Genomic DNA, 112,904 nt, shown 5'->3' on the forward strand with positions numbered 1-112,904 from the left:
TGGAATGCACTGTCTGAAAGGGTAATGGAAGCAGATTCAATAACTTTCAAAAGGGAATTGAATAGTTAAAAAGGAAAAAAAATGCTGGAGCTAATTTGATAGCTCTTTCAAAGAACTGGCACAGGCCCAATGGGCTGAATGGCCTCATTCTGTGCTGTAGCATTCTACTATACTCACCCCTTCAAATCACTTGTTGCCACTGATTGGAGTAACATGAATAATAGTCTTTTGTGTGAAGCGCAGGGAGGTTCCTGGCGCCTGTTGACTGTCTTCAAGGGAGAAGCCAAGAAAATTGTGGGGGAAACTGCAAGTTTAAAACTTGGTAAAGTGCCTTTAAAATCCTGCACTAGGTGGATTCTGCGCCTTTAAGAGCTTTGATTAAGCGTCTGGTTTCTGCAAGGAACGTACATATTTCTGCTAAAAAAATAGGTTAGTTTAGAGCGAAAAAGACGACAATATTGACCGTCAATACAGTACTAACGCGTCTTGAGGTGCTTTTCTTTGTTAAAGGCGTCATATAAATGCAAACTGCCAATGTCATGTATCGACACATGCTCGAGGTTGATTAAGATTGGCAGGGTTTGCAGTGGGAATGAGGCGCTGCTGCCGTCCCCGATACTAAGGCTGCGCCTCAACAATTTGCTTTTAAATATTTCAGGCTGAGGGTGGCTGTCGTCACGTCTCCAAACGACAAAGCAGGAAGGGATCGCAGTCCAGCCGAAACTTTCCCGGCCGGGTTGTTCAGTAGCAGTGAGCTGGTTTTTACCGAGCGAGTATTGACAATTCAACCACTTCGGCGCCAATTTGGACCCCATTTTTAACCAAATTAGGACATTTGAACATTGAACAATTCACATCGACCTGGAGGGACCGATGCCAGAGGTTGACTTTATTTGATAGGATTGACGAACGTGTGGTGAACAAGGAAGATCGTCATGTTCGTGTCAATGAGTTTCTAACCAACGTGTGAAGGAAATCTATTTAGAATGCGATCTGCCGCCTACAGCAACCAGAGTATCTCCGGAGGAGCGAATCGGGGCAATGGGGTTCAGGCTGGCTCGTCTTCCTTATGGAACTGGAATTACTGGATCAACTGCTTCACCCAAGAGAAAGTCTGCATTTCCTTCGCACTCTGGGTTTTATCACTGCTGTTTTGGGCAATCACTCACATTATGTAAGTACAGCTAATATTTTATTTCTGAATGAGAAGACCCCCAATAAATGGGGAGGGAGAGATTGCTGAAGTCAGGCGATCTTACTCTACCTTCATCTCTAGAATGAGGAGGGGGAGCACTCACAATAGGCGAGGAATGGAGCTCCCATCACAAGGTAGCTCAGTACAATAGGATGCATGGCTAATGTGTATGAAAGCACTGCCCTTTTAGGTGGAAAGAAAGAACTTTACACACAAGGTGATAATGTCTGGATAATCTACCAGGCAGATTAGAGACAAACTTCAGGGCCATTCAAAATGAAGTGGATGCGAGGCTGGGAAAGATGGGCCACTGGAGGGAAGAGCTTCAGTGGGTCCAGTGCCCCTTTTGTTGACTGTTTCTGCTGCTTATACTTGTAACAAGAAAAATCAGTTGTAGGTCAAACTTTTTGATATTAAAAACAAAAAATTCTGGAAGTACATGGCAAGTCTGTCAAGGCAAGCTGGGTTCCTGTTTCAACTGGAGAGCTTTACCTGCTATGTATTTCCAGCACTTCTCTCTTTATTTCTGATTAGTAGTTCAAGCCCCATTATTATAGAACATAATCTAGGCTGACACTTAAATCAATTACTGTGGGCGCGCTGTACTGTTGGAGGTACATCCAGGGGCAGACTGGCTGTATGGAAAATTGGGAGATTTCCCGTGTGCCCCCTTGACTGTTTCCCTAAAATGCTAAAAAGTGTCAGCTGTGGCTCAGTATGTAGCACTCTTGCCTGAGTCGGTAGGTTGTTGGTTCAAGTCCCACTCCAGAGATTTGAGCACCAAAATCTAGGCTGACACTCCAGTGTAGTACTGAGGGAGTGCGGAGGGAGTGCGGCACTGTCAGAGGTGACATCTTTTGGCTGAGACGTTAAACCGAGGCACCGTCTGCTCTCTTGGGTGGACATAAATCTCCCAGGGCATAATTTTGAAGAAGAGCAGGGGAGCTGTCCCCAGTGTCCTGACCAATATTTATCTCTCAATCAACATTACAAAAAAAACAGATTATCTGGTCATTATCACTTTTTGGTGTTTGTGGGAGCTTGCCGCCTGCAAATTGGCTGCCGTGTTTCCTACATTACAACAGTGATTACAGTTCAAAAGTACTTCATTGGCTGTAAAGCGCTTTGGGACATCCTAAGGTCGTGAAAGGCACCATATAAATGCAAGTCTTTCTTTTCTTTTAGCACTATATTATAGGCACCTAATTTTATCTCTCAAAATCCCGAAGAATACCACTCCCTTTCGGGGGAGCCAGTCCGTCCTTGGGTGCGTCTTTCAGATGAGATGTTAAGCTGAGGCCCCATGTGCGTATTCAAGTGATATAAGATCACATGGCACTATTTGAAGAGCAAGAACATCTCCTGGTATCTTGGTGAATATTTATTGCTCAACCGTAACTAAAACAGATTTCTGATTATTCATTCACTTGCTGCTGTAGGGCCTGTCGCGTACACATCGGCGGCTGCATTTGCCTGCAACACAACAGTGACTGCACTTCAAAAATAATCCATTGGTTGTAAACCACTTTGGTCATCCTGAGCACATGATCTAATACTATATAATTACTTTCTTATTTTGACAGTTCAGATTTTATTCCTGAATTTCACAAACAAACAATTGAAACTCTTGAGGCAAGAATTGCATTAATCAGTACAATGGTAGTTAATCAATATTTTAAATTGTGACAAAATTCTATCTTAACATTTTAACAGGCAATATTTTAAAGATTAATAATTTGAATATATCAATACTAAATCTCTTTGTATTTAGTACTTGTTTCATGTTCCTAATTTTATAAATTGACATTTTATCAATTGATCATTTTGTAATTTATAGAAGCTATGGCATTCCCTTTTATGGGCTATGTTATTTCTGGCCTAATCACACGGTACAGTATCACACCTAATATTGCACATGATTGGAAGCTGACCATTTGTCAGTACAGGTATCCACTTTGAGACCGTTGCCAAAAAAATATAAATGGAAAGCAGTGTATGAATCATGGAGAAAGGTAAGGACTCCCCTTTTCTATATTTACAGGAAAATAACACATACTCTGGAGGGTATTACAAGATGTAATTTTTTGGGGGTTGAGATGACATTAATAAATTGAGTATTTATGACAATTCATCTGCTCTGGGTTACTGCTTTGTGTCTGTTAATTAATATGTAGAGCAGTGTTGTTATTAGATGATCCACTACAGATTAAATTCCAGTAATCCTGCATTGATGGATATCCTGCATTAACCTGTCGGCATATGTAATATCCAACCACAATCAAACCTTTCACATACAGTACATGGGAATAACTGGTCAGATTTAATTTTATTTTGCTTTTGAAGGTTTTATGACAAGCCACTCAAATTTTCTTAATACCACTTATGTCATTTGAACCTCTGAATAAAATTATTTTCTGCAATTATTTCCATACATAAATTATCCTTTTACTGTATATTATTTACACAGAGTAGTGACTACCTTGAGAAAGCAGTGGCACATATTTTCCAGTAAAACTTTTCTTGTCATGGATTTGCACATTTTATTTTCTTATAACATCTTCCATCTTCCCTATTTCCCACAAGTGATAGCAGCAAGGTAAAACAACAATCATAATAGAGGAACAAATGGTAAAACTTACTGCTTATTAAAGCAAACATGTGTAAACTGAAATTGATGCAATAACAGAAGGTACAAACTTAATTAGGAAGTGTGGCACAATAAAGAGCAGTTTAGATGACGAGAAATAAATTTAGCTTTTCTTTCAATGTTCAAAATTCTCAGTTCCCCCTAATTGTGTTTATGTGGATTGGTGAAAGTGTATTGTAAATCTGAGGTTGAGGAGATTTGTAATGTTAACATTGGGGGTGAAGCTTTCTCATTATTTACAGTCATCAGAACTGTGTTACAGTCCATAACAGTCCCAAATACTGTGTAAGCTATTTATAGTGAATTATTTGTACAAAGATATTTTCTCTCAAATAGCTGTCCATTATATCTATTGATGACTTAAGTCGAGATTCCAGTTGTCCAAATCAGCATGCATGCAGTTACAAGTACCAAATTCTATACTTGTACAGTGGTATCAGCCATCGTGTGAGGCACAGTTTTCGTCAACTTAGTTCAATCAATAGCATTCTTGTCTCTGGGTCAAAAAGTTGTAGGTTTGAGCACTATGCCAGGACTTGAGCACATAGTACAAGTTATTGGGCCGGAATTTGCGGTCGGGATGACAACATACTGGCAGCGTTCGCCATCATTGCGCCTTTGAAACTGACCGCAACTTTGGGATTTGGTGCATGCGTATATGCTGAAGTTGCGGTCTGTCATTCATTCATTTTGTGCAGTGCCAAATTTATCCATTAAAATTAGTTTGATCATCTTTATTTCAGTTTTACCTTTTCCCCAGGTGAGAGCCCCATCTTTGTTTTGCTCTCTCTAACATTTTTTAAATGTTAAAATTTTAAGAGCTTACTCACTTCCTTGCTTGCTGTCTGTGAGAATTCTGCATTTTGATTGGCTGCTTAGACAGCTTGTTGACGTCACAGCAGCTCGCACTAGGGGATTTGATTTGAACTACACGTTGGAAAACCCGAACTTCTCGACACAGGTTGCAAGATCTTTGTGCAAAGCTTACTTCAGAACCAGTGGCGAATGCCTTCGCTTCGTCGTTGACTGCAAATTCTGGACCAATATTCCAGTGTAGTACTGAAGGAATGCTGCATTGTCAAAGAGACTGTCCTTTGACTAAGATATTCAACTGAGGTCATAACTGCCTGTTAAAGATCCTCTGAAAGTATTTGAAGAGATGAGAGTACTCGGGCACCACGCCAACATTTCTCCCTCGAACAATACCATCTATAAAAGGGATTGGTCATTCATTTCATGCCTGTGGCTATTTGTGGGATGTTGCTTGCACAAAATGGCAGCCACATTTGTTTATATAAGTGTGCTTAAAAATTGTTTGCACTTTGAGACATTTTGATGTGAAAAGCAACTTATAAATTCAATTAAAAAGAATTATATAGTGCCTATAATGTCCTCAGAATATCCCAAAGTGCTGCAGAACCAATTAATTCATTGTTTTCGAAGTGCAATCACTGCTGTTATGTTGGCAAATATGATAACTACAACCAGCATATTTCTGAATTTTGTTTGGAGTAACCAATTAATCCGTATTTCCAGGTTTGGTATAAGTGGAGCTCACCATTTGAATTTGAATTTTGCCATTCAAGTTTATATTGTTAGTGCTGCCGATGTTTCTGTTACTGTTGTTGTTCATCTTTCCCAGGTAGTTTCACATCATGAGGAAGAGTTTTTTAAACTATAAAGAGATTATGGTTGTCTGTGTGACTGCAAGAAACAGGATTACTGAAAATATTACATAGCCTTTTACGAGGATATCCTGTAACACACCCATGTCTTTTAATCTCTGCGCAGCTTGACTTATTTTATGATTCAATATTTACTGTCATTTGATATATCCGTGATGGCAACCAGTAGCTATCAATTATCGCTGTAGAGCTAAATATGAACCAGAAGGGCTATCCAGGGAGATTGACTACCTATTTAATGCTTTTGGATATTTCAGAGGGAATTTTTTTGGAGCGAATTCTGATAATCTGAGTGATCAGAATATGTGCTTAAACTCAAATCTTCCAAAAACCTCAGCTCCATTACCAAATTATTTGTGTATGTGTTAGAAAGAGTATTGGCATATTTTAAAAGGAGTGGTTTAAAGAGTTCCAGATTGCTTACCCCTCATGATGACTCGGATTAGAATTTTATTCCTAAATCTAAATCTCTGGAAATCAGAAACACCAGAAGCTATTGTATTCAATGTTCCCTTTGTTCCTTTTTGTTTTCAGACTCTTTTATTTCCGCTGCAAACGGAGAGTTTGGAGAGAAGAATCTTTGTCTTGTGCCATCTATGCTTTTCTGGGGAATCTGTGCAACATGTTTGGGGCACTTCTAGCAAAACAACTGAGTGTTCAGGTTGGTGATTATGGTTCACTGAAGCTCATTTTATTCCAATTGGTTTCTTATTATGTACCAGGAGTCAAAATTTCCCATGGCTCTTGACAGCAGCATTTCACAAGCTTTACCATGCTAGTTTCTCAAAGGGCTTTTGTTTCCCAATTTCTCCAGAATCTGCTCCACTTTTATTGATATTTCCTTTCTTCTTTTTCCGATTTGGTCACAAGCTATCTCTGATGTTATTTTGGCCTTGTTTGCTATTGGACATCTAGTTATTTATGGATCCATATTACTTCATCTATTCAGTTGCTTCCTCCTCCTTGTGTTTCTCCTAGTTCTCTCTACTGTTTGAGTTTTCCTGAGCCATCTTGTTATCTTCCCTCTTCAGAACCTCCCTGCTCTTGGATTTGTTCTGTTAAATGTTTTGGATACTGAAGTACAGAAATAATTGGTTCAAGTACTCTAATACTTCTATTATTCATCTTAAATAAACTTAACCTAACCTTCAGTGCTTTTCATTTGATTATTTAGGAACCAATCATTGTTATATAGTTTGTTTTAAATATAGTTTTAAAACTTACCTCTTTGACCAATCTTTTGGTCATCTGCCCTAATATGTGGATCAGTGTCAAATTTTGTTTGATAAGGCACCTGTGAAGCGCCTTGGGACATTTTACTACGTTAAAGGTGCTATATAAATGCAAGTTGTTGTTGTAGTCTACTAAGTGTAATTTAAAATTGTAATGTACAATGCATTTATTATATATACAGCAACTTGGGTTTCTGTATTTCTTGTGTATGGAAAAACCTACAATTTGGACTTTCTTGCACCACTTCAAACTTGTGCTCTCAGCAAAAAGACAGTTTCCATAAGCCGAACTGTATCTACTATGAACGGAAATTTGCACTGTTCTATATGGAAGTGAATAGGATAGAATGTCACGGGCACAATTAACCTTTTACAAAGCTATTGCACACCAGAATTGTGCTGTCTACCACATTCTCCTATCCACTGGTTTAAAAAAAAATTATCCTGTCAGACTGCTGTATTTGAGCTAAAACTTATTATTTATTTACAAGTGTCATCATTTATTTGCAAGTGACATAATTACATGGTAGTAGAATTAATACAAATAGCTAGCAGTATAATACTTCACTTGCATGGTGCATTTGGTCACAAGCTATCTCTGATGTTATTTTGGCCTTGTTTGCTATTGGACATCTAGTTATTTATGGACCCATATTACTTCATCTATTCAGTTGCTTCCTCCTCCTTGTGTTTCTCCTAGTTCTCTCTACTACCATTTAAAAAAAAAAAAAAGTACAAAATCTTAGTAACCTATTCCAATATCTTTTAACTAGTTAATTGATGAAACATTACATGGTTGATAACCGGTATTTGCAAAGTGGGAAACTAACTAATCATAGAAATTTATGGCACGGAAGGATGCCATTCGGCCCATCTTGTCCGTGCCGGCCGAAAAAGAGCTATCCACCCTAATCCCACTTTCCAGCTCTTGGTCTGTAGCCTTGTAGGTTACAGCACTTCAAGTGCATATCCAAGTACTTTTTAAATATGATGAGGGTTTCTTCCTCTACCACCCTTTCAGGCAGTGAGTTCCAGACCCCCACCACCCTCTGGGTGAAAAAAGTTCTCCTCAACTCCCCTCTAATCCTTCTACCAATTACTTTAAATCTATGCCCCCTGGTTATTGACCTCTCTGCTAAGGGAAATAGGTCCTTCCTATCCACTCTATCTAGGCCCCTCATAATTTTATACACCTCAGTTAAATTTCCCCTCCGCCTCCTCTGTTCCAAAGAAAACAACCCCAGCCTATCCAATCTTTCCTCATAGCTAAAATTCGCCAGTCCTGGCAACATCCTCGTAAATCTCCTCTGTACCCTCGCTCTAGTGCAATCACATCTTTCCTGTAATGTGGTGACCAGAACTGTACACTGTACTCTAGCTGTGGCCTAACTAGTGTTTTATATAGTTCGAGCATAACCTCCCTGCTCTTGAATTCTATGCCTCGGCTAATAAAGAAAAGTATCCCGTATGCCTTCTTAACCACCTTAATGCTGGGTGGCAGCATGGTTTTATCTCTCTTTTCTTCAAAGTCCAGTTATTTGAAGATGAAAGAAGCTCTTTCCAGCAGTTGTCCTATGCAGTGATTCCATGATCTAGCACTCGCAAGGATTTGCTATGAACCTGCAATTTCTGAAATGTGCTCCCTGCAAATGCCCAAAACCCCCTGATATTAATAACTTAAATCAATTAAGTAGATAAGGAATTAACAGCAGTCTGTGGCCGGCTGTTCAAGGCTTTATTTGCTTTTGCATAGCTGACTGAAGACAGTTTTAGAACACATTCTATCTATCTAGAGCCATCGAAAATTATATAACACAGAAATGTTCCTGTTTGAGACTATAAGAGCTTTGCTTCCATCATAAAGACATTTCTGAGTGTCTCACATGATAGATAATGTAGATACCAAGTTGGGCGGGGAGGAGGGACAAGAGCACAGTTGTAGATGCGGGTTTAACAGCCATTTTCAGCCTCTCCCGCATCCTCCCTACCTTCCCGTAAATATCAAGGTCTCCCAGTTTTCGATGCCATTGATCTGCATATAAAATGGTTTCTTTATGCATCGTCTGAAAATCTGGTGGAAAAACATACTTCAGACATGTTTGTAAAACTAAGTATACAGGTCTTGGCATTTGTTTTGTGCCGATGAACCTATTTATGCACAAAGTATTCTGTGTTTTTTTAGCGGAGGTTGTATGAGAGTGGATTTGACTGTGTATAGTGATGGATTCTACATGTGCAGGCACTCTGCAGAAAACCAGAGAATTAGTCAGCAAGCCTCAGGTTAGGACACTCCCAGCACACTGAGCAATGAGCCAGGAATGCTCCAGTTTAAATAAAGAATAGTTTATTCTTGCCTTGTGCAAACAAAAATATGTTTGCAGCTTAAAACAGGAAGCTAATTTTACTTCCTCCATTTTCTGTCTGACTTAACTAGTTTTACTTCACCTTTCTATCTTTTTTAAAGGATGATCTTATTATCTCATTGCAAGTTAAAAAATTTAATTGCTGTCTCCCTTGATGGCTCAGCATTGATTTATCTGAGCTATGCAGACTAGGAGAATCTGAGATACAGGTTCTGGTCTGGACGGAGTTAGCTGATCTCAGCTGGAGTGGTGGTAGGGGTTCAACAATTGCCTCAGTGTCCTTGGTTAACAAGGGGAACATCAGACACAATTCCTCCTCTAGATTATTACCTAATAATCCCTGCTGCAACTGCATATGTGTAGGCCCCCGGTAACGATAGGGTTGGGCTGCATGGTCGATTGTGTCCACCAACACTCAGTGTCTAGGTTCACACATGAAAAATAAAAACTTGAAGATACAGGAGACCGACTGCACCAGAGAGGAGGAGGAAAACGTTGAAAATTGGCAGGTTGTTCAACAGCTGACAGATTACAGTTAAAGTAGGCAGATGCTTGAACCTACATTTCTTAATTTGTGCACCTAGTCACAGCATTATGTATTCCAACACAGAATATAGCATGGGTTAAATACAGAGCAAAGCTTACTGTAAGCATTTTGTTTGGCCTTGCATCTTTAAGGAATTTATTTGAGGCTACGCAACATTCAATTCACCTAGGACCCTGCGGAATGGCAGAGAGAGGACATTTGCATCCTTTAAGCTTGACTATTCAGACTTGGGTCCCAGAGGTGAAACAACGTTGTTACAAAATTCAGAATGTAAGTTTTTTTTTCAGATTTACAATGAGCCAGAATTTGCGGTCAGAGGTGTACCCTCCGCTGAGCGTACGCTGTCATGGGGAACGTAAAATCCGGATGCCAATTTTGGCCTGAATAACCATTGCACTGTCTTAAGTATTCCTGGCCATATAATCCTGATTGAAACAACACTGGGAATTTTTGGGGGATATTAAGGGAATCAAGGGATATAGGGATGGTGGAGTTGAGGTAGAAGATCAGCCATGATCTTAACTGAATGGCAGAGCAAGCTCGAAGGGCCAATTGGCCTACTCCTGCTCCTATTTCTTGTGTTCTTATGTAGGGAATCGCTGTGCGCATATTCTGCTCCGATTGCAGTAATGTCTTTAAAGTGGTAGTCTAACAATTATGAAGGATTTTACCATTACGCAAGCTTTCAAAACCACACAGGTCTCTTCACTTAAAAATAAATGCCAAAAGCTTTGTTTGGATGAAAAAGGTCTAATCAGCAGTAAGGAACACAGTAGAAAAAAATTCTAACATTTTATATCTTTATCTATTTCCAGGTTTTTACAGCAGCTTGTATGGCAGCAGTGGATATTCTCCGTTTTGTATTCATCCTGTTTCCTGTGTGTGGATCAAGATCCAGATCAAAAACAGGTAGAACCCGTGCCGTGCCAAAAAAGCATTACATTGTCTGTATTATTGAGCAGTAAATATCTGCAAGTCCTATGTAATTTTTTAATTAATATTATGCTATGATAGATATTTGAATCTGGTAACCAGTAAATTGTTGGTGATGACAGCTTGTTCTCCTAGTTATCTGTGTGTGTCAGAAAACAAAAGGTCACTCAGCCCATCATGCCTGTGCTGGCTGTCTGGCTCTTACTCCCATTTTCCTGTCCCTTCTCCAAACTGTGAATAATTTTGAATACCTCTATTAGATCTCCTCCCAACCTTCTGTGCTGTAATGAAAATAGCTCTGGTTTCTCTAGTCTTTCCTTCTCATCTTCATGACTTTCTTTTGCACCCTTGCCATGGCCTCAATCCTTCCTAAAATAAAATGCCCAACGCTTGGAAACAATATTGTAATTGCTGCCTAACCAATCATTTGGATAGGTTAGTAGTACCTATTTTCTATTCAATGGTCCAATTGATAAAGCTTAGGATCCTTAACACTCTTTTTCAACTTGTCCTCCTACTTTTAAAGATTTGTATATCTGAAGCCTTGAGTATCTCTTCTACTATACTCTTTCCAAAGTTTTGCCATTTAAGGTATAACTCTTCTCCTTTTAATCTTTTTTCCAAAATGTATCACCTCACATTTCAACACACACATTTTATTCGACACATATCTGGCCAATCTACAAACCTGTCCATTTCCTCTTGAAGTTGCATGCAGTAAATCATGCTCCCTATTTTTGTGTCATCTGTAAATTTTGAATTTGTGCCTTCTATATCGAAGTCCAGATTTATATAGAGCTTTTAACATCGGAAAACATCCCAAGGTGCTTCATAGAAGCATGATCAGACAAAAATTGATACTGAGCCAAAGAAGACGACTAGAAGTTTTGTCAGAGGTGGGGTTTAAGGAGGGTCTGAAAGGAAGAGCAAGAGGTGGAGAGGCAGAGGGGTTTAGGAAGGGAAATCCAGAGCTTTGGGCCCAGACGGCTGAAAGCACAGCCACTAAAGGTGAGATGAAGGGAATAGGGAAAGGCCAGAGTTGGAGTAACAGAGTTCTGAGGGCTGTCAGGGCTGAAGGAGATTACACAAATAGGAGGGGGAGAGGCCAGAAGAGCTTTGGAATAGTTGAGTCTGGAGGTGACAAAAGCATGGATGAAGGTTTCAGCAGCAGATGTGTTGAGGCAGAGACAGGTAATGTTATGGAGGTGGAAGTAGGCGGTCTTTATGTTGGAGAGGATATAGGGTCGGAAGCTCAGCTCCGGGTCAAATAGGACACCGAGGTTGTGAATAGTCTGGTTCAGCCTGAGACAGTGGCTGGAGAGGGGGGATGGAATCGGTGGCAAGGTAATGGTGTTTGTTGGAGGGGTGCAAAGACAATGGCTTCAGTCCTCCCAGTGTTTAATTGGAGGACATTTTGACTCATCCAGGGCTGGATGTCCAATTAAGCAGGCTAACAACACAGAGGCAGTGGAGGAGTCAAGAGAGGTGAGGTAGAGTTGGGTGTTGTCAGCGTACATGTGGAACCTGACATCATGTCTTCGGATGATGTCACCGAGGGGCAGCATTTCTTTGGAGGAAGAGGGGGCCAAGGATAACTCCTTGGGGGACTCTAAAGGTAACAGTACAGGGGTGGGAAGAGGAGCCATTGCCGGTAACAGTACAGGGGTAGGAAGAGGAGCCATTGCCAGAGATTTTCTAGCTACGAATGGATAGGTAAGAGTGGGTCCAAGCTGGACAACGGAAGAGAGGCGTTGGAGGAGGATGGTGTGGTTGACCGTGTCAAATGCTGCAGAGAGGTCAAGAAAGACTAGGAGGGAGAGTGCACCATGGTCACAGTCACATAGGATGTCATTTGTGACTTTGATTGGGGCCACTTCAGTGCAGTGACAGGGACGGAAACCTGATTGGAAGGGTTGTAACATGGAGTTGCGGGAAAGATGAGCACGGATTTGGGAAGTGACCACACATTCAAGGACTTTGGAGTGGAAAGGGAGGTTAGAGATGGGATGGTAGTTTTTAAAGTCAGAGGGGTCAAGGTGAGTTTTTTGAGCAGAGAGGGATGACGGCAGTTTTGAAAGGGAGCAGGACAGTACCTGAGGAGAGGGAACCATTTACAATGTCAGCTAGCATGGGGGCTAGGAAGGGAAGTAGGGTGGTCAGCAGTGGAATCGGGTCAAGAGAGCAGGAGGTGGATCTCGTGGACAGGAGAGGGTATGTGGGGAGATAGCAGAGAAGCTAAAGAAAGATGCAGCTTCGGGAATCTTCGGAGAATTTTGGCTAGATTGGTGAGCAGAAGGGAAGTTGCAGCAGAGAATGCAGAACATGTGGTCTCACTCTTAGTGATACAGAAATCCATGAGCTCTTTGCATTTATTTTTGGAGGTGACGATGGAGGGGGCATGGGCAAAGGGTTTAAGGAGATAGTTGATGGTGGAGAAAAGAAGCTGGGGGTTACCTTTGCATTTCAGGATGATCGTGGAATAGTGAGAAGTTTTGGCAGAGGAGAGTAGAGTGCTTGATGTGGTCCAGCCAGATCCAACGAATGGCTAAACCAGTTGTGTGCCAGATACATTCAAGTCTGTGCTCCTTGGACTTGAGGGAGAAAAGATGGGAGTGACCACGGTGGGATAGAGTAAGGGTTTTACTGGGGACAAGGGCATCAAATGGCAGAAGTAAGGGAGTAAGTTAGGTGGGGAGACTTTAGTAAGGGGCAAGGTCCTTATAAGATTCTGAAGGAGATTGACAGGGTAGATGCTGAGAGGCTGTTTCCCCTTGGCTGGAGAGTCTAGAACTAGGGGGCATAGTCTCAGGATAAGGGGTCGCCCACTTAAGACTGAGATGAGGAGGAATGTCTTCACTCAGAGGGTTGTGAATCTTTGGAATTCTCTACCCCAAAGGGCTGTGGATGCTGAGTCATTGAGTATATTCAAGGCTGAGATAGATAGAATTTTGGTCTCTAGGGGAATCAAGGGATATGGGGATCGGGCAGAAATGTGGAGTTGAAGTCGAACATCAGCCATGATCTTATGAATGGCGGAGCAGGCGCGAAGGGCCATATGGCCTACTCCTGCTCCTAATTCTTATATTCTTATAAGGTGTCGTCACCCATGAGGTGAGTTTCTGTCGAGGCCAAAGAGCAGCCAACATTTAGTGGGTTAGGAGGTGGGTACTGGGATCATGTGGGCACAAGCTGCACAGGAGAAATAGGCACAGGTAAGAGGGAAACCTGTGGGATCGGGGCCTGGGAGTAGTGGCAGAGGAGGCGATGCAGGGAGGTTAGTATTTTTGTTGGAGTGGATGGACGCAGCGGCGGGTTGAGAAGGAATGGACAGCAAGTGATCCATTTAGGGGTTTGGAAGTGGACAGATGATCTGAGACCTAGTAGTATTGTGAGTGGGACTTGGGCCTAGAGTCTGTGGCCCTGTTACCACTGAGGGTAGAGGCTGGGGTTGAGGGGTGGAAAAGAAGATTTACATGAACTGAGTCCTGGCAATAGTTAGGGAGATGGGAGAGCTGTGGCCTGGCAGGATGTTTGGGTGTGGGGCTTGTGTTATCCCTCTTCTGTAATATGTTTGTCAAGCAGGATAGCTACTGAAAAAAGACATGGGGGGAGAAATTGGGTGAGTAGTGTAAAGTCTGTGGGTTGTGCAGTTAATTACGACACAGACTTCAGGAGTAACATACAACAGGACTTTACTATTCGAAGGTCAGGGCGAATCTGCCCTATAAATCATGCCACAGCACTTATATACCGGTGTGGTCACCGTCGGTATTACCGTATACAGAAGCCAAACAAGTAGTGCCACACCTAAAATAGTTCTCTTAAAGGTGAACGGTTACATACAATAGTCTCTTAAAGGTAGATGGTTACATACACTACAATCCTCCCTTTTTAGCTTACAACATACTATTTCTCATTAACATACATATATTCAACTTCAGGTAAACAATTTACAGATATAGTCTCTGTGGGGAAACAGTTCACAGGTTCAGTCTCTGTGGGAACAGTGTATAGATTCAGTCTCTAGTCTTGACTCGGTCCGAACAACATCGCTGTGGTGTAGCCGGTTCACATTGCTAGCGTGACTCCTCCACTAGTCTTCCCCTTGACGTAACAGCTTGAACTCCCGTCCTGCTGAACCAGCAATGCTGACTTTTACAAACAGCTGTATTGCCTTGGTAATTTTTCCTTACTTTCCAACTGATTTATCTCCCTTTGTAGGGCCCACGTGCATGATCTGGTAGGAGTGATAATGATTTTGATGGTTATCATCTTCTGCTTCTTTTTCTTTTCTGCTTCTTGGAGACTCTCGGGGCTCCCTTATCAGCTGCCAGCTGTAGCGCCACCATCTCTCTATGTTCCTTAGACTTTAAGTGCTTCATCCTGATTTCTGCACTTTGGGAGTTTTCATCACAAGCTGGGCAGACCAGATCCTCGTAATATTCAGTGTCACTCAACAGGTCATGGTAATATTCGGTGTCGTCCTGAGCTAGTCTAGCGAGAGGGCCTGCTACTTCTTCCATACCCAACTGGACGTTAGCCGACTGTTGTTCCCTCCCTAGACATCTTTCCTGAAGAGACTTCTTCATGCGTTCATATTCATCCCGCTCTTCCTGGGTTTCCTGCAAATCCTTCACTAATGACCTCGTTTGTGATTTCAATACTTCCCCTTTCCCTCGGGGATTGATTGATCAGGCTATTCAATCCTTCTACTGGAGCAGCTGTTTCAACATTCTGCTGTTCACATTGACGTGATTCAGCGTACTTTTGGCATCCCTGTAAAATCTGTGTTGCAACCTCAGCTATTTCCATAACTTTTGAGAGCTCCGAACTCGGTGTTCTTCCGTCATGGATATGTCCGTAACTTGAACAGGCTCAGAATTTTCTGTCGAACTAGGTTGTCGTTGTTCGGTGGAGTTCTGTTCTGAAACTTTGTTCTTCTCTGGAGCATAAGCCTTTATGCATGCCTTTGTTTTTCCAACCTTCGTCGGCAAGTCCATTTCAGCCTTGTCTTTCATATTTGGGTTGGTCTTATCGTCATCCGTTTCAGAATCTGAGCTGATTGTCTGCACCGAGTCCTCACTCGTTATGGCTTTTAGATAGTGCCATTCCATGTCTATTTTCTTGATCCACTCCCGTCCTAGAAGTGGTGGTCCTCCCTCATGTAGTACGTATAAGTTCATTCTTGGGTGTTCTTTACCCCTATCTCTCACTTTGACTCTTATCTTTCCCATGGGGTATACTTTATGCCCCGTGTATGTCTGCAATACGAACTTGGTATCTCTTAAGGGTATATGTGAGAATAGCCGGTGGTAATCCCTTCGATTTATGACTGATCGAGCTGATCCAGTGTCCAACTCCATTTTCACTTGGATTCCAGCTATTTTTAGCATGACCCAGATAGTTTGTAGGTCAGCTTCCTTACTCACATTGTGAATTCTCAGACTACCCAGCTCCTGGCCGTTTGGGTCTGAGTCTGAATTCTGTTCGTCTGAACTCTTCTCGGCCACCTTGTGTACCTTGTTGTGCTTTTCCTGTGATGGCTTCCTTTGGTTGTTGGTCCTTTGGTTGTTGGTCTTCTTCCCTGACCGGCATACCTTAGCTATGTGACCCAGTTTGCCACATTTCCTACATTCCTGGTTCTTAAACCAGCATTGGTTCTGGTCGTGTGTTGTCTTCCCACAACGATAGCATTTTGTTGTTGTCGAGGTAATTTGATCCACACTTAGTGCTGCTGTCTTTAGCTGCATTTCCGCAGTTCCCTTCGCTGCGGCTTCGTGCGATGCTGCAATAAGGACAGCCCTGCCAAGTGTAAGGTCGTTCTCTTCGAGTAGTCGCTTTTGCGTTCCTTCCTTTGCCAACCCGCACACGAACTTGTCTCGCAATGCCTCTGTCAGATTCCCTCCAAACTGGCAGTATTTCGCTAGTCTACGCAGTTCGACCAAGTATTCTGCGTTGCTTTCGTCTTTCCGTTGCGTTCTCGCATAGAATTTGAATCGTTCCGCCAACATCAACGGTGTAGGGTTCAAGTGGTCCTTCAGGACAGCCACAATATCATCGAAAGTCTGATCCGCCGGTTTAGCTGGTGCTAGTAGATGCTTCAAGAGCCCGTATGTCTTTGCGCCCATCGAGTTCAGCAAGGTTATAGCTTTGTCATCTTCTTCTATTTTATTGGCCTCACAATAGATCTCAATGCGTTCCACGTACGTGGCCCAGTCTTCTACTTCGGAATTAAAATCGTTGATGTTACCACGCTTAGGCATCTTCCTCTCTTTGGGAACAACACAAGTATTTCTTTAAATTATTATTTTTTTTTTCTAAGATGGCGGTTTTCCCGCGTAAATGGCGGTTTCCCGCTCTTATCTTCTCTCCCCGCCCACTTCAATGGCGGTTTCCCGCTTCTATCTTCTTCCCCGCCTAATGGCGGCTTCCCGCGTTTCTTCCCTGGCGGGAGGGGTACACTTTCCCCACGGGCGACGGCCGCTGGCTTTCAGGTTCACAGCCTGCGCGTCGGCTTCAAGGCTTTCCCTTTTTTTTTAAATTTTATGGCAGGGCGACCGGCTCTGGGTACCCCGTTGACGGCGAACAGGTTCAGCCGCTGGGCTGGCTCTCGCACAGTTCCCCTTGCTCGGCTCTGCCTCTCTCCCGCTCGCTCGGCTCTACCGGCGCTGGGTACATCCCGTTGACGGAGGACAGTTCAGCCGCTGGACTGGCTCTCGCACAGTTCCCCTTGCTCGGCTCTGCCTCTCTCCCGCTCGCTCGGCTCTACCGGCGCTGGTTACACCCCGTTGACGGAGGACAGATCAGCCGCTGGACTGGCTCTCGCGCAGTCTCTCTTGGTCGGCTCTGCCTCTCCCGCTCGCTCGGACCCCAATCGCGCCTCCCAGCCCTCTCGCAGTCCGGTGCTTCTCTCCCCGGCTGCGGCTGAGTTTCTCTCTTCCCGCGCCTACGCTCCCGGTCGCAGCGCTTCGTGGCTTCGGTCACCGCCCGGCTTTTCCCGCTGGTCGCGGTCTCTCACGACGCCGTTGGACCCGACTTTTTGTCCGGCTCCTTTTTCCCCTCGACCGTGGTCAAGTGCCCAGCCCTTATCCTCCGGCTATTCTTTTCACTTTCCCTTACTCACAGTCACCGTGGCAGAAGGGACAGTCAGTGCCTGTTGCTGATGGAAGTTTTTGTCGCTAAAGTCTTCCTCCTTTCTATTGCTGCAGCCTTGAGTTTTCTCCCAGCCGAATGACGAGGGCGGTTGCCTCTTTTCGACGCTCTTTCGTTGCTTTGAAATTATTGTTGCCGCAGGGTACGATCGGACTCGTCGCCACTGTAAAGTCTGTGGGTTGTGCAGTTAATTACGACACAGACTTCAGGAGTAACATACAACAGGACTTTACTATTCGAAGGTCAGGGCGAATCTGCCCTATAAATCATGCCACAGCACTTATATACCGGTGTGGTCACCGTCGGTATTACCGTATACAGAAGCCAAACAAGTAGTGCCACACCTTGTGGTAAACTACTGTTGTTAGTATTGTTGTTCACCACTGTTTAGTACTGTTGTTCACTGTTAGTACTGTTGTTCACTCTTGCATATTGTTGTACTTGTCTGTGCATGCCTCAGCTGACTCCGCCCCTGGCTCCACCCTCATGGCTGGGTATAAAGGTCGCTGCTCAGAAGCCTCCGGCCCTTTTGGATACCAGGCAACCACAAGAGGCATGCTCTGTTCTTTGGTAATAAAAGCCTGTTTATTACTTTCTCAATCTCCAGTCTTTTGTAGCAATTGATAGTGCATCAATTTTATTACCAAAGTTAAATGTTGGCTGCGGATGCTGATCAACCGATGGCGCAAAATGCTGAGCAGCAGGCGCTGCTGCGAGCCCTCAGACCAACATGCCTGGACCTAGACCCCCAAGAAGCGGGTTCGTCGACTAAATTCGCACAATGGCTGCGTTGCTTTGAGGCGTATCTGGAAGCCTCGACCGTGACTCTTGATGAAAATAAACTGAAAATCCTGGCCTCGAAGGTGAGCCACCAAGTCTATACTTTAATCCAAGATGCGACGACCTACGCGGCGGCTATCGACCTACTGAAAGGGCAGTATGCACGCCCGGTTAACACGGTCATTAAATGTCTGAATGACCTCTTCGCCTTGTTCGGTTTCCCTAGCTATATCCATAGCGACAGGGGCTCATCTTTTATGAGCGACGAACTTCGGCAGTACCTGCTCGCGAGAGGCATTGCTACAAGCAGGACCACCAGCTACAACCCCCGGGGTAACGGCCAGGTGGAAAGGGAGAATGCGACAGTCTGGAAGGCAGTCCTTTTAAACTTAAAATCTAAGGGCCTTCCGACCTCCCGCTGGCAGGAGGTCCTCCCTGCGGCGCTCCATTCCATTCGGTCGCTGCTCTGTACACCCACCAATGCCACTCCTCACGAGAGAATGTTCTCCTTCCCCAGGAAGTCCACGTCGGGGATTTCGCTACCAACATGGCTGACTTCTCCAGGTCCCGTCCTACTGCGGAAGCACGTGAGGACCCATAAGGCAGACCCCCTGGTCGAGAGGGTGAGCCTCCTCCACGCCAACCCGCAGTATGCTTACGTGGTGTACCCGGACGGGCGGGAGGACACAGTCTCCATTCGAGACCTCGCACCTGCAGGTGCTCCTGAAACACCCTCTTCGCCACCCACCGCTACTCCTGCCTACCCCCAGGACACAGTCCCCGCACGAGACCTCGCACCTTCGGGTGCCTCTGAGAGACCACCATCGCTACCTCCCATTACCCATGCTCTGACCCCTGTAGACGGCATGCAGCAGCCCCAGGGTCCGCCACCTGCTACACCTCCTCTGAACGAGACACCGGGTTCACCGTTGGATGCTGCACCATCACCGCCGCTGCTGCGATGCTCAGGACGGCTTACAAGGCCTCCTGATAGACTTCAGTACACGAATTTTTAGTGCACTTCACCCTGCCGGACTCAATTCTAAACAAGGGGTGAATGTGGTAAACCACTGTTGTTAGTATTGTTGTTCACCACTGTTGTTAGTACTGTTGTTCACTCTTGCATATTGTTGTACTTGTCTGTGCATGCCTCAGCTGACTCCGCCCCTGGCTCCACCCTCATGGCTGGGTATAAAGGTCGCTGCTCAGAAGCCTCCGGCCCTTTTGGATACCAGGCAACCACAAGAGGCATGCTCTGTTCTTTGGTAATAAAAGCCTGTTTATTACTTTCTCAATCTCCAGTCTTTTGTAGCAATTGATAGTGCATCACACCTAAAATAGTTCTCTTAAAGGTGAACGGTTACATACAATAGTCTCTTAAAGGTAGACGGTTACATACACTACAAGTAGCGCCACCTGTTAGCGCCTAAAGAGGCAGTCAGTGGCTGTAGCGCCACTGGCTGCGCCTCCCGTGATATTCAGCAGGGGCGCTAATGGTGGCGTTAGCCTTTTGCGCTGCGCCGCCACCGATGACATCATCGGTGTGTGCAGCGCCCCGATCGCGATATTTGGTAGCGAACGCCGCTGTAGCGCCGTTTGCCACCCGCGCCCGGTTCACGGGGCCTTGCTGTGCCGGCAGAGGCGCAAGTTAAGGTGGAGGTGTGGGGCGGCCGCTTTTTTCGGCGGCCGCCTGCCAGCACTTCCGTCCCCGGCCTCCTGGTCCCCCTCCCCACCCTGGCGGCATTGCCGGATGTTTCCCGAGAGCCCGGCACTTCTCCTTGGTGCTGGGCTCTTTTGCCGGCATTCGCGATCGGGGTTCGCGCTGTTGCAGGCCCCTCCCCCTTAACAGCGGGAGGAAGGCCTGCAGTACCGCAGCGTGCCGTGCCGCAGCGTGTGACGCTGCGCTGCGGCACGTTGCGCTGCGATATTCAGTTTCAGTGCCTTAAGAGGGACGTGGAGCACCTCGAGCCTCGCCCCGTCTCCCTCTAGGGGCACTTCAACTGAATTTCTGACGATCGCTACAGCTCCGAACGATGCGCAAAAACCAGCGCCCAGGCGAACTTGGCGCCAGTTTGGCGCCTCAACCCAATTTCTAGGTCATGAAGTTGCAAAATTGATGAGTTTAAGGCTGCATTTAGTAATTTCCTTGAGAAAGTGTTTTGTGTCTTTTTATATTATTGCTTTAAATTTAATTTTAAACATATATAATTACTGGCTGAAAAGGTAACGTGCTTGCTGCCCAAAGAAATTGGAGAAACATTGCATGTGTGGTCAGATTTATGGTAATTGCTGCTTCATAAACACTGGGGCCTAGAAATTGGGTTGGGGCGCAAAAGTCACCTGAGCGCAGGATTTAGCGCAGCGATCGGAGTGATACCGATCGCCAGAAATTCAGTTTCAGTGCCCCTCGAGGGAGACGGGGCGAGGCTCGAGGCGCTCCGCGTCCCTCTTAGGGTGCTGAAACTGATTATCGCAGCGCCACACGCTGCGGCACGGCACGCTGCGGTACTGCAGGCCTTCCTCCCACTGTTAAGGGGGAGGTGCCTGCAACAGCGCGATCCCTGATCGCGAGTGTCGGCAAATGAGCCTGGCACCAAGAAGTGCCGGGCTCTCTCTCTGGAAACAGCCGGCAATGCCGCCGGGGGGGGGGGCGGGGGGATTAGGAGGCCGGGGACGGAGTTGCTGGCAGGCGGCCGCCGAAAAAGCAGCCACCCCGCACCTCCACCTTAACTTGCGCCGCTGCCGGCAGAGTAAGGCCCCGTGAACCGGGCACGGGTAGCGAGCGGCGCAACTGCGGTGTTCGCTACCAAATATCGCGAACGGGGCGCTGCGCACACCGATGACGTCATCGGTGGCAGCGCAGCGCAAATGCCTAACGCCACCATTAGCGCCCCTACTGAATATCGCCGGAGACGCAGCCAGTGGCGCTACAGCCACTGACTGCCTCATTAGGCGCTAACAGGTGGCGCTACTCACCCAATTTCTCCCCCTGGGTTTGAAAAATATTGAGCAATTTGATTGGTGTAGAGTTTCTAAATGTTGTTAGTTTTTCCTATCTGTTTAGTGAATGGAAATGTTTTTTTGATTGCTGCACCTTTGTCAATTGGATATTTGAGGTGATTATCATAGTTGATCTAACAGATTGTGATTATTTGATCTGCGCATAGTTTCTTTCTCTATAGACATGTGTCACATTTGAGCTGTGATGCCTTTGAGAAGTGTGCTATTTGCTGGACATAAAATTTAATGATAAAGATTATTGAAACTTACAAAAGCAGGATGCATCCAGTGGTGTGCACAAACTCTGCCAAGGGAAGCATTAGTAGTGTACACAGGTCTGGTGTCCGTATTACAAAAAGAATATAGAAGCACTGGAGAAGGTACAAAAAAGATTTACAAGGATACCAGAACTGAGAGGTTTTAACTATCAGGACAGATTGAACAGACTGGGGCTCTTTTCTCTCAAAGCGAAGACTGAGAGGTGACCTGATAGAGGTCTTTAAAATTCTGAAGGGGTTCGATATGGAGGATGTAGAGAGATGTTTCCTCTAGTGGGGGAGTCCAATTCTATGGGCCATAAATATGATAGTCACTAATAAATCCAATATGGAATTCAGAAGAAACTTCTTTACCCAGAGAGTGGTGAGAATGTGAAACTCGCTACCACAGGGACTGGTTGAGGTGAATAGCATAGATGCAGTTAAGGGGAAGCTAGATAAGTACATGAAGGAGAAAGGAATAGAAGGATATGTTGGTCGGGAGAGATGACGTGAGGTGGGAGGAGGCTCATGTGGAGCATAAACACCGGCACAGACCTGTTGGGCCAAATGGCCTGTTTTATGTGCTGTAAAATTCTATGTAATATACTGAGCACACCCCTCACGGTTCAATTTCCCAATTTGATTTTCAAAAGATATAACAACCAAATATTTCAATTGCATTCAGTATGGTTTGTCAGTTACAGGCATCCATGTTTGTCATTGCCACTCCACAAATCATTTTCAATGGGTGCATGCACCTTAACCATTTTGATGTTAATGCTCCGATTCCATTTCTGCTTATATGTTTGAAGCTAAATTTTATTACATGCGTTTCCATAGCCATGTTCTTATGATTGTAAAATAGTACTTTTTATAGGCATTTGTTTAGAAATTGTTGACAACTACAGTACTTTATTCTACCTATAATGTATAGTTGTGGGGTATATTTAATCATCTTAATGGAATCATATGTGCAATTAAAAAATGTGAAATTTAGGATGAAGTTTTGAAACCTATAAATTTTCTGTGGGAAATGCCAAGTCCTGAAAAATTAAATAAAAATACTTTGCTTGATTTTTAATAGGGCACCTAAAGTCATATTTTAAATCACAATGGCAACTACCCTTTTAGTAAAGAGTTTCTCTACTTTTGATAAGCAAGTACAAAAACATGTTGGGAAGGCTTATCTATCTATCTTCTCTATCTATATATATAAACGAGTCGATCTGTCTGTCCTTCTGTCCTCGGGTGTGCGTCTGTCCGGCTATGCGCTCGAAAGATATAGAGCGTACCTACGCGCGTTACCTCCAAAGAAAGCTTACGGTTCCGGGACGATCGTAAGCGTATTTACTTTTCGGTCGGACGAAAATTGTTCGCACCTTATGCAAAAAACCTTCAAAATTAAACTCATTATCTGCTACTTAGCATTGATTGACTGACGTCAAGGTTCGACCAATCCTGTGCCGTCACGATTGACCAATCCTACAGTACAGTCCCCTGATGGTTGGCCAACCGGGGTGTGTGTGTGTGTGGGTGGGACTAATTGTTTTCATCTCAGGGATGTGGCAGCCATTGTTTCACTGCTTCCAGCTCAAACTACTCTGCTTATCCAGCTTTGAAAAAGTTAGTATCTCTTTTTAAAAATAACATAAGATTTACCAAAAAAGTTTTATAAGTACTTTCACTTTCATCTTTCAAGGTATTAAAAGGTAGAAATGTTGCCCGGCAGCAGATTGACAAAGACACAGACAGGGCCCAAAAGCCTGGGACTCGATTTAAAATGTTGCCCGGCAGCAGATTCACAGAGGGACACAGAGAGGCCCCAAAGCCTCGCACTCGATTTAAACCGCCCGGCCCAAAACAGCCCTGGCAAAGCCGGGCTCCCCCAGCTAGTAACCTATAAAACCATTAAATATTATGGTGAACTTTGATGATCTATAATTGTACAATACACAAACCATACACATACCCAGATACGAACATACAAAACTGATGGGTGGGCAAAGCTAGCTGATCTATCAAACCTGTCCTATACAGTCATGTTGCAAATTAAGCATCATGACCCCCACTGCTCCCCACCCACTAGTAGCCGTGTAATCTCCTGAGAGAGGTGAAAGAAAACCTCAGGCCAATTCAGGGAAAAAAGAATTTTGTGAATTTCCTCACCAACCCCCAAAGGTGATCACAAAATGAGTTCCAGGGGAACACAGTAAGCATGAGGCACCTCACCCAACACCACGCATACCTTTTGTATTCTATATTAGGGACTATCATTGTTAAGGCACATCCTCAACTTTGTCAAACTGTTTGTATTCTATACTCAGATCAGCCAAAACAAAGGAATAAAAGGAGAAGAAGTGCCATGTTCATGGTTTACCTACCTTTTGTTATGGGCACAAGTTACTACTTCTGGGCTTCTCCCGTTGTTCAAGTGGATTTTCGTGGACCAAGAAGGAAACTGCTTTCCACATTACTTCAGGTAAAATAGTACTGGGGCGGTCCACAGGCTGTTTTCTGTTAACCATCAGGAGATTGAAATGCATCATTGATGCCATGTCAACGTGAATGTCCTAATTTGCTGTCTCAGCCAATTGAGGCCATTTTGATTAAAATGAACTGCCAGCAAGTTAGCTAACTGTACCATTTATTACAAAGTATTTACAGCACAGAAACAGGCCATTCAGCCCAACTGATCCATGCTGGTGTTTATGCTCCACACGAGCCAAATCTCGTCCTTCTTCAGCTAACAAGCGCTTCTCTACATTGACATTAAGAGATTTCACTGATGTTTGGTTGTGGCTTGATCCTTCACCTGTCAATATAATTAATGTTTATTCATTCATTCATTTTTTAAATAATTGTTTTTATAGGACCGCACAGAAATCATTGGCTATGCACTGGGGGTGACTGCAGTTTTCATTGGCTGGACATCAACGTTTCCTCTGATTTTAAAGGCAGTAAGTAGGAGCAGCCAATCTGAGTGAAAGAAATACCTATGAAATTTCTAATTTTTGATGAAAGCAGTACTGTACTAGGATTGCTGCATAAAATACATTTGCTTATCCGAATGTGCTGGATGTGATTAAATCAGTTTTTGTCCTGTATTGTATCTTTTTATATAACTTTAGATAGACAGAGTAAAAAAGTTCTTTGTCTCAGTGATGGGGGAATGGCCAATATATGAAATTGTCCCGATACATCCAGTTTCAATGAGAGTGGCTTGCCTTCTTTGTACCCAGAAGCTTCTTGGGTCAAAGTGGCGTGATGGCTGAATAATCTCTCTCGGATGGGAAATTCATTGTGGGTGAAATTCAACTTTGGTGAGGGTGCAAAACGGGTGGCAGTGATCGGTCATCTGTTATATACCCTGCCCGACTTTCCTTTTCTATTGAAGCGTTTTTAAGATATTAAATCATGTTTTTTTTTCTAATTTACAGTCTAGGGGGAAGATTGATTGCGGTCTCCAGAAATGGGCTCTGATCTTTTCAATTCTGGCGAGTGTACTGTATGCTGCTGCCGTTCTGGCACATGACAAAAACCCTGAGTTCATCCTGCAAGCTTTACCCTGGCTGCTTATCTTTCTTGGTGGTGCAGCTCTTGACCTTTCTGTATCCTTTTCAAATGGGAGGTGTTTTTTCTTAAGATCTAAAAATGTAACTGAGGGAACATTCTTGGAAATAGATATGTTTGAACATTTTGGTTTGGTATTTTTGGTTAAACACGATAATATGGTGATTCAAATAGCCAAAGATATAATCTATCTTCATTTTATTTTATCAAACAGTTTATTTTAATGTTCTGTAGAAACAGGATTCGATCATATTTTAACTTGGGCTTTTGATTCAGTTCTCAGTAGAAGTGAATCAATTGTGTGGTCACTTGTTACAACCTGAATCTGTTTTCTAAAGGTTTAATAAATGTGCCATTGAGCTCATTTCTGCAACCAGGAACTGTTCTTTAGTCAATGTCAAAAGCTGTCTGTTGATTTGGCAACCACACCTAGAACATTAAGTTAGAGAAAATGGAAAATCTGGTGCTGATACATGAGCAGAGGTGCATCCCAGGGTACTTAAGGAAGTGGCCCTAGAAATAGTAGATGCATTGCTGGTCATCTTCCAGAACTCAATAGACTCTGGAACAGTACCCATGGATTGGAGGGTAGCTAATGTTACCCCACTATTCAAAAAAGGTGGTAGAGAAAAAGCGGGGAATTATAGACCGGTAAGCCTGACAACGGTAGTGGGGAAAATGCTAGAGTCTATTATAAAAGATGTAATAGCAGAGCACTTGGAAAGCAGTGACAGGATCGGACAAAGTCAACATGGATTTACAAAAGGTAAATCATGCTTGACTACTGGAATTTTTTGAGGATGTAACTGGTAAAATAGATAAGGGAGAACCAGTGGATATGGTGTATTTGAACTTTCAGGAGGCTTTCGATAAGGTCCCACATAAGAGATTAGCGTGCAAAATTAAGGCACATGGGATTGGGGGCAAGGTATTGACTTGGATAGAGAACTGGTTGGCAGACAGAAAGCAAAGAGTTGGAATAAATGGGTTGTTTTCCGAGTGGCAGGCAGTGACTAGTGGGGTACTGCAAGGATCGGTCCTAGGACCCCAGCTGTTCACAATATATATTAATGAATGATCTAGACGAGGGAATTGGATGTAATATCTCCAAATTTGCAGACGACACAAAGCTGGGTGGGAGGGTAAGCTGTGAGGAGGATGTCGTGAAACTCCAGTACAATTTGGACAGGTTGGGTGATTGGGCAGAAACATGGCAAATGCACTATAATGTGGATAAATGTGAGGTTATCCACTTTGGTGGCAAAAACAGGAAGGCAGATTATTATTTGAATGGCAATAGATTGGGAGAAGGGGAAGTGCAAAGAGACCTGGGTGTTCTTGTGCACCAGTCGCTGAAGGTAAGCATGCAGGTGCAGCAGGCGGTTAAGAAGGCAAATGGTATGTTGGCCTTCGTAGCAAGAGGCTTTGAGTACAGGAACAAGGATGTCTTGCTACAGTTGTACAGGGCCTTGGTGAGACCACACCTTGAATATTGTGTGCAGTTTTGGTCGCCTTACCTGAGGAAGGACGTTCTTGCCATGGAAGGAGTGCAGCGAAGATTCACCAGGCTGATACCTGGGATGGCAGGAATGACGTATGAGGAGAGATTGTGTCGATTGGGCTTATACTCACTGGAGTTTAGAAGATTGAGAGGGGATCGCATCGAAACCTATAAAATTTTGTCAGGCCTGGACAGACTAGATGCAGGAAGGATGTTTCTGATGGCCGGGGAGTCCAGAACCAGGGGTCATAGTCTAAGGATAAAGGGGTAAGCCATTTAGGACTGAAATGAGGAGGAATTTCTTCACCCAGAGAGTGGTGAACCTGTGGAATTCTCTGCCACAGAGGGCGGTGGAGGCCAGTTCATTAAATATATTCAAGAAAGAGTTGGATATATTTCTTAAGGCTAAAGGGATCAAGGGATATGGGGAGAAGGCAGGGACAGGGTACTGAATTTGGATGATCAGCCATGATCTCATTGAATGGCGGAGCAGGCTCGAAGGGCCGAATGGCCTACTCCTGCTCCTATCTTCTATGTGTCATTAGGGAATTGATGCAAGTGACATTTATGATCAACAAGGTTAACTTGGATTCCAAATTTGTCTAAATATATGGAACTGTTTATTTTCAAATATGATGCACGTCAAAAAAGATCACATTTTTAAACAAAATGAACAATGCCACTCCTAGTAAGTGGCATTTTGCCAAGCTTGCACTGGCTGCTTCTGAGGTTGTGGTTAGATCACATATTTGGGAAATGTGTGGAAAGATTGTTCTGAATTTGACCTCTAACACAATCCAACCTGGGAGTGTTTGGTGGTGTCACTGAGTAAGAACTATAAATACAGAGCAACGCTCAATGGAATACAGAATCTTCCTGCTGTTGTCACTGCAGTTTATACTCCTTTCCCCCAGCCACCTTTTCATCCAATTACATTAATATAAAAAGAAGAGCAATTGCAAATATTCTCAAAGGTTCAGAGTTCAGTCTTGCCCACCCCCAAAACACACACTGTAACAAAACCATATTTCTTAAGATCCTTTGAAAACTTCTCAAAACATATAAATGATAATTTCTTACAAAATGATGGGTAGATTTTGGTAGATAAAATGTCTTTCTGTTGATTTCCTCACTGGGCACATTCCTAATATTAACCAGTTAGCGTTGTGGAGGGGATGCATTTTCTCAAAGAAAAATTCCCAATGGTATATTGATGGGTAAATTAACCTGACCTATTTTCTTGCACCTAATAGTGGACAGTTGCAAAACAAGAAAAGCCTTGCAGCAACTCATCGGTCTCCAAACTCAGTTGTAGGAAAACTTAGAAATTGAGAGGAAAATAGCAATAGTTACGGGAAAAGATGATGTCTGTTTGGACATTGGATAATCTGTATGTCCAGAGTAGTTCTTAAGCCAAATACAGCACAGAAACAGGCGATTCAGCCCAACAGCTCCATGACTATGTTTATGCTCCACACAAGCTTCCTCTCAACTTACTTCATCAAACCCCATCAACATATCCTTCTGTTCCTTTCTCCCTCATGTGCATATTAAATGCATCTATGCTATTCGCCTCAACTATTCTTTGTAGTAGTGAGTTCCACATTTTAACCATTCTCTGGTTTCTCCTGAATTCCCTATTGTATTTATTAGTGGCTATCTTATATTTATGGCCCCTAGTTCTGGTCTCGCCTGCAAGTGGAATCATCTTCACTATGTCTACCCTATCCAACCCTTTCATAATCTTAAAGACCTCTATTAGGTCACCCCTCAGTCTTCTCTTTTCTAGAGAAAAGAGCCATAGCCTGTTCAATGTTTCCTGGTAGGTATAACTTCTCAGTTCTAGCCCATGAAAGATTAATGTGTGCAAATTAGTGAATAGTAACTATTAGAACTATTTATACAACTAATTCAGCTGTTACCTTTTTAACCATGTTCAACCAGATACTGTTCTTATCCTGTTTACTGAAAAATAAAACTACTCGCCAGAATTGGGGATTAGAGGTGGTAATAGAATCTGATACAATCTCTCTGTTGGAATCTCCTGGACAGGATGTGGAAGAAGAGGTTCAAGCAGAAACACAGGTACTATAAAAGTCAATAATGATGAACACAATTACTCCCTTCCCATTGTTTAGAAGAGATGTTCATAAAATAAATTGCATTTAAGTATATATTAAACAGAACTTTTGTTAATTATTCATTTATTACACTAAGAAATAGGAGATTGCATGGAAAAACAGTTGCCACTTCCACATCAATTTTCTCCTCTAGAAATCTTTCAGTCCAATTGGCAGAATCTGTGCCTACTGACCAAATGGCTGTGAGGTAAATTCCCTTGAGTTGCCTATTACTTAAATTTACCTCACTCAGCCGGGCCACTAAATGTGGTGTTTTATATAGAAATAAAAGCCCACACACTTCCACTCACCTAGCACAGGATATCAGTTTAACAACCTGCTCGAGGAGAATAAGAAAGAGTGAACTCAATCTATATAACAGTAAAAATATAGTAACTCAATAGTATGGTACACTGAGTAAAATAAATTAATCATGTGCATTTGGTATAGTTTAGCTATGTCTGGTTACAATATGGTTCACCTAATTCAAATTCAGTGTTTGCATTGATTCTTGTCCTATAGTAAACCTATAGGAGTAGCTTCTGTGGTCCTGGCTCTGGACTGGTAGAGGGGCCAAGTGGCTGATGTCACACCATAATGCAATGTCAAATAAATGTAACTATTTTACTGGGGCTTCTAGCACTTAGTGCATGAAACCCTGGCAGCACCATGGGGGTTGGGGGCTGAATTCTTGGACACCAACAGCAGTTAAAGGTCTGTTAGTGCCTCTTTAAAGCTGTGCTGAAAAAGGAGCCCTCTTTTCCCCCCCCCCCCCCCGCCCCGACCAAAGTTCTTTTCAGGCACTCATGCCATAATTATGGGGAGCTCCATTCATTTCCCTACAAGGGTCAGCTTGGCATACTGTTGGCACTCTGCCTCTGAGTTCAAGCCCCACACTCCAAGATGCAAGCACATAATAAAGGCTGACACGACAGGGCAGTATTGAAGGAGTGCTGTGTTGTCTTTTGAATGTGATGTTAAACTGAGGCACCATCTGCCTGTTCTGGTGACATCAAGGATCTCATGGCAGTATTCAAAGAAGGTGTAGCTGTTCTTCCAGTGTTCTGGCCAACACTTATCCCTGAGTCAACACTGTCCAAATTGATTATTTGGTCAGTTAACTCTTTTGCTGCTTGTTGGACCTGCTGTGTGCAAATTGGCTGCTGCATTTTCTGCCAAAACAACAGTGACTATACTTCAGAAGTAATTCATTGGCTGTGAAGTACTTTTGCGAGTTTCCAGCTTCCAGATTTCTGCTTTCTGACATTTTTTGCCTCATTTACCCTCGATAAGCTTTATCTACTTATCATGGGTGCCACTATTGCCAGTTTAATTTGGATGGAGTAAGAAGTGGGGCAGCAGCAGCCTCAGCCATCAGCACGAGCAGCAGCTAGGCCTATTAGAAGACAGCAGGTGAGTGGGACTGCTCGTAGGAGGCCATACCCAGCACACGGGAGGAATAGGCCAAGAGTGAGTATCTTGGCTCTAATTGAAGTGCAGTTAATCAGGAGGATGTGCTTCTCCAGGCAGGCTGTTGTTGACCTCCACAGCCTCATAAGAAATAGGAGCAGGAGTAGGCCATTCGGCCCCTCGAGCCTGCTCCGCCATTCACTAAGATCATGGCTGATCTTCGATCTCAACTCCACTTTCCTGCACTATCCCCATATCCCTTGATTCACTTAATATCCAAAAATCTATCGATCTCTGTCTTGAATATACTGAACGGTGGTCACACTCTTCAAGGTAGACTACAAAATGCTGATGCCATGCAAGATGACACCACAACGGCTGGAAACTGACTCCTCCAAATTTTCAGCCATGGTGCTGAAACTCCTAAGTTGGCAGGCGTTCCAATATCTGGCAAGCTGTTTTCTTTTCATAGCTGGACGCCTGAAGTCCTCATCTTTGTCCTGCTCAACAGAGCTGTGAGAGGACCTCGTATTGATCTTTCTCAGGCTGTCCCTGCCACCACTGCCATATTCGCTGTGGCTCAGCTCACACCTTTGAGTCAGAAGGTTGTGGATTCAAGTCCCACTCCTGAGACTTGAGCACAAAATCTAGGTTGATACCCTAGTGCAGTACTGAGGGAATGCTGCGCTGTCGGAGGCAGCATCTTTCAGATGGCATGTTAAAACTGACGCTCTGTATACCTTCTCAGGTGGATGTAAAAGATCCCATGACGCCATTTCAAAGAAGAGCAGATAGTTCTCCCTGATGTCCTGGCCAATATTTATCCCTCAACCAGCATCACTAAAACAGATTATCTGGTCATTATCACATTGCTGTTTGTGGGCGCTTGCTGTGCGCAAATTTGCTGCCGCACTTCTTGCATTATAACAGTGACTACACTTCAAAAGTACTTAATTGGCTGTGAAATGCTTTGGAACCTCCTGAGGCCATGAAAGGTGCTATGTAAATGCAAATCATTCTTTTCTTTCTTTACCTGCTGCTGCTCACTGATGCTGGATGTTTCATCATGTGCAGACCCCTCTACCTCACTGTCTAACCCAGGTGGAGTGCTAATGTCTGCACTGGTGCTTGGGAGGGATGGCATGCATGACTCTGCATCCTCAGGAGGATCATCCTCCTCCGAGATGTGTTCTTATGCAGTGTCCAGATGCTGAGAAGGATTTCGAGGAAAGGGACAAGCATTAGGGTGGTATTGCGAGGCTGGACATTTTTCAGAATGCAGCTTGAAGTTGTCAAACTGGATGAATATTTGCTGAGGTGAATGATGGGTTACATGTAATATGCAGCTCCCTGCTCAGATAAGCCCCCAGCCACGCCTTCCCCGATTCTCATGGCTTTACCTGGGCTACTAATTTCCAGGGCATCATGCTCTGTTTGGGTGAGGGCTCTGATGTCAATTACTCCTCCCCAGTCTTGCTCCTATCCTTTACATTACGTGCTGTTTTGTCCTGCAGAAAGAGAAGGCGAGGTCGTGAATGGCACTTGAAAAGGAAAGTGAAGATGTGTAGGGCTTCTGAATATCGTGCATCTGTTGAGAGCTGGAGAAGACAGGTGGGATTAGAATGGGGAGGTGCTGAATAGAAAGCCAAGTGTGTGGAATATGAAGTGAAGAAGGATTCTTCGGAGGAGTTGCTAGTTCTACAAGTGCTAGGATCTGTGATGAGAATTATGGTAGTTCTGATGTGCAGACAGCAAATTGAGTGTTTTGAATGAGAAAGACAGCTGTTGCAGTGTGCCCTTGTGATTGTATGTTGAAGGACATGATGGAGGGGACAGAATTTTGTAGAGATTAAAAAAATGAAAACTTGGAGCTAGATTATTTCTATGCATGTATAGGCACAGACACGATGGTCCGAATGGCTTCCTTCTGTGCTGTATTATTCTATATCTATATATATAAAAGGATATGTCTGTCTCTCTGTCTCTGTCTGTCTCTCTGTCCGGCTATACAACCAAAAGTTATAGAGCGTACCTACACATGTTATATCAAAAGAAAGCTCATCATTAGGGGACTCTTGTAGGCATATTTAGTTTTTGCTCGGACAAAAATTGTGCCGACGGTCGGACAAAAATTGTGCCGACGGTATCCAAAAAACGTTCAAAATTCTGCTCATTATCTGCTCATTTGCATCGAGTGGGGGTGGGTTCATTGTGTGTGCGGGCGGGCAATCCTACAGTTGAGTGACGTGATGATTGACCAATCCTACAGTTCAGTGACCTGACGGTTGACCAATCGGTGAGTGTGTGGGCGGGCTTTATCATTCTGAACCGAGGTGAGTGGCCGCCATCTTGATTCCAAACTGTTCATTTCTTTTTCCCACTTTCTTCGTGTTTCTTTTCAAATCTACATTTCCAGCAAAAAAAAAGTTGCTTTTAAAACACACATTGTTTTTTAAAAAGTTAATTAATTTGTAAATCTTTTCTCTAACATCTAGAATTTTCCTACCTTTCACCGTTTTTCCAGGCCTGTAAGCCTGGGCCTCTGTTGCCCAGCCACGCCCGAGCAAGGCACCTCCCATCGCGCTCAACAAGCGGCTCACGATCGCCGCCTTTGTGAAGGCTGGAGGGGGTGGGCTTGAGCCGAGCGTCGCCACCCGCCGCCATCTTAGTAAAGGCGGGTGGGGCAGGAGTCAGCGCGCGCGACTTGAGTCCGGCCGGGCCTCACGCGGTAGGTTGCGCGGCGGCGTCTCTTTCTCTGCTCTTGAAGCCGGCTCGGGCGGGGGGCTGGGCTCGGGAGATCGGGGTTCGGCAGATCGTGGCTCGGGGGTGGGGGGGGGCGTGGGGCTCGTGAGATCAGGCCTTGGGAGATTCGGGGGGGGCGGGGCTCGGGAGATCGGGGCTCGGGAGATCGGGGGGCGGGGCTCGGGAGATCGGGCCTCGGGAGATCGGGGGGCGGGGCTCAGAAGATCGGGCCTCGGGGCTCGGGAGGGCGGGGGGCGGAGATCGGGGCTCGGGGGGCGGGGCTCGAGAGATCGGGCCTCGGGAGATTGGGCCTCGGGAGATCGGGGGGCGGGGCTCGGGGGGAGCGGAAATCGGGGGGCGGGGCTCGGGGAGGCGGGGCTCAGGCTGACGGGGCGCTCCCCTTCTTCCCCCCCCCCCCCTTCTTCCCCCCCCCTCCCCCTTTCCCCGCCCCTTTCCTCCCCCCCTCCCCTCCCCAATTCCTCCCTCCTCCTTTCCTCCCCCTTCCCCCCAGTCGCTCTCTCTTCCCCCCCCAGTCTCTCGCGTTCTCTCTCTCTTTCCCCCCCCAGTCTCTCGCGTTCTCTCTCTCTTCCCCCCCAGTCTCTCGCGCTCTCTCTCTTCCCCCCAGTCTCTCGCGCTCTCTCTCTTCCCCCCCAGTCTCTCGCGCTCTCTCTCTTCCCCCCCAGTCTCTCGCGCTCTCTCTCTTCCCCCCCAGTCTCTCGCGCTCTCTCTCTTCCCCCCCAGTCTCTCGCGCTCTCTCTCTTCCCCCCAGTCTCTCGCGCTCTCTCTCTTCCCCCCCCCCCCAGTCTCTCGCGCTCTCTCTCTTCCCCCCCCAGTCTCTCGCGCTCTCTCTCTTCCCCCCAGTCTCTCGCGCTCTCTCTCTTCCCCCCAGTCTCTCGCGCTCTCTCTCTTCCCCCCAGTCTCTCGCGCTCTCTCTCTTCCCCCCAGTCTCTCGCGCTCTCTCTCTTCCCCCAGTCTCTCGCGCTCTCTCTCTTCCCCCCAGTCTCTCGCGCTCTCTCTCTTCCCCCCCAGTCTCTCGCGCTCTCTCTCTTCCCCCCCAGTCTCTCGCGCTCTCTCTCTTCCCCCCCAGTCTCTCGCGCTCTCTCTTCCCTCCCAGTCTCTCGTGCTCTCTCTCTTCCCCCCCAGTCTCTCGCGCTCTCTCTCTTCCCCCCCAGTCTCTCTCTTCCCCCCCCCGTCTCTCGCGCTCTCTCTTCCCCCCCGTCTCTTGCGCTCTCTTTCCCCCCCCAAGTCTCTCGCGCTCTCTCTCTTTTCCCCCCCCCAGTCTCTCGCGCTCTCTCTCTTCCCCCCCCCCCCCAGTCTCTCGCGCTCTTTCTCTTTTCCCCCCCCCCCCCCCCCCCCCCCAGTCTCTCGCGCTCTCTCTCTTTCCCCCCCAGTCTCTCGCGCTCTCTCTCTTCCAACAACAACATGCCCTCAAAAGACCCTCGGCACCGCCAGGCACTTCAGCTAGTCATTTTATAAAGGCACTACAACATTCTTTTAAAATTAAAAGAAAGTTTTATTCATTTGTGCGATGTGGGCGTCGCTGGCAAGACCAGCATTTATTGCCCATCCCTAGTTACATATAAACATAGAAGATAGGAGCAGGAGTAGGCCATTCGGCCCCTCGAGCCTGCTCCGCCATTCAATGCGATCATGGCTGATCATCCAAATTCAGTACCCGGTCCCTGCTTTCTCCCCATACCCCTTGATCCCTTTAGCTTTAAGAAATATATCCAACTCCTGCTTGAATATATTTAATGAATTGCCCTCTACTGCCTTCTGTGGTAGAGAATTCCACAGGTTCACCACTCTCTGGGTGAAGAAATTCCTCCTCCTTTCTGTCCTAAATGGCCTACCCCTTATCCTTAGACTGTGACCCCGGGTTCTGGACTCCCCGACCATCGGGAACATCATAAGAACATAAGAAATAGGAGCAGGAGTAGGCCAATCGGCCCCTCGAGCCTGCTCCGCCATTCAATAAGATCATGGCTGATCTGATCCTAACCGCCAATCCACTATCACAGAACCATCTCCTGAATCTAACAGAATTAGACACACGAAATAGGAGCAGGATCAGGCTACACAGCCCCTGGGCCCGCTCCGCTACCCACAGGGCCATGACCGATCCGAACCTAGACTCATGTCCAAATTCCTGCCCGCTCCCCGTAACCCTTAATTCCCTTCACTTCTAGGAAACTGTCTATTTCTGTTTTAAATTTATGTAATGATGTAGCTTCTACAGCTTTTTGGGGCAGCATATTCCATAGACCTACCACCCTCTGAGTGAAGTAGTTCCTCCTCATCTCAGTTTTGAAAGAGCAGCCCCTTATTCTAAGACTATGCCCCCTAGTTCTAGTTTCACCCATCATCGGGAACATCTTCCCCGCATCCACCCGATCCAACCCCTTCACAATCTTATATGTTTCAATAAGATCGCCTCTCATTCTTCTGAACTCCAATGAGTAGAGTCCCAATCTACTCAACCTCTCCTCATATGTCCATCCCCTCATCCCCGGGATTAACCGAGTGAACCTTCTTTGTACTGACTCGAGAGCAAGTGTGTCCTTTCTTAAGTATGGACACCAAAACTGTACGCAGTATTCCAGGTGCGGTCTCACCAATACCTTGTACAACTGAAGCAATACCTCCCTATTTTTATATTCTATCCCCCTAGCAATGAAAGCCAACATTCCATTGGCCTTCTTAATCACTTGCTGCACCTGCATACTAACCTTTTGAGTTTCGTGCACCAGGACCCCCAGATCCCTTTGTACTTCAGTACTTTCCAGTTTCTTGCCATTAAGATAATAACTTGCTCTACGATTTTTCATGCCAAAGTGCATAACCTCACACTTTCCAGTATTGTATTCCATCTGCCAAATCTCTGCCCACTTACTTAGCCTGTCGATGTCCCCTTGCAGGTTTTTTATGTCCTCCTCACTCACTACTTTCCCTCCCATCTTAGTATCATCTGCAAACTTTGATATGTTACACTCGGTCCCCTCCTCCAAATCGTTAATATAGATTGTAAAGAGTTGGGGACCCAGCACTGACCCCTGCGGAACACCACTAGTTACTGATTGCCGGTCTGAGAATGAACCATTTATCCCAACTCTCTGCCTTCTGTTAGATAGCCAATCCTCTATCCATGCCAGAATATTACCCCCAATCCCGTGATTTTTTATCTTAAGCAATAATCTTTTGTGTGGCACCTTGTCAAATGCCTTTTGGAAGTCTAAATACACTACGTCCACTGGTTCCCCTTTATCCACCCTATACGTTACTTCCTCAAAGAACTCCAGCAAATTTGTCAAACATGACTTCCCCTTCATAAAACTATGCTGACTTTGTCCTATTAAATTATGATTATCCAAATGTCCTGTTACTGTCTCCTTAATAATGGACTCCAAAATTTTACCTACCACAGATGTTAGGCTAACCGGTCTATAGTTTCCAGCCTTCTGTCTACTGCCCTTTTTAAATAAGGGTGTTACATTAGCAGTTTTCCAGTCTGCCGGGACCTTTGCTGAGTCCAGGGAGTTTTGGAAAATTATTACCAATGCATCCACAATCCCTACTGCCACTTCCCTCAAGACCCTAGGATGTAAGCCATCAGATCCAGGTGATTTATCCGCCTTGAGTCCCATTATTTTACCGAGTACCACTTCCTTAGTGATTTTGATTGTGTTTAGCTCCTCCCCCCCCCCCCCCTTTAGCCCCCTGTTTGTCCAGTGTTGGGATATTCTTAGTGTCTTCTACTGTAAAGACTGATGTAAAATATTCATTCAGTGTTTTTGCCATCTCCATATTTCCCACCATTAATTTCCCGGTCTCATCCTCTAAGGGACCAACATTTACTTTAGCCACCCTTTTTCTTTTTATATAACTATAAAAACTCTTACTATCTGTTTTTATATTTTTTGCTAATTTACTTTCATAATCTATCTTCCCTTTCTTAATCAATCTTTTTGTTATTTTTTGCTGTCTTTTAAAGTTTCCCCAATCCTCTATCCTCCCACTAGATTTGGCTACCTTATATGCCCTTGTTTTTAGTCGAATACTATCCTTAATTTCTTTACTTAGCCACGGATGGCTGTCTTTTCTTTTACACCCTTTTCTTCTCAGTGGAATATATTTTTTTTGGAAGTTGTAAAATAACTCCTTAAATGTACACCACTGATCATGTATCGTCTTACCCTTTAATCTATTTTCCCAATCCACTCTACTCAATTCTGCTCTCATACCTTCATAGTCTCCTTTATTCAAGCTTAGCACGCTTGTTTGAGATCCAACCTTCTCACCCTCTAATTGAATATGGAATTCAACCATGTTATGGTCACTCATTCCAAGGGGATCCTTTAGGACATTTTAAATTAATCCCGTCTCGTTACACAGGACCAGATCTAAGGTTGCTTGCCCCCTGGTCGGTTCAGTTACATACTGCTGAAGAAACCCATCCCTAATACACTCAATGAACTCATCCTCAAGGCAGCCCTGCCCAATTTGATTTGTCCAATTAATATGATAGTTAAAATCCCCATAATTATAGATGTTCCCTGATTACAAGCCTCAACTATTTCCTGATTGATACTCCGTCCAACAGAGTTGCCACTGTTCGGAGGCCTATAGACTACGCCCACTAGTGTTTTTTTCCCCTTATTATTCCTTACCTCCACCCAAACTGTTTCATTATCCTGATCTTTTGACCCAATATCATTTCTCTGTATTACAGTGATTCCTTCCTTTATTAACATAGCCACCCCACCTCCCCTTCCTTCCTGCCTGTCCTTCCTGATCGTTAAATAACCTGGTATGTTTAATTCCCAGGCATTGTCACCCTGCAGCCATGTTTCTGTAATGGCCACAAGATCATACCCATACGTAGTTATTTGTGCCACTAACTCGTCTATTTTGTTACGAATGCTACGTGCATTCAGATAGAGAACTTTCAAAGATGTTTTGCGACACTTAGTTCCTGCTTTTGCCCTTTTTATTACTTTACCTTTTACTCCATACCTTCTGCCCCTTCCTGACACGCTCTGGTTTTTAATTTCCCCACTGCTACCTAAGTCTATGACCTTCTCTGTTGTCATTTTTATTATTTGCTCTCTAGGAATCTCCCCCCCCACTAGTTCGTTTAAAGCCCTCTCTACAGCCCTAGTTATATGATCCGCCAGGACTCTTAGTCCCAGCACTGGCCAAGTGAAGCCCGTCCCAACGGAACAGCTCCCTCCTGCCCCAGTACTGGTGCCAGTGTCCCAGGAAGCAAAATCCATTTCTCCCACACCAGTCTTTGAGCCACGCATTTAACTCTCTAATTTTATTTGTCCTAGCCAAATTCGCTCGTGGCTCAGGTAATAATCCAGAAATTATTACCCTTGTGGTTCTGCTTTTTAATTTGGCCCCTAGCTGCTCAAACTCCCTGAGCAGAACCTCCTTCCTTGTCCTATCTATGTCGTTGGTACCAACATGGACCACGACAACTGGATCCTCCCCCTCCCACTCCAAGTTTCTCTCCAGTCCAGAGGAGATGTCCTTAACCCTGGCACCGGGCAGGCAACACAGCCTTCGGGACTCTCACTCTCGGCTGCAAAGAACTCTATCTATCCCCCTAACGATACTATCCCCTACCACAACATTTAACTCCCCCCACTTGAATGGCCCCCCGCTCCACGGTGCTGTGGCCAGGTTGCTCATCCTCCACGCAGTCCCTGTTCCCATCCTCACAGAAAGTAAGAGCCTCGAACCTGTTGGACAAGTGCAAGGGCTGCGGCTCCTCCAACACTACCTCCTGGATCCCTGTACCTGCCTCACTTCTAGTCACACCATCCTGACCCTGGCCACGGACTACATCTGAATCTAATTGGTGTGACTACCTCATGATACAGAGAGTCACAGAATCATAGAACAGAAACCCCACAGTGCAGATAGAGGCCATTTCGGCCCATCGAGCCTGCACCGACACATATCCCACCCGATCCCCGTAACCCCTACACCAACACATATCCCACCCTATCCCCGTAACCCCACGTATTTAATCCCCCTAACGCTAAGGGTCAATTTATCATAGCCAATCAACCTAACCCGCACATCTTTGGACTGTGGGAGGAAACCGGAGCACCCGGAGGAAACCCACGCAAACACGGGGAGAATGTGCAAACTCCACACAGACAGTCGCCCGAGGCCGGATTCGAACCTGGGTCCCTGGCGCTGTGAGGCAACAGTGCTAATCACTATGCCACCGTGCTGCCACCGTGAGTCCAGGTAACTCTCCCCCTCCCTGATGTGTCTCAGTGTTTGAAGCTCGGACTCCAGCTCTTCAACACGGAGCCGGAATTCCTCGAGCAGCCAACGCTTACTGCAAATGTGATCACTGTGAGCATCAATGGTGTTCACCAGCTCCCACATATTGCAGCAGCAACACATCGCCTGATCTCCCATTCTATGTAATTAATTAAATGTATTAATATTATTCTTAAATATCCTCTGCCCCGATTCTAGATGGTGAACATCACACCTTAGAAACTATAAACCAAAGAGATTTAAGCTTAAAAGGGAGAAATACTCACCAACCAATCACTTACCCGCTTTCTGGTGACGTCACACTTGGATTACTTTTTACCTCTCTCCTTCCAGACTGGAGACTGGTACGCCTTACCTGGTCTCTGGGACTTTTATAGCCCCGCTCTGTTGCTCGAGATTCCTGCCGACGCTGTGAGGCCTTACCTGGTCTCTGGGACTTTTATAGCCCCGCTCTGCCGCTCAAGTTTCCCACCGACGCTGTGAGGCCTTACCTGGTCTCTGGGACTTTTATAGCCCCGCTCTGCCGCTCGAGATTCCCGCCGACGCGGTGAGGCCTTACCTGGTCTCTGGGACTTTTATAGCCCCGCTCTGCCGCTCGAGATTCCCGCCGACGCTGTGAGGCCTTACCTGGTCTCTGGGACTTTTATAGCCCCGCTCTGCCGCTCGAGATTCCCGCCGACGCTGTGAGGCCTTACCTGGTCTCTGGGACTTTTATAGCCCCGCTCTGCCGCTCGAGATTCCCGCCGATGCTGTGAGGCCTTACCTGGTCTCTGGGACTTTTACAGCCCCGCTCTGCCTCTCGAGATTCCCGCCGATGCTGTGAGGCCTTACCTGGTCTCTGGGACTTTTATAGCCCTGCTCTGCCGCTCGAGATTCCCGCCGACGCTGTAAGGCCTTACCTGGTCTCTGGGACTTTTATAGCCCCGCTCTGCCGCATCTAGTCTGTCCAGTCCTGTCAGAATTTTATACGTTTCAATGAGATCCCCTTTCATTCTTCTAAACTCCAGCGAGTACAAACCCAATCTCTCCTCGTACGTCAATCCTGCCATCCCAGGTATCAGCCTGGTGAATCTTTGCTGAACTCCTTCCATGGCAAGAACATCCTTCCTCAGATAAGGTGACCAAAACTGCACACAATACTCAAGGTGTGGTCTCACCAAGGCCCTGACAACTGCAGCAAGACATCCTTGCTCCTGTACTCAATCCCTCTTGCTACGAAGGCCAACATACCATTTGTCTTCTTAACCGCCTGCTGCACCTGCATGCTTACCTTCAGCGACTGGTGCACAAGGACACCCAGGTCTAGTTGCCCTTGAGATGGTGGTGGTAAGCCTCCTTCTTGAACCGCTGCAGTCTGTGTGTTGAAGGTACTCCAACAGTGCTGTTAGGTAGGGAGTTCTAACATTTTGACCCAGCGAAGATGAAGGAACAGTGATATATTTCCAAGTCAGGACAGTGTGTGACCTTGAAGGGGAACTTGGAGGTGGTCCTGTTCCCATGTGTCTGCTGCCCTTGTCCTTGTAGGTGGTAAAGTTCGTGGGTTTGGGAGGTTCTGTCGAAGAAGCCTTGGCGAGTTGCTGCAGTGCATCTTGTAGATGGTATGCACTTCAGCCACGTTTTACCGGTGGTGGAGGGAGTGAATGTTTAAGGTGAGGTGCTGATCAAGCGGGCTGCTTTGTCCTGGATAGTGTTGAGCTTCTTGAATGTTGTTGGAGCTGCACTCATCCAGGCAAGTGGAGAGTATTCCATCACACTCCTGACTTGCGCATTGTAGGTGGTGGAAAGGCTTTGGGAGTCAGGAGGTGAGTCATTTGCTGCAGAATACCCAGCCTCTGACCTTTTGTAGCCACAATATTTATGTGGCTGCTCCAGTTAAGTTGCTGGTCAATTGTGACCAGGTGGGGGATGTTGATGGTGGGGGATTTGACGATGGTAATGCCATTGACTGTCGAGGGGCGGTGGTTAGTCTCTCTCTTGTTGGAGATGGTCATTGCCTGGCACTTGTGTGGCGCGAATGTTACTTGCCACTTATCAGCCCAAGCCTGGATGTTCTCCAGGTCTTGCTGCATGTGGGCATGGACTGCTTTATTATCTGAGGAATTGCGAATGGAACTAAACACCGTGTAATCATCAGCGGACATCCCCACTTCTGACCTTATGACGGAGGGACGGTCATTGCTGAATCAGCTGAAGATGGTTGGGTTAAGACACTGCCCTGAGGTTGAGATGATTGGCCTCGAACAACCACAACCATCTTTGTTTGTGCTCGGTAGGACTCCAGCCAGTGAAGAGTTTCCCCCTGATCCTCACTGACTTCAATTTTACTAGGGCTTGTTGGGTGCCATACTTGGTCAAGGGCAGTAACTCTCATCTCACCCATGGAATTCAGCTCTTTTGTCCATGTTTGGACCAAAGCTGCAATGAGCCAAGTTATCCTGGCAGAACCCAAACTTGGCATTAGTTAGCAGGTTATTGGTGAGTAAGTGCCACTTGATAGCACTGTCGACGACACCTTCCATCACTTTGCTGATGATTGAGAGTAACTGATGGGGTGGTAATTGGCCAGATTGGATTTGTCCTGCTTTTTGTGGACAGTACACACCTGGGCAATTTTTCACTTTGTCGGGTAGATGCCAGTGTTGTAGCTGTACTGGAACAGCTTGGCCATGTTCTATGAGAGTTTGGAAACCTAAATCATAATAGTTGCACTTTAGAGTGCTAACTATAGAGGTAGTCTTGTGAACAATTTTAGTTCTTTTAGGACTATGGGATCATTACCTTTTTTTCAATTTCTACTTGGGCTTCTTTAATCAAAATGGATTTTCTGTAACTTAAAATATGATTTAACTCATCCAATGGTTATATTTCAGTAAGGTGGTTGGTCAGAATGGAATTAAAATAAATACATTAATTATTTCTTTTAGAGTTCAGACTGGGTGCCACTGAACATACCCCAGAACAACAGATATTTACGTAAGATGGCAGAAATAGGCCACTATATGGATATGAGCATTGAACCAGTACAAGAGGTAAAGCAATAACTAGTACCGAAATGTAAACATTGGTTCTATTTACTGCAAAGTATTAGCCATCTCATTTGTTGTTCCATGTTGAATTGTTCCCGTAACTACATTGGCCCAGATTTTCCTGGACACTTGTGTCATTGTAATGTCAGATATATGACATCAGGACCCTTGAATAGCTCAAAAGATTAACTTATGGAGTAAGTGACATATGCCATCACTTATGGCGGTCATATTTTCCTGTGACTTTGTGTCGTTCCAGCATTATCTCACGTTGAAAACAGTTGGAAGCTAATTTTCATAGCTCTGCCCGGTCCTGAAAACAATAACAAGCGCGATTCTGCTGGATACTTGCCATTTTTCATGCTGCTGCCACTTATACTTAAAATTACTGGTGCTGGTGGCCTGGCAACGTTGTGTTTTAATAATTTTTTTAATAAATCGCTCAAACAATTAAACATGGGCCAATCTGAGGTTAGAGAACAAGCTCGGCACACCCGTGGAATTTTGACTCAAATTATGTACCCTAAATGAAAGCAAGCTGATGGATTCCACTGAGAAGAGACTGGCCTGGTTGGAGTAGCACTTTGGATGAGTACCATACTTCAGATTCACATTAAAAGGTGATTTTAAACCTTATAGGTGCCACTCAGTTGATGTATTTCTGGAATCACTGGAAAGAAATGGCCACACCACTTCTAATTCACCGCCATCCTTGTAGTTGCGAATGCAGGAAAATATGGAGGAACTTATTGACAGCGCAACAGATGGCTAAATTTACAGTCTTAAGTCGCCGATCTCGCCATTGCAGGAAAATCTGGGCCAATGGTTTGTTACAGTCATGTTTATATTGTTTATTGCCCTTTTTTTTGTTGAATTAAGTGTATTTATTCTGATGTAGAATAATCCTGAAAAAAGGAATTGTATGTAAATCTTGGAATTTTGTTGATTTTTTTTGGGCTAGAATAACTCGGCATACAACATTTTAATGTCAAACTATCCCTTTTTTTTTGTGAATATTGCTTTCTGCTAAATTGTATTAGGAACCAATCAAATAAATTATGAAGCCAATACATAGAAACATTGGTAATTAAATGATTGAATTTGCAGAAAATGCAACATTCAACGCATTACGAAAAAAAAGTAATTTTATGGTACTTCCATGTTCATAGGACCATTATCAATAATGTTATCAAAGCAGGAAATATCTTTCAAGATCATCATGCTCACTGTGAAAAGAGGAATGAATTCAGTGTCAGGGCTCAACCTGGAACAAAGCAAAGTGAGACTCGCCTTACTTGCTTTGCTTTGGAGTCAGTTTGGATCTTCACTCTTGATTTATATTCTTAAGGTTTGCCTGGGTCCAATTATTCCCCCGCCCTCTAACCCTGATTGACCTGAATACTGCATTAGGTCTTGACTCCTCGTTTGCAATGCCACAGGAGACTGAATCGTTTCTTGTAATTTCCTTTCTTTGGGTCTTAATAGCTAGGTGACCTGTTTAAGGGCTTTCACTTATGTCTGTTTAAGCATCGAGCAGGTGTATGGGAATGAGTGAGATTGATAATTCCCTCCCTGTGGCATGCACATTGCCTTCTCCTCCACGCAGCCCAGACAAAAAATTATTGAAATATCAAGTATTTAAAATGTGTTGTGGTCTATAATTTTATATAATTATTGTAGTAAAGAAATCTTAAATATTATTGCTGTTGAAAATTAATTTAAGTAAAAGATTGCCACTAAATCCATGAGCAAGGAAAAATTAAAGCAGAAGTTTAGACACTGTACTTCGAGGTGCTACCTTGCCTATCACTGCTGCTGGATTATTTAATCTTATGTCAGTGGTGCAAATGTGGATTCCAAACATGAGTAGCATTATAACCAAGATAATACTGGAACTATAACAGAGTGGGACAAGACTTCAGATATATTTGTACAATATAGATACATGCTTTCTGTTATTTTACATTTTTGCAGTTGTTTGGGAAATTAACTCAATCCCAATACAGTAATCTTTTTTAATAAGAATCATATGGTGTTTTTGTTAACAATCATTTTTCTAAACTTATTTAATTGATGATTAATATTGGTCTTGTAGCTGGTGTCGATGGAATTGGAATGCAAAATGCTCAGAAAAAAATCTATGAATTTCTGTTTGTTTTGAAATTTATTTAGTTGAATTTAAATTATGTAAGACTGTTTAAAGTGGATCTGTACTGTATGATTAAGTAGTTCTATTGGCAGCCTTTAACTTGTGCAGTATGCAGAAATTTACTGATTATTCAGCACTCCTGTTCTACATGAATATGAACTATTTGCTATCTGTTGCTTTCATTGCAATTGTGATCTTCACAATAGCAGTCTTCAGCTGTGTGTACTGTACTTGTTTGTAATTGTAGATTGGATTTGGTGTTAAAAGAGTACCTGGAGATGGACAGACTTGTACAGAGAGAGGAAAAAGAGCAGATACCCTATTTGTCCACGATCCCCCAATGTACCCTCCAAAACGGGTTATTCACGCAAATGTGTCCTCGTGTAGCTCGTCAGATGCTACTTCCATAAACTCTGAACTAGAGGTAAGCAGCACGTGCATTCCCATGTTAAGGCCACAAGAAAAATGAATTCTACTTAATCATCATAGACCTTTTGACAGACATACCCTTTTTATACATGAGGTTTCCCACAGTCATGGTTCAGTTGTTCATCTTATCCATATGTATTTAGTACTGGAAGCAGTATAGTGCTCAAGTTTTACAGTAGGATGTGTGAAAGCCATCAATGTATATTTTTACATTGTCAGTTGAAGTGTGAACCTCCTAGATTTTTGGGGGATATTGAAAATGCTAGTTAAGTAGGATTTGTATTATGTGGCCTTAATAGATAACAAGCATAATTAGTTACGTAGCCTTGCTTCCGCATGAGAATCTAACCAACCAGGATGCCTATCTTGGTTCTTAAGACTGCATGTTTTTAACTGCAAAGAACGGTAGCATTCCATATTCCTTTTTGAGCTGTGGAATCATTTTATTTTATCTTCAATTAACTTAGCTTTGTATTTTCACATTGCTCATGTTACAATATTTGTGAGTTTTCTATTTAGACATAAAATAAAATAGTGTCGTACGCCTCAATATAAATTGGTTCAGATAGCCCATGTCTAATTTGAAAAGGGTTTGTGGGAATTTTAATTTTATTTTCATTTCCTAAATTTAATGCTGGGATGGATATTTTTTTTTTAAAGTGTTAAACCTGCAATTCACACAAATATACATTGTTTAAGTCCATATTAAGAATTAGTTGTGCAAGTTGGGCGAAACCGACAATTGTGAATGAGACCAGTCTTTATCAACTCAACTTTCACTTAATGCTATTTTACTCCTAGTCTTCTTGCAATAAGAATTTGTTACTTTTGCTGTTAAAGGAATGAACAGCACAAAGCATGAATGTAAGGAAAGAACAGTCAACTCGTGTAATATCACATGCTAGAAGAAAAAGTTGTGCATATTTTTCCCCCTTTCATTTTCATGGATGCAGTGTTTTAACCAAGATACTTCGACTCTGTTCATGAAATAAATGGTTTATCTATTCACAGACACGTTGTTTGGTACGTAGTTTTTGTGAAGCAACATCTTTTACTTGCACCAAATAATTTAGTAAAGGTTAACAATTTAAAGTAAAATAAATTCGTTAAAAGAACTGTTTAGGTTGCCAATATGGAATTGGCAGCCAATCCTTCATTTCTGTTGTGCAATCCAAAAGTCTTCTAATAGGCATATAAATAGTAAACGGGTAGTAAGAGGAGGGGTGGGGCCGATATGGGACCAAAATGGAGAACTACGCATGGAAGCAGAGAGCATAGCTGAGGTACAAAATGAGTACTTTGCAAGTACCAGGGAAGACGATGCTTCCAAAGTCGTAGTGAAAGAGGGGGTAGTTGAGATACTGGATGGGATAAAAATTGATGAAGAGGTACTAGAAAGGCTGGCTGTACTTAAAGTAGATAGGTCACCAGGACCGGATGGGATGCATCCTAGGATGCTGAGGGAAGTAAAGGTGCAAATTGCAGAGGTACTGGCCATAATCTTCCAATCCTCCTTGGATATGGGGGTGCTGCCAGAGGACTGGAGAATTGCAAATGTTACACCCTTGTTCAAAAAAGGGTGTAAGGATAAACCCAGCAACTACAGGCCAGTCAGTTTAACCTCGCTAGTGGGGAAGCTTTTAGAAACGATAATCGGGGACAAAATTAACAGTAGCTTGGACAAGTGTGGATTAATTAAGGAAAGCCAGCACGGATTTGTTAAAGGCAAATCATGTTTAACTAATTTGACTGAGTTTTTTGATGAGGTAACAGAGAGGGTTGATGAGGGCAATGTGGTTGATGTGATGTACATGGACTTCCAAAAGATGTTTGATAAAGTGCCATATAATAGGCTTGCTAGCAAAGTTGAAGCCCATGGAATAAAAGGGACAGTGGCAGCATGGATACGAAATTGGCTAAGTGACAGGAAACAGAGAGTAGTGGTGAACGGTTGTTTTTCAGACTGGAGGAAGGTACACAGTGATGTTCCCCAGGGGTCAGTACTAGGACCACTGCTTTTCTTGATGCATATTAATGACTTGGACTTGGGTGTACAGGGCACAACTTCAAAATTTGCAGATGACACAAAACTTGGAAGTATCATGAACAGTGAGGAGGATAGTGATAGACTTCACTAGGACATAGGTGGAATGGCCGGGCATGTGGCAGATGAAATTTAACGCAGAAAAGTGTGAAGGGATACATTTTGGTAGGAAGAATGAGGAGAGGCAATATAAACTAAAGGGTACAATTCTAAGAGGGTGCATGAACAGAGAAAAAGGTTGAGAAAGCGGTTAAAAAAGCATATGGGATCTTGGGCTTCATATAGAGGCATTATGTACAAAAGCAAGGAAGTTATGATGAACCTTTTATAAAAGACTGATTCGGCCTCAACTGGAGTATTATGTTCAATTCTGGGCACTGCACTTTAGGAAGGATGTGAAGGCCTCAGGGAGGGTGCAGAGTGTGGGACTAGCTTAAATGCTCTTGCACAGGCTCGGCGGGCTGAATGGCCTCCTGTGCTGTAACCATTCTATGATTCAATCACATTATTTCTTTTATTATAGTACTGACATACTACTTTGGGGAAATAGGTGCTATTTTAGCGATTTGCTAATTTAGAGATGCCAGTCACTTAATGTTACATACAATGCTGTGAAGTTAAAATGTCAACTTACTAAACAACCCAAATATATTAACTTTAAAATCCTGGTCTGTCAACACCTCAACCCCAATTAATTGCCCAAGACTTATCGGAATAAAAATCAGTTATTTTGCCTGTGCTTAGTGACTCTCTCTCTTTTTAATCAAGAAAATAACAACTGCATGCCTTCTAAATAAATGTCTTAACAACATTTTGCATCGACAAATCAAAGACTGAAGCCCATGGCATTAAAGGGACAGTGGCAGCATGGATACAAAATTAGGTAAGAGACAGAAAACCGAGAGTAGTGGTGAACGGGAGTTTTTCAGACTGGAGAGAAGTATATAGTGGTGTCCCCCAAGGGTCGGTATTAGGACCATTGCCCTTTTTGATGTATATTAATGACTTGGATATACAGGGCGTATTTTCAAAGTTTGCAGGTAACACGAAACTCGGAAATGTAGTAAACAGTGAGGAGGATAGTAACAAACTGGTGAAATGGGCAGACACATGGCAGATGAAATTTAATGCAGAGAAGCGTGAAATGATGCATTTTGGTTGGAAGAATGAGACGAGGCAATATGAACTGAATGGTACAAATTTAAAGGGGGTGCAGGAACAGAAAGAGCTGGGGTGCATGTACACAAATCTTTGAACGTGGCAGGACAAGTTGAAAAAGCGTACGGTATCCTTGGCATTATAAACAGAGGCAAAGGGTACAAATGCAAGGAAATTATGCTAAACCTTTATAAATCATTTGTTAGGCCCCAGCTAGAGCATTTTGTCCAATTCTGGGCACCAAACTTTAGGAAGGATGTCAAAGGCTTAAAGAGGGCGCAGAGGTGATTTACTAGAATAGTACCATGGATGTCTAACTCTTTCCTCTCAAGTCCTTGAACGTGTTGTCGCCTCCCAAATCCGTGCCTATCTTTCCCGGAACTCCAAGTTTGAATCCCTCCAATCAGGTTTCCGCCCCTGCCACAGTACTGAAACGGCGCTTATCAAAGTCACAAATGACATCCTGTGTGACAAAAGTAAACTATCCCTTCTCGACCTGTCTGCAGCCTTTGACACCGTTGACCACTGCATCCTCCTCCAATGCCTCTCCGCCATCGTCCAGCTGGATGGGACTGCACTCGCCTCGTTCCATTCTTATCATAGCCAGAGAATCACCTGGAAAGGCTTCTCCTCCTGCTCCCACATAGTTACCTCTGGTGTCCCCCAAAGATCTGTCCTTGGGCCCCTCCTTTTTCTCATCTACATGCTGCCCCTTGGCGACGTCATCCGAAAACACAGCGTCAGTTTCCACATGTACATTGACGACACCCAGCTCTACCTCAACACCACTTCTCTCGACCCCTCCATTAAATTGTCTCTAAATTTCCCTCCCTAAACCACTCCGCCTCTCTTTCCTCCTTTTAAGACGCTCCTTTAAAACCTACCTCTTTGACCTAGCTTTTGGTCATCTGCCCTAATTTCTCCTTATGTGGCTCGGTGTCAAATTTTGTTTTATAACGTTCCTGGGAAGCACCTTGGGATGTTTTACTACGTTAAAGGCGCTATATAAATACAAGTTGTTGTTGTGAGACTAGAGAAATTGGGGTTGTTCTCCTTAGAGCAGAGAAGGTTAAGGGGAGATTTAATAGAGGTGTTTAAAATCATGCAGGATTTTGATAGCGTATGTAAGGAAAGACTATTTCCAGTGGCAGAAGGATCAGTAACCAGAGGACACCGCAAACGAACCACAGGTGAGATGAGAATTAAAAAAAAACTCAGCGAGTTGTTGCGATCTGGAATGCACGGCCCGAAAGGGTGGTGGAAGCAGATTCAATAATAACTTTCAAAAGGGAACTGGATAAATACTTGAAGGGGAAAAATTTGCAGGGCTATGGGGAAAGGGCAGGAGAATTGGACTGATTGGATAGCTCTTTCAAAGAGTTGGCATAGGCACGATAGGCCGAATAACCTCCTTCTGTGCTGTATCTTTCTATGACTGGTCAATAATCATCTTCGGTCTATTTCTTACTCTCGATTCATCAGGATATACTCATTCATTGTGTACTTGTAGCTATTTTTTTCCTCACCTCTATAAAAGAAAAAAAGACTTGCATTTATATAGCGCCTTTCAAGACCACTGGACGTCTCCAAGTGCTTTACAGCCAATGACGTACTTCTGAAGTGGAGTCACTGTTGTAATGTGGGAAACGCGGCAGCCAATTTGCGCACAGCAAGGTCCCACAAACAGCAATGTGATAATGACCGGATAATCTGTTTTTGTTACGTTGGTTAGGGGATAAATATTGGCCCGGACACCGGGGCTAACTCCCCTGCTCTTCTTCGAAATAGTGCCATGGGATCTTTTACACCCACCTGAGAGAGCAGACGGTGCCTCGGTTTAACGATTCATCTGAAAGACGGCATCTCCAACAGTGCAGCACTCCCTCAGCACTGCACTGGAGTGTCAGCCTAGTTGTATGCGCTCAAGTCCCTGGAGTGGGACTTGAACCCACGACCTTCTGACTCAGGCAAATGTGCTACCAACTGAGCCACAGCTGACACATATATTACATTTATCCACATCAAGTACAATTTCTCAATTGTAGAAAAGCAATTGTGGTCGCTCTAGAAGTTCCCAGTTTCTGGAAAATAGCTTATTCCACAGTACTACTTGCACCGATCTAGCATTTTTTTTCTCCAGATACCTATTCAACTCTCTCTTGAGTTGCTGGTACAGTCAAACCCCAGTGCCTCTCCTGGCCGTCCATTCCATGCATGCACTACTTTGTGTGAAGTAGTTAAATCTGAACTGTCTTTTCACACTCTCTTCTAAGTTAAAAGGTGTGCCCATGTAGAATCTGCAAAGGTGTTAAACAGACTGACATTTTGCTGGGGTTAAGGAATCACCGGAGTTCACCTGCAAATAAAAAGATTTTAAAATGTAAATTATCTTAAACTTCAGCATGAAAAGGTCAGAATCAGTGTATAAATTTGATAAAGCAAATAGAAAAAAGCCATTTCCATTCATTGGTGAATGTCATGCAGATGCTTTTATACTTATATAAGTATTATAGTATAGGAAAACGGGATTTTCAATAAACAGTATTATTACACCTATTAAATCACATTTAATCCAAACTTGTAGTTGAATCATGTTAAATGGTCAATTATTAACTATGCAGTTATTTACTGCAATTAGTTTGAACTAAGTTTGGAGCTTGCCTAAAATATCTTTTTACTCAAGTTCAAAAGTAATTCATTGGCTGTGATGTACTGAGGATGTGAAAGGTGCTATATAAATGCAAGTTACTTCTTTCTAAATATTTAACACTAATATTCTTTACAGTATGCTAGTGCTTCAAAGCTTGGTGTAAACAGGAGGACATAGCTGCTTGAAAATCCTGTGAGACCCACTAATTCTGTACCCGAAATTTCAATATGCATCTCTGGTGAGCAATGCTCTGCGCTGGGGGCGTGTATTCATAAAAGCTACCCTATGCAGTAAACCTAACGGGAAAGGAAGCTCCATGCATGCATGCATTAAGTGTGGGTAATGTTATTCTGTCTGCCAGTTGAACAATCAGACATCCCCACGACTCTAAAAATATTTGATTCAAATTGTCAGGGTGAAAACTCATTACTGGGGTTGCAGTATAAACTGGGCTTTAGCTGTTTTCAGTGTTTACATTTGAAGTTGCAATGCTGATTATACATTTAAAAAAAATAAATAACTGGAATTGGGGTCACAATCGGAGACTGTTTCTGGGTTAAATTGCTGAACATGGTTGTTTAGTTCTGTTGATCTGTGTTTTTACCCTGCAGCAAAAGTACTTGGAAGCCCTAAACTCAGAACAGGTACGGACTGATACTACTTCACTTGATACTAACCTAACAAGGGGGCAGTTTATCCATGTCATTTGTTCATGAGAAAGTATCCCTTTGATTTTAAATAAGGTTCATTCATTTTTAAATAAGTCTAATTTTTAAATCAGGTTGATTTGGGAAAGCTACATGTTTAAAAAAAACTATTAAAACTTAATGAGATGTGACTTGTTATTGTTATGTGTATTCTCTCATTGTTTTGCATACAATTTATGCAGTGCAGGAATGGTCATGTGCTTGAAGTTACTTACAAACCTATTAACTCACAAGTAAGCACAACTGCAGCAAAATCTACATGTTTACAAAGTCACAAAGTCACAATGTATTAGCTGAAATAAAATACAGATTTTAAAATTTCATTTTAATGGCATCCTAGTCTATTTCAACAGAATTTTTTCTTGCATATAGAAACTTTTAAGATTCATTTGTAATCTGGTTAAATTTCATTGTACTTGAGCTCAAATAATTTTACTAAGTGGAAAGGATTAGGTCAAGAATGGACCTTTTTAACAATAGCAACTTATAACATCCCCTTCAAATGTTCAATGTTGTGGACATTAAAATAAAAGTGTTGTGAAAATTCTGACTGTCATACTCAGAATTATTTAATAATCATTTAAGTCAATTTTATGTCACGATTTCATTTTATATGTGTACTATTTAAGAATGGGGTTCCATATATCCAAAACTTTTTTTGAATATAAGCATCTTTTTCCTACTTTATAAATATTTGTATATAAAATGATTTCAATCTATGCGAATATTAGTGCTGCCTCATGAACAAGTACAACTAAGTTTGAAAATGTTTCATGTGATAACTGCTTGTACATAAGCTAATATCTTTTATGGAAAATCAAACTAATAGTTTCAAGTCAGCCCCACCAGTACAGAAACCCTCAAAATAACCTCCTTGTGACAAAAAAATAAAATTAAACCTCTGGAAACTTTGTTCCCTAAAGATCTTTGACTGCCTGCTAAATCCTAGATTTAGCTTCTGGTCAGTGACCCACATTTGATTTGTTTTATATTCTCTCCACAGACTTTTTGCAAATCTAAATCTGCAAAATGAGCACAATTAAAGTGGCTGTCAGAGCTCCTTATTTACAAGGATTGTGTTCACTCCAAAAAGACATATTGTGCTGTTTATTAGTACAGTCCCCACTGCTTATAGCAGGTGCGTACGTGCCAGTATAACGTGTGATAATGACAGAGTTTGAGCCAAATGTCAATCCAGTCTTTACATTTGACTCTATACTTCTGGTCATAATTAATGTGCCCTGGTTCTGGCTTTCCAATTTTTAATGTACATTTGACTGATTCAAAAAGATATTTTCTACTAAAGAATTTTATATTAATTGAAACAAATGTGCCCATGACTTCAATGTAACATTGCACATGAGACTACATCAAGTCTGGATAGCGTTTAAAAAAAAAAGCTACTGAATTTAGACCATTGATGTAGCTGGTTATTTGCTGGAATAGTTGTCTGATCAAAAGGTGAAAACAATTAAATTAAACGAACATTTTAACTTCATTAGCTCATGCAGCCATTTGGCCATTGGTCTTCGTCTTGTACCGCTAACCCTCCTGTTTTAGTTTGATCAAATGTGGTAACAGTGGCTAGTGTCAGTCTAGTGGGCTGATTATTGCCTGGTTGAGCGAACTAGTGAGTAAGCACAGCTGCTTCTGCACAAAATAAACAGAGTACTTCAGACGCTGTAACCAGCAACTTTAAAATTGGCATTAATGCAAATCGATAATGCTTATTGTTTTTTGGCCAAGATAAACAACTGCCCAATTTAAACCTGGACATTTTACGTGGTAGGGACTGTAGCAGCTTAACCCTCAAACATGTGGACCAATTTCTTAACAAAAGCCACTGCTGGCTTTCTTTTGTAAAGGGGCTTATAGAGTATTTTCTGCTAACACCAAATAACAGAACTATCTTAATAGGTAAAGCTTCCTAAAACATGGCTGTCTTTCCTGTTTCACAGTGGGACTTTGAAGACATGCCTCAAGAATGGAAAATGACTGGAAAGCAACAAGAGCATGCCTTAAACCATAGCGCAGGTAGCCTGGGTATGTCTGATCAGACTCCAATAAATAGCACACACTCCTTGTCCACCAACATTGCCTCAGGTACATCAACAACTGACTTTTGGCTCTGTGACACTGAAACCATAATGACTGAAGAGAGAACTTCAGCAATTTTGGCTCAATATGAGGAAGAGGTAAATAGGACTGGACGATGAGGAGCAAGTCGTTATTATCTTAATTTAAATGTGAAACTTTTTACTTTTTTAAAATAAAAATATGCATTATAAAATGTTTATGATTTATTACGATTAACTGGTGACTACTGTCCAATATATTAATACAGCCATGTATGACTGGTATTTGGACAAATACAGGTCTTTAAAGTACCTTTTTATATTTCTTGCGTGACTAATTTCTGAAAGGGAAATATTGATATTCTGGATATTGATAAAATAAAAGTCTTCTCACACCACTTATATATTCTTACACTATATTTATGTACATCAGAGATCCAAAGCTCAATCTTTTGAAACAGATTCTGTACTATATAGCTGTGACATGTGTGAAATATTAAGGGGTTCCTGTATGTTTTTTAATATGTATACATTTTCACAATTAACATGGTTTATTTTGTAATGTTTTCACTAGAACTATTTCTCTTTCAGTATTTTGGATTTATAGATGCTTCTTAAATGTTTGTGTTACTGTTACTTTGAAATGGAAATGTTAATCATAAAATGAGGAAGGCCATTCAGCTTTGAGGTAATGGAGGTTCATTAAGATGTTGCAGTAAACATTCCTACAATAGCATGTTGGAATGGCTTCATTTTTTTTGAGCTCCGCAGGGGTTGGTGACCAGGATTGCACTAGCAGTTTCAATTGGCAGCTCAACTCACCAATCCCTGGGTGGAGAAAGTGAGGGAGAGTCCGAGCCCTGTCCAGCTAAGGATACAATCTGCAGAAAACTGAAAAGGAAGTTAGGAACAGAGGGGTTGAACTTGCTCCAGGTTTCTCCTGATTATCTGCAGTAACTTTGGCGGACAACCCACAGTGAACCCTGCTGTAGCACCACAAGATTTTCTGGCTTTACAGTGGCAGGCTTCTTCTGCAGCGTGGCAATACTGCTCGGAGTCTGCCCAGCATATCTAATTGACCCTGATCTAGAAAATGGATTGGGTTCACAGTGGGATTGGTACAGCAGGCAAACTGTCCCAGCTCTGAATGCCATATTGCCCCTCTGTCAGTTGGCTGTTCAACTTTGGACGATGTCACAATTGAGCATGATCCTGTTCTCACTTAGCAATTAACTATGCACATTCTAAGCAAGGCCATTGGATAATGAAGAGAAGAACAAACCTTGGGTGAATTATTTTCCTCTCCCTTGTCCGGGGATGCTGAGATTAAGGAGGAAAAATTCGGTTGATTAGCGCCTCCCGTTAGCGCCCTAAGAGGGTGCAAAGCAACTAGCGCCCAAGTGCGGCGATGTTTGCGCTGCTCGCAAAATTGACCAGACATTTTGTGGCGGCATTAAACACTACCGCCACGATCTCCTGCGCCCGCAGATCATGATGTCAGTCGAGTGTGCAACGCCCTGGTAGCGCCCCAGACCGGATATTGAGTCGCGCCCCCTGCCGCTAGCAACGGCAGGTAGAGGGGAACGTTTTGCAGTTGGAAAGGGGCTGGGGGAGCGCTATTTAAAGGCGGCCGCTTCCTGCCTTTGTCGGCAAAATTTTTGGTACACGCAGGTTGAGAGGGAGAGAGACATCTGGAGAGATTTAACACTGTCCTAAAGAGTTTTGGCCCTCAGCACCACTTTTGAGGTTCCTAAGCGCCGAGCTCTTTCCCTCGGCCTATCCATTAGTGCATCCAACACAATTGCTTTAGAGGTCTCTCCAGGCCGAGATTCAAGGCTGCGATGAGCAGGGTGTGGCTGGCCAGAAAGATGGCCCCTCCTCTTTAAGAACTGGAAGGCGCCAGTCTGTCTGTGTTCCATTGCTAACTGACATCACCTGAACTTCACCAGCGCTCTGAGGTAGTGCCTCGCTCCTCGCCGTTAGCGCCTTAAGACAGGTGTGTAGCACCTGATTTAGTGCTCCAATCACCTCCAGGGGCGATAGAGGCCAAGTTTGCAGTCGGAGGCGATAATTAGCGCCGGGCGCTAAACTTTGTGCCCGGCCGCTAATAGCGCCCCAACCGAGACGATACCGAATTTCTCCCCTTAATTGTTTTATATCCATAGGTTAATATTTTGGGTGTAATCTTTCAACTGAACTGGCAGATGAAGGGTTATAACCAAAATATTAACAGTCTTTTTCTTCACAGACACTGACTGATTTTTGTGTCTAATTGAAGCTTTTTTTCTTTTTGCATCAAGGTTCCAGCATTTGCAGTTTAAAAAAATATTTTACTAGCAGATCTCCCATAGTGTTGCTCATGATGATTCAGAGGCTATACTGTTTTACAACAAAGGAGTGTCTATACTATTTGGGGATCACAGTTGGATCACTGATTTACAATGACTGAATAAGTCAAATTCCATTCCAATTAAATGATATTTTGGGATATTTTCTGGTGCTTTGGGAATTTAATTCCATGACTCTCTTCATTATTCACACACACACACACACACACACACACACACACACACACACACACACAGACAGCCTTGCTATTTCAAAAACAGTCACACAAAATTTATCTGAATAAAGTTTTAAAAATTTGTTCTCTTGCTTTTCTTATAATTTTGAAAAAACAATCCAAATAGATTTTGCCAGATAGTAAGAGAGAAGCATTCTATCATCTGGCTAGCTTAAAGACTAGCATCAGGAAAATTGTATTTAAAGAGACGGATTAATATTTTGGGTGGAGATCCTTCCAGATAATTATTTTCTCAGATGCTGATGTGTATTTGACACCAGTAGGTAGTATTGAGTATCATTGTCTAGTAAAATGTAGGGGCACCCAAACACTGTCCCTATATTTAAGCACTGGAGGTAGTGCAGGGAATAGACATGAGGCTGCTCCCCAATGTCAGGGGTCTATACTCCTACATTTCAACAGTGACTACACTTCAAAAGTACTTAATTGGCGGTAAAGCGCTTTGGGCCGTTCTGAGATTGTGAAAGGAGCAATTTGCAAGTACTTTACTTGGCTATAACAACAGAAAATGCTGGAAAAACTCAGCAGGTCAGGTAACATCCGTGGAGAGAAATTAGAGTCGACGTTTCGGGTGAACCCTTTTCAAAAGGGTTCACCCAAAACGTTGACTCTAATTTCTCTCCACGGATGTTGCCTGGCCTGCTGAGTTTTTCCAGCATTTTCTGTTGTTATTTCGGATTTCCAGCATCTGCAGTATTTTGCTATCGTACTTTACTTGGCTGCGTGGTTTGGTTGCCCCTACATTTTACTAGACAATGATACTCTACACTACCTACTGTGGCAAATACACATCAGCATCTGAGAAAATAATTATCTGGAAGGATCTCCACCCAAAACATTAATCTGTCCAAATACTGACCAAACCACTGCATATATTCCGGCATTTATTGGTTTAGCTGCAAAGAGTTGCGTTGTATTGTAACTAGCCTATATCTTTTCAGTCTGATTCATTTTTAGACACATTCCTTGAATGAATAGGGCCTGATTGGCACCCAGCAGCATGAGAAGGGAGAAAGGAAGGGACAGGGGAGAATTAGGGCAACTCGGGGCTACTCCCTACCCTCAACTCTCCTCACTTGCAGAAAATGATCTTATTCCTTTTTAGTGATTGTAAATTATGAATGAGTGAAGAGGAAAGAGGCAAGGGAGCAGCAATGATAACTCGCACCCTCCGGCAAGGGAGCAGCAATGATAACTCGCACCCTCCATCCCTCCTATGTGGAGCTAAAATGTGAGATTACATTGACATTTTATATATGGATTGATGGCAGCTCTTGTAGGGTGAGCCCGTCAGCAGAAGCGGAGAGTTACTGGGCGGTGAGACTATCTTCGGACATGTTGTTGGTGCCGCTGCTGATCTGAAGTCACTGACTCGTAATTGCATGGCCCTAATGCTGCCCCTTGCTTAAATGTCTTGTTTCTTGGTGACCATAACTGGATACAGTATTCAAGATGTGGTCTGACCAGAGCACTATAACGTTTTGTCACTACTTCCTCTGAATTATATTCTACTGGTTTGGCTATTTAGTTCAACAACAACAACAACTTGCATTTATATAGCTCCTTTAACATAGTAAAACATCCCAAGGTGCCCCAAGGTGCTTCACAGGAGTGTTATCATAAAAAAAATTGATGCCAATCCACATGAGGAGATATTGGGACAGGTGATAAAAAGCTTGGTGAAAGAGAGAGGTTTTAAGGAGCGTCTTAAAGGAGGAGAGCGAGGTTGAGAGATGGAGAAGTTTATGGAGGGAAGTCGACAGCTTACAGCCTAGGCAGCTGAAGGCACAGCTATCAATGGTGGAGCAATGAAAATCGGGGCTGTGCAAAAGGTCAGAAATGGAGGAGTGCAGAGATCTCTGAGGGCTGTAGGACTGGAGGAGGTTACAAAGATAGGGAGGGGCCATGGAGGGATTTGAAAACCGAGGCATTGCCGGACCAGGAGCCAATGTAGGTCAGCGAGCAAAGGGGTGAGGGGTGAACGGGACTTGGTGCGAGTTAGGATACCGGCAGCAGAATTTCGGCTGAGCTCAGGTTTACGGAGTTTGCAAGGTGGCGGTCAGCCAGGAAAGCATTGGAATAGTTGGGTTTAGAGATAACAAAGGCATGGATGAGGGTTTCAGCAGCAGATGTGCTGAGGCAAGGGAGGAGACGGGTGATGTTATGGAGGTAGAAGTAGGCAACCTATGGCCTTGTTGATTGTTGCTCTGCATTGGTTGAATTTGTTAGCATTGAGTGTACTAAGACTCTTAGGTCTCTTTCAGCTTCATCCTTAGCTATTTCCACACCATTCACAGAATATACTGCACAGCATCTATTTTTCCTCCTATGTTAAGTACTTTACACTTGTCTGCACTGAAGTTAATCTCTCATTGTGCTGCCCACTTACATATTTTGGCCAACATGTGTTTATATATATTTCATATTTGCCTTTCATGTAGAAAAACATCCCAAGGTATTTATTTCACAGAGGTGTATTCAAAAAATGGGCACTAAAACAAATAAGATGTTAGGAGAGGTAACCAAAAGCTTGGTGAAAGAGGTGGGTATTAAGGAGGCAAGGACAGTGGACATGTTTAAGGAGGGAATTCCAGGGTGTAGGGCCTCTCCCACTGAGGCATAACCACCTCATTGTATAATTTTATGAGCTGCCTCTTCCGATTCCACTGCCTCGCCTAGTTTGGCATTTGCAGATTTGAGCACTTTGCATTAAGAGTCTGAATCGAGAAATTTCCTCCAACTAAATATTGGGAAGATGGAAGCCATTGTCTTCAGTACCCTCCACAAACTCCGTTCCCTAGCCACCAACTCCATCCCTCTCCCTGGAAGTGTCTGAGGCTGAACCAGACTGTTCACAGCCTTGGTGTCGTATTTGATCCCGATAGTACTAGAGAAGAAAGTAGTACTAGAGGCGGAAGTAGTACCATATTAGATAGGAGCAGACTAAGAAAGACAATGAAAAATGCAAAAATGGGTTTAGAATGCATGTACGTAAACGCACAAAGTGGTGAATAATGTTGGTGAGCTACAAGCACAATTAGCCGTGTGGTAATATGATGTGGCAATAACGGAAACGTGGCTTAAAAGCGGTGAGGACTGGGCACTTAATATTCAAGGGTACAAGGTGTTCAGAAAAGATAGGGAAGGAAAAAAGGGAGGTGGGGTGGCAGTGCTGATAAAGGAAGATATTGTCGTGTTGGAAAGGGAGGATGTTCTTGAGGGGATAAGGACAGAATCGATTTGGTTAGTTGAGGAGCAAAAAGGGTATGATCACGCTATTGGGCATATTCCACAGGCCTCCAAATAGTGAGAGATAGAGGAGCAAATCTGTAGGGAAATCACAGAGATGTGCAAGAGCTATAGAGTGGTGATATTGGGGGACTTTAATTACCCAAATATCGATTGGGATAATGTTAGAGTAAAGGGAAAGGAGGGGGAGGAATTTCTGAAATGTGTATCGGTAGAAGTGGAAAAGGTAGAAGCAATGGAAGGGGTGAAAATTGATAGACAGGATGTACTAGAAATCTGGGTATGCTTAGAGTGGATAAGTTGCCTGGTCCAGATGACTTGCATCCCAGGTTGCTAAGGGAATTGGGGGAGAAGATAGCGGAAGGGCTTGCCATAATTTTCCAATCTTCCCTAGATGCGGGGGGAGGTGCCTGAGGATTGGAAAGTGGCAAATGTGACACCATTGTTCAAGAAAGGGTGTAAGGGCAATCCTAGTAACTACATTCTGTTTAACATCAGTGGTGGGTAAAGTTTTAGAAACAATAATCAAGGAAAAAATTAACGGGCACTTGGAGCAGTTTAAGCTAATTGAGAGCCAACACGGATTTGTAAAAGGCAGATCATGTTTGACTAATTGAATTTTTTGATGAATTAACAGGGAGGATTGATGAAGGGAATGCAATGGATGTTGTCTACATGGATTTTAGGAAGGCATTTGATAAAGTACCACATAGAAGGCTGGTTAACAAAATTGAGGCTCATGGAATTGGTGGGTCAGTGGCAGCTTGGATAAGGAATTGGCTTAAGGACAGAAAACAGCGAGTTGTGGTAAATGGCTGTTTTTCAGACTGGAGCATGGTAGACAATGGTGTTCCCCAAGGGTCAATGCTGGGGCCACTGCTTTTTCTGATATATATAAATTACCTGGATATTGGAACACAGAGAATTTCTAAATTTGCCGATGACACCAAACTTGGGGGTGTGGCAAACAGTGAAGATGATACCAATCGACTGCAGCAGGACATAGAAAAGGCTAGCAGAATGGGCAGACAAGTGACAGATGGAATTTAATACAGAGAAGTGTGAGGTTATGCATTTTGGCAGAAGGAACAGGGCGAGGCAATAAACATTTAATGGCACAGTTTTAAAGAGTGTGCAGGGACAGGGACCTGGGAGTTAATGTGCATAGGTCCCTGAAGGTGGCAGGACATATTGAGAGAGTGGTTAGCAAAGCATATGGGATCTTGGGCTTCATAAATAGAGGTATTGAGTACAAAAGTAGAAAAGTTATGCTGAACCTTTATAAAGCGCTGGTTAGGCCACAACTGGAGTACTGCGTCCAGTTCTAGTCACCACACTTTAGGAAGGATGTGAAGTCCCTTGAGAGGGTGCAGAGGAGATTTACCAGAATGGTTCCGAGGATGGGAGATCTTAGCTACAAGGACAGGTTGAAGAAGCTGGATTTGTTTTCATTAGAGCAAAGGAGGTTAAGGGGTGATTTGATAGAGGTGTACAAGATTATGATGGGTTTGGATAGACTAGACGGGGAAAGACTGTTCCCACTTGTTGATGGTACAAGGACTAGGGGACACGGATTTAAAGTTTTGGGAAAGCGATACAGGGGGGATGTGAGGAAAAACTTTTTTACATAGCGAGTGCTGAGGACCTGGAACCCGCTGCCGACGGAAGTGGTGGAAGTGGAGACACTCAATGGGGAAAAAATTCAGTTGCTTTGCGCCTGATTTAGCGCTCCAATCACCTCCAGGGGCAATAGAAGCCAAGTTTGCAGTTGGAGGCGATAATTAGCGCCAGGTGCTAAACTTTGCGCCCGGCCGATAATTGCACCCCAAACGGGGCGATACCGAATTTCTCCACCAATGTTTTCAAGGGGAGACTGGATAGGTACTTGAGGGAAATAAACTTGCAGGGTTATGGGGATAGAGCGGGGGAATGGGACTGACTGGATTGCGCCACAGAGAGCCGGCATGGACTTGATGGGCCGAATGGCCTCCTTCTGTGCCTCCAAGACTCTATGGCCTAGAAATTCATTGGGCTGTGCCACCAGTTAGCACCCAAAGAGGGCACTTAGTGGTTTTAGCGCCACTGGCCACGCCTCCCGCGAAATGTAGCGGGGCGCTAATGGCGGCGTTAGCCTGTAGTGCTGCGCCGCCACCGATGACGTCATCGGTGTGCGCAGCGCCCCACTACCGCCCCGAATGCGATATTTGGTCGCGCCCCCCGCTATAGCACCGGTCGCAAATTGCGACCGGTTCAGGGGGGCCTACCTGCGGCGGTAGTGGCGCTAATTAAAGGGGAGGTGCAGGGCGGCCATTTTTTTCGCTGGCCGCCTGCCAGCACCTCCTCGCGCCGCCGTCCCCGGCCTCCTGAGCTCCCCCCCGGGCAGTGCCGGCTGTGTCCCAAGAGCCCGGCACTTCTCCTCGGTGCCAGGCTCTTTTGCCGGCACTCGCGATCTCCGATCGTGCTGGTGCAAGCCCCTCCCCTTTAAGAAGGGGAGGAAGGCCTGCAGTACCGCAGCGCGCCGTGCCACAGCGTGTGGCGCTGCAGCACGTTGCACTGCGATATTCAGTTGCAGCGCCCCAAGAGGGATGCAGGGCGCCTCGAGCAGTGCCCCGCTTCCGTTTGGGACGCTGAAACTGTATATCAGGCTGGCGCAAGCGGCTCCTTCCGGGGCGGGACTTCCGGCGCCCAGGCAAGACTGGCACCCCGTGAATTTCTAGGCCTATGTGTTTCCGACCACATACCGCTCCATCACCAAGACCTCCACCTCCATAATATCGCCCGACACCACCCTTCCCTCAGCTCATCTGCTGGTGAAACACTCATCCATGCCTTTGTTACTTCTGGACATGACTATTCCAATGCTCTCCCTGCTGGCCTACCAGCTTGTACCCTACATAAACTTGATCTCATCCAAAACTCTGGTGCCCGTATCCTAACTCGCTCTAAATAGCGCTTCCCCCAGTGATCACTCATCACTCCTGTGCTCGCTGACCTATCATAGAATCACAGAAACCCCACAATGCAGATAGAGGCCATTTCGGCCCATCGAGCCTGCACTGACACATATCCCTATCCCCGTAACCCCACGTATTTAATCCCCCTAACACTAAGGGTCAATTTATCATAGCCAATCAACCTAACCCGCACATCTTTGGACTGTGGGAGGAAACCGGAGCACCCGGAGGAAACCCACGCAAACACGGGGAGAATGTGCAAACTCCACACAGACAGTCACCCGAGGCCGGATTCGAACCCGGGTCCCTGGCGCTGTGAGGCAACAGTGCTAACCACTATGCCACCGTGCTCCCAGTCTGGCAATGCCTCAATTTTAAAATTCTCATCCTTGTCTTCAAATCCCTCCATGGCCTCACCCCTCTCTATCTCTGTAACCTTCTCCAGCCCTACCAATGCTCCCCCCAAGGTGCGCGGGCACGCATCAATCGGGGGCTCCCTTGCAGACGCTCACAAGCTGTTGTCGCTGGAAGAGATACCGGGCATGCGCGGCCACTACAGCAAAATTTAAAGGGATCGTACATGGAAAAAAAAATTAGAGTTAACATTGCTTACAACCCTTCGAGATCTCTGCGCTCCTCCAATTCTGGTCTCTTGCGTATCCCCGATTTTAATCGTTCCTCCATTGGCGGCCGTGCATTCAGCTGCATAGGCCCAAAGCACTGGAATTCCATCCCTAAACCTCTCTGTCTCTCCTCCTTTAAAACGCTCCTAAAACCTACCTCTTTAACCAAGCTTTTGGTTATCTGTCCTAATATTTCCTTCTGGTGTCAAATTTTGTTTGATAACGCTCCTATGAAGCGCCTTAGGACAGTTTACTACGTTAAAGGAGCTATATAAATGCAAGTTGTTGTTATTTATGCACATTAGAAAGACCTATAGTGGTTGTTTGTTCATCATCCCAAGCTCCAGAGAGTTTTATCAGATATGACGATATGAGGCCATCTGTCCTAAGTGTCATGGATAGCTCCTTGAGTCAATATTAAGGGAAACCAATTACCTTGCTGGGCAAATTCTACTTAGGAATGCAAAACGGAATACCATTGGGGTTGCATAATATTTGAATGGCCCAGTCATTGATTCCTAAATGTCGCTTCGATGGAAAAACAAATAATTGAGGAGTCAAAATATGTTACTTACTGTTGGTTTTATAAAGAATGCAAACAAATCCCCTTTCCCGCCAGCCAATTGATAAAGCACAGTTACAGTACTTTAAACCCCCCACCCTTACCCCTTGCATTTATAGTGTGCCTTTCACGACCACCACACATCCCAAAGCACTTTACAGCCAATGGCCGTGGTAGTTTTTGAAGTGCAGTCACTGCTGTAATGTAGGCAATGCGGCAGCCAATTTGTGCACAGCAACTTCCACAAACAGCAATGTGTTTAGATGTTGATTGAAGGATAAGTATTGGCCAGGACATCGCGCTGCTCTTCTTTGAAATAGTGCCATGGGATCTTTTACATCCACCCAAGAGACCAGACAGGGCCTCGGTTTAACGTCTCATCCAAAAGACAGAACCTCCGACAGTGCGGCACTCTCTCAATGCTGCACTGGAGTGTCAGCCGAGATTTTTGTGCTGAGTCTCTAGAGTGGGGGATTTGAACCCACAACCTTCGGCCGCAAAGGCAAGAGTGCTACCAACTGAGCCAAACCAACGGCTGACACAGCTCCAAAATAAAACAGTGATCGGAGACAAGCTATTTCTTCCACCACGTCAATCAAATCCGAATCATATTTTTTTCGGATGGGTACTTCCTGATTTCCAAAAGACCGCAGCATCAGATAAAAAAACTTGCAAACCACTCACCCCGAACCGTCCCTCTCTCTCTCTCAATGATCGTTGACAACCGCTCGGCCGATGGGCAGTGACGTCAGTTCCGAGCGGCTGGTGAGAGGAGCGCGAGTCGAGCGGCTTTGTGCGGATTACAGGAGCTGCGAGCACAATGTCGGCCAGTTGATAGGAGCTGCTTCCCGGGGCTGCGCGGTGAGACTCTTCAGTGTTTACTTTACTGTTTATTCCAAGGCGGCTGTGGAGGTGATAATGGCGACAGAAGCACGGTGGGCTTTTACTGCGTGTACTTGGTGTCCAGCGCACTGAGTCCGTCGACATCTGTCATTCTCAGTGAAACAAAAAAGTTCAAATGGATCTCCCAACGCCTTCAATAAAGGGGCAATTAATCACACACAACGAACAAAAAAAAACACAGCGTGGAGCGGAGGTGCTGATCTCCAGTGCCGAACCTCCAATGCTGCCGGCTGTGCGGGTTGCGATGCAGATAAAGGGCGCACTTTGTCCCTGTGGTCAGTAAGTCTTTCTACTTCGCATTAGCCGCAACCTTTGGATCTGTGTTTGGTGTTTTAAGGAATCTGCTGTCAGCCGAGTAGAAATCAGGGCTTGCATTTATTCGAGTGACACAGCAAGAAATTAACGAATCAGTTAATTGCGACGCAGTCTTTCTCTTAAGTTGTGCAGAAGAGGATCACTAATACCCATTTTAGTGAGGGTTGATTTTTTTTAGACGTTTTTTTTGATTATATTGATGTGAATTTTGACAGGCTGGAGATGACTCATTGCTGTTTGTGGAACTTTGCTGTGTGCAAATTGGCTACAGTAACTGATTACTTAAAAGTAATTCATGGGCTGTAAAGCGTGTTGGGTGGCATTGAGGGCATGAAAGGTGCTATATAAATACAAGTTTGTTCTTTTTCTTAGTACTGTGGTGAAAGTCCTGGTATGTATTCTGAAAATGTGTTCAGATTGTTTGCTTATTTGTGTTACATAGAAACATAGAAGATAGAGGCAGGAGTAGGCCATTCGGCCCTTTGAGCCTGCTCCGCCATTCAATGAGATCATAGCTGATCATCCAAATTCAGTACCCTGTCCCTGCCTTCTCCCCAGATCCCTTGATCCCTTTAGCCTTAAGAAATATATCCAACTCTTTCTTGAATATATTTAATGAACTGGCCTCCACCGCCCTCTGTGGCAGAGAATTCCACAGGTTCACCACTCTCTGGGTGAAGAAATTCCTCCTCATTTCAGTCCTAAATGGCTTACCCCTTATCCTTAGACTATGACCCCTGGTTCTGGACTCCCCGGCCATCAGAAACATCCTTCCTGCATCTAGTCTGTCCAGGCCTGACAGAATTTTATAGGTTTCGATGAGATCCCCTCTCAATCTTCTAAACTCCAGTGAGTATAAGCCCAATCGACACAATCTCTCCTCATACGTCATTCCTGCCATCCCAGGTATCAGCCTGGTGAATCTTCGCTGCACTCCCGCCATGGCAAGAACGTCCTTCCTCAGGTAAGGCGACCAAAACTGCACACAATACTCAAGGTGTGGTCTCACCAAGGCCCTGTACAACTGTAGCAAGACATCCTTGTTCCTGTACTCGAACCCTCTTGCTACGAAGGCCAACATACCATTTGCCGCCTTAACCGCCTGCTGTACCTGCATGCTTACCTTCAGCGACTGGTGCACAAGAACACCCAGGTCTCTCTGCACTTCCCCTTCTCCCAATCTATTGCCATTCAAATAATAATCTGCCTTCCTGTTTTTGCCACCAAGGTGGATAACCTCACATTTACCCACATTACAGTGCATTTGCCATGTTTCTGCCCATCACCCAACCTGTCCAAATCGTACTGGAGTTTCACGACATCCTCCTCACAGCTTACCCTCCCACCCAGCTTTGTGTCGTCTGCAAATTTGGAGATATTACATCCAATTCCCTCGTCCAGATCATTAATATATATTGTGAACAGCTGGGGTCCTGGGACCGATCCTTGCGGTACCCCACTAGTCACTGCCTGCCACTCGGAAAACGACCCGTTTATTCCAACTCTTTGCTTTCTGTCCGCCAACCAGTTCTCTATCCAAGTCAATACCTTGCCCCCAATCCCATGTGCCTTAATTTTGCACGCTAATCTCTTATGTGGGACCTTATCGAAAGCCTTCTGAAAGTCCAAATACACCACATCCACTGGTTCTCCCTTATTTATTTTACCAGTTACATCCTCAAAAAATTCCAGTAGATTAGTCAAGCATGATTTACCTTTTGTAAATCCATGTTGACTTTGTCCGATCCTGTCACTGCTTTCCAAGTGCTCTGCTATTATATCTTTTATAATAGACTTTAGCATTTTCCCCACTACCGATGCCAGGCTTACCGGCCTATAATTCCCCGCTTTTTCTCTACCACCTTTTTTGAATAGTGGGGTAACATTAGCTACCCTCCAATCCATGGGTACTGTTCCAGAGCCTATCGAGTTCTGGAAGATGACCAGCAATGCATCTACTATTTCTAGGGCCACTTCCTTAAGTACCCTGGGATGTAGATTATCAGGCCCTGGGGATTTATCGGCCTTCAGTCCCATCAATTTTCCTAACACCATTTCCCTACAAATACTGATTTCTTTCAGTTCCACCCTTTCATCAGACCCTATGTTCCCCGGCATCTCTGGGAGGTTATTTGTGTCCTCCTTTGTGAAGACAGAACCAAAGTATGAATTTAGTTGGTCTGCCATTTCTTTGTTTCCCATTATAAATTCCCCTGATTCTGACTGCAAGGGACCTACGCTTGACTTCACCAATCTTTTTCTCTTCACATATCTATAAAAGCTTTTACAGTCAGTTTTTATGTTCTCTGCTAGCTTACTCTCATATTCTATTTTCCCTTTCTTAATGAATCCCTTTGTCCTCCTTTGTTGAATCCTAAACTGCTCCCAGTCCTCAGGATTATTGCTTTTTCTGGCCAATTTATATGACCTCTCCTTGGATCTTATGCTATCCCTAATTGACAGATCAGGTACTTGGCAGCCAGGGTCTCTAGAATGGTCGTGGTCTACTGTGCACTGCACAACATCGCACAGCGTCGTGGCTTGCAGCTTCCAGATGAGCAAGTGGCTCAGTACAAAGCCTCCTCGGATGAGGAGGAGCGGCGGCGCATCGACCAGCAGCAGCGGCAGCACATGAGCACATTGCTGGCAGTGATGCAAGGGATGCACTAATCCTGGCCAGATTTGCATAGGTTGCCCATTGTGGCACATGTGCTTGGCTCCTTCTTAACACATGATAGACAATGGACGTGACTCTCTGGCCTCCTTTCACTCTGACCACGCAAGTGTCGCAGAGCCCACAATGTGGAGCTGCCTAAGCCGAAATAACAGATGCCATCACGCCAACAGTTTGGCATCACCTCATTTTAATACATTCACACAGGGATGGCATTTCATCAATAAACAGAAACAATCGCCCAATTGCCTACCCGTGTGACTAATTGTGCTTTATTTCTCTCTTATGCATGCTCCTACGTGGTGCTTCCCCCTGTGGCTTCAGCAGAAGTGGAGCCCCTTGCTCACTTTCATGCTGCTTCTGCTTCGACACCTTTGACGGACGTCCTCTGGGTTTCTGAGCCTGTGAGGGCTCGCCAAACGTCTGCTCATCCTGCGGCAGTGCAGGGGCTGAGATGCCCATCTCAGTTGGGTGTGGACTCTGGTGGGGCTCCGACCGAGGGCTACACAGTGGCATGGAAGTGTGAGCACTTGGAGAGGAGCCCCCACTTCCTTGTTCTCTGCCACCAACTTCCCTCTCATGGGTCAGGTCCACCTCAGCGCTTGCAAGTAGCTTGAGAGCACCTTGCTGCACATCAGGGGGGCCATGGGGACCCATATCTGCGCTGGCAGTCCTACTCAAAAGGACTTCCATGAAGTTCTGGTTTCTCTGTTCAATAGCTGCCCATCGCTACTCCAGAGATGTCAGTCTATTCTGAACATTCACCATGTTTTCCAGACTCTGGCGACTTAGGTCCTCCATGGCTGTAGCCATCCTCTCCTCTACCTTTCCAGTGAGGTAGCCATCGTTACCATGGAGGTAGCTGTCCTTTCCACGGAGGTTGCCATCCTTTCTGTAGTGGTGCGTTCATGCGCCATTGCCTCCACAAAGGCACTGCTCATGTTAGAGTTGGACTCCTCCATCCTCTCCACACTCGGTGACCCTGGAGACAAAACTTGCCAGAGACTCCTGCACCTGTTCCTGGAGTTCCAGCACCGCTCTCCTTCTGGATGGACCCAGAGACACAGGGTCCTCATGTAGCGGATCAGAGCTAGGAGAGTCCTGCGACCTCCGACGAGGACTCTCCACTGCTGTCCCTGTCTCCACCACCTGCTGATGCTCACCTGTGAGCTGTGATACACACGGTGACAACACTACTCTATGTCCCGAAGGTCCTACCAAGGTGTGCGTATCTGCGCTGGTGATGGGTGTGCTTACATCTGCTGATGCTGCGTCCTCAGAGGTTGCAGGTTTCTCTGAGGAGTCTTGCGGCTCAGCCTCTTCCTCGTCAACAGTTGGGGGGTGCTCTGTGAATGGTCCTGTGTGGGAGTAAAGGCATGGGTTAGACAATTCACAGAAGTGTGGCATGCACATGCAGTAGTGCAGATGATCAAGTGGCTTTCTATTAATGTACACCAGCAGCTATTTCAGTCACTCAAGCAGTGTAAATGAGAGAGATGCAAAACTATTCTGTCACCAGCTTGGTCTGCATCGCCTGTCTGTCCGTCCCCCACTTTCACCTCCACCTCTGCGCCGGCGATGTCCAGGGCCGCCTCTTCAGCCTGGGTGAGAAGGGTGAGGGAAGGTGGCCCTCCTCCTGTCTTCGCCGTTTCCTTTCTATTGTGGGCTGTCTTTTCCTGCAGTGAGGGAGACAAGTGGAGTTGGAGTGAGTGTAGAGAGTTCAGAGCATAGATGCTTAGAAGGAGACAAAGATGGAGTGAGGTTCCATGTCCAAGGGCCTTCCCTGTGCGTTGTTAGTCATTGTCATTGCATAACATTGAAAGGGGGTGTGAGGGCAGCATAGTCGAATAGTGAAGTGATTGGGTTCATAGAGTGAGAGGGATGGTGAAGGGTGCAAGGGTTGTAAGGGTAAAGCGGGATGTGTAGGAGGAGGTTGACAATGCAGAGTGCTGGTGATGAGAGGCGAGGGGGAGCAGAAGGAGCGTCAAGCTGATGGTATACTCACTTTGCCTGATCTTACAAGGTCATTGAACCTTTTACAGCACTGCAGCCATGTCCTACTGCACACAGAGCTGGAGATTATATCCCTTGCCAGCTGGACCCCCGCAGCCTTGGTTTCTTTGGGAGGCCTCTTCCTCCCAGATGAGGGGAAAAGCACCCCCCTGTTAGCTCTCGCCCCCTCAACCAGCATACCCAGCGCCTCATCCGAGAGCCTCGGGGAGGCCCTTGCCTTGGAGCTGGCCCTTCTTCAAGGAGATAAAAGTTTGGAGGTGATGCAGCATCGACCAAAAACCAGTGGAATGAGCCAAGGCAGCAAGCAGCCCTTAAATGAAGCTGGATAAGTGACATAAGCAGAGGCGAGTTTCAGTCCCAAAAGACTAATTGGCCCAGGGGAACCCACACCTCTGAAATTAACTGGCCAATTAGGGGAAAATTGCACATTTTTCCCACCTGACAATGGGAAAATCGCCCCTCAAGATTTTATAGTAACATAAATGGCAGTGCACTCAAAGGTGGTAGTGTATTGAGTCATTCTTAATGTGCAGACTAGTTCTAATGCAACTTTGTCTTGAGTAACAATGAAAGTGAAAACGAATTTGCTTTTACATAGTGGTAGGATAGAAGTGGCTGATGAGCAATGCAGGAAGTGCCCTGGTTATGCAACACAATATACTGAATTTAGATGAGCATCAGAATCAGAATGTAATCATTTGGTCTGTAGCAAAGTAGTCCAGGTCAAGCAGACCAGATACATTTGGGACTCTGACTGATTTACAGTAGACAGAAGCAACAAAGGTAAAAGATATAAAATATATAAGGGTAGAATTTGGACCCCGTGCTGTAGCCGCTTAAATGGTGCAACAAGGGCCAATTTCCGGGATTAACATCCTGCGGCTAAGGATACCTGAAAGATGTTCGACCCAATATTGGGTAGGATCATTTTTCAGGCGTTTAGGGTGGCTACCTTGCATGTGCTGAGTAGGGGCCTAACGTACAGTGTTGTGCAGGAACCACCTAGACTGGACTCTTTTTATAAAAAAAAAATAAAAAAAATATATATTTGATTACCCTTGTTCCTAAATGGGAACCCTTCAGGTAAGTTTTTATCCTTCTCGAGTGCTTGAACAGCAACTTGTACCAATAGATTCTGTTTTTATAAACAAATGATGTTCAGGCTGAGTGGCTTGACGGCAGTGCTCACAGTTGCCTTCCAAGGTAAGGGCCATGGCTCGAGCACTTTGTCTTAGAAGCTGATAAAGGACACTGACTGGGTTAAAACCAGAACTTTTTGAGATGCTAAGCCTTACTCCACTTTGTGACCTCCAGTGAATAAGAGGTGTAGATATTACTCTGGTAACAAAAGTTTAGGTTCCTACCATAAAGGTTTTAAAGTGGATTTATAACTGAGCGCAGTTGGTAAATATCCACCTGGGGAGTTCCTAACGAAAAGACTGAGTTCTGCTCAGGCGATCAATTAAACGAACTTTAATGAAATAAGCAAGTTTAAACTAGAAACTGCTGGATAACATCGAATACAGGTCTGCTCTCTTCAGAGGCTCCACGAGGACTCCTGGGGCGGACCCCCCGCTGACATCATGACGTCATCACGTTCTTCCCGCCAGTCGGGGATCACGTGATGAACGGCATGACGTCATCACGTTTTGACCGCGCTGTTAAAGTGACCGCGCTCTGCTCAGTTACACAGTACAGATAAAGATACAGACACCAGTGTGGCTAACATTCTGTTAAAGGAATTCTGTACAGACGATCTGAGTCCTTTGGTGGCTCCGCCATACACCCAACTTAAATCCTGAAGCTTAAAAATCTAATAAAGCATGATGTTTTTACATTCAGCACTCCAACTTAACAAAAGTTGTTGCTTAATGAATATTCAAGCAGAGCTAAAGATCTGATAAAAAGAGAAGATACTGGGGTGGGAGGGAGGAAACAAATTAAATCATACTGCTTTCAGAAGTAAAGATATTGGCCCAGAAATTCGGGTCGGAGGCTTTCCGTGGGTGCAAACCCCCGACCTGCACTTACCTAGCACGCCGGCCGTTGAGCTGTGGGCCCGCGTGGGATTCCGATCCTGGGCCTCCTCCAACTGCCGGCGCGCAGTGCTTGCATATCCCAGGGCGCAGTTAGTTCGATGCGTCCCCTGGGATCACGTGGGCCATGGAGAGCCAATGGTAGCAGGGAATGCTTCATTCATAAGTTTAACAGGAAGAGCTGTCAAACCTATAAATACTATAAGCCCCAAAATGTCACTAAAACCTCAAATATTTTTAAAAAAAATCACATTTTTAAAATAAACTATAAATTACATGAAATAACTATTTTAAACAATAATTTAAATTTTTGAAAAAATTAATTACATTTTTTAACAGGGCTAAAAATAAACTTACCTTTCTTTAAAGTATTTAAAAATAATAAACCTGTGGAAAAAATGTTTTAATTTTAATTAATTCACCACTTACCTTGTTAAAAGCAGGCCTTACGCCTGCTTTTTAAAAGTGTAACTGCTGGAGACTTAAATTTTTTTTGCAGGTTTTTCCGGGAGGGTAAGTTCAATGCGCACGCGCTGCCTCTCCGGCGCACGCGTTCGACTTCTGAACCCCTTCTTTCAGGGGAACGGAAGTGCCGGTTTCCTGCGCATGCGCAGTGCATACACGAAACTGGCACTTTCGTTGGGCCGACGCGTGAGTACCCCGTGTGCACTCGCGCGTTGGGACCCGAATTTCTGGGCCATTAACTTCTCTGCAGCATTGACTGTGAAGAGTGTAGAGCCAACTGCAGACTTGATTTGTTTTGCATATAATGGTGGTATAATGCTTGTGAATTCATAAAATAAGCTTGTACAATGATCTTGATATAATTAAAGTCACAGATATGATTTACCCAATCAAGTGCATATGAATTCTTCCAAATTAATTTCAGCCTAAATTAATCGTGCTCTCTCTTGCTCGCTCTTCCCTGTTCGCCCTTTTTGTGCATTTTTCTAGTGCACAGTCTTCAAAATATACTATGCAGTTTTGGCTTGATCTGTTACTAGGATGAGAATTTTCCAAAAGTCACTTTGCTGTTTAATAATTTTTTTGAAGTGGGAATTGATTCATTAACCATTGTGGTCACTTGTTTTGTTATTTACAAAGAACGCTAGAGATTAATAGATAGTTGAAGAGTGTTGTATCCCTTGTGTGTATTTTAACTTACAATGGACTGTATCAGAAAATTTTCACGAAACAGTCCATTGTCATCCCTGAGAGGGAGTTGTCAAATGTTTACACGCCACAAAGCTGTGATGAACAGAATGCTGTTTTTGAGTAGTTGGTGAGTGACTCTGATTTTTGTACAATTTTGTCTTTGTTTTACAGTTTTTATTTCACCCTTGACTGAGTCTGGCAATGTGGAATTGGTTAACTATTAATAGATGCTTTTTCCATATGTCACATTAATCAAGCTACCTGGCAGTTAGTTAAATCATAAGCCTATTTCTGTGTTGTTTTGAAGTTTACAAAGAAATGAAATGCAACCATGTATAGTAATTGAAGTGTAATAGTGCATTTCCTTTACATTTCCTATTTGCGTTAAGTGTAAATACAGTAAAGTTACATGTGTTCAGTTCAATTCACTACATTGAGCATTGTCAAGTATACGGCATTATATTGTACAGAACCTCTCCAAATCGAAATTGTTCCGTTTGTTGGCGGTCATGCTGTGGAATCCATCTCATTTACATTATGGAGTGGATTCTGGAGCACTGTCGGTAATGCATAAACAACTATGTATGCAGAGTTATTCAAAAGTCTTGTTTGCCTGCCTACAGCCAGAAAAAAAAACAGTTGCATAGTGTCACTCAGCCATGAATCAGGTTTTGATTGAATTCTGAAAAATAAGTGTTTGCCTACAGAATGAGTAGAATGTTACACCACTGTCTGTGCTTTAGTTGCATTCCTTCTTGTGGGAACTTGTGGGTTTTATAGTTGTGACAATTTTTTAATGCACCGCCACTGATACAGTATATATAATTCTGATAGGTCTCATCCATAGTTTCTTTTTAGATAATTTTCATGTTTCTATGTGGTGCATGAATTATGTCTCAAATGGAAGTGGGTGTGAGAGAGAAAAGATTGATTCTTGGCATTCCAATTCAATCTACAAATTTTCTTCCCTCCCTGTTGGTGCTGTTTGCTGTGTGGCAGACATCTTGAGTATCATAGGAACAGGAGTAGGCCATTTAGCCCCTCGAGCCTGTTCTGCCACTCAGTGAGATCATGGCTGATCTGTGATCTAACTCCATATAATCGCATTTGTCCCATATCAAATTAATACCTTTGGTTAACAGAAATCTATCAATCTCAGATTTAAGATTAACAATTGAGCCAGCATCAACTGTTTGTGGAAGAGAGTTCCAAACCTCTACCACCTTTGCATGTAGAAGTGTTTCCTAACTTCACTCTCAAAGCTGGGCTCTAATTTTTAGACTATGTCCCCTCGTCTTAGATTCCCCAACCAGCGGAAATAGTTTCTCTCTCTCTACCCTATTAGTTCCCATTAATATCTTGAAAACTTTGATTAAGTCACCACTTAACCTTCTAAATTCATCCCTTGACTTCTCCGTCTCCATTTCTGGTGATCGGCCTTCAACAAACATCCACTACGAGCCCACCGACTCCCACAGCTACCTGGACTACACTTCCTCCCACCCCGCTTCCTGTAAGGACTCTATTCCATTCTCCCAGTTTCTCCGTCTCCGCCGCTTCTGTCCTGACGATGCCACCTTCCATACTAGTGCTTCCGACATGTCTTCCTTTTTCCTCAACCGAGGATTCCCCTCTACCGTGGTTGACACGGCCCTTGACCGTGTCCGTTCTATTTCCCGCACTTCTGCTCTAACCCCTTCCCCTCCCTTCCAAAACCACGATAGGGTTCCCCTTGCCCTCACCTTTCACCCCACCAGCCTCCACATTCAACGGATCATCCTCCGCCATTTCCGCCACCTCCAACGTGATCCCACCACCAAACACATCTTCCCCTCACCTCCCCTTTCAGCATTCCGAAGGGACCGCTCCCTCCGCGACACCCTGGTCCAATCCTCAATCACCCCCAACAGCCCTTCTGCTTCACCTGGCACCTTCCCGTGCAAGCGCAGGAGATGCAACACATGCCCTTTTACCTCCTCCCTTCCCACTGTCCAGGGCCCCAAACACCCCTTCCAGGTGAAACAGCAATTTACTTGTACTTCTTGCAATCTAGTATACTGTATTCGCTGCTCACGATGCGGTCTCCTCTACATTGGGGAGACCAAACGCAGATTGGGCGACCGCTTTGCGGAACACCTCCGTTCAGTCCATAAGGGTGACCCTGAGCTTCTGGTCACCTGCCACTTTAATTCACCGCTTCACTCCCACTCTGATCTCTCTGCCCTCGGGCTATTGCATTGTTCCAATGAAGCTCAACGTAAGCTCGAGGAACAGCACGTCACCTTTCGATTGGGCACTTTGCAGCCTGCCAGACTCAACATTGAGTTCAACAATTTCAGATAATTATCCCTGCCCCCATTTTTCATGCAGTATGATTTTTGCCATTCCCATTTACAACATTTTATCTTTCCTGCCTCTTACAAAAGTACAGGGTGTTCTTTCTATTCCTTCCTGCCCTCCTAACCCCCCCCCTCCCGTCTCTGCACCTGCTTAATATCTGTTACATCTCCAGCTTTTTCCAGTTCTGATGAAGTGTCCCAGACCTGAAACGTTAACTCTGTTTCTCTCTCCACGGATGCTGCCTGCTGAGTATTTCCAGCATTTTCTGTTGTTATTTCAGATTTCCAGCATCCGCAGTATTTTGCTATTAAATTCATCCCTAGTTTGCCCATTCACTTAATCTGTTACTATCTTCTTGTAATTTTATTCTTCCATCTACACTACTTATAATGCCGCTTATCTTTGTGTCATCGGCAAACTTGGATATGTGGCTCTCTATTCCATCATCTAAGTCATTATTAAATACGGTGAATAGTTGAGGCCCCAACACACATCCTTGTGGGACACTACTAGTCACATCCTGCTAATTAGAGTACGTGCCCATTATCCCTACTCTCTGTCCCCTGCCACTCAGCTAATTTCCTAACGAGGTCAATAATTTGCCTTCAGTTCCATGAGCTTCAGCTCTAGCTAACAGTCTCTCATGAGGGACTTTATCGAATGCCTTGTGGAAGTCGATATAAAAAACATCCATGGACATTCCCCTGTCCACTACTTCAAAAAAATTCAGTCGGGTTCGTCAGGCATGATCTACCCTTTACAAATCCATGTAGAAGTGTTTCCTAACTTCACTCTGATCAGCTGAAAATGTTCAAGGTATTCAGTCACTCTATCCTTAATTGTAGGCTCTTGTAATCCATCTTCACTTTGGTGACCTGGTAGTCTCTGTTACTTTGATTTTAATCAAATTCACAATTGGAAGCAAAGTCTTGGCAACAGTTGAAACCTTTTATGATCTTTTATTTTTCCGCATTACAACATTCTCTAGATTAAGAAGAACTTAATGGCCTGTAATTTGCAGTCAGCGGCAAAGCGATGGCGATCGGCACTGACCTCGAAGAAAGCTGCCCGTAGAGATCTCGCGATCTCTGGCGAGAACTTTAGCTTCCTCGACGTGAAATTGGTTGTAGTGCTGTCAAAAGGGGCACTCCAACGCACAGCAGCAATAATGTGTTCAAGATGTTTAAGCAGCCAATTACATTGAAGAATTCTCAGAAAGCAAACCAGGAAATAAAAAGCACTGATTATCTGCACTTTTAAAAATTGTTACAGAGAGTGAAATAAAGATTGGGACATACACATGGGGTTACGATAGAAGCTGAAATATCATGAACAAATCTAGTAATTTTTATAATGGAGAAATTTGACATTCCACAAATATAAAATTAGTTTTTCAGGGCCAGAACTGCTGTTTAGCAGTCAAAGCACTGTTAAAACCCCAGTTACACCTATTCCAACAAGGCGTAACGTTTAATGGGTTGTTTAACAGCGATATTAGCGCAGAGAAGCTTAAGTTTTTGTCAGATCCACTGATTTCACTGATTGCTGGGTGGGGGGAGGAGACGGTAGAAAGAGTCCACGGCAGAGCCAGTGTCGGAACAGTGAATGACTGACTGCAATTTCAGGATTTGTGCATTTAGCTGCGCATGCACTAAATCCTGAAGTTGTGGTCAGCTTCAGAGGGGTGCCACCGCAAAATCTGGTACAATGAAAGTACAGATTGAGAAAAGGCTATTTGGACCCTCAAGTTCACTCTTTTAACAAACCATGTGCAATCTACCTAGTTACAGCACCCCCCCCCCCGCCACCACCAATTTAATCTACTTGGGAATATGCTGTATAAGTATTCATTCATCCCCAAAGCTAATAAATCTGAGCTCCAGATTGCTTGTCCATTGTTGCCTCACTATTTAACATATTATTGCCCTCCCTATCCAAGCCCCAGTAGCACAGAAACCATCAAATCCTGCGGCATATTTGGCCATCTCAGTTCATAGGTTTGAAGATTATAGGAATAGTTATAAACTTATCAGCAACCAGGTACTAATTTCTGTATAATCTTTACACTCACTTCAGACCTTTGGCCTCTGGTGCCCATAGCCAAAGTCAAATAGTAATTCTGTGCTCACAGCCAGACATGCATTATGTTATTTCCTTCCCATAATTTTGCCAATTAAAAATAAGTTTAATTCCATGTTTCTCTTCATAGCTTTGGGGCTTTGCAGTTCAAAATAAGTGTTTTGTGTGAGCCACTTTTTGGGCTGTTTTAACGGTGTTCAACAGAGTGCAGGAAAAATATATTCCGCTAAAAGGAAAGAACAAACTAAACACTAATGAGACTCCATGGATGAATAAAGACATAAGGAAACAATACAGGGTAAGGAAAGAGGCATATATTAAGTACATAGAAACATGGAAGATAGGAGCAGGAATAGGCCATTCGGCCCCTCGAGCCTGTTTCGCCATTTAATGAGATCATGGCTGATCATCCAAATTCAGTACCCTGTCCCTGCTTTCTCCCCATATCCCTTGATCCCTGTAGCCGTAAGAAATATATCTAACTCCTTCTTGAATATATTTAATGAATTGGCCTCGACTGCCTTCTGTGGTAGAGAATTCCACAGGTTCACCACTCTCCGGGTGAAGAAATTCCTCCTCATCTCAGTCCTAAATGGCTTACCCCTTATCCTTAGACTGTGACCCCGGGTTCTGGACTCTCCCGCCATCGGGAACATCCTTCCTGCATCTAGTCTGTCGAGTTCTGTTAGAATTTTATAAGTTTCAATGAGATCCCCTTTCATTCTTCTAAACTCTAGCGAATATAAGCACAATCGACCCAATCTCTCTTCATACGTCATTCCTGCCATCCCAGGTATCAGTCTGGTGAATCTTCACTGCACTCCCTCCATGGCAAGAACATCCTTCCTCAGATAAGGCGACCAAAACTGCACACAATACTCAAGGTGCGGTCTCCCCAAGGCCCTGTACAACTGCAGCAAGACATCCTTGCTCCTGTACTCGAATCCTCTCGCTATGAAGGCCAACATACCATTTGCTTTCTTAACCGCCTGCTGCACCTGCATGCTTACCTTCAGCGACTGGTGCACAAGGACATCCAGGTGTCGTTGCACTTCCCCTTTTCCCAATCTATTGCTGTTCAGATAATTTGTCTTCCTGTTTTTGCCACCAAAGTGGATAACCTCGCATTTATCCACATTATACTGCATCTGCCATGCATCTGCCCAATCACCCAACCTGTCCAAATCATACTGGAGTTTCTCTGCATCCTCCTCACAGCACACACACACACCCAGCTTCGTGTCATCTGCAAACTTGGAGATATTACATCTACTTCCCGTGTCTAGATTATTCATATATATTGTGAATAGTTGGGGTCCTAGCACCGATCCCTGCGGTACCCCACTAGTCACTGCCTGCCACTTGGAAAAAGACCCGTTTATTCCAACTGTTTGCTTCCCGTCTGCCAACCAGTTCTCTATCCAAGTCAGTACCTTACCCCCAATCCCATGTGCTTTAACTTTGCATGCTAATCTTTTATGCGGGACCTTATCGAAAGCCTTCTGAAAGTCCAAATACACCACATCCACTGGTTCTCCCTTATCTATTCTGCCAGTTACATCCTCAAAACATTCCAGTAGATTAGTCGAGCATGATTTACCTTTTGTGAATCCATGTTGGCTTTGTCCGATCCTGTCACCGTCTTCCAAGTGCTCTGCTATAACATTTTTTATAATGGACTCTAGCATTTTCCCCACTAACGATGTCAGGCTTACCGGTCTATAATTCCCCGTTTTCTCTCTACCACCTTTTTTAAATAGTGAGGTTACATTCGCTACCCTCCAATTCATGGGAACTGTGCCAGAGTCTGTAGAATTTTGGAAGATGACCAGCAATGCATCAACTATTTCTTGGGCCACTTCCTTAAGTACCCTAGGATGTAGATTATCAGGCCCTGGGGATTTATTGGCCTTCAATCCCGTCAATTTCCCTAACACCATTTCCCGACAAATACTGATTTCATTCAATTTCTCCCTCTCATTAGACCCTATGTTCTCCGACATCTCTCGGAGGTTATTTGTGTCCTCCTTTGTGAAGACAGAACCAAAGTATGTATTTAATTGGTCTGCCATTTCTTTGTTCCCCATTATAAATTCCCCTGATTCTGACTGCAAGGGACCTACGCTTGACTTCACCAATCTTTTTCTCTTCACATATCTATAAAAGCTTTTACAGTCAGTTTTTATGTTCCCTGCAAGCTTACTCTCATATTCTATTTTTCCCCTCTTAATTAATCCCTTTGTCCTCCTTTGCTGAATCCTAAACTGCTCCCAATCCTCAGGTTTGCTGCTTTTTCTGGCCAATTTATATGTCCTCTCCTTGGATCTTATGCTATCCCTAATTTCCTTTGTTAGCCACGGTTGAGTCACCTTTTTTGTTTTATTTTTATGCCAAACAAGGATGAACAAATTCTGTAGTTCATCTGTGTGATCTTTAAATGTTTGCCATTGCCTATCCACTGTCAACCGTTTGAGTGACATTCCCCAATCAATCCTACCCAACTCGCGCCTCATACCATCGTAGTTTCCTTTATTTAAATTCAGGACCCTAGTCTCTGAGTCAACTACTTCACTCTCCATCTTAATGAAGAATTCTATCATATTATGATTGCTCCTCCCCAAGGGGCTTCGCACAACAAGATAGCTAATTAATCCTTTCTCATTACATAATACCCAGTCTAAGATGGCCTGATCTCTAGTTGGTTCCTCAACATATTGGTCCAGGAAACCATCCCACATACACTCTAGGAATTCCTCCTCCACAGTATTGTTACTAATTTGGTTAGCCCAATCTATATGTAGATTAAAGTCACCCATGATAACTGCTGTGCCCTTATTGCACGTGTCTCTAATTTCCTGTTTAATGCCATCCCCAACCTCAGCATTACTGTTTGGGGGTCTGTATACAACTCCCACTAATGTTTTCTGCCCCTTAGTATTTCTTGGCTCTACCCTTACAGATTCCATATCATCAGAGCTAATATCCTTCCTTACTATTGTGTTAATCTCCTCTTTAACCAGCAATGCTATCCCACCTCCTTTTCCTTTTTGCCTGTCCTTCCTGAATATTGAATACCCCTGGATGTTGAATTCCCAGCCTTAGTCACCCTGGAGCCATGTCTCCGTATCCCAATTATATCATATCCGTTTACATCTATTTGCGCAGCTAATTCATCCACCTTCTTACGAATGCTCCTCGCATTAAGACACAAAGCCTTCAGGCTTGTTTTTTTAACACTCTTAGTCCTTTTAGAATTATTATTTACTGTAGGCCTATTTGATTTACACCCTTGATTTCTTTGCCTTCCACTTTTGCTTTTCTCTTGTCTTTTGTTTCTATCCTTGCTTCCCTTTCCTCTGTCTCCCTGCACAGGTTCCCAACCACCTGCCATTTTAGTTTAAATCCTCACCAACAGCACTAGAAAACACTCCCCCTAGGACATCGGTCCTGGTCCTGCCCAGGTGCAAACCGTCCAGTTTGTACTGGTCCCACCTCCCCCAGAATCAGTTCAAATGTCCCAGGAATTTGAATCCCTCCCCCTTGCACCATTCCTTTAGCCACGTATTCATCTGAAATATCCTTCTATTTCTACTCTGACTAGCATGTGGCACTGGTAGCAATCCTTAAGATTGCAATATTCTGGCATGGATAGAGGATTGGCTATCTAACAGAAGGCAGAGAGTTGGGATAAATGGTTCATTCTCAGACTGGCAATCAGTAACCAGTGGTGTTCCGCAGGGGTCAGTGCTGGGTCCCCAACTCTTTACAATCTAGATTAACGATTTGGAGGAGGGGACCGAGTGTAACATATCAAAGTTTGCAGATGATACTAAGATGGGAGGGAAAGTAGTGAGTGAGGAGGACATAAAAAACCTGCAAGGGGACATCGACAGGCTAAGTAAGTGGGCAGAGATTTGGCAGATGGAATACAATACTGGAAAGTGTGAGGTTATGCACTTTGGCAGGAAAAATCGTAGAGCAAGTTATTATCTTAATGGCAAGAAACTGGAAAGTACTGAAGTACAAAGGGATCTGGGGGTCCTGGTGCACGAAACTCAAAAGGTTAGTATGCAGGTGCAGCAAGTGATTAAGAAGGCCAATGGAATGTCGGCTTTCATTGCTAGGGGGATAGAATATAAAAATAGGGAGGTATTGCTTCAGTTGTACAAGATATTGGTGAGACCGCACCTGGAATACTGCGTACAGTTTTGGTGTCCATACTTAAGAAAAGACATACTTGCTCTCGAGTCAGTACAAAGAAGGTTCACTCGGTTAATCCCGGGGATGAGGGGATGGACATATGAGGAGAGGTTGAGTAGATTGGGACTCTACTCATTGGAGTTCAGAAGAATGAGAGGCGATCTTATTGAAACATATAAGATTGTGAAGGGGTTGGATCGGGTGGATGCAGGGAGGATGTTCCAGATGATGGGTGAAACTAGAACTAGGGGGCATAGTCTTAGAATAAGGGGCTGCTCTTTCAAAACTGAGATGAGGAGGAACTACTTCACTCAGAGGGTGGTAGGTCCATGGAATATGCTGCCCCAAAAAGCTGTCGAAGCTACATCATTACATAAATTTAAAACAGATATAGACAGTTTCCTAGAAGTAAAGGGAATTAAGGGTTACGGGGAGCGGGCAGGAATTTGGACATGAGTCTAGGTTCGGATCGGTCATGGCCCTGTGGGTAGCGGAGTGGGCCCAGGGGCCGTGTAACCTGATCCTGCTCCTGTTTCCTGTGTCTAATTCTGTTAGATTCAGGAGATAGTCCTGCCATAGTGGATTGGCGGTTAGGATCAGATCAGCCATGATCTTATTGAATGGCGGAGCAGGTTCGAGGGGCTAATTGGCCTACTCCTGCTCCTATTTCTTATGTTCTTATCCTGAGAGTACTACCTTTTGAGGTCCTATTTTTAAATTTACCTCCTAACTCCCTATATTCAGCTTTTAAGACCTCATCCCATTTTTTACTTATATCGTTGGTACCTATATGCACCACGGCAACTGGCTGTTCACCACCCCCCCTCCAGAATGCCCGGCAGCCGCCTCGAGACATCCTTGACACTTGCACCAGGGAGGCAACATACCATCCTGGAGTCTCTTTTGCGGCCGCAGAAACGCCTATCTATTCCCCTTACAATAGAATCCCCTATCACTATAGCTCTCCCACTCTTTTTCCTCCCGTCCTGTGCAGCAGAACCACCCATGGTGCCAGGAAGTTGGCTGCTGCTGCCTTCCCCCGATAAGCAATCTCCCTCAACAATATCCAAAGTGGTATATCTGTTTGAGAGGGGGATTGCGACAGGGGACCCCTGCACTACCTGCCTGCGCCTACTACTCTGCCTGGTGGTCACCCATTCCCTTCCTGCCTGTGCAGCCACCCATTCCCTTCCTGCCTGTGCAGCCTTTACCTGCGGTGTGACCAACTCATTAAACGTGATATCCACGATGGCCTCAGCATCGTGAATGCTCCAGTATGTATCCATTTGCAGTTCCAGAGCCGCAGTGCGGTCTGCCAGTAGCTGCAGCTGGATACACTTCCCGCACACATGGTCGTCAGGGACACAGGAAGTGTCCCTGATTTCCCACATAGTGCAGGAGGAGCATGCCCCGGGGCCGAGCTGTGCTGCCATGACTTACCCTTTAATTAATTAATTTCAATTAAATTAAATCAAATCAATACCACTAATTACACTACAATTAAATGATAAAATCAAGGGCCTTTGTTTACTCGCACTCCCCGCTACACAACAGAGACCTTAGAAACTAGAACCACAAAAATTAAGACCTTCTAAACTTTATAAACTATAAACCTTAACTGTCAAACTATAGAGCAGTATAAATACTCACCTAGCCGTACCCTCCCAATCAGCTGCTTCCTCTTGCCCGCGTTACGTTTTGAATCATGACGTGGCTCTGGAACGCCGCCGCCGGTCTGCGAGATTGGTTAACCTCTGTTTTAAAAAAAAAAAAAAAGTCCACAAAAGTGAGTTTAAATACTCAATTCAATTCAAATCGCTTTATTGGCATGACAAGGTACATCTTATGTTGCCAAAACATCGAAAAACATTCATGGTTGAACACATAAATACAGATCTATCCATACAGTGTATAAACAGATATATCCCTGAGTGTATAAATCTACATTCATATAATTTGTATATACTCTTCTTATATTTAGTGGTTGTCCCTCTGTTTATGGCAAGCTGTAACATAGTGTGCCGCTAAGGTTACACAATTTCTCTGTTCCCCTAGTAGGTATGGGAGTTTTTGGTCGTCATTCAAATTTCTGAATTCCGGGCATATTTTTGTGAATTTTGGGTAGAAATTCTCCCTTATGCCCTGATATTTTCTACAAGCTGTGAGGAAGTGCACCTCTGTCTCCACCACTCCCTGACTGCAGTGAGAGCATATCCTGTCCTCTCTTGGTAGCCGGGTCTGCCTGTGTCTACCTTTTTCGATCGCCAGGCTATGTTCACTAAGCCTGTACATTGTCAAGGTTTTTCTCAGTTTGCTATCCTTTACCATGGTCAGGTATTCAGCCATGTTGTATTGTCTGTTTAGGGCCAAGTAGCAATTGAGTTTGTTTTGGGTTTTTGTTGTTTCTGCCCAATATGACATATTTTTCCTTTTGCTTAGCGACGATTGTGTTGGGTCGAATTCTTTGTGTTACGCTGTCACTGTCCTGGGGCTGGTTATTGTTAGTAGTGTTAGTAGTTAATTCACTGAGTCCCAGGACTAGTTGACTGAGGGTATTCTTCTTTATGGTCCTCTCTTGGCATTTCAGGACTTCGTAATGATAGCAGTGGGGGTTGCTCATTTTTAGGTGTTTCCAAAATTTGGTGTCTCTTTTTTGGATAGTAATTATTAATGGATATTGGCCTAGTTCTGCCCTGCATGCATTGTTTACGGTTTTCCTTTGAGTCCGGAGGATACTTTTACAGAATTCTGCATGTAGGATCTCAATTGGGTGTTTGTCCCATTTTGCAAATTCTTGTTGTGTTAGCGGTCCCCACACCTCACTGCCATAGAGTGCAATTGGTTCAATTACTGATTAAAATTTTTTGAGCCAAATGCTAATTGGGATTTCTATTTGGATTGATTTTTTAATGGCGTAGAAAGCCCTTCTTGCTTTCTCTTTCAGTTCATTCACAGCCAGATGAAAATTTCCCGTAGAACTGATTTTTAAGCCCAAGTATGTGTAGTTAGTGGTTTGTTCAATTTTGGTTGTTCCTAGTGTGAAATTTATTTTGGGTCCTTGATGTCTGGATCTTTGCTGGAACACAAGGACTTTGGTTTTTTGGGGATTTATTGTCAGGGCCCAGGTCTAGCAGAACGACTCCAGCAGGTCCAGGTTCTGCTGTAGACACTCCTTAGTTGGTGACAGCAGAACCAGGTCATCTGCATAGAGGAGGAATTTAACCTTGGATTCATATAGGGTGAGGCCGGGTGCTGTAGATTGTTCAAGTAGTTTTGCCAATTCATTTATGTAAATATTAAAGAGTGTCGGTAAGATGGGCGAGCCCTGCGTCCTGTTCTCTCCTGTTGCTCCCGACACCGGCCTGTGTTTAAAAAAAAAAAAAAGAAGCCCGCGAATGTGTGTTTAAATATTCACTGTTCTTTCCTGTTGTTCTCGACACTGGCGTCTGTTAAAAATGCCTGTGACAGTAGAGGAGTGCATGATGAGAGAGAATACGAATGGATTAGGAGAGCAGTCAAAAAAGCAATTAGGAAGGCAAAGAGGAACTATGAAATTAAATTATCAAGGAACATAAAACGAAATAGTAAAATATTTTACAGGCGCATCAGTGAAAAAAAGGAAGCTTGGGATGGGAATAGGGTCATTGAGGGCTAGACAGGATATTACCACAGGTAATGATAGGGAGATGGCAGAAATATTAAATTATTTCGCGTTGGTATTTACCAGGGAGGTAGAACAGGTGGACATGACATTGGATGATGGGATGAGTAATGAGATAAGTGCATTTAAAATAAAAGAAAGGGGATATGTTAAATAAACTAATCAAATTCAAAAAGGAAAAAAACCCTGGTCCGGATGGATTGCATCTAAGCATTTTAAAGGAATCTTGGGAAGCGATAGCAGAGATATTACTACACATATTTAATAATTCGTTAGAAAAAGGTGTAGTGCCAGTGGACTGGCAGATAGCTAAAGTAACACCTATATTTAAGAATGGGGATAGAACATGTTCAGGGAATTATAGACCAGTCAGCTTAACATCGGTGGTAGGTAATATATTGGAATCCCTACTAAAGGAGAGAATAGAAGAACATCTAGAAACAAAAAGTATAATAATGAACAGTAAGCATGGATTTCAAAAGGGAAAATCTTGCTTGAGGAACCTTATTGAATTTTTTGAAGCGGTAACGGAGAGAGTAGACAATGGTAATGTAGTAGATGTAATTTATCTAGATTTTCAAAAGGCCTTCGATAAGGTACCCCATAATAGACTAATGAATAAGGTCAGAGAATGCGGAGTCAAGGGACAAGTAGCAGAATGGATAGCTAGCTGGCTTCAAGACAGAAAGCAGAGAGTGCGGGTAAAGGGTAGCTATTCACAGTGGCAGAAGGTGGGTAGTGGTGTTCCACAAGGATCAGTGCTGTGACCACTGCTGTTCACAATTTACATTAACGATTTAGACTTTGGAATCAAAAACACAATTTCTAAATTTGCGGATGATACCAAATTGGGGGGGGGATAGTCAATACTGAGGAGGACTGCAACAAATTACAGGAGGGCATTAATAAACTTGCAGAATGGGCAAATGAAGTTCAACATAGACAAAAGTGAGGTATTACATTTTGGTAGGAAGAATAGGGAGGTCACTTATCACTTGGAGGGTGCGAGTCTAGGTGGGTTAGTGGAACAAAGAGATCTCTGAGTACAAATACACAAATGACTAAATGTTGCGCCACAGGTTAGCAAGGCCATTAAAAATGCACTAGGGTTTATTTCTAGAGGGATAGAATTGAAAAGTAGGGCAGTTATGCTAAACCTGTATCAAACCTTGGTTAGACCACACTTGGAGTACTGCGTGCAGTTCTCGTCGCCATATTATATAAAAAGGATATAGAGGCACTGGAGAGGATGCAGTGAAGATTTACAAGGATGATGCCAGAAATGTGAGGGTGTGGCGGAACCACCAGAGGATTACGGACAATTGTATATAATTCCTTTTACAGCAATGTAGTACAGCTGGGGGCTGCACCTTTAATGTATCTGTTAACTGTACTAGGGCTTCTTTCCTGTACTCCGCGTGATGACGTCATGCCGTCCGTCACGTGATCTCTCAACGGCGGGAAGAACGTGATGATGTCATGACGTCAGAGCTCGGAACCTGTTAGCAGTTGAGCTTGGAACCTGCTAGCAGTTGAGCTCGGAACCTGCTAGCAGTTGAGCTCGGAACCTTCTAGCAGTTTCCAGAGAGGCTTTCAAGCAGACCAGACCTATTTGCATTGTATCCTACAGTTTCCTGTACAGCTTCGTTTGTTCATTAAATGTTATTGTTTTTGATTTTCTGAGTCGATCTCAATTCTTCGGCTAGGAACCCCAGTTCCTACAAGGGTATATATATCAGTAAAGGATGAATAGGCTGGGTCTCTTCTCTTGAAAAAGAAGGGTGAGGGGTGACTTAATAGAGATCTATAAAATTATGAAAGGTTTTGATAGCGGATAGAGAGAGAATGTTTCCACTTGTGGGGAAGAGCATAACTAGAGGCCATCAATATAAGATAGTCAACAAGAAATCCAATAGGGAATTCAGAAGAAACTTCTTTACCCAAAGAGTGGTGAGAATGTGGAACTCGCTACCACGGAGTGGTTGAAGCGAATAGTATAAATGCATTTAAGGGGAGGCTGGATATGAGGGAGAAGGGAATAGAGGGTTATGCTGCTAGATTTAGATGAGGAAAGATGAGAGGAAGCTTGAGTGGAGCATAACCACCGAAATGGACTGGTTGGGCCGAATGGCCTGTTTCTGTGCCATACATCCTATGTAATCCTATGTGAACATGATGAGATGCTATCTAAATGCAAGTCTTTCCCATTGTATTATCTATCGATAACACTTCAATGCCCTTTTTGAAGATTGCACATGATATTTTTCACGAGTGACTGAATATCAAGTTAAAATAATTACAAGTGAATATTTTGAATTAGAGTCCAGTGCTCCCAACGTGTAACCTAGTGCTTGAATATGGGAGAAAAGCAAAACAAAAACATTGTGTGTTATGACTTGGTTTTAAAAAAGTACACAGTACCTCCTGTTCTCAATTGTTGCATTTCTCTGAAATATGAGAAATATTTAATGGAAATGACTTCCACACGTGTGAACTATGTTTTAAAAACTTAATCTATCTTGCCACTAGAATTTTAGTATTTTGCTGTATGAAGTTTTCACCGTTATATGATGGATGGTATTAATCTAAGAGCATTACAAAAGAAATGCAATGAACGTACAAATGTGTTGTCTTAATGATTTTTCTTGTGTATTGGAACCAAAATGTTAAATAGATAGTGACAGCACTGGGGTATAATTAACATATACAGAATAAGGAAGCACATGCTATATTTACTGGTATAATTTTAAAATCACTTTTTCCCAGGCTGCCGATATCCTCTAGTCACTAGCGCACTGCTTTTTTTTAAATTCGTTCACAGGATGTGGGCATCACTGGCAAGGCCAGCATTTATTGCCCATCCCTAATTGCCCTAGAGAAAGTGGTGGTGAGCCGCCTTCTTGAACTGCTGCAGTCCATGTGGTGCAGGTACTTCTACTGTTAGGGAGGGCCTTCCAGGATTTTGAGTCAGTGACTATGAAGGAACGGTAATATATTTATTTCCAAGTCCGGATGGTGTGTGACTTGGAGGGGAACCTTCAGGTGGTGGTGTTGCCATGTGTCTGCTGCCATTGTCCTTCTAGGTGGTAGAGGTTGCGGGTTTGGGAGGTGCTGCAGTGCACCTTGTAGATGGTACACACTGCAGCCACGGTACGCCGGTGGAGGGAGTGAATGTTTAAGGTGGTGGATGGGGTGCCAATCAAGTGGGCTGCATTGTCCTGAATGGTGTCGAGCTTCTTGTATTGTTGGAGCTGCACTCATCCAGACAAGTGGAGAGCATTCCATTACACTCCTGACTTGTGCCTTGCAGATGGTGGAAATGCTTTGGAGGTCAGGAGGTGAGACACTCGCTGCAAAATACCCAGCCTCTGACCTGCTCTTGTAGCCACAGTATTTATGTGGCTGGTCCAGTTAAGTTTCATGTTGATGGGGGATTCGGCGATGGTAATCCCGTTGAATGTCAAGGGGCAGTAGTTAGACTCTCTCTTGTTGGAGATGGCCATTGCCTGGCATTTGTGTGGTGCGAATGTTACTTGCCACTTATCAGTCCAAGCTTGAATGTTGTCCATGTCTTGCTACATGTGGGCATAGACTGCTTCATTATCTGAAGAGTTGTGAATGGAACTGAACACTTTTTAATCATCAGCGAACTTCCCCACTTCTGACTATGATGGAGGGAAGATCATTGATGAAGCAGCTGAAGATAGTTGGGCCGAGGACAGTGCCGTGAGGAACTCTTGCAAAAATGTCCTGGGGCTGAGATGATCGGCCTCCAATAACCACAACCATCTTTCTTTATGTTAGTTATGACTCCAGCCAGTGGAGAGTTTCCCCCTGATTCCCATTGACCTCAATTTTATTAGGGCTCCTTGATGCCACACTCGGTCAAATGGTGCCTTGATGTCAAGAGCATAAAAATAAAACAAAAAAGGTGACTCAACCGTGGCTAACAAGGGAAATTAGGGATAGCATAAGATCCAAGGAGAGGACATATAAATTGGCCAGAAAAAGCAGCAAACCTGAGGATTGGGAGCAGTTTGGGATTCAACAAAGGAGGACAAAGGGATTAATTAAGAAGGGGAAAATAGAATGAGAGTAAGCTTGCAGGGAATATAAAAACTGACTGTAAAAGCTTTTATAGATATGTGAAGAGAAAAAGATTGGTGAAGTCAAGCGTAGGTCCCTTGCAGTCAGAATCAGGGGAATTTATAATGGGGAACAAAGAAATGGCAGACCAATGAAATACATACTTTGGTTCTGTCTTCACAAAGGAGGACACATAACTTTCCAGAGATGTCGGAGAACATAGGGTCTAATGAGAGGGAGGAATTGAATGAAATCAGTATTTGTCGGGAAATGGTGTTAGGGAAATTGACGGCATTGAAGGCTGATAAAACCCCAGGGCCTGATAATCTACATCCTAGGGTACTTAAGGAAGTGGCCCTAGAAATAGTAGATGCATTGCTGGTCATCTTCCAAAATTCTATAGACTCTGGAATAGTTCCCATGGATTGGAGGGCAGCTAATGTAACCCCACTATTTAAAAAAGGTGGTAGAGAGAAAATGGGGAATTATCGACCGGTAAGCCTGACATCGGTAGTGGGGAAAATGCTAGAGTCCATTATAAAAGATGTAATAGCAGAGCACTTGGAAAACAGTGACAGGATCGGACAAAGTCAACATGGATTGACAAAAGGTAAGTCATGCTTGACTAATCTACTGGAATTTTTTGAGGATGTAACTGGTAGAATAGATAAGGGAGAACCAGTGGATGTGGTGTATTTGGACTTTCAGAAGGCTTTCGATAAGGTCCCGCATAAGAGATTGGCGTGCAAAGTTAAAGCACATGGGATTGGGGGAAAGGTACTGACTTGGATAGAGAACTGGTTGGCAGACAGGAAGCAAAGAGTTGGAATAAACGGGTCTTTTTCCAAGTGGCAGGCAGTGACTAGTGGGGTGCTGCAGGGATCGGTCCTTGGACCCCAGCCATTCACAATATATATTAATGATCTAGACGAGGGAACTAGATGTAATATCTCCAAGTTTGCAGATGACACAAAGCTGGGTAGGCGTATGTGCTGTGAGGAGGATGCAGGTAAACTCCAGTATGATTTGGAAAGGTTGGGTGATTGGGCAGATGCATGGCAGATGCAGTATAATGTGGATAAATGCGAGGTTATTCACTTTGGTGGCAAAAACAGGAAGTCAGATTAAAATGGCCCAGAAATTCGGGTCTCCACGGGTGAGTACGCACGGGGTACTCACCCGTAGCCCCAATGGAAGTGCCGGTTTCCTGCATGCACTGCGCATGCGCGGGAAACCGGCACTTCCGTTTCTCTGAACGAAGGGGTTCAGAGGTCGAATGCGTGTGCAGGAGGGGCTGTGCGTGCGCATCAAACTTCATTTTTTTTTACAGGTTTTCCCATGAGGGTAAGTCTGCAGAAGTTAGAAATGTAAAAAGCAGGCGTAAGGCCTGCTTTTTACAAGGTAAGTGGTGAAATAATTAAAATTAAAACATTTTTTCCACAGGTTTATTATTTTTAAATACTTTAATTAAAACAAGGTAAGTTTATTTTTAGCCCCGTTAGAAAATAAAATTATTTTTTTCAAAAATTTAAATTATTGTTTAAAATAGTTATTTCATGTAATTTATAGTTTATTTAAAAAATGTAATGTTTTTTTAAAATTTATTTGAAGATTTAGTGCTGTTTTGGGGCCGTAGTACTTATAAGTCTTGACAGCACTTCCTGTCATACTTATGAATGGAGCATTCCCTGCTCCGATTGGCTCCCCATGGCCCACGGTGATCCCAGGGGATGTTTCGAACTAATTGCGCCCCTGGGATACTCAAGCACTGCGCATTGGGAGCTGGACCAGGCCCCAGATCGGAATTCCACGGGGGCTCAGAGCTCAACTGCCGGTGTGCAAGGTAAGTGCAGACCGGGGGCTTGCACCCGCGGGAAGCCCCCGACCCGAATTTCTGGGCCATTATCTGAGCGGCAATAGAAACATAGAAGATAGGAGCAGGAGTAGGCCATTTGGCCCCTCGAGCCTGCTCCGCCATTCAATGTGATCATGGCTGATCATCCAAATTCAGTACCCTGCTTTCTCCCCATACCCCTTGATGCCTTTAGCCTTGAGAAATATATCCAACTCCTTCTTGAATATATTTAATGAATTGGCCTCTACTGCCTTCTGTGGTAGAGAATTCCACAGGTTCACCTCTCTCTGGGTGAAGAAATTCCTCCTCATTTCTGTCCTAAATGGCCTACCCCTTATTCTTAGACTGTGACCCCTGGTTCTGGACTCCCCGACCATCGGGAACATTCTTCCTGCATCTAGTCTGTCCAATCCTGTCAGAATTTTATAAGTTTCAATGAGATCCCTTCTCATTCTTCTAAACTCCAGCGAGTACAAGCCCAATCGATCCAATCTCTCCTCATACGTCATTCCTGCCATCCCAGGTATCAGCCTGGTAAATCTTCGCTGAACTCCTTCCATGGCAAGAACATCCTTCCTCAGATAAGGCGACCAAAACTGCACACAATACTCAAGGTGTGGTCTCACCAAGGCCCTGTACAACTGCAGCAAGATACCCTTGTTCCTGTACTCAAACCCTCTCACTACGAAGGCCAACATACCATTTGCCGCCTTAACCGCCTGCTGCACCTGCATGCTTACCTTCAGCGACTGGTGCACAAGGACACCCAGGTCTCATTGCACTTCCCCTTCTCCCAATCTATTGCCATTCAGATAATCTGCCTTCCTGTTTTTGCTACCAAAGTGGATAACCTCGCATTTATCCACGTTATACTGCATCTGCCATGCTTCTGCCCAATCACCCAACCTGTCCAAATCATCCTGGAGTTTCTCAGCATCCTCCTCACAGCACACACGCCCACCCAGCTTTGTGTCTGCAAATTTGGAGATATTACATCTAGGTCCCTTGTCTAGATCATTAATATATATTGTGAATAGCTGGGGTCCAAGGACCGATCCCTGCGGTACCCCACTAGTCATTGCCTGCCACTCGGAAAAAGACACGTTTATTCCAACTCTTTGCTTTCTGTCTGCCAACCAGTTCTCTATCCAAGTCAATACCTTGCCCCCAATCCCATGTGCCTTCACTTTACACGCTAATCTCTTATGCGGGACCTTATCGAAAGCCTTCTGAAAGTCCAAATACACCACATCCACTGGTTCTCCCTTATCTATGTAACCCCTTCACGGTTCTCTAGATATATGTGAGATGTGGTCTCTGTTGTAGACAGTATTCTATAGTCCAGTAAGGAGATCACTACTACAATGGCTTAATTCTAATGATCTTACGTTATAGTTTTAACGTCAGACAGTATAAGAAGATTACGGGTCAATGACCTAAATTAGACATTTGCATACATTAGAATGAATCTAGACATAATAAACATACATTCTCCATTTATATGGATTCAAAGGAGAATCTGTCCCTGTGTCCAAATTCGAGTGCACTCTTTCGTTGGCGCGCTTAAGTTGGAGCTCATGGTATGTATAATGTCTGCAAAACAAAGGAAATAATCGTGGACTTCAGGAAGTCCAACGGCGGAAGTCACAGCCCCATCCACATCAATGGGGCGGAGGTGGAAAGGGTGGCCAGCTTTAAGTTCCTCGGAGTCCACATCACGGAAGACCTCTCCTGGTCCCTCAACACCTCCTCTCTGGTGAAGAAGGCCCAGCAGCGCCTATATTTCTTGAGGAGGCTGAAGGGATGTAATCTGTCACCCCCGATCCTCTCTAACTTCTACTGCTGCACTATAGAGAGCATCCTGACAAACTGTATCACGGTATGGTACGGCAGCTGTAGCTCCCATGACCGGAATGCCCTGCAGCGGGTAGTCAAAACTGCCCAACGCATTACCGGCACCCGGCTACCGACCATAGAACATATATATCAGAAACGCTGCCTACGGAGGGCACGGTCCATCATCAAAGACCCTACCCACCCCAGCCACAGTCTGTTCGCCCTCCTACCATCTGGAAGACGCTACAGATGCATTCGCACCCGTACGACCAGATTTAGGAACAGCTTCTTTCCCAGGGCTGTCATCCTACTGAACTCCACAAATAAACACTAAAGCCTGCACATCTGCCGATGCACTTTATTATGGTCATATTTATGCTAATATATATGTACAAATGTATGTTGAAATGTTTAAGTGTCCTAATCCAAATTGTACACTCTCGGGAGCCGCAAGCCTACATTTCGTTGTACTGCACTTGTGCACTAACAATGACAATAAAAGTTGATTTGATTTGATTTGACTTACGACTCCGAACCCCTTCGTTGAATTCTCTTCACGATCACTGAATCCCACTTTGAGTTCTGGATGCAGAGCTACTAATACGAAGGGCGGCGGCCGAGTTTGGAAGCCCGGGACGGGATGCGGCAGCCATTTGCCTCCTGAGCCCTCTTTTCAGAGCTCCTGCCCTCTTTTCTTCCAGTCGCTCGCGTTTCCCGCTCGAAAAACCCGACTCCACCCCTTCCTCCTGGGGTTTCTGCCTGGAGACTGCGCAGCCTCACTGTCTCCAACAGTTGATACTGGTGCAGAATTATGGAAAGTCTGCTCTTAGTCACATTGTGTCCTTAAAAGCTCTTGCCGTACCTTCACATGGGCAACTTTAACCCAGGGATTTATAACAATGATAATACAGTGTCTAAGTTAAAGATTGATAACCATACTTAGCGTACATAACATTTCCAGTGGGTATTACATCTATTTTACCAGTTACATCCTCAAAAAATTCCAGTAGGTTAGTCAAGCACGATTTACCCTTTGTAAATCCATGTTGACTTTGTCCGATCCTGTCACTGTTTTCCAAGTGCGCTGCTATTACATCTTTTATAATGGACTCTAGCATTTTCCCCACTACCGATGTCAGGCTTACCGGTCTGTAATTCCCCGTTTTCTCTCTACCACCTTTTTTGAACAGTGGGGTAACATTAGCTACCCTCCAATCCATGGGTACTGTTCCAGATTCCATCAAATGTTGGAAGATGATCAGCAATGCATCTACTATTTCTAGGGCCACTTACTTAAGTACCCTAGTATGTAGCTTATCAGGCCCTGGGGTTTTATCGGCCTTCAATCCCATCAATTTCCTTAACACCATTTCCCTACAAATACTGATTTCTTTCAGTTCCTCCCTTTCATATGACCCTATGTTCCCCGACATCTCTGGGAGGTTATTTGTGTCCTCCTTTGTGAAGACAGAACCAAAATATATATTTAATTGGTCTGCCGTTTCTTTGTTCCCCATTATAAATTCCCCTGATTCTGACTGCAAGGGACCTACGCTTGACTTCACCAATCTTTTTCTCTTCACATATCTATAAAAGCTTTTACAGTCAGTTTTTATATTCCCTGCAAGCTTACTCTCATTCTATTTTCCCCTTCTTAATTAATCCCTTTGTCCTCCTTTGTTGAATCCCAAACTGCTCCCAATCCTCAGGTTTCCTGCTTTTTCTGGCCAATTTATATGTCCTCTCCTTGGATCTTATGCTATCCCTAATTTCCCTTGTTAGCCACGGTTGAGTCACCTTTTTTGTTTTATTTTTATGCCAAACTGGGATGAACAAATTCTGTAGTTCATCCATGCGGTCTTTGAATGTTTGCCATTGCCTATCCACCGTCAACCCTTTGAGTGAGTGACATTCCCCAATCAATCCTACCCAACTCGCGCCTCAGACCATCGTAGTTTCCTTTATTTAAATTCAGGATTGGGAGACGGGGAAGTGCAACGATACCTGGGTGTCCTTGTGCACCAGTCGCTGAAGGTAAGCATTCAGGTGCAGCTGGTGGTTAAGAAGGCAAATGGTATGTTGGCCTTCTTAGCGAGAGGATTCGAGTACAGGAGCAAGGATGGCTTGCTGCAGTTGTACAGAGCCTCGGTGAGACCACACCTTGAGTATTGTGTGCAGTTTTGGTCGCCTTATCTGAGGAAGGATGTTCTTGCCATGGAGGGAGTATAGCGACGATTCACCAGACTGATACCTGGGATGGCAGGAATGACATATGAAGAGAGATTGGGTCGATTGTGCTTATATTCGCTAGAGTTTAGAAGAATGAGAGGGGATCTCATTGAAACTTATAAAATTCTAACAAGACTAGACAGACTAGATGCAGGAAGGATGTTCCCGATGGCGGGGGAGTCCAGAACCAGGAGTGACAGTCTAAGGATAAGGGGTAAGCCATTTAGAGAACTGGTTGGCAGACAGGAAGCAAAGAGTTGGAATAAACAGGTCTTTTTCCAAGGTGAGATGAGGAGGAATTTCTTCACCCAGAGAGTGGTGAACCTGTGGAATTCTCTACCAGAGAAGGCAGTTGAGGCCAACTTATTAAATATATTCAAGAATGAGTTAGATATATTTCTTAAGGCTACAGGGATATGGGGAGAAAGCAGGGACAGGGTACTGAATTTGGATGATCAGCCATGATCTCATTAAATGGCGGAACAGGCTCGACCAAAAAAAAAAGTTATTTGTTGGTTTTGCGATATCTTGAATAAACTTGCGGTATAAAGTTTATTTAGTTTATCTCATTTCCTAGACTTTCTGACCTCATCTGATCTTTCCCCACGGCCTCCAACAGCATAATCCACCAACCCCACACAGCCTACTTCAACCTCCTTCCCAAGATCCACAAACAGGACTACCCTAGTAGATCCATCGTTTCAGCCTGTTCTTATCCTACGGAACATATTTCTTCCTATCTCAATTCTATGGCCTGGAATTTGTGGTCAGCGGCGAAGCAATGGTGCTCACCACTGACCTCGAAGAAAGCTGCCCACAAAGATCTAGCGAGCTCTGTGGTGTGAATTTCACACCTCCTGGCGTTAGTTTGAATCTGATGCCAAACCAAGTGAATCTCCAGTATCCAGCAACAGTGAAGTCATCAAGCAGGCTAAGCAGCCAATCTGAAGAATTCTCAGAAGGCAAACCAGGAAGTAAAATGCACAGATTATAATTTACTTTTTATAAATTTTAGGGAGAGCAAAATAAAGATTGGGACGGTCATGTAGGATTAAGGTAGAGGCTGAAATATAAACTAAGTTTTAAACAAAATTGTTTTAAAAACCATGTAATTCTTATATTAATGGAAAAAATTGACATTCCTCAAATATAAAATTAGCTTTTCAGGGCCTCAAAGGTTGTTCAGTCAATACAGGAAACTTCGAGATATCCGGCACCGACGGGACCGGCGTGATGCCGATCTATGAAAACTTCCGGACAGACCAGCGCTAATGTTGAAGGATACGGAGGTTTTCATCTCCGTATCTGACAGCAAACACTGCTGCTTAGCAACAGCTTGTAAACAGTCGGCCCGTACCTTGGGAGCGTCTCTGTAGCTTAGCAACAGCTTCAGAGAGGCTTTCCAGAGACTGACTGTTTATAAAAAAAAAAAAAAAAAATGCTAGGAGAAGAAAAAAAAAGAAGAAAAACTTAACAAAACGGCTGCTGATTTCTGCCGTTAGATCGAGGTTTCCGGACATACAACCTTCGGATAAACCAAAGTTTCCTGTACGCCATTAAAAACCTAGTTACAACTCTTTCAGCAAGGCTTAACTTTTTCAGGGGTGGGGTTTGATTTAACAGTAATATTCCAGCGTAATAGGAGAAGCTTCCGTCCTTCAGTTTGATTTGAATTGATTGCTGGCTCCGGGGAGTTCCACAGCGCAATCTGTGGTGGAGCAGGGAATGACTGATAGAAACTTCTGGAATTCTGCATTTATCTGCGCATGCGCTGAATCCAGAAGTCGCTGTCACTTTCAGAGGAGTAATGACACCGAATGGTGACAGTTTTGCTGTCATTACCAACGCAAAATCCAGGTCAATGGTTTTTCTCCCCTTGTCCAGTCGCTTCCGACCTACATCCGCGACTATTCCGACACCCTGTGCCACTTAACAGTTTCCAGTTTTCAGGCACTAATTGTCTCCTTTTCACCATGGACATCCAGCCCCTCTACACCTCCATCCCCCACCAGGATGGCTTGTGGGTCCTCCGCTTCTTCCTTGAATGGAGGCCCAACCAGTCCCCATGCACCACCACCCTCCTGCGCCTGGCTGAACTTGTTGTTACATTGAACAACTTCTTTGACTCCACTCACTTCCTCCAAATAAAAGGTGTCGCTATGGGAACCCGTACGGGTCCTAGCTATGCCTGCCTTTTCATGGTGTAAGAGCCATAAAAGCTTAAGAAAATACTTTAAAATAGTGGTTAAATGGCATAATACAGTTAATTTACCTGACCGACTTATTGTATTAAGAAACCCCCTATTTTCTTGCTCCAGTAGTATAGTCCGAGACACCCCCTTCATTCTTGCCACAATGGAACAGTCCCTAAGCCACACATGGGTGCAGCCATTTTACAGTTTAAACTGCACGTGGTTGAAGGAGGCAGAAGTTGTGAGGTTTGGAGCAGTACAGTTTTTGACCGTGTTCGTTTATACGTGTTTGCTTTGTAATTCCGTTTGTTAAGTGTTATAGTAAACAGTTTAAAAGACAAAGCTACGTTTGGGAACGTTTTATTTCGACACGCATCTACTCGTTGTTAAAAACCCCACAGCTCAGTGGCTGCCTGTTTGGAAACTAAGAAGCGCCACTACACATGGGATACGTGGAACATTCTTTGTTCTCGTCCTACTCGGGTCTCACCCCTCAACCCTTTTTCTGGGACATTGATGACTGTTTCGATGCCACTTCCTGCTCTTGACCTGAACTGGAAAATTTCATTAACTTTGCTTCCAATATCCACCCCTCCCTTGCCTTGACGTGGTCCGTCTCTGACTTTTCCTCAACTTCATTATCTCAATTTCTGGGGATAGGTGTCAGCCAATATCTACTATAAATCCACTGACTCGCACAGCTACTTTGATTATACTCCTCCCACCCCACATCCTTTAAGGACTCTATTCTCCCAGTTTCTCTGTCTCCCTCTGATGATGCCACCTTCCACACCAGTGCTTCAACATGTCTTCCTTTTTACCTCAACCGAGGATTCCCTTCCATTGTAGTTGACTTGACCCTCGACTGTGTCCGTTGCATTTTTGTCCTCACCCATACCCCTCCCTCCAAGAACCACGATAGGGTTCCCCTTGTCCTCACCTTCCACCCCACCAGCCTCCACATTCGTCAGATCATCCTCCGCTATTTCTGCCACCTCCAGCGTGATGCCACCACTAAACACATCTACCCCCTCCCCACCCCTTTCAGCATTCTGAACAGACCATTCCCTTTGTAGCACTCTGATTCACTCTTCAGTCATCCCCAACACCCACTCCCCTTCCCGTGCAAGCACAGGAGATGCAACACCTGCCCTTTCACCTCCTCCATTCCCACGGTCCAGGGCGCTAAACACTCCTACCAGGTGAAACAGCGATTTACTTGTACTTCTTTCAATTTAGTATACTGTGGTCACTTCTCACGATGTGGAGACCAAACGCAGATAGTGTGATCACAGTGCTGAATACCTCCGTTCAGTCTACACTGCCTTTCACTCCCCTTCCCTGCCTCAGTACTTGCTTAAAAACTGTTACATCACTAACTTCTTCCAGTTCTGACAAAAGGTCAGCAACCTGAAACAATGGGGTCGATTTTCTGGCAGCCGTTGGGCGGCTTTTAATGCGGCCGGGGGCCGAAAATCGCAGAGAGAGTGGGTCGCAACCACCCCCCCCCCCCCCCGCCACCACCTGATTCCCCGCCCCGTCCGACTTTCGGATCACCGTTTCTCCGCAACCCGCTTCAGTCCCAGCCGCCGCTGGCGGGACTGGTCGTCTGAACACTAATGACCAATTATTACCTTGTTGAAGTAGATTTTCCGGGGCTGTTGCGAATTTGGGGCTTTCCCCATGTGAAACACGCCTGCGGGGAACCCCGCTGATGAGACCTGGCGTGAAAACAGTTGGTTTGCTTGCTTGCAGCTGGAGGTCAATCGGAGAAGTTGCGATTTAAAGGGACAGCACTTGTATGTTGAAGGACCTTGTTGTTGCAGGTTTGGGGCTACTTCTTCAAGGCTTAGGCACAGCTGTGGAAGGTTGGTGCCTCACACACTTCTCCAGTGTGATCTCCTGGGAAGCCCCTCTCGCCACCCTCACTCAGCGCTTCCTCAGCGGAGGCATCTACCAGAAGCATGGGACGCCTTTTTTTCCTTCCCTTCTTGCCATTAGAGGATCTCCAGCAGCAGAGGCGGCAGCAACAGAACCAGGAACAGCAGGATCAGCAACAGGAGCACCAGGCTGCTGCTCACTCACCTGAAGCTGCACAGGCCAGAAGGGGCCAGCGCTTGGAAGTGGCTTGAGAGCACCTTGCTGCGCTTTAGGGGGCCATGGGGACCCGTTTCTGCACTGGCAGTCCTACTCAGAAGGACTTCCATGAAGATCTGGTTTCTCTGTTCAACAGATGGCCAACGCTCCTCAAGAGATGTCATTCTCTTATGAGCACTCACCATGTTTACCGTACCCTGGCGAGTGATCTCCTCTATGGAGATTGCCAACCATCCCATGGTGATGCGTTCATGCGCCAATGACTCCACAAAGGCTCTGCTCATGGTCGCTAAGGACTCCTCCATTCCCTCCACACTCGCAGTGACCCTGGAGACAAAACCTGCCAGAGACTCCTGCATCTGTGCATGGAGATCCATCACCTCTTCTCTTGCAGATGGACCCAGAGGCAGAGGGTCGACATGCAGCGCAGCTGAGCTGAGCTGGCAGAGTCCTGCGCCCTCCGACGAGGACTCTCCACTGCTGTCCCTGTCTCCAGAATCTGCTGAGGCTCACTTGTGAGCTTTGAAACACCAGGTGACAACACTACTCTATGTCCCGAAGGTCCCCCCGAGGTGTGAGTGTCTGCGCTGGTGCTGGGTGCGCTTACTTCTGCTGACGCTGCGCCCCCAGAGGTTGGAGCTTCCTCTGAGGAGTCTGGCTGCACAGCCTCTTCCCCCTCCACAGTGAGGACGGGGGCTCTGGATGGTACTGTGGGGGAGTAAAGGAAGGAGTTAGCGATGTAATGCCAAGGCTCTTCTGGTGACTCCCAGCGAGTTGGCATCTGCTGACACCTGCATCCATGCAGCATTGGTCTCAGTGGGAGGCCTCTTCCTCCCTGACCTAGGGAAGAGGACCTCCCTGTGGGCCCTAACCCCATCCAATAATGTCTGCAGTGAAGCCTCGTCAAATTTGGAGGCAGCTCGGGGTCTGGCACTGGCCACAGCTGCTGCAGGCTCCTCTGCCATCCTGTATGGTTCGTTTGGAAGCCTTCAGAAGATGCAGTACTTGCTATGGACCTTGAAAGCACCACGAATGATGACATCATATTGTGGGGATTTCTGACTCGAATTGGACAATTAGCAAGGCTTCCCACATGCTGGGAATTAATTGGCCACTTGAGGGAAAATTGCGTGGAGCTGGCTGACACTTTTTTAGGTGTGTCAGAAACCCCACATTCGGGGAAACCCAACCATTTCCCGCACAAGCCAAAAATCGGGGCCAATAACTCTGTTTCTTACTCAGCAGAATTTCCAACATTTTCTGTTTCTATTTGAGTTATAAAGAGTTATTTCAAAAGTGCTGAACTGGTAACTTAGCTTGTACTTTCTTTTGATAGTGCAAGTGGAAAGGAGAGGGAAAATTCTCTTACATATTTTGTGTTTGAGAAATGCCAGTATGGGTAGTCACAGAAAGTGGCACTTTTGGGGACTAGGTGTTGCGGTAGTTTGAATAGTGGCCTTTTACCTCGAGTTTGAGTTGGAATTCTAACTGATGCAGTAACATTTTTATGGCTGTAGGGGTCCGATTGTATTTGGGCAACAACAACATTTATTTAGTGCATTTAACATAGCAAAATGTCCCAAGGTGCTCAACAAGAGCAATATCAATAAAAACATTTTTGACACCGAGCCACAGAAGGAGATATCAGGGCAGATGATTAAAAGCTTGGTCAAAGAGGTAGGTTTTAAGGAGCATCTTAAAGGAGGAGAGAGAGGTGGAGAGGTTTAGGGAGGGAATTCCAGAGCTTAGGGCCAAGGTAGCTGAAAGCACGGCCCAAATAGTGGAGCGATTAAAATCAGGGATGCGCAAGAGGACAGAATTGGAAGAGCGCAGAGATCTCGAAGGCTTGTAGGGCTGGAGAAGGTTACAGCGATAAGGAGGGGCGAGGCCATGGAGGGATTTGAAAACAAGGATGAGGATTTTAAAACTGAGGCGTTGTCTGACCGGGAGCCAGTGAAGGTCAGCAAGCACGGGTGATGGGCAACATTCCCTATAAGGTGCACGGGCGCACACCTCTCTGCCGGTTCTGCGCAGCCCGGGACCAGCTTTTTCAATGTAAAGTTTCACGCACGAAACTGTGTGCCGCGCAGCTCCTTAAAGGGGCCGCGCACCAAAAAAAAAGAGGGAACATTGGTGATGGGTGAATGAGACTTGGAGCAAGTTAAGATACAGGTAGCAGTTTTGGATGAGCATAAGTTTATGTAGGATGCAAGATGGGAGGTCGACCAAGAGAGCATTGGAATAGTTAAGTCTAAAGGTAATAAAGGCATGGATGAAGGTTTCAGTAGCAGATGAGCTGAGGCGGGGCGGAGTCGAGCAATGTTAGAGGTAGAAGTAGGCAGTCTTGGTGATGTAACTGATGTGTTTGAGATGAGCGTCCCACCACATAACACCAAGGTTGCAAATGGTCTAGCTCGGCTTCAGACAGTTGCCAGGGATGGGAATGGAGTTTGTGGCGGGGACCAAAGATAATGGCCAGTTTAAACTGTCTTCCTGATGGGCGTGGGCCCACAGCACAAAACTGCTGCTACTTGAGGACCAATTTTTGGATGCAGGGTGTAAATTATTTTGCCATGACCTGGGCCTTCCATACTTTGGTACAAAATGGGCCATATTGTTTGAAACAGTAGAAGTTTGAATTTGGGGAGGGGTCAATTTAATGTCTGCATGTGTCATTTTCAAGAAATATTTTTTATTGTAAACAGCTTATTTCATGTTAAGATACTGTAGCTGCTTCTATGAAGCAGTCCATGCCCGCATGCAGAAAGACCTTGTCAATATTCAGGCTTGGGCTGATAAATGGCAAGCAACAATTGCGCCACACAAGTGCCAGGCAATGACTACCTCCAACAAGAGTCTAGCCACCTCTCCTTGACATTCAATGGGATTACCATCACCGAACACCCCACCATCAACATCCTGGGGGAGTCACCATTAACCAGAAACTTAACTGGACCAGCCACACACATACTGTGGCTACAAGAGCAGGTCAGAGGCTGGGTATCCTACGGCAAGTGACTCACCTCCTGACTCCCCAAAGTCTTTCCATCATCTACAAGACACAAGTCAGGAGTGTGATGGAATACTCTCCACTTGCCTGGATGAGTGCAGCTCCAGCAACACTCAAGAAACTCGACACCATCCAGGACAAAGCAGCCCACTTGATTGGCACCCCATCCACCACCTTAAACATTCACTCCCTCCACCACCGGCGTACCGTGGCTGCAGTGTGTTCCCTCTACAAGATGCACTGCAGCAACTCGCCAAGGCTTCTTCGGCAACACCTTCCCAAACCCGCAACCTCTACCAGCTAGAAAGACAAGGGCACCATGTGCATGAGAACATCACCACTGCAAGTTCCCTGCAACTCGCACACCATCCTGACTTGGAAATATATTGGCATTCCTTCATCGGCGCTGGGTCAAAATTCTGGAACTTCCTCCCTAACAGCACTGTGGGAGTACCTTCACTTCATGGACTGCAGCAGTTCAAGAAGGTTGCTCATCACCACCTTCTCAAGAGCAATTAGGGATGTGCAATAAATGCTAGCCTTGCCAGTGACGCCCACACCCCATGAATGAATTTAAAAAAGCACTTGAATGAGCTTTTCTAACTGCTTAATGAAGCAAAAAGTTAACATCAGGACAACCATAATATTTCTAATATAGCCTTTACCCTCTTGTCTCTTTCTTTTCTTTCCGCTGCGCGCTCCCCCCCCCCCCCCCCCCCCCCCCCCCACCACCCAAGGTACACTAATCTTGGTGGGAATTGAGTTTCAGTATATGGACAATGCCGTTGATTGTTTTGCTTAATAGCATTAAGCCTTCTAGCTACTGTGACTTAAAGAATATCACTTAACAGAAGTAGGTAAGAATATTAAGTTAGAAAGTGCTTATTTATCTCCAAGTTTACATAGTGTTGCACTGTTTTGAACACAAAAAGGCAAGTTTCTTTCACATTAAAAAAAAATCCATTTACCATGCACCTTATCATGCCTCTCAAAATATCTCGGAGCATAATATTTTTCTTTGGTCTGCCGGGTGTCTCGCCTACACAGAAACCCGTCACCATAGAATCATAGAATGGCCTCCTTCTGTGCTGTAACCATTCGGCCTATCGAGCCCGTGCCGGATCTCTGCAAGAGCACTTCAGCTAGTCCCACTCCCCTGTCCTTTCGCTGTTGCCCTACAAATTTTTTTCTTTCAGGTACTTATCTAATTCCCTTTTGAAAGCCATGATTGAGTCTGCCTACACCACTACTGCATTCCAGACCTTAACCACTCGCTGTGTAAATTTTTTTTCCTCATGTTGTCTTTGGCTCTTTGTCACCTTGAATCTGTGTCCTCTGGTTCTCGACCCTTCTGCCAATGGGAACAGTTTCTGCTCTGTCTAGACCCCTCATGATTTTGAATACCTCTCAACCTTCTCTGCTCTAAGGAGAACAACACCAGCTTCTGCAGTCTATCCACGTAACTGAAGTCCCTCATTCCTGGAATCATTCTTGTAAATCTTTTCTGCACCCTCTCTAAGGCTTTCACATCCTTCCTAAAGTGCGGTGCCCAGAATTGGACATAATACTCCAGCTGAGGCCGAACCAGTGTTTTATAAAGGTTCATCATAACTTCCTTGCTTTTGTACTCTATGCCTCTATGAAGCCCAGTATCCAGTAAGCTTTTTTAACCACTTTCTCAACCTGCCCTGTCATCTTCAGCAATTTGTGCACATATACCCCCAGGTCTCTCTGTTCCTGCACCCCCTTTAGAATTGTACGCTTTAGTTTCTATTGCCTCTCCTCATTCTTCCTACCAAAATGTATCACTTCGCACTTTTCTGCGTTAAATTTTATCTGCCACATGTCCCCATTTCACCAGCCTGTCTGTCTTCTTGAAATCTATCACTATCCTCCTCATTGTTCACTATACTTCCAAGTTTTGTGTCATCTGCACATTTTGAAATTGTGCCCTGTACACCCATATGTATCAAGAAAAACAGAGGCCCTAGAACTGACCCCTGGGGGACACCACTGTATACCTTCCTCCAGTCTGAAAAACAACCGTTCACCACTACTCTCTGTTTCCTGTCACTTAGTCAATTTCGTATCCGTGCTGCCACTGTCCCTTTTATTCCATGGGCTTCAACTTTGCTCGCAAGACTATTATGTGGCACTTTATCAAACACCTTTTGGAAGTCCATATACTCTAGGTCAACCGCATTACCCCCATCAACCCTCTGTTACCTCATCAAAAAACTCGATCAAGTTAGTTCAACACGATTTGCCTTTAACAAATCCGTGCTAGCTTTCCTTAATTAATCCACACTTGTCCAGTGACTGTTAACTTTGTCCCTGATTATTGTTTCTAAAAGCTTCCCCACTACAGAGGTTAAACTGACCTGTAGTTGCTGGGTTTATTCTTTTGCACCCTTTTTTGAACAAGGGTGTAACATTTGCAATTCACCAATCCTCTGGCACCACCCCCATATCCAAGGAGGATTGGAAGATTAAAGTGAGTAGCTCCACGATTTCCTCCTTAACCTCCCTCAGCATCCTAGGATGCATCCCATCCGGTCCTGGTGACTTATCTACTTTAAGTACAGCCAGCCTTTCATGGACCTCCTCTTTATCAATTTTTATCTCATCCAGTATCTCCACTACCTCTTCTCTCACTATTACTTTGGCAGCATCTTCTTCCTTGGTGAAGACAGATGCAAAGTACCTCAGCCATGCCCTCTGCCTCCATGCGTAGGTCTCTATTTTGGTCCCTAATCGGCCCCACCCAAGATTCAAGATTCTTTATTTGCCATATGTAACTAGTACAATGGAATGCTTACTCCCCAATCTCCCCAATACCCCACCCCTCCTCTTACTACCCGTTTATTATTTATATGCCTATAGAAGACTTTTGAATTCTCTTTTGTGTTAGCTGCCAATCTATTCTCATACTCTTTGCCCCTCTTATTTTCTTTTTCACTTCCCCTCTTAATTTTCTATATTCAGCGTGATTCTCACTTGTATTCCCAACCTGGTATTTGTCATATGCGCTCTTTTACTGCTTCATCTTACTTGCTATCTCTTTCGCCATCCAGGGAGCTCTGGCCTTAGTTGCGCTACCTTTCCACCTCGACTGTACCCAAACCATCTCCTCTTTAAAGGCAGCCCATTGATCGATTACAGTTTTGCCTGCCAATCTTTAATTACAATTTACCCAGGCCAGATCCGTTCTGAACTCACTGAAATTTGCCTTCCTCCAATTAAGTATTTTTACTCTCGATTGTTCCCTGTCCTTTTCCATAGTTAATCTAAACCTTATGATACTATGATCACTGTTCCCTAAATGTTCCCCTACTGACACTTGCTCCACTTGACCCACCTCATTCCCCAGAACCAGATCCAGCAATGCCTCCTTCCTTTTTGGGCTGGAAACGTACTGATTAAGACATTTCTCCTGAACACACCAGAAATTCTTCCCCCTCTCTGCCCGGAAAGCCCTGCAGCGGGTAGTCAAAACTGCCCAACGCATTACCGGCACCCGGCTACCGACCATAGAGCACATATACCAGAAACGCTGTTTACGGAGGTCACGGACCATCATCAAAGACCCTACCCACCCCAGCCACAGTCTGTTCGCCCTCCTGCCATCTGGGAGACGCGACAGATGCATTCGCACCCCAACGACCAGATTTAGGAACAGCTTCTTTCCCAGGGTTGTCATCCTACTGAACTCCACAAATAAACTCTAAAGCCTGCACACCTGCCAATGCACTTTATTATGTTTATGTTTATGTTAATGTATTACAAGCCAAATGAATGTTGAATGTTTAAATGTCTTAATCTAAATGTACACTCTCAGGAGCCGCAAGCCTACATTTCGTTGTACTGCACTTGTGCACTAACAATGACAAAGTTGATTATGATTATGATTTACACTATTACTATCCCAGTCTATATTAGGATAATTGAAGTCCCCCATTATTACTACTCTATGTTTCTTGCACCGCTCTGTAATTTCCCTGCAAATTTGCTCCTCTATATCTTTCCCACTAGTTGGTGGCCTATAGAATACACTATAATGTAATGGCACTTCTATTGTTTCTTAACTCTAACCAAATAGATTCTGTCCTTGACCCCTCCAGGACATCCTCTCTCTCCAGCACTGTAACATTCTCCTTAACTGATACTGCCACCCCTTCCTGAACACCTTATACCTGGGAATATTTAAAACCCAATCCTTCCCTTTTTTGAGCTAGGCCCCTGTTATCACCACAACATCATATTCCCATGTGGCTATTTGCGCCTGCGGCTCACCAACCTTGTTTACCACGCTTTGTGCATTTACACACATGCACTGTAAACCTGTCTTAGACCTCCTTGTATTCTCCTTTAATCTGACCCCACCTAATACCTTACTATTTCTTGCTCTAGTGCTATCTGTCTCTCCCCATCCTTTGTGCACTTTGTTTCTCCTTTCTACTGCTGCATCTTGGTGCCCATTCCCCTGCCAAATTAGTTTAAACCCTCCCCAGCAGCACTAGCAAAACCCCCTGCGAGGATATTGGTTCTGGCCCTGTTGAGGTGCAACCCGTCCGGCCGGTACATGCCCCAGCTCCCCCAGAACCGATCCCAATGCCCCAGGAATCTAAAGCCCTCCCTCCTGCACCATCTCTCCAACCATGCACTCATCTGCTCTATCCTCCTATTTCTATACTTACTAGCTTGTGGCATAGGGAGTAATCCAGAGATTACTACCTTTTTGAGGTCCTGCTTTTTAATCTCTTTCCTAGCTCCCTAAAATCTGCCTGCATGACCTCATCCCTTTTTCTATCTAAGCCGTTGGTACCGATATGGCCCACGACCTCTGGCTGCTCACCCTCCCCCCTCAGATTGTTCTGCATTCGCTCAGTGACATCTTTGACCCTGGCACCAGGGAGGTAACATACCATCCTGGGATCACGTCTGCGGCCGCTGAAACGCCTGTCTGTTCTCCGAACTATCGAATCCCCTATCACTGTTATCTTCCCGCCACCCCTCCCCAGCTGAGCTACGCATGGTGCCGTGGACTTGACTCTGACTATACTCCCCAGAGAAACCATCGCCCTCACCAGTACTGGTTGGAGAGCGAGATGCACTCGGGGGGTCTCTTGCTTTACCTACCTGGTCCTCCTTGTCTGTCTGACGGTCACCCATTCCCTCTCTGCCTGCACACTCTTATGCTGCGGGGTGACCACCTCCTGAAACGTGCGATCCGCGTGGCTCTCTCTCCGAAACCTGGAGCTTGAGCTCCTGCAGCCGACGACACTTCCTGCACACGTGGTTGTTCAGGACACTGGATGCTGAAATGCTTTGAGAAGTGCTTTGCGTCAGCATACAGCTGCAGGCTCTTGTCATGTGGTGCTGTGGAGTATTTTTTATCTTCTGAAGTAGCTCTTTGTTTGCTGTCTTTTCCCCAATGCAAGGTAAGTATCCAGGTAAGTTCTTGTCTTTTAACATTTTTTGTCCTCATTCAGGTAATACTGCTGTGTGCTTTTATACCCGGTTCTCTGCCGACGATACCTGTTGTCTATTCCTGGGCTTCCATATTGTTTGTTTAACCCATCTTTTGTATACCTTTTCTTTCTTTTACCCTCCCAACCTCAGGCTATTTCTCATTTTCCTTCCTCTTGTTCATTCTCTCATATTCCAGTATGGTTGCTCCATTTCTAATTTGCATATGTTTGCACTCTCCCTCTCCCTCTCCCTCTCCCTCTCCCTCTCTCCCTTCGCCCTCTCCCTCTCCTTCCCCTTCCCACTCCCTTCCACCCTTCCCCTCCCCGTCTCGCGCTCTCCTCTCCCCGTCTCGCGCGCTCCTCTCCCCGTCTCGCGCGCTCCTCTCCCCGTCTCGCGCGCTCCTCTCCCCGTCTCGCGCGCTCCTCTCCCCGTCTCACGCGCTCCTCTCCCCGTCTCGCGCGCTCTTTCCCCCTTCTCCCCCCCGTCGCGCGCGCTCTGCCCCCCCGTTCTCTTCCCCCCCCCCCGTCGCGTGCTCCCTTCCCTCCTCCCGTCTCGCTCGCTCTCTTCCCCACCCCCCCCCCCCCCGTCTCACTCTCTTCTCTCTCGCCAACCCTCTCGCTCTACCCTTTCAATCCGCTCTTCTCCCCCCAGCCATGAGTGAACAGTCCTCATTAAATTATGAGATAATGGCTTGGATTTCTTCCCTGGAACTTCCCCATATCTTTCAATTTTTTGAAAACCGTCACCTGCTGCTTTTTATGACTTGAACCTTATTGTGCATAAATCAAGATTCATTGCAATGTCTGTTACCATAACTCATTCTTTCCCAAGGATTTCAACTCTGCTTCTTCCAGTGTTCCATTTCACCTTGGTTTTGATAGGCATCACTTAATCTCTACATCTTAACCGTTCTTCCCACTCTCTTTAAGATGTTAACTTTCACCAATTTAAATAATTCAAATATATGGAGTTGCTAGTAACGCAAGTCTTTAGTGTTTCTGATTTAAGTTACCTTAATACGCTTGGCAGGCTTGTGCATTTTTAATAGCAAATTGCTGCAAAAATGTTAATTCAAACTTGTAAAGAGTTTTTTGAAATCTAAATTAATATCAAAATGCGATTGTTAGCAATAGAGTATTCTGCTCTGGGATGTGAGTTCAGCTCCACCTCAGACTGATCAGATACAAACCTGCTCTGCTGGATTGTACGAGTCCTACGTGAGATGAGTTTGGGTATTCTCAATCCAATTCCTAGTTGACACGGCACAAAACTGCATCTAATTCTGAACAAAATTAGCCATTTCACTCAGACAGGCAATGGGATAGCTAGTATTTGAAGTGGAAAGTATCACATTGGTGCATTAAGGTGAAATATTCTGAGGTTGGGGCAGTGTGGTGATTATTCCTTGATTAGTAAAAGTATTGTGATTCGTTGTTTGTTAACTGCCTTGGGATATGTGTTGTAATCTCATTGGTAGTTGATGATCACATGATGTGTTGTGGCTACCTTAAATTCAGTCCTTTTCTAGCTTTAGTTGGGACTGGATGTGGAAAGATATGCTGCCGATTTTAAAGTTAATAAAGCCTAACTTTGGAAGGCAAATCTATTCTTTATTTCAATTTATTAACTTTAAAATCGGCAGCATATCTTTTTATTAACTTTATGTTAGAATGGAGCGATATCTTCAACCAGAACGATTCAAGGCTGACCCCAATTCTGCTGGAGTGGATGATAAATGGAAACATTGGTATTGTACATTTAAAAACTTTTTGGGCGTGTTGGATCAAGAGGCTCTAAATAAGCTGAATATGCTGATCAACTACATTGACCCGGATGTATATAAATATATTTTGCACTGTAAAACTTATGAAGAGGCTACTTCTACATTGGAAAAGATTTTTGTTAAACCAAAGAATGAGGTATTTGCATGTCATCTTCTATCTGCCCGTAGGCAGCAGGTGGGAGAATCTTTGGATACTTATTTACAAGCACTTCGGTGCCTTAGTGTTGTTGACTGTAATTATAAGGCTGTGACGGCTGAAGAATATAAGGACGAATCGGTACGGGATGCTTTTATTAATGGATTACTGTCCAGATCAATTCGTCAGCGGTTGTTAGAAAATAAGACTCTGGATCTTAAAAGTGCTTTTGAGCAAGCTTCTACATTGGATATGGCTCAGAGAAGTTCGGATTCTTATGCTCTTTTTAATCGGCCTGCGACTATGGTTTCGGCAGTTTCGGATGAAAAGGAATTATGTGGACTTAATGGGAGTGGTTTACTAGATTTTGAAACAGTTTCTACTTCAGCGACCGTTGCCTCTAGGATTCAGAAGTGTTATTTTTGTGGGAATATCCGGCACCCTCGTCTGAAGTGTCCTGCTCGGGAGGCTGTGTAGTAAATGCGGCAAGAGAGGTCATTATGCACGTGTGTGCAAATCATCAGGTTCAATTACCTTCCCTTCTCCTGGTGTGGGAGGGTCTTCCTCCGCTACCTCTTCTGTGACTATTCAGCCTTTAGATAGGGCGTTTATTGCATCAATTTCTGCTGCATTTGCTCATGGCCTAAACAAAGCTATAGTTACGGCTCAAGTTAATGGGTTGGAAGTGAAGGCCCTTATAGATACGGGCAGTACTGAGAGTTTTATAAGTCTTCAGTTCGCGAAGGAGAAGCATTTGAAAATTTCGCCTGTTACGTATCAGGTGTGTATGGCTCAGACGACCCTTATTTCACAAATAGCTGGTTGTTGCTTTGTGAAAATGGTTCTTCTGGGTAATACGTATACTGATATACGCCTATCTGTTTTGCCTAATCTCTGTGCGGATATTTTGATTGGACATGATGTGCTTCAGTTACACGAGTCTCTTAGTCTTTCATTTGGAGGGACTAAGCCACCTTTATCTATTTGTGGATTAACCTCTTTATCTATTCCTCCATTATCAGTTTTTTCCAATTTGATGTCGGATTGTAAGCCAATTGCTACCAAGTCAAGAAGATATAGTAGTCAGGATAGAGAATTTATTAATTCTGAAGTTCAACGTCTCTTATTGGAAGGAATCATTGAACCTAGTTGTTCGCCTTGGCGAGCACAGGTAGTTGTCACGACTAATGAGAGACCGAAGAAACGAATGGTGATAGACTATTCCCAAACTATTAATCGGTATACTCAATTAGATGCGTACCCTTTGCCTAAGATTGATGAGCTTATCAATAAAGTACCTCAGTATAAAGTTTTTAGCACTATTGATTTAAAGAGTGCTTATCATCAGATTCCTATTGTTAAGAAGGATCAACCATATACGGCCTTTGAGGCTGGTGGAAAGCTGTATCAGTTTTGCCGAATACCATTTGGTGTTACTAATGGTGTTGCTTGTTTTCAACGGGCAATGGATGCTTTTATAAGTGATAACTCCCTCTCTGACACCTTTTCATACTTAGATGACATCACAGTGTGTGGCAAATCAAGGGTGGAGCATGATTCTAATTTAAAAAGATTCCTTCAAGCTGCGGAAAAAGTTGGTTTAACTTTTAACAAAGAGAAATGTGTCTTTTCGACTACTGAGGTAAATCTATTGGGGTATATTATTTCGGGAAATAAGATTAAACCAGATCCAGAACGTCTGCGACCATTTATCGATTTACCTTGTCCTACTAATTCTAAGGCTTTGCAACGAGTTGTTGGACTGTTTTCTTATTATTCTAATTGGATTGCAAATTTTTCACGGAAGATCCGGCCTCTTATTCAGGTTACGACATATCCTCTATCATGGGAGGCCAGGACATGTTTTGAGAATTTTAAAAAGGATATTTTAGGAGCAGTTGTGCATTCCATTGATGAGCAGGTTCCCTTTGTGATTGAGACGGATGCTTCGGATTTTGCAATTGGGGCTACTCTGAACCAAAATGGAAGACCTGTGGCCTTTTTCTCACGTACTTTGAATAATAGTGAAAAAAAGACATTCCTCAATAGAAAAAGAGGCATATGCAATAGTAGAAGCATTGCGTAAATGGAGACATTATTTATCGGGGCGACATTTCACGTTGGTAACTGACCAAAAATCTGTGTCCTTTATGTTTGATGTTAAACATTTTGGAAAGATTAAAAATGATAAAATAATGAGATGGAGGATTGAGTTGGCATGTTACCATTTTGACATAGTTTATCGTCCGGGGAAGGATAATGTTGCTGCTGATGCACTGTCGAGGGCTTATTGTTCGGTGATTCACGGAGATACGCTTATTAATCTTCACAATGCCTTATGTCATCCTGGGGTTACGAGGATGATACACTTTGTACGCAGTAAGAACTTGCCTTTTTCAGTTGAAGACGTCAAGCGGATGACTTCATCATGTTCTATCTGTGCTCGGTGTAAACCGAATTTCTTTAAGCCTCAACGAGCTCATCTTATAAAGGCTACTTCTCCTTTTGAACGTTTGAGTGTTGATTTTAAGGGACCTCTTCCTTCAACTACTCAAAACCGATATATATTTACTGTTGTGGATGAGTTTTCAAGGTTCCCTTTTGCTTTTCCTTGTGCAGATGTATCAGCTGCTACAGTTATTAAATGTTTGACTCAACTTTTTGTCATCTTTGGGATGCCTGCGTATATCCATTCGGATCAGGGAAGTTCTTTTATGTCTTCCCAGTTGAAGGAATACCTTCAGTGTCGGGGAATTTCTACTAGTCGAACTACCCCGTATAATCCCCAGGGTAATGGACAGTGCGAACGATACAATGGGGTGATCTGGAAGGCAGTTATGTTGGCGTTGACATCCCGGAACCTTAAGAATACACAGTGGGAAATGGTGCTGCCTGATGCCCTGCACTCCATTAGATCATTGCTTTCAACGGCTACTAATGTGACCCCCCATGAAAGGCTCTTTAACTATCCGCGGAGATCTACTACGGGATATTCGGTACCTTCATGGCTTACTATACAGGGACCTGTGTTGCTTCGACGCCATGTTAGATTGTCAAAATATGACCCCTTGGTGGAGGAGGTGGCGCTGTTGGAGGCAAATTCCCAATATGCTCATATTCGATTCCAAGATGGGAAAGAAAGTACTGTTTCAATTAAAGACTTGGCTCCTTGTGGGGGCCAGCCC

General features: G+C 44.4%; 1 protein-coding gene and 1 long non-coding RNA gene across 4 annotated transcripts; one reads left to right on the top strand and one right to left on the bottom strand.

Moving 5' to 3' along the window:
• The first annotated feature begins 312 nt into the window (after nucleotides 1-312).
• Nucleotides 313-56,168, top strand: tmem44 (transmembrane protein 44). 3 transcript variants are annotated; one of them, XM_085990219.1, is made up of 11 exons: nucleotides 314-1,174; nucleotides 6,062-6,188; nucleotides 10,485-10,578; nucleotides 24,119-24,273; nucleotides 24,665-24,751; nucleotides 25,232-25,402; nucleotides 28,810-28,950; nucleotides 42,362-42,466; nucleotides 44,860-45,036; nucleotides 51,505-51,537; nucleotides 53,559-56,168. In XM_085990219.1, the coding sequence occupies exons 1-11, from the start codon at nucleotides 987-989 to the stop codon at nucleotides 53,814-53,816; spliced, it is 1,536 nt and encodes a 511-aa protein (XP_085846345.1). In that variant the 5' UTR covers nucleotides 314-986; the 3' UTR covers nucleotides 53,817-56,168. The 3 variants fall into 3 exon arrangements, with proteins under 3 accessions (XP_085846346.1, XP_085846347.1, XP_085846345.1); XM_085990220.1 differs by lacking the exon at nucleotides 51,505-51,537 and having other exon boundaries at nucleotides 313-1,174; XM_085990221.1 differs by lacking the exons at nucleotides 51,505-51,537; nucleotides 53,559-56,168 and adding an exon at nucleotides 45,882-48,178 and having other exon boundaries at nucleotides 313-1,174.
• Nucleotides 48,268-64,952, bottom strand: LOC147115726 (uncharacterized). The gene is made up of 2 exons (XR_015078676.1): nucleotides 64,332-64,952; nucleotides 48,268-50,599 (listed from the first exon to the last, which is right to left on the bottom strand). It is a non-coding gene; the product is annotated as an uncharacterized LOC147115726 (long non-coding RNA).
• Nucleotides 64,953-112,904: the final 47,952 nt, after the last annotated feature.

Source organism: Somniosus microcephalus, chromosome 6 (assembly GCF_052327205.1).
Source record: "Somniosus microcephalus isolate GS21.2 chromosome 6, FLI_Smic_1.0, whole genome shotgun sequence".
In the NCBI taxonomy this organism is placed as follows: domain Eukaryota; kingdom Metazoa; phylum Chordata; class Chondrichthyes; order Squaliformes; family Somniosidae; genus Somniosus; species Somniosus microcephalus.

What these genes read in the sequence shown, in the direction of transcription:
- tmem44 (XM_085990219.1), top strand. Translation starts at nt 987, where the DNA reads ATGCGATCTGCCGCCTACAGCAACCAGAGTATCTCCGGAGGAGCGAAT. An exon ending in CAAAACAACTGAGTGTTCAG is followed by an intron (nt 6,189 to 10,484) that starts GTTGGTGATTAT and finishes ATCTATTTCCAG; the next exon opens with GTTTTTACAGCAGCTTGTAT. An exon ending in AAGATCCAGATCAAAAACAG is followed by an intron (nt 10,579 to 24,118) that starts GTAGAACCCGTG and finishes TTCTATACTCAG; the next exon opens with ATCAGCCAAAACAAAGGAAT.